The 144,179-nt window shown below is 38.0% G+C and overlaps 5 protein-coding genes and 1 long non-coding RNA gene across 13 annotated transcripts; 3 read left to right on the top strand and 3 right to left on the bottom strand.

Annotated features, from left to right (window-relative positions):
• Window positions 1-4,673: 4,673 nt before the first annotated feature.
• Window positions 4,674-13,430, bottom strand: LOC110723395. 6 transcript variants are annotated; one of them, XR_002511721.1, is made up of 8 exons: window positions 12,927-13,430; window positions 12,734-12,849; window positions 7,749-7,855; window positions 5,864-6,944; window positions 5,695-5,763; window positions 5,383-5,590; window positions 5,119-5,293; window positions 4,674-4,923 (listed from the first exon to the last, which is right to left on the bottom strand). It is a non-coding gene; the product is annotated as an uncharacterized LOC110723395 (long non-coding RNA). The 6 variants fall into 6 exon arrangements; XR_002511722.1 differs by having other exon boundaries at window positions 5,695-6,056; window positions 6,877-6,944; window positions 12,927-13,423; XR_002511724.1 differs by having other exon boundaries at window positions 6,877-6,944; window positions 12,927-13,415.
• A 39,470-nt stretch (window positions 13,431-52,900) lies between these two features.
• LOC110723450 lies at window positions 52,901-53,851 on the bottom strand. The gene is made up of 4 exons (XM_021902808.1): window positions 53,622-53,851; window positions 53,398-53,514; window positions 53,212-53,293; window positions 52,901-53,130 (listed from the first exon to the last, which is right to left on the bottom strand). The coding sequence occupies exons 1-4, from the start codon at window positions 53,849-53,851 to the stop codon at window positions 53,002-53,004; spliced, it is 558 nt and encodes a 185-aa protein (XP_021758500.1). The 3' UTR covers window positions 52,901-53,001.
• Window positions 53,852-56,564: 2,713 nt separating this feature from the next.
• On the top strand, window positions 56,565-62,545 carry LOC110723449. Its single transcript, XM_021902807.1, has 4 exons — window positions 56,565-56,714; window positions 60,824-61,837; window positions 61,893-62,122; window positions 62,260-62,545. The coding sequence occupies exons 1-4, from the start codon at window positions 56,565-56,567 to the stop codon at window positions 62,543-62,545; spliced, it is 1,680 nt and encodes a 559-aa protein (XP_021758499.1).
• A 26,616-nt stretch (window positions 62,546-89,161) lies between these two features.
• On the top strand, window positions 89,162-96,280 carry LOC110723394 (gamma carbonic anhydrase-like 2, mitochondrial). Its single transcript, XM_021902743.1, has 2 exons — window positions 89,162-89,786; window positions 95,555-96,280. The coding sequence occupies exons 1-2, from the start codon at window positions 89,372-89,374 to the stop codon at window positions 95,929-95,931; spliced, it is 792 nt and encodes a 263-aa protein (XP_021758435.1). The 5' UTR covers window positions 89,162-89,371; the 3' UTR covers window positions 95,932-96,280.
• Window positions 96,281-111,728: 15,448 nt separating this feature from the next.
• On the bottom strand, window positions 111,729-128,564 carry LOC110723393 (F-box/LRR-repeat protein At5g63520-like). Of its 2 annotated transcripts, none has more exons than XM_021902742.1 (10): window positions 128,058-128,564; window positions 127,835-127,942; window positions 127,643-127,735; window positions 119,963-120,097; window positions 119,782-119,874; window positions 119,627-119,666; window positions 117,158-117,316; window positions 115,829-115,980; window positions 115,465-115,583; window positions 111,729-112,345 (listed from the first exon to the last, which is right to left on the bottom strand). In XM_021902742.1, exons 1-10 carry the CDS (start codon window positions 128,265-128,267, stop codon window positions 111,958-111,960), a joined length of 1,497 nt encoding a protein of 498 aa, XP_021758434.1. In that variant the 5' UTR covers window positions 128,268-128,564; the 3' UTR covers window positions 111,729-111,957. The 2 variants fall into 2 exon arrangements, with proteins under 2 accessions (XP_021758434.1, XP_021758433.1); XM_021902741.1 differs by having other exon boundaries at window positions 115,829-116,010; window positions 128,058-128,562.
• Window positions 128,565-130,170: 1,606 nt separating this feature from the next.
• On the top strand, window positions 130,171-136,603 carry LOC110723392. Of its 2 annotated transcripts, XR_002511719.1 has the most exons (7): window positions 130,171-130,513; window positions 130,625-130,710; window positions 132,087-132,164; window positions 132,283-132,360; window positions 132,460-133,076; window positions 135,189-135,292; window positions 136,570-136,603. XR_002511719.1 is itself a non-coding variant. In XM_021902740.1 (6 exons), the coding sequence occupies exons 1-5, from the start codon at window positions 130,507-130,509 to the stop codon at window positions 132,526-132,528; spliced, it is 318 nt and encodes a 105-aa protein (XP_021758432.1). In that variant the 5' UTR covers window positions 130,180-130,506; the 3' UTR covers window positions 132,529-133,076; window positions 135,189-135,692. The 2 variants fall into 2 exon arrangements, 1 of the variants encoding a protein (XP_021758432.1); XM_021902740.1 differs by lacking the exon at window positions 136,570-136,603 and having other exon boundaries at window positions 130,180-130,513; window positions 135,189-135,692.
• The last annotated feature ends 7,576 nt before the right edge of the window (window positions 136,604-144,179 follow it).

Below are 144,179 nucleotides of genomic sequence, written 5' to 3'. Positions count from 1 at the left end.
TGCAAAGAGCGTCAATCAGGCAAGAGTCTATCTAAGGCATCACAAAATGTCAAATAAGAAAGAAATCATACCGAGATGATCCAATCTTGGACATATGCAGTGGACATCCCTACACGGCGGCTGCCCCAGGAATTACTAACTGGAAACCTGCGCGGCGACGGTCTCGCCGGCGTAGCAGAAGGGAAGTACTCGTAGAACCAGATCTAAAAGAAGCTAAAGTTATCAGTAAATGTTAGCTAAAATGTAGAGCTAAACTTTATAGGGAATAAGGTTTACCTCTACGACCCTTCAAAAGCTAGACAAAGCAACATTCGTCCCAAAGGACCGGTGTCGACACGAGTCCCTCAGCGCTCGAATGAAATCAGCATAGGCCAAGCTGGCCCAGTCATAAGTCCCGATCCAGTGTAGATCGCGGACGGTATGAAGGTAGTAAAGCAGCGTCCTACTACCCTTGTCAGGGGAGAACGTCCCTGACAGCAAAATGAGTGCAAAGATGCGCACCCGCTGCTCTCGGGTGGTCGCATCATCGTCCAAAGCCGCTGCTAGAGCCGAGCGGCGAATCCCCCTAGCGCTGAACTGAGACGACTCTACCTCAGCTCGAGCCCGAATAGCAATCGGACCCAATAGCTCCTTGACCTCAGGGGAAAAGACGTCAATCCCACTGTCGAACGGCAGTGGCACGAAGCTAAACTCCAGTCCTGTGATGAGACTGAAGTCGGTAGGAGTGACCATCATCTCACCCCAAGGAAAGTGGGAAGTGTTGGTGGTGTCCCAAAAAAACTCCACCAGAGCACAATCTACATGGTGACCCCCGCTGGAGGCAACCATTGCCTCAGAGGTCTCGTACAACGCAATAAGACCGCAAGACTCCCATAGAAGTCTCATCTGATCATCTTTGGCGATGTACATCTTGTACAAATCGCCCAAGCCGTCACAGCCAGAACCATGACAGCGCGTCCTCCCGACGGTAATGCCTCGTCTCACCCTCTCAGAAATGTGGTGGACGGGAGAAAGAACAAGGTCCGCTCATCCCACTCGGGGAGTCGACCAAGCGAAGTGGACGGCTCGGCATCGTCCTCCACGTGCTCATGCTCCCGTCTAACGTCTCGGGACCGTGAACCGGAACCTCGCTGTCTAACCATACTACATTGTGCAAAAGTATCATAAATTAAGGTTCTATAGTGTCTAAGGTTCGCCTAGCCGCATGATACTATGTTCGCAAAAAACAGAGTACGTAGTACTAAAACAGAGCACAAATTCAAATTGAGCATAACGACATTTTTCAAGCAATCAAACAATTTCTTGCAATACTATAGTAATTATTGTGACAAATTGGACAAGAATTGCTAGCAAAAACATAAAAAACGAGCCACATTGTATTCCCGACCTTAAGAGGTTCAACAATGGCAATTTGTTCATTTCTTCACCAAATTGAGTCAAACAAGTCTCAATTTACTCCCAAGGCAATATACAAACATAATCAAGCAATTTCATGGCATAAAATTTGACAAACAAAGAGAATTAAGCATTCTAAGTTTTGAATTTTCATGAAATTCGAGAATAAACACATGCAAAATTCATAAAAACCGTTGTGAGTTTGAAGAAAAATTACATAGATCGGGAAAATGGATGAAATAAGCTTTGATTTGCAACAAATTTGAGTGAATTTGGTTGAGAAACGAGCAAGAACGAAGCAAATGAATTTCTGGGAATTTTCAAGCAACAAGCACGACGAACAGCAGCGAAAATGAAGATAAGAAGGGTATTTAAGGAAAATCCGACTCTGGCGCCAAGCGATAGACCTTGGCGTCAACAGACAGGCTTGGCGCCTGGCGCTAACTCCAGCGTCTGGCGCTACAACCAATTGTGTGGCGCTGATGTTATTTCAGCGGCGCCAGAATATTCACCCACTCAGTACGGTTGTTCTAACTTTTTGCAATATATTTTGGGTTCCTTGGTACGCCAGTTAGCCCCTCTAAGAAATTTGACACGATTTTTAGTAATCGGCTTGATTGCATAAAGTGATCGACCTAATGAAAGATCGTCTCACTTAGCTTAAAGCGCCTAAGCATTGGCTCATCGCAAAAAGCACCGACATACTGGTTCATTCGGAAAGGCACCGACGTATTGGCTCATTCATCTAGCAAAAGGCACCGACACACAGGTTCAAGCAGCAAAAGCGCCGACGTACAGGCGTAGCGGAAGCAAAGTTCAAGCGAACTTTTAAAGATCGACAACGGAGATCTTCGGTAATTTCCTTTGGAAAATTATCGCAACAAGTAAGGATAGCTTCAAGCGAGGGTATCTTCGACAGCGTTCCCTAGATTGTGGAGAGTTGTCAAAAACAACTGAAGATGATTTCAAGCGAAGTTGTCTTCGATCATGTTCCCTTAGACGTGGAAGATGGTCACAAAGCGGAAGAGGATTGTTTCAAGCAAAGCAATCTTCGATAGTGTTCCCTTAGATGTGGAATATTATCAAAGCGGAAGAAGATCGTTTCAAGCGAAGCAATCTTCAAAATTGGAAGCAGTTACAAGCGTAGCAGTTTTCAAGCAGGATGGCATTCTCTAACTTGCAGGAGGTCATCAAAACAGTAATACAACAGCAAATCGGTTACTTTTAGAGACGTGTGCTCGACGGTGCAAGATACGCGTTTCTTAACTCTTTTATTTGTTTAACTAACTCTAGTTTGCAGGTATCGGCGTTACAAGAATGATTTAGGATCGCAGAACGTTCTGAACCATTCTCCGTCCCTATCGATACTTTGACTTTTGTTTTCGAAACTTGCGTTTCTCCAAACTCAGTCAAAGTGGGGGCTTCTGTAGACACCCATTTGTGTCTCCCCAAAACCAAACCCAATGTTGATTACCTTTCACGTCGAATCATAATCGAATGAAGTGAAAGTGTGGAAAGTTTAGTGTTGCGGATAGTTTTAATTTCTTTTCTCTTCTCTCTGTTTTGAAAACTTATTTTAAGAAAACAGTCAATCCAGTTTGGTTGGTCCATGATATGGGTCCAATAGTAGTGTAGTTGGATGGGGCTTGAAAAGAGCTTTCCAACGATATATTATAAGCCCAATTCCGATGAATATTGAGGAAGTTATGGCCAAAATACAAATCTGGGCTCGGTTTGAGCCTTACATGCGGCCCAATGATCTAGGGGAGGGCCTAATATAGATTTATCATTCCTAATGCAATTAGGAATGGTTTTAGTTTTCTAGTTTCTTCTAGAAGGTTCTTTTGATTCCTAATTCAATTAGCATTGATAAATTGACTTTTGTTGACTTTTTAGAGTTTTAATCATAATCAAAGAACGTTTTTGAGGAAAATACGATTTCACCTCCTGTACGGCAATTTCTATCTGATTTTAAGAAAACGCGTGAATTTCTGAGTCAGCTTCAAACGCCAGCTGTAGCGCCTGACGCTACGCTTGGCGCCTGGCGCTAGCCTTAGCGTCTGGCGCTAAGGACAGCGTTTGGCGCTAACTTGGTTTTTTGCGTCAGAATTCTGTTTTTGATGTTTTATCTTTTTGGCTGATTTTTCTCTATAAATAACGTGCTAAAAACTCCGTTTTCATTCACCAACTCTCATCAAGATTTTCTTTATTATACTCTCTCTCTCTCTTTTCTAAACTAGCTTTTTCTCAAAATATAAAAATTCCACATTCATTAGATTTAAAAAAACCTAGCCATATTCGAAGTTACCTTCGTCCTAGACGTGAAATGTTTAATTTCTGAGGGTTTGGTCCCAAATCTCTATTTCCATTATTTAATTTAATTGTTTGATTTATTATTTTCCTTGAAGTTATTAACGTGTGTATTTTTTTATTAGAATGAGGTACGAGGCATCCAAATAAGTACTTTAATGGTTTTTATTGATTTTATAATATAGAGTTCATGCTTAGTTTGTAATTATAATTCCTAGTATCATGTCTAGGGTAACTTTAATATTAAGTATGATTAACCGTATGATGTCTCCTATGTTCTTCTTAATATTTATGATCGTTAGTATCATGTTGGGGCTAAATATATGATTTTTATTGCTTAGTGACATGCTAGGGTTTGTTATTAATCTTGTTAGTATCATGCCTAGGATCTTGCTATTTTTATTATGCTTTAACATGAATATGATTATGATTATAATTGTTATAATTTATGATTATTATTATTATGTTGCTTGATATTTATTTTTATTGCTTGATCACACTTTTTATGCATGCTTAAAGGGAATTTGTATTTGTAATCACGCTTATATAAGATAATTAATAATCTTGTTTAGGGTTAATATGATTATAATTCAAGTGATTGCCAATAATAGATTTATTTGTGCATTAAAATTCAACCAACATAGATAAATAAGTTTAGGGTTAAACCTATTGATTTCATGTTAGTCAGAAAGCGCACATGAATACGATCAAAATAAAGTAGGGGCCTAATATTAGGGCAGGTCCAATCTCTTTTAGGTTGGATTTGTACCTTCATCCCTAAACCCTATTTGGTTCAAGACCTTATGGAGTTGACGATCTCTTGGATCGTTAAGGGGTGTAATCTTCAACTCGTGAACGGTTTACAAGTTCCTAAAAAAACTTGTTGGCGACTGTTTTGCTCTATCTTCTTTCTCTTTGGATGCCACCGTACTTTAGTGTATGATCACAGTGGGGTTCAAGTTAGGGGATTAACGCTTGAAATATTCCTTACACATATATTTGTACCATATGCCTTAAACTTGTATACAACAATAAATGCCGCATTTTCTACCGAATATTCTTTGTGGAAATAAAAGCTACCTTTGATTAAAAATAAAAAGCACTATCCTTTGTTGCACAATAAAATCATCCTGAGATTGAGCAACATTCATATGGTCTGTATCTTTCACTGGCTTCAAATCCTCCTTAGCATTGTTGTAGACTAACATCATCATCAACCTACATCATCAAAATAAATAGAATAAGCAAATAAACACCACCAATCGCTTTAGATTATGATGATCTACTCAACATTCACAATTACCTCCTTACCATTTCACCGTTCATATTCAATACATAGAGCCATATACCATGAATTTCAAAAAAGAAATGTGAATTTGAGTGTCCTTTAAAGCAAAACAAAAAATAACTCACCTGAATAGCAGCACCAAGGGCTACTACTTCATCAGGGTTGACAGTGCAATTCAGGTCGGTCTTGCCATCTTTTTCACAACATCCCGTACAGCTGGTATCAACAAGGATAACATCGTCTATGTCTTTAATTGATACTTGAGCGTCCTCTAAAGCAGTTTCAACAGGTGTCTTTAATCTGCAGAATTCAAGCAGCCTGACCTGTCAGTAATCAAAACAATGTGACACAATTTGAGCAAATAACTACAACAGTTTTCTGTACAATACCTTCCAAGCAAGTCTGAACATAACTCTTTGAACTTTGCTCTTTTTATAATTATACACATTTACTTGCCTAATGCTAATACGAGTTAAAGTCAAAAGCTCAATCTTTGCCTTCTCAACAGCTTTAGATAGACGCCAAAGAGCTTGTCTGTCATCCCGAAGATCAATATCCTCATTCTTCTTGAAAGTTTCTGCTAGCCAATTTACCATTCTGTGTAGTAGCAATTGCAAACAACTGTATCATTTCACTGCACAAAATTAAAGAACTGATTCAAGCTAGCACATACTTGGGCACGCCGATTCCTTGTTTCCTACCTTATCAGAGTCATCGCCACCCAAATGAGTCACCTGATGTAGATAACACCTTGAAACTCCGTCTCCAACCTCAAGAATTGCAAAAGGCAGAAAGAGTTGCAATGTAAGAAAATCTGATGTACAGCATCAAAAAGTAAACTATTGGAGTTTTTCTTTTTAAAGAACTCACCCGAAACATTAAAATTACTACCTCCAAGATCGAAAACCAAAATCGTCTCTTTATTCTTCTTCTAAACCCATATGCTAATGAAGCGACAGTATGGAAGCATTCAATCTGCCCCATAAACATATCTAACAATTCACCACTAAAGAGTGTAAATTTACTTAAGGGGAGCATTTCATGATCAACCGTTGCACGGAATCTGCAATGCCACAACGGGGTTTCATCTTCTTTTTTCTTAAATGGCAGGTTAGGTTTCATGAGAGCTATTCAATTAAGCATTCTTACTCTCCATTTACATGTTTCTCGGTATTTTGACAATTCTACTCTCATAATCTGTAGTTAGCTTAAACCATTAAATAGGAGAGGGAGTGTCATAATCAAACCATTATAGCTTTTTCTGCTAAAACAAACTGCTTGCAATATCCAAATATCCTGATTCTCTCTTCTTTGCCTTTCATTAACGCAAACCAGTCACCAAAGCCGTTTCAAATGATTAAATATAGAATCATATGAAACTAATTCACCAAAACCGTTTTCAAATGATGAAATAAAGATACACATGAAATCAAATAGGAGGTTAGTCAGAAGTCAACGGGGAGAGAGAACGATATAAATAAGAGAAGAGAGCAATCAGAAGCCTAACAAAATACACTTCTCATCAAGTCATCAAATAAGTAAAAGAAGGTTATTTCAGAGTCAACTCTCAACTAGATTCTAGCAGTAGTTGCAGATCACCAAAGTCAATGTATGCTGAACATCGACTTTCTTTAACACTCACAAAGTCAATGTCTTGAGAATTCATGAGCATTTCAACTTTAACTACAATTCAAACATCTCTTCAATTTCAAAATTTAAATCCTTTATTTACACCAACCTAAACTACAATTCTAAGAATTAAAGCAAACCCAATTCTAAAATCCAACTAAACCCATTAAAAATCAAAGCAAAACCCACAAAAACAAAGCTCAATAACATCAAATTTTACCAAAGATTGGAGAGAAAAAGATGGCAAAAAAAACCTGTGAGACCGCCAGTGATAAAAACAAGAGAAGAAATGGTGACTGGAAAGAGCTCTGGGTGATGAACACTGAAATGAAGATTAGAGAGTTGAATCCTAATTTAGGTTTCAGGATATACAAAATATATATATATATATATTCACACTAAAAAAGACCCAGAAAATCCAACTGCAAATACAAGTAAGACTGAAATGGATTACAAATTGAAAAAATCGCAACAATATGTATCCTAAACATATGGGTGGCTTCATCACTTTGATGTAGTTAACATCGCCCATTAATAGCAAAATCGAACAATCAGAAAGAAAAATACATTGAATCATGTTAATTATATCTAGTTTCAGGGGCGAATTTGAAGCTCCCAAACTTAATCTACTATTATGGCATTTCATGTCTTCCTTTGTCTCAAATAATTTATGAACACTATCTAATTTTGTTAATACTCAATAATTTTTGAACACTATTATCACTAACATTATATCAATACTCAACACTAGAAGATATTAAATAGATGATATATTGCTACCTTTCTATACAAATATTCAAAAGTGTTGCAACAAATTTATCCCAAAATGTGTCACTAAAGATAGTTCTTGTTCATTTGTTTTATTATGAGATGAGAGATGACTATAAGCACCCATTCTTCACTTGTCCGCCAATAATTATTATTATAATTATCTCATCAACAAAGAAATAAAAAGGCAGAAGAAAAGTTGTTTACATTGGACCATATCACTTCTTAAATTACAGCCAAAGAATATCAAATAATGACAACAGATAACAACTACAACAATTAGCAAAATTTCATCAGCAAAAAATTGTTGGCTATAATAAGGTACTACTTAAAGGGTTTACTAAACACTCATACCCACCTGAGATACTAGCCCCCGTTTCTTGTTAGCCTCGAACTCTCTTTGCTTCCCTTGAAATTCTTTTTGTACTTCCTTTACAAGTTGTTTGAATACTAGCCCCCTACAACCTGTTAGAAATTAGAGGTTAGAGATTGATTAACACAAAAAATCCAAATAAAAAATTAACATCCATAACGCAATCAAAAGGTTAAGATCAAACATTAAATCAAAGTTTATAAAAAAACAGATGAAAGAAATAGGAGAGAAAGTCAGCTGATGAGATCTCAATTAGTCGCCTGTGACCAGCCCACTTCCCCCACCTAGATCCTACCTACTCGCCCACCACCAAATCCCCGACCCAACTCTTCTCCACGACCCTACTGCTCCTTAAAATATTTTTTTTATTATTTTCTCTCTCCTTCCCCAAACACCACCACTGCTCCACCCCCTCTCTCCATCCCTACCACCACTGCACCACTCTAGTCCCATCCCCACCACTAGAATCGCCCCCTCCCGACCACCGCTGCCAACCTCCTTCCCACCCCTCCACCAGGCCAAAACTCCCACACACCCCACCAACCAGTAACCGATCCCTATTCCACCCTAACCATTCTATAGCCCAGATCCCACCAATTCCCAACTTCCGCAGCCAACCCTCACCACCAAAAACTCCCATACCGCATCAACAAGCCGGAAACCCCACCTCACCCAACCACAACTCCCTTCTCCCTCACGAATATCAACCACAAGCAACCCTGGTGCCTGCTGCTGCTCAAAATCATAGCAAAAGATATACACCCATCAAATTTATTTTGCCCTGTGATTTTTTAAAATATAAATCTATGATTTTGGGACTAAGGTTGTTGTTGTTGTTGTTGTTGTTGTTGTTGTTGTATAAGAGGATCAGAAGAAAGAAAACAATTGTTAATACTACGAAATAAACGAAATCTGAAGAATGATTTCAGCTAGTGCATAAAGCAGTGGCAGATAATAAATTATTTGGCAAATTGGCGATGATGATGCATCTTTCAGTGAATCAAAAGCCCTGTGATGCAGAGGAAATAGAGAAAGAAGGGATGATGAATCTTCAGGAAAATCAAAAGCCCAGTGATGCAGAGAAAGAAGAGAAAAAAGGGAGGAAAGCCCTGTGATGCAGAGAAAATAGAGAAAGAAGGGATGATGAATCTTCAGGTGAATCAAAAGCCCTGTGATGCAGAGAAAGAAGGGAAAAAAAGGAGGAGAATGGTAACATACAACTAATTTCAGGTGATCCTTTTAAGTGATTTAGTTCTTTTTATAATTATTGGGTTGATCATTATATCCCAATATTGACCCTTAGAGACCCTACAAAGCCTTGTCTAATAAGATAGTTGATGGATCATAGCCCTTTTAACATGGTCTGTCCCTAGTTCCGATTGAATTGCCATGTCCAATAACAAGGTATAGTTGTTTAGGTAAACACAATCAAATTTTTAAAATGGTTGTAATCGCCAATTATGGAACTTGGATAAACCTGACCCATGATCCAGGAGTCTTGACATGCAAAATGTCAAGAGATGTGGATTAAGCACTGAGAAGAGCCTTAACATGGAGACACTGTCAACATATATACTAACTTTACCAGCTTGAGGTGAAAATTTTAATCTGTTAATGTGTGAGAACAGCCGCGTCCAACTATGTCAACATGAGTATGGCAAGGCTAGTGTCGATTCCAAGCATAAATGAACAATACGTTGTCAAATATCACCATATGTGTATTCAGTATTTACCTTTTGGGTACAACAACCCGCCACAAATTGTAATACAGAGTTGGGTATCAAATCCAAGGTTGGAAGCTAAGTTATCTACAGGTGCCATTTAGAGGAAATATCCTTTCAGAGGCAGCATTTAATTGCATCAAGGAGAGTAGATTCATTGAAAGTCTATATATTCATTTGGATGTATCATTATGCTTTTCAAAAACTTTGTCATTGACCCTTTTGTGAAATTCTAATCAAAGATTATAATGAGGGATCTTTGTGGCCTAAGAAGCAGGGTTGGTGCTAAGAGGAAAAAGAAAAGTATTTATGAAGACAGATTTGGTGCGTAGCAAGGAGGTAAGGGTTAAAGCAGATTGGTGTCAAAACATATTACTCGTAGTATTTTTACAAAATAGTGCTGATGACATTTTGTTCTTCCGCCTAAGGCCCATTCAACATATTGTTACTGAGAGCAAAGATAAATTGTGTCAAATTGGATGTCTAGATGAAGGCGAGGGCTTCCAGGCCAATAGCAGACTCTACTCACACATCTTTCAACACTATCATATGTCATTCTATCTATTGAGGCTGTATTCTGTGCAAATTGGAGCAGGGGTGGCCCAATTCACCCAATTTTGCAAAACCATCACACTACTTGTCACCTAGAATGCATAAAGCAAAAGGGTGCGAAAGCTATACAATCTTCAGTATATATTAGGCTTCCAAATCAATTAGTACATGTATGAATATTTGCAAGTATAATGTGTTAAGCAAGGGTCCCTGATGCAGTGATTGGCCAGATATTACCTGCAGAGGCCTATCGGCTTCCCCAGCCTACTCAGTGCCGCAAGTGCGGGGCTCTCTAATTTGCTTTTGAAACACCACACTTCTGTTGTTGTGATGGTGAAGTTATGTCGAATTAGGGAGGGACTGATTAGGGATTCGGGGAGGGGGATGAACGGGAAAGGGGAGTGGAGGGGAAGTGGGAATGGCCGAATGGGGAAAGGGAAGGGGGGGGGTCTCCGGCGCCGGGGGAGAGGTAGTCGCCGGCCTCTGGCAGTGGGTGGATGGGATTTCTTTGATAATTTATATATTTATTATATTATTTAATTATTAATTGAAAAAAAGTTTTATTTTTAATAATTAATCAAAAAATAAGTATTAATTAATTTTTTTAAAAAGAACCGACCACATACTGACACGTGTCGTTCTTTACCCTAACAAACGATTACTTTCAAAGCTAACAGGTTTCGACTCATTTTAAGAAAATATATCATAAAAATCGATTGTCGACTTATTCTGAGTCAATCGAAAGGTTGGCTTATTTGGAGCTAACCAAGCAAAGGTTGGCTTTTTCTTGATAAATTTTCCTACGGAGTATAATTTATTAATTCTACTCCATCATTAACTGAATCTTTTTACAATCATTTATCTTCTCCTTCTTCCTTTGTCACAATAAACACAATAATGCTCTCAGTAATTGGAAATATATTACCAACATTCCTAGTTATCCTGAACCTTATACAATTCATACAATAGATCTATTCATAGTGCACAACTGTCACATATATTGACTAACGAGTAGTGTTGATACTATACAATAAGTTTCAGGTCAACAACTCATTTCCCTCAAACTAAAAAGATTCAGAATTCTATTGCAAATATATGAACACAACTTTATGAGATTTATGACACATTTTTAATATACAATTTATAACACACAAACTTAACAGATTCAGATTGCTGAACTGATGAGACTCACACACCTGCACATGCACCAAAAACGCAACAATCATACAGAAAAGTGTCCCTCACTGCAACAAGCAAAATGATGACTCCCTTTCATTGTTGGACCTAACAAATGATTGCCAATTATCAACATTTTATTTTTAATTATCATGAACTAAAATGTGCTCTTGTATCTTGACTTTCTTCTTCAAAGAGACTTTAGTGATATATTGTGAAATCAATGACTTCTAATCTGCACTCTGCACCTCTGCAGTCCTTACCATAGGCAAGAGCCTCATGATAAACACTAAACACTGACCTTAGTATATTTTTGTCTAAACAATCAAATCTTCTCAAAGTCACTGATTTCAATACTCACAAAGCATAAAATCTCATTCTGATTTGAGTCACAAGACCGCGACAAACTATTCTACCCTCACACATTTTCTTTTTATTCATTTTTTATGAATCTTGTACTGCTCAATCCAAAATTATTATGAGATAGTATAAGCAGCTTTAAGTTAGTTTTGTAAGACACCATATCAACTCTCATCAATCAACAAAATATGAAAATCTCAAGTTGTCACTACTCACTACCAATTACTAGTCTGCAGGACACTCATTACTCAACAATTAAAAAGTGACCGTCACCCTTCCTATAGAATTCACAAACTTCAACCAGCCAGACCTCCATATTAAGACTGAATCACCCACAAGGTATATTCCTATTTGATTATGTATGTATTCCCAAACTAATCTCATTCCAACTCACAGAAGACTACAGTCACTAAACCATCCTCAAATTATTGACAATTTTTTTGAAATGCTACTCAACTCACTACAAAATGAGTGGAGTCAGGTCTTTAATTAATTTTGTCATACAACGGCAATTAACTTTTGCCAATCAATTATTGAAAATTCTTTAGCGTTTAGTTACTAACTACCACTCTTTAGCCCACTCATTACTCAATACGGAGTAATTTAAAACTGAAAGTATCCTTGACTGTTGAATTAACACCATCACTACAAAAGACTTTAAAACATCAAACCAAAAAGATTCTAACAGTATAAAATCGACAATATTGCCCATATAGCATCAAGGTAATTTAAAGCAGCGAAAATCAAAAGCCTAAAACTAAAAGATTTAAAAAAAATGAAAAAAAAAAAAAAAAAAAAAAACTGAAACATATAGAAGCAGGGATCTATTATTAAGCACTCATTATAGAAAGCAAAATACATCAATCATTGACTCATATATTAAACAAGATAAATAAATTATTAAACATGCAGTAAACATACCTAATTAATCTTTTTTTACAGACAACATATAATGGAATTATAGCTTCAATTATACATCAAATAAAAAAAAGCAGATTAATTAGGCAAAACAGAATCGAAATTGACGAAATAATTAAAGATATAGTAATGAGAAATTGACAAAACCCAAAACATTCGTACCTATCATACCAACACTAACAGAAAGTTGATGGAAATTAAGAAAACCCCGATAAATTATTAGGAAATGAGAGAAAATCGTACCTGTAATTTTCCAAGGGTCATTCTTGAGCCACGGTTTTGCTCCTGCTACTCCATTCAAGTTTGAAAAACCATCAAATTGAGTATTGATTTAGAGATAGTCAAATTGTGTAGTTTCCCTAATCAATAGTTTTAGAGATTGATTTAGTTGTTACAAAGAAAGAAAAAAAAGCCTAATTTAGGAGAGAGGAAATACCTGAATTGCTTTAGGGTTCGTTTATCCCATATTGTAATCGTCGTCCGCCATTGAAGATTGTTTAAGCTTTAAGCCCTAAATTAGTCGGGGAGAAGGAGAGTATTATTGTGAGGAGAATAAAGTTGATAGTAGTCAAAGAAATTGTGAGGAAATTCGGGGGAGGAGAAGACCACAGCCTACTGATTCAGCATTCAAAGAAAACAACAAACCAGGATAAACGAGACTGAGGGAGACCAAGAATTCAGTCAAAAAAATAAAAAATAAAAAATAAAAACACTTTGTCTAGTTTAGAGTTGTTTATTTCTAGGGTTAATATTGTTGATTGTTAGAAAAATACGGAGTATGATTTACGAGTAACAAGCTAGCCTTGTCACGCTGGTTAACTTGACACACACCAAAACTCCTGACCGATGGAGTAATTTCTAACTGAATAAACCCTAATCAATCGAGTAACCCCTGATCAAGTAACCCCTAATCGTCTAAGTAACTACCCCAATTAATTAAATTACTCAGTACTATGTATTGTTCAACATATACTTAGGTGATCAAAAATTTAGGTGAGGTTGAATAACACCCCCAAAAAATCTCCCTTCACGGAAACATTGTTATATTATAAAGTAGAGATATACTTGGGATATTACCGTCACGTGATTGTAAGCCTATTTTAAAAACCTCAACTCACTAGAACTTGCAACGAAAAACAATTCTTACTTTATAAATTTTACCAAAAAAAAACAAAAAGTATAAAACGACGCAAGGGGTTTCGAACTACCACTGGGCTGCAGGACTCTCAATACAGTTATGTGCGGAGGCTTTAAATATTATCAATTAAACAAAATTAATTATTAAAAAAAATAGTCCACGTGAATGTGAAACTACAAGTGTACAACTACGGCGCTGGAAGACGCAGATGATGAGGAATGTTCATCATGTCAAAGAACTGTGCAGATCGAGGAGTATGCTCCCCATCAGATCCGGTCTCTCCAGGAGGAGGGAAACTCAACTGAGGACCTGTCCACCCAAGGTCGCCCTGGTGATGAATCAACAGAGGCTGAGGCTGCTGCGACGACGAGCCAATCTCGTACGTCCCACCACCTCTCAGAGCTGAAGTCGCCTTTCCTCCCTGGCCTATCGGTCTAGCCGGTGCACTCTCAGATGAAGAGCCCGAGCCCTTACCGCCTCGGTCCGGGCATCATCCAATCGGCCACCCCGACCACCAGAAGTAGTGCGGAGACGCCTCGAACTAGACCTAGCCAGCTCTCTTCGAACCTCAGGTCTCGTTCGAGTATGGGAAGGAATAGGTTGTCCCTACAAAAAGAAATCAAGTCAGAGGCAAAGAGAATAGAAATATAAACAATGCAGGAGTAAGGAAAAAAGCTACCTCCCGAACAGTGTCGTCACGACGACAGGAGTCCACATTCCTCATCCGCACGAGCTGGCTCCGAAAGGCGTTTATGCACCTCCCCATCGCCGTAACCACCTCGCGCGAGAACTGTCAAAGAAATAAAATCAGTAACAATACAAGACAGATATAAACAAATAGCAAGTAAATAACTCACCCGAGTCTGGTGGCGAGGGATAGATCGCTCAACAAAACGCTGATCCTCGGGAGCCGGAGGGATCATCTCCTCAATAGGCCCATATGTCCCCTGATAGTGGATGAACATATGAGGGGGAATGAACTCAATAGGCTCAGTGTGGCAAAAAGCAAACCAAAGTGAATAAAATATCACTTGGGGGCTACTTAGCAAAAAGATAAAAGATAAAAATCATATTGCCGCCTCCTTTGACAGAACAGGGGCCAGAGCTAACAACGGCAGCAGGTGCTCCGCGTAGCACCGCCCTGAGCTAGCATGAGATCACCAAGGGGTACCAGCAGGCGACCTCTCCGATAAGTTGAGCAGCCTAGCGTCATGGAACATATGACGTGGCGGAGGAGCAGGGACGACAAAAATCTATGAGGAGTGCTGAATAGCAACTCTCTCTCCTAGGTACACCGCCGCCTGATACGTCCTCAGGAAGCAGCGACGCTCGGCAGTGTACTGCGCAGCCAGCGCAGGGATAACCAAACCACCCCATGGCCGGTATATCACGTCAGCTCCTGCAAAGAATGCCTATAAGATAAAGCTCTACCAAAAGCAATACAAAGATGTCAACTATGCAAAAGAACATACCGAGAGGATCAACTCTCGAACACGGGCAATAGTCGCCTGGTTACTGTAGCGACCTCCCTAACAGGCGCCAATGGGGAATTCGCATGGAGATGGCCTCGCCGGCGCAAGTGAAGGAAAGTACTCGTAGAACCAAATTTACAAAGATAGATATCAGCAAGTGCTAATAAGAACTTGGAGCTAACTTTGTAAGAGAGGAAGTATACCTCTACGACTCTCCAGAAGGTGGACAGAGCGATGTATCTTGTGTAAGACCGGTGTCGACAGGAGTCTCGCAATCCTCGCAGAAAGTCAACATAGGCCAAGCTGGCCCAATCATAAGTCCCGATCAACTGAATATCGCGGACAGCAGGAAGGTATTAGAGCAACACCCTACTACCTTTGTCAGGGGAAAACATCCTTGACAACAAAATAAGTGGAAAGATGCATATTCGCTGCTCTCTGGTGGTCACATCATCCTCAAAAGCCATCGCCAGAGTTGACCGGCGAATGCGCCTAGAGCTAAATCGTGATGGCTCCACCTCAGCACGGGCCCGAACAGCAATCGGACCCAACAGCTCGTCGACCTCAGAAGAGAAAACGCTGATGGAGTTGTCGAATGACAGCGCGGTTGTACTAAACTCCAGTCCTAATATGAGACTGAAGTCAGCTGGGGTAACAGTCATCTCACCCCAAGGGAAGTGGAAAGTGTTGGTGGTGTCCCAGAAGAACTCCACCAAAGCGAGAACCACATGGTGGCTCGCGTCAAATGAGTACATGGCTTGCGTGGCCCGAAACAGGGCAATCAGCCTACAAGACTCCCAAAGAAGTCGCAGCCCCTCATCGCCGCTGAAATACTTGTCGTACAGCTTGCCCAGGGTGTCATTGCCCGAACCGTGGCTGCGCGTCCTACCGCTAGTGATCCCACAACGCACCCTCTCTGAAATATGGTGCTCAGGGGCAAAGAACAGTGACTGCTCGTCCCACTCAAGGAAGGGACCGAGAGAAGTGGTAGGGTCGGCGTCCTCCTTGATGGGCTCGTGCTCCTGTCGTGTGTCTCGGGATCAGGAACTGGAACCTCGCTGTCTAGCCATACTACGTTATGCAAAATTGACAAAAATTAAGGTTCTATAGTATCTAAAGTTCTCTAGCCGCATGATACTACGTTCGCAAAAAACAGAGTACGTAGTACTAAAATAGAGCACAATTTCAATTCAAGCATATATGGCATTTTTCATGCAACCAAACAATTTCTTGCAATATTATGATAATTATTGTGACAAATTGAACAAGAATTGCTAGCAAAAATATCAAAAACGAGCCACATTGTTTTCCCGACCTTAAGTAGTTCAACAATGGTGAATCGTTTGTTTCTTCACTAAATTGAGTCAAACAAGTCTCAAGATATTCCCAAGGGAATATATAAACATAATCAAGTAATTTCATGGCATAAAATTTGACAAACAAAGCAAATTGGCAATATAAGTTTCGAATTTTCAAGAAATTCGTGAATAAACATGAACAAAATTCATTAAAATTCGAGTGAGTTGGGAAAAACTTACATAGATCAGAAAACTAGATGAACGAAGCTTTGATTTGCAACGAATTTGAGCGAATTTGGTTGAGAAACGAGCGAGAATGAGCAATTCAAAGCTTTTCGCGGCGAACTCAAAAAAAAATGAAGCAGTAGCAGCAACACGAGGAAGAAAGGGGATTTATACGAAAATCCCGACTACAACGTCGTACGACAGCTCTGAAGCCGAGCGTCAGAGTGCAGCGTCTGGCGACAGAGCAAAATCGCGGCACTAGAGACATTGCAGCGGCGACAGAGCGCGAAGCCTCTGAGAATGATTATTTCGACCTCGTACAATAATTTTGGGTTCCTTGGTACGCCAGTTATCCCCTATAAGAAATTTGACATGATTTAGTAATCGGCTCGGTTACAATCATATTAAGTGCTCGACCAGATAAATGATCGTCTCACTTAAGTTTAAAGCGCTTAAACATTGGCTCACTACAAAGGCACCGACATAATGGTTCATAAACAACAGAAGCACTGACATACAGGTTCACAATTCAAAAGCACTGACATACTGGTTCACAAGCAGCAAAAGCGCCGACGCACTGGCATAGCAGAAGCAAAGTTCAAGAGAACTTTAAAGGATCGACAGGCGTTGGTCTTCGGTGATACTCTTCAGAGTATTATCTTAATTAATGAGGATGGCTTCAGGCGAAGCAATCTTCAATCATGTTCCCTGGCTTGCAAAAAATGGTCACAAAGCGGTAGAAGGTCGTTTCATGCAAAGCAATCTTCGATAGGGTTCTCTAGCTTGCAGAAGTCTATCACAGCAGAATTGGAGGCAATTACAGGCATAGCAGTCTTCAGAATATATCCCCTAGCTTGAGGAAGATCGTCAAACAAAAGAACCTCTTTTCTCAGAGACGTGTGAGCATATCATTCAAAGCTCTTTGTTCAGAGACGCGTCGACATATCAACATCAAAACAGCAAGATGGCGTTCCCTAGCTTGTGAAAGGTTGTCGACAGCAGTACAACACAACAAATCGTTTACCTCCCAGAGACGTGTGCTCGACGTTGCGAGATACACGCTTCTTTAACTCTCTTATCTGTTTTAACTAACGCTAGTTTTCAGGTATAGGTGTTACAAGAATGATTTAGGATCGCAGAACGTTCTGAATCATTCTTCGTCCCTATCGCTACTTTGACTTTTATTTTTAAAACTTACGTTTCTCCAAACACAGTCAAAGTGAGGGCTTTTGTAGACACCCATTTGTGTCTCCCCAAAACCAAAACCAGTGATGAGTACCTTTCACGTCGAATCATAATCGAATAAAGTGAAACTGTGGAAATTCTAGTGTTGCGGTTAGTTTTTATTTCTCTTCTTTCTCTCTATTTTTGAAAACCTATTTTATGAAAATATCCGACCTAGTTTAGTTTTGTCCATGGAAAGGGTCCAATAATGGTTTAGTTGGATCAGATTCGAAAAGAGATTTCCAACGATATATTATAAGCCTAATTCCGATGAATAATGAGGAAGTTATGGCCAAATTACTAAACTGGGCCCGGTTTGATTTTAATATGCGGCCCAATGATCTAGAGGAGGGCCTATTATGTTTTATCATTCCTAACGCAATTAGGATTGATTATGGTCTTCTAGAATCTTCTAGAAGGTTCTTTTGAATCCTAATGTGATTAGCATTGATAATTGAGTTTTAAGAGTTTTATTTAGAATAAAAGAAGTGTTTCTAAGGAAATTACAGTTTTACCCTTCGTACGCTTAAATTTTATCAAAATATGAAAACGCATGGAAAAACTGTCTGCAGCGCCGCACTACAGTCTGTCGCCTGGCGACAGGCATGGTGTCGCGGCGACATGTCCGTCGCTTGGCGACAGGCATGGTGTCGCGGCGACATGTCCGTCGCTTGGCGACAGGCTCTGTTGTTTGGCGATAGGGGCGTGTGTTGCGACAACATCGTTTTTATTCTTTTCGAAACTCTGATTCTTTTTTATCATAATCCGGCTAATTTTCATTATAAATAGCCTCCTAAAACCTCCGTTTTCAATCACCAACTCTCATCAAGAAATTCTTGATACTTTCTATCTCTCTTTTCTAAACTAGCCTTTTACAAACACAATTCCTCACACATTAGATCTAGACACACATAGCCAAGTTCGAAGTTCCCTTCACCCTAGATGTGAAAAGTTTGATATTTCTGAGGGTTTGGTCCCAAATCTCTATTTCAATTATTTAATTTAATCCTTTAATTTTATTATTTTCCTTGAAGTTATTAACGTGTGTGTTTTGTTATTAGAAAGAGATACGAGGCATCCAACTAAGTGCTTTAATTGTTTCATTGATCTTATGATATAGAAATCATGCTTAGGTTGTTATTTTAATTCCTAGTATCATGTTAGGATGCTTTTCTTAATATGATGTTTAGGGTAAAGAATATAATGTCAATTATGATTTCTATGATGCTTCCTAATATCATGTTAGTATCAAGTTAGGGTTAAATCTTTGATTTTTATTGTTTAGTGATATGCTAGGGTTTGTTATTAATCTTCTTAGTATCATGCCTAGGATCTTGCTATTATTATGCTTTATTTTTAACATAAACATGATTATGATAATTATGATTATTATTATTTTTATGATGATTAAAGTTATCATAATTATTATGATGATTATTATGTTGCTTGATGCTTATTTTTATTGTTATTGCTTGATCACACCTTTTATGCATGTTTAAAGGGAACTTGTATTTGTAATCACGCTTAATAAGATAATTAACAATCTTGTTAGGGTTAATATGATTATAATTCAAGTGATCGCCAATAATAGATTTATTTGTGCATTAATATTCAACCAACATAGATTAAACAGGTTTAGGGTTAATCCTATTGATTGCATGTTAGTCAGAAAGTGCACATGAATACGAGCAGAATAAAGTAGAGGCCTATTATTAGGGCAGGTTCTTTCTCTTTTAGATTGGATTTGTACCTTCATCCCCGAACTTCCAGTCATGGTTCCAGACCTATTGGAGTTAACGATCTCCTGGATCATTAAGAGGTGTAACCTTCACCCTGTGAACGGTTTACAAGTTCCTAAAACTTGTTGGCAACTCTTTTGCTATAGCTTCCTTCCCTATGGACGCCACCATGCTTAAGTGTATGATCACAGTGGGGCTCAAGTTGGGGTAATGCTTGAAATATTCCCTACACAAGCCCTTGTCAACCAGACGATCCAACGTCTGCTTGAGGCTATAGTAGTCGTTGGTGTCATGGCCTACTTCCTCGTGATAGTGACAATATTTATTCTTGTTCCGCGACTAAAGAGGAACTCTTCATAGGATTCGGCTTCTCAATGGTCAGCCGGTCCTTCACCTCTATGAAGATGGTGTAACAGTCTTTATTGAATTCATACCGTGAGACATACGGTTTAAATTCTTTCTTCTTTTTTTTGGACGGCTAACCCCCAAAGAGGGTCGGCTGAATGAAATGAGGAGAATACGGATCGGACTATAGAACATAAGGGGTACGTACAGTGTATTCCCAATCATCTGAGGGCCAGAATGGACGGTTTTACCGCATGTATGGCTCTCATACAAGGATTGAGTATTCCTTGCAGATGTATTTCTAAAGCTATCAGGAAAGCTTGAGGTAGAGGCTGACTCAGACAGCTGCTGGCTCCAATTTCGCTCGATGACATGTCAAGCATCGGTGTAAGTCTTCTTACTGCCATCTGGCTCTACAACACAGATGACCTTCCTTGTGTCCGTCTGGGGCAGAAGGATCTTTTACCAGTCAATGGCAGGCGTAGTCTTCTCATTAGGATGTGGAGTAGGCTGCCTGTCCTTGACTGGCTTCTTTTTCGCGGTTCAAGGGGACTTTTTGGCTGGCTAACCCTTGCTAGAGCTTGTCGTTTTCTTTTCGATAAGGTCCTTGATCTCACCCTTGAAACTCGTCATGAATTTCATGAGCTCATCTCTGATGACTGGAGCTTGACCTCTTGCCGACTGGGTTTCCCCTTCCGGCTGACCAAGGGGCCTGCTGGTACCCGCCTGGCTATCACCTCGTTCTAGAGTATCTCTAGGACAGAGGCACCTAGAAATGAATTACCCATCTTTGGCTATATAAGTTTCGACCTAAGGATCATCATCATTCTTGTCTATAAAGACCTTCGATTGATGAGCCTTGGGGTCAGGGGCAGTACGGACTCTTGAACCATCTTTGAGGTACTCTCCTCACAGACGGCGCCAAATGTTTTGGGTGTTTTTGTCCCTCGGGAGAGTTACAGCTCAGAAACAAATCCAACTGCACATGTACTTGCAAAAAAACGGAGACTCCGGGTTGTTGGAGCTCCGCCTCCGACGATTAAGTTAGAACACGTAGGAAAATGAAGAAGGTGCGGAAAGTAAGAGGATCTTCTCAGATTCCGAGATCAGGTGTTTCTCTGATGTAAGAAAATGTAGGGTATGTTGTAATAAATTGTAGGTGTCCCTAAAATGGGGGTAATCTCCCTATTTATAGGGTCATTGGGAAATGTGCCCCTGATTAGGTCATTCTGACCTGATTTTGTTGGGCCGCGCCGAATTACAGCTTTATCGGGATTTGGGCTCTTAAAGGCCGCCTTTTCTCCCAGATTTTGGGAATGACACGTGCCAAATAGGGATTGGTCCAATTTTAACAAGATGAGTTATGACACGTGTCACGAGATGGTTGGCCACGTGGAATGGGTAAAATTACCCAAAACAATGTCGGTAGATGAAGATGGTGGTCGGTTCGAGGAACAAGATGAAGATGTTAGTTGGTTTTCGGCTAAGAGTTTTTTCGGTGAACTATGATAGTTGGTTGAAAGAGGAAGGAGATGAAGGAAGAAGGTGGTGGTGTTCAGTTCCGATGGTTGTGGTTCAAAGAAGGAGATAATGAGATACAAAAAAATAGAAATATAAAATAAAAGTCTAAACGGGCGTTAGTTAACATTGCTAACAACTACTTCTGACATATTTCTTCTTTTTTTTTACACAACCTACAAGATTTCATTAAATATTAGAAGCTACTTTTTTAGACGTGACAAAGGGTAAAGAGGAGGGTGGACATTCCTCCATCTAAATATGTTCTCCCAACAGAGATAGGGATTGTTTTGCGATGGAGTGAGCCACTTTGTTACATTCTCTAGGCTGGAAAATAAAGCTACTGAGATTACATAAATTTGCAAACAACAAGAAATCATCTACAACCATTTGCGTGGGGGTTCTTTCCTTGGACTTCAGCTGTAGGAGATTGACTAAGTGCAGTCAGTCAGATGAAATAACAAGACTCTTAAAGCCTGTTTCATAAGCATACTGCATACCAAACAAAAGGGCTTGAGCTTCAGCATTGCAGGAACTGTTACCCCCTATGAATGATATAACACCAGCCATCATCACATCCCCAGAGCTGTCACAAACTACCATGCCAAGTCCAACCTTGCCATCCTTTGATAGAGCGGCATCTGCATTTAGCTTGTACACACCAAGAGGAGGAGGGGTCCAAGACTGGTCACTTCTCCTGGCTATTGTGATTGGTGTAGTAGACTCACTATAGGGAATATTTCAAGCATTACCCCAAACTTGAACCCCACTGTGATCATACACTTAAGCATGGTGCCGTCCAAAGGGAAGGAAGCTAGAGCAAAAGAGTCGCCAACAAGTTTTAGGAACTTGTAAACCGTTCACAGGGTTAAGGTTACACCCCTTAACGATCCATGAGATCGTTAACTCCAATAGGTCTGGAACCATGACTGGTAGTTCGAGGATGAAGGTACAAATCCAACCTAAAAGAGATTGAACCTGCCCTAATAATAGGCCTCTACTTTATTCTTCTCGTATTCATGTGCACTTTCTGACTAACATACAATCAATAGGTTTACCCTAAACCTGTTTAACTATGTTGGTTGAGTATTAATGCACAAATAAACTATTATTGGCGATCACTTGAATTATAATCAAATTAACCCTAAACAAGATTATTAATTATCTTATATAAGCGTGATTACAAGTACCAATTCCCTTTAAACATGCATAAAAGGCGTGATCAAGCAATAAAAAAATAAAAATCAAGCAACATAAAATAATAATTATAATTATAATAATAATAATCATAATCACGATAATAATATTCATAATAACCATAATTAAAATAATCATAAAAATAATCATGTTAAAGCATAATAATAGCAAGATCCTAGGCATGATACTAACAAGATTCATAACAAACCCTAGCATGTCACTAAACATAAAAATTAAATATTTAGCCTTAACATGATACTAACATGAATATTCGGAAAGAGAATAGGAAGCATCATAGGAATCATAATTGATATAAGCAAATTACCCTAAATATCATACTAAGGAACACATCCTAACATGATACTAGGAATTAATAAAACATCCTAAACATGATTTCTAAATCATAATATCAATTAAACAATTAAAGCACTTACTTGGATGCCTCGTATCTCTTTCTAATAAAAAAAATACACGCGTTAGTAACTTCAAGGAAAATAACAATCAAACAATTAAATTAAATAATTGAAAGAGAGATTTGGGACCAAACCCTCAGAAATTAAAACCTTTCACGTCTAGGGCGAAGGGAACTTTGAACAATGCTAGGTGTGTCTAGATCTTGTGAATGCGGAATTTTGTATGAGAAAAGACTAGTTTAGAATAAGAGAGAGGAGAGAGAGAGAGATAGAGAGAGTAATCAAGAGATTCTTGATGAGAATTGGTGATTGAAAACGGAGGTTTTAGGAGGCTATTTATAGAGAAAATCAGCCGGATATGATAAAAAACAAATCAGAGTTTCGAAAAAAATAAAACACGACTACAGCGCCAAAAACGCGACTATCGCCAAACGACAGACCTGTCGTATGGCGCTAGAAATAATTTTTCACGCGTTTTCTTATTTTGATAAAATTTAAGCGTACGAGAGGGAAAAACTGTATTTTCCTTAAAAACACTTCTTTTATTCTAATTAAAACTCTTAAAAGTCAACTAAAGTCAATTTATCAATGCTAATTAAATTAGGATACAAAATAACTTTCTAGAAGATTCTAGAAGACTATAATCAATTCTAATCACATTATGAATGATAAATCAATATTAGGCCCTCCTCTAGATCATTGGGCCGCATATAAATATCAAACCGGGCCTAGTTTAGTAATTTGGCCATAACTTCCTCATTATTCATCGGAATCGGGCTTAAAATATATATTATTGGACCCTTGACATGGACTAAACCAAACTGGATTGGCTGTTTTCTTAAAATATGTTTTCAAAAACAGAGAGAAATAAAAGAAATAAAAACTAACCGCAACACTAGACTTTCTACTCTTTCCCTTCATTCGATTATGATTCGACGTGAAAGGTACTCATCACTGGGTTTGGTTTTGGGGAGACACAAATGGGTGTCTACAGAAGCCCCCACTTTGACTAAGTTTGGAGAAACACAAGTTTTGAAAACAAAAGTCAAAGTAATGATAGGGACGGAGAATGATTCAGAACGTTTTGCGATCCCAAATCATTCTTGTAACGCCGATACCTGCAAAACTAGCATTAGTTAAACAGATAAGATAGTTAAGAAATGCGTATATTACACTGTCGAGCACACGTCTCTAAAGGTAACCGATTTGTTGCATTGCTGTTGCAACCTTCCACAAGCTAGGGAACGCCATCGAAGATAACTCCTCTTGAAATCACCTCCGGTTGTTTGTGACAACCCTCCACAAGCTAGGGAACGTCGTCGATCAATGTTGCCACATCTCGAGCCTTTTCCTTGAATTATAATGACAACCTTCCTAATCATAACAAAAGTCGTCGAAGACTGCCTCATCACGAACCGCTCTTCTCAAATTTCGGTGTCAACCTCCACAATCTTAGTTAATGTCGTCAAAGACCGCCCATCTCGTGCTATCTTCTCAAATCTTGGTGGAAACCTCCACAATCTTAGCAAATGTTGTCGAAGACCGGCCATCTCGTGCTATCTTCTCAAATCGAGTGATAACCTCCACAATCTTAGCGAAAGCTATCAAAGACTGCTTCATCTTGAATCGTTCTTTTCTCAAATCAAATAATAACTTCCTCAATCACAATGAAATCTATCGAAGGTCGCTTCATCTCAAACCGTCCTTCTCAAATCCAAGTGAGAGACTTTTTTTTATCTTAAAGCCCCCTTGTTGAAAGCTTCGTCATCTTAAATCTTCAAGTCAACCCTTTAATCTTTGAAGAATCTTTTTCAAGAACCATATCTGCGATTCTTAAAGGCTTCAAATTGATTTGTGAAAATCTTCCATCCTAGGAATTCTTTGTGAACCATTGTGTCGATGATTTTGAATTATGAACCTGTATGTCGGTGCTTCTGTTGTATTATGAACCATTATGTTGGTGCCTTTGCGATGAGCCATGTTTTAGGCGCTTTAAGCCAAGTGAGACGATCTTTCGTTAGGTTAATCACTTGTTTGCGATTGTAATCAAACCGACTACTTAATCCTGTCAAATTTCTTATAGGGGCATACCAAGGAACTCGAGATTGCTGTAAGAGGTCTGCATAATCCAATATGGGGACCGCGCATTGTGTTACCGCACCAGCGCCTGCTGGAAGATTCTGGTGCCGCACTTTGCTTCTATCGCCAGGCGACAGATGTTGTCGCCAAGAGATAGCCTTGTCTTCGGGCGCTGGAGTCGAATCTTCCCTATTTTTCTCTTGCTACTGCTGTTCGTTGCTCGGTTTCACTCTGAACTTTGAACTTGGTCATTTCCTTTCAACCAAATCCGCTCAAATATTTCGTAAATTAAAGCTCTTCATCTCTAATTTACTAATCCATGTAATTTTTCTCAAACTCCTTCTCATCTTGGAAGAGTCTCATGCGGCGTATTCGCGGTTTTTCGAAAAAAATCTGGGAATGTTCTTGTTTGCTGGGATGCACCTATATTTATATTTTTGACTATAGGACTTTTCTCATCCTTTTAATTATGTTAGGGTTGACTTAAGGCTTAGTGTTGCTTAAATAATTGACTTGACATGACTCAAGGTATAAACTTGACTTCATGATGACTCACTTCGTGTGACTCGTGTGTGCATAGAGTTGACTCATGAAACTCGATATGTAAATGACTCAAAAATGCAGAAAAACAAAAAAATTTCTGTCATTTTTGTGGAGGGTGAGGGTACCGACTTTCTCCCGGAAAAGAAAGACACAAAAAGGAAGAATTAAGTTTTTTGAAGGTGCATGTTAAATGAGCTTAGTCAAATGTTGTTTGATACTATCTCTCAAGGTGCGAGGAACTTAGGCACGGAGGCTAAGCACTTCATACTTTTTGATGTAATGGTGAGTGATCTTGATATGACAAGGCATGCTTCAACGTTGTGATTAGATTTCATGACAAAATGTTCCTAAGGGAAGTATATTTGGTCATGTATCTGTGCAGTGTGTGAAAATGACAATAAGGTTAGGCCGCAATGGCTAAGTGTGTGGAAAGATATTATTTTGAGAAGAGCCAAAAGATGGTGGCTCTTAGGCTAGGTAGGCTAACAATGTAGGGATCAAGCCCCCAAGTCTAGCTCTAAGTAGATAGGGATGAGCATAGGAGATCCCTTGATATGATCATGATCATGATACCTCGCACAAGTGTGTGTATACCTGAAAAAGGTCTTTTTAAGGGTTGTAACGTGGTTAGGCTAAAGGTTTGAAGAAGAAGGGGACAAAGGCTCAAAGCCCTGGATAAGCCCCCAAGGTGTGCAACCTTACTTTTGAATCTTTATATTATTATGCTTAGGTTTCTCACTTTCAAAGACATGTTCATATCAATGACATTGGAAAACTTGCCCTTTTGTACACGTTATTTATTTATTTTTTGCTATTTTAATCTTTTGAAGTCACTCAAGCTTTTTATGAAATTGAAAATTGCATAAGTTGCACACCATCCCATCCCAAGGTTAGGTAGATATGGGCTGAAGAAAGAAAGGTCTATCGTTAGACGAGGCTCAAAGTGGTTTATCAAAAAGGATTGTATATTTGAAGGGTGAAAGGTGATATGATGTGGCTACAAGGGGTGCCTCAAATCATGGGTATACCTTGTGCTTAATTCGACGATTTTTTTTAATGCAATGTAATGAAATGATCATATGTAAGAAAATAAATGCTCATTTCTATTAAAAGAGAAGAAATAATGATCATACAAAATAAATCTAAGGAGAATAAAAAGGTGCCTATGCTAGACTTATTGGGGGAAGGGATAAATAAAAGAAAAAGAAAAAAGGGGTCATGAAATTTTGTCGTTAAAGCTCGCCTCTTGTCTTGTGTCGTTTGCTTTATCATCACTCGCTCTTCTTGTTAGTTGGAGGCATGGGAAGCTTGTTATTATCGATCAAATGTTGGATAGCCTCCTTTAGCTTCCAACAGCTCTCAGTAGCATGACCCCTACCTTGATGATAATTGTAATGTGCATCTGGATTCCAACTAGGCAATCTCTTTTCAGGCGCGGGATCTTGAATAGGTCCAATGGGAATAATGAGTCCCTTAGCATGGAGTCGATCGAAGGCATTATCATAGCTCATCCCAATGGGGGTGAAGTCTTTCCTTAGTTGCTTCTTAGATCCTTGGTTATCCATGGCTAAAACTTCACTGAGATCAAAGGTACTAACATTGTTACTAGAGTGGGCGTTTTCGGAAGGAGGAGGATTGTCGTTCTTCTTTCCTTTCCAGCCACTGTAGTTGCTATTGTTAGTAGCTTTTTGCTTCGCGAGGTCATCTTCGATCTCGATGCCTATGTCATAGATAGCTTTGAAAGTATTCAAATTGTGTTGATATTTAAAGTGCTTTGAATACTTTTCTTGTAAATTCTTGATGAACATCCTCACATATTCTTTTTCGGAGGGCACCTCAATCATTTTAGCGGAAGTTTCCCTCCACTTTTTGAAAAAAGAGGTAAAGCCTTTATTCTCTTTTTGTCTTAGCATCTCAAGTTGTTTATAATCGGTTTCGACTTGAATATTGCACTTATACCTATCAATGAAAGCGCTTACTATCGATTCCCAGGTAGATGTTTTCTCTTTATCAAGGGAAAAGAACCATTGTTGGCAAACGGTTTCAAGAGACAAGGAAAACAAGGAATGAAAGATTTTCCTATCAATCCCCTTAATGTTCATTATAGTTTCAAAGGCTCTTAAGTGAAGATAAGAATTATTTGTTGCCTTGAATTTAGGGATGTCAATGGCATTGAACTTCTGCGGAAGAAGCTCCTTGTCTACTAAGACCCCTTGTGAACTAATGCCCTGAAACTTGTAATCACTAGATAGCTTGCTCAAGCTTTCTTGCATAAGGTCCATTTATTGTTGCTTTACAGGGTCATTAATTTGAAGGGTTAAGGCCTTCAACACTTCAGTTATGTCAGTCAATTAACTCCTAAGTTCGTTGAATTCTTCATGAGTTGCCATTATCTTTTTAGCTTTTCTTTTTCGACTCACTGGTTTATCAAAAAGTTGAACTTGAACTAATATGTTATACTTGATTAATCGCCCTTCTCTCCTTGACTAAGTACTGTGGAAAGGGAAATTAGGGATATCGATTGTTAATTATTTGACTCAAACTCTATTCAACATGCAAGAATGGAAGAAGGTAGGAAGATTAAAGGTTGTGATATGGAGGAATCATGTAGAGAATGGAAAGATGATGTAGATGGAGAGATATGAAGGAATGTACCCCCAACTCAAATGACGGAAAAAACCGACTCATGTATGAACCTAAGACATGGTTATGGTGTATATACATATTAGTGTGTGCTTTATGTTGTGAGTGCAAGTGACATGTTTTGACTCTTGTGTAAGACCATGGGACTTAGTGTCTAAACTCAATTAAGGACTTAACAAAAGTATTGTTATTAACAAAATAATCGAATTGATTAGCAAACTGTTTAATTAGGCTCATAGTGATGACTCGAGCAAAATACCGAACTGTCGCCAAAGCAAAAGGACTGTCGCCAAAGCAACAGGACTGTCGCCGCACTTTACAGTGCAGCGCCAGACGACAGAGCTATCGCCAGGCGTTGCACAACAAAGTGTGGCCTGCAGTCCAAATCGTGGCGCCATTGTTGGAGCGTTAATCTGGGACTGCTTTCGGTATTATTACTCTACTGGACATGCCTAAAGTCGTACTAAGTCAATTCCGATTAAATTATTAGACTTTAATTACTCAAATTAATTAATTAATTAATTAGAAAAAGTCCTTTTAGTCATTAAGCAGTTTATTTAGTCTTAAACACAAGTCAAGCAAACGGTTAGGAAAAACATATAAAGTATGCACAATAAATAATGCACAATTAGGCAAGTAGGCACAATATGATGCAATGAGTTCGCAACCTAACCATGGCTCTAGTTTTCTAAAGTTCGGGATATGGGTTAGTCAAATAGGGTCCATGGTTAATTGTCCGGATGCACCGCGCGGAAGCCTTACCTTTTGAAGGGTTGGCACGAGTGATGGGACACCGCGAGTTAAAAACTCGCTTTCATGGTTTGGTGAATTCAACATTCTCGGATGTACCCTTTGTTGCACAGGGCGTTCAATGAGGTAGATGGAGCATGAATTCCCATAGGGTTATTTCCATATGTAGAACACATATGGGTTTCAAAAAAGTGAGAAAAACTCAATCAGGAAGTAGGATCGAGCAAACAGTGCTAAAAACTAGTCAAAATTAGAACGCATATTTCTGACTCGGTATTGGAAGAACTTGGCGCCAGCGAACAGAGGCTGTCTCCGCGATTTGGCTCTGTCGCCAGTCAAATCCTCGGCGACAGACTCTGTTTTCTAACGCCAGTTCCTACATGCCTCAGCAGCTTTCGGCGCTTGATAAAATTTTCCAGTTTCGCGCAGCATTATTTCGATCCTAGTTGTAAAAGATATTCCTCAAATTTCCTACGTGTAAAAATCCTATATTTTAACTCATTACGGATAGTCTTTCCAATGAGATCTTTTTTATGCATATGACAATAATGATAATCAAAATTACGCACATGAAATACTTAGAACTTTTCGAGTCTCATCCACTCATTCTAAATCATTGCCGAAATAAATTTCATAAATTAAAATAGAAATCCTCCCCAGTAGAGTCGCCAAAAACTGTAGGGAATATTTCAAGCATTACCCCAAACTTGAACCCCACTGTGATCATACACTTAAGCTTGGTGGCGTCCAAAGGGAAGGAAGCTAGAGCAAAAGAGTCGCCAACAAGTTTTAGGAACTTGTAAACCGTTCACATACTGAAGGTTACACCTCTTAACGATCCACGAGATCGTTAACTCCAATAGGTCTGGAACCATGACTGGTAGTTTAGGGATGAAGGTACAAATCCAACCTAAAAGAGATAGAACATACCATAATAATAGGCCTCTACTTTATTCTTCTCGTATTCATTTGCGCTTTCTGACTAACATACAATCAATAGGTTTACCCTAAACCTGTTTAACTATGTTGGTTGAGTATTAATGCACAAATAAACTATTATTGGCGATCACTTGAATTATAATCAAATTAACCCTAAACAAGATTATTAATTATCTTATATAAGCGTGATTACAACTACTGTAGGCATCGTTCGAAGTGCGCCTACGTTAAAAGCATGTGTGAATATGCTTGGCACTCTTAGGAAGTGGGAATTGACGTATACGATTAGGGAAAAGGAAAGTAGGTAGCATCCAACAAGGTTTTAAGGAACTTGTAAACCGTTCACGGATCATAAAAGGCAACCACGATAAAGGGACAACGATAGGCAACAACGATTGACCCGTGAAGGTTACACCCCATTCATAATCCATGAGATTAGTAGCTCCATATGGTTTGAAACCGCGAAAGGAGGATCGGGGATGATGGTACGAAGTGAGTCATGGAGTCACATTCACCCGTATTGGCCTCTACTCGATTCTTATAGTGAAAAGTGATTCCTGCGATATCAAAGGCATACAAACAAGAATTCAATTTGATCCAAACTATTATTATGCTAAATTGGTTGAATATTAATGCAACACATAATTCTAATATATTAGTGATCACTTGATTAAACAACAAGATTAAAAAGGAACCTAAACCGGTTGTACAAATTATCTTATTAGGCGTGATTTTCAATTACATATTCCCTTTAAACATGCAATATGGTGATCATAAAAAATAATAGAATAAACATTAATATTGGAAGCAATTTAACAATATATAATAGCGTTAGTCAAATCTAATATAAATTAACCTAATCATAATACTAGCAATAAGAATAAAAATAAGAGTAATTAAGTGATTAATTACTTACTTTCCACGTTTCCTTGAATTGCTACATCATGAATAAACTGTTAGTACGTAACTTCAATAAAAATAAATCAAATGGAAATTTAAAGAAATAAAAATTAGAGATGATTTGGTCCAAACCCTCAGTTAATTATAACTTTCACGCCTTGGTTTAAGTATAGAACTTCGGGTATTGTATGGACTCCATGGAGTGCTTAGGGGAAGTATTATGAGAGAATAGGGTTGCTAGAATTTAGGCTAAATAGGGATAAGAGAATTATTTTGTGATCAAGCTTATTGATGATTGAAAAAAGGGGAGATATGACCTCTATTTATAGAGAAAAAAGAAGGGTCGAAAAAACAAGATAAGATCCGAATTAAATCGGAATAAAACTCGATAGACTGCAGTTTTTGCGGTTTTTGTTTTTATCATATCTTTTTATCCATAAATTGGAATAAGATAAATAAGATATATTGGAAATCTCTTGAAGTCTACTTTATAGCCCAATTGAAATAAGAGTAAAATATTTTGTAGAATAAAAGATATGGCCGAAATAGTGAGATGGTTTCAGTTTTGAATAGAGTTTGACATTTTATTCATATTTTTTCTGTTATAGCGCGGAATTGATATTATAATATATCATTGGAAATATCATTTCAAGGGCTATCCAACCATTTAAGATTTGGATAAAAATATGAGTCACGAAAATCATATATGACTATCTTTGAACGTCTTTCAATTCGGATAGAAATGGGATTTTCAAAAAGAAAAGTTTTATTCAATTTCAAACTCTTTATCTTATCTTTTCAAAAAGGATAATTAAGATCTTTTAGAAACTTATAGAAGTTTCTAATTAATACTAATTGTTTTAGGAATGAGATTAAATAATTTAGACCCCCCACATGATCATTGGGTCGTAGGTAAGGTGGGCTTAGGTTCGGTTTGGGCTCAATTTAATATTTTGGTCATCACTTATTCGTTATAAATTGGATTTGGGCTTATAATATATTGTTGGAAAGATCTTTTAAAGCCCCATCCAAACTATTCAATTATTGGACCCAGATTATGGACCAAAATAAACTGAACTAAACGTTTTTATAAAAAAAGACACGAAATGAATTATTTTGGGTTTAAAGGCATGAAAAGAGGAAAATAAGTGACGGTTTGGGGAAATGGGCTAGGAATTGGTTTGTTTATGAAATGTATATATGTATTTAAGCACTCCAAAGATTAAATACTCAACCCGACCAATAATGGCGGTGAAAGGTTGTTCATCATCGGGTTTGGTTTTGGGGAGACATTTTTAGGTGTCTACAAGTACCAATTCCCTTTAAACATGCATAAAAGGCGTGATCAAGCAATAAATAATAAAAATCAAGCAACATAATAATAATAATCATTATAATAATAATAATTGAGAATAGGAGGCATCATAGGAATCATAATTGATATAAGCAAATCACCCTAAATATCATACTAAGGAAAACATCCTAACATGATACTAGGAATCAATAAAACATCCTAAACATGATTTCTACATCATAATATCAATTAAACAATTAAAGCACTTACTTGGATGCCTCGTATCTCTTTCTAATAACAAAAATACACGCGTTAGTAACTTCAAGGAAATAATAATCAAACAATTAAATTAAATAATTGAAAGAGAGATTTGGGACCAAACCCTCAGAAATTAAAAACTTTCACGTCTAGGGCGAAGGCAACTTTGAACAATGCTAGGTGTGTCTAGATCTTGTGAAGGCGGAATTTTGTATGAGAAAAGACTAGTTTAGAATAAGAGAGAGAAAGAGAGAGAGAGAGAGAGAGAGAGAGAGAGAGAGAGAGAGACAGAGTGAGTGAGTAATTAAGAGATTCTTGATGAGAATTGGTGATTGAAAACGGAGGTTTTAGGAGGCTATTTATAGAGAAAATCAGCTGGATATGATAAAAAACAAATCAGAGTTTCAAAAAGAATAAAACACGACTGCAGCGCCAAACACGCGCCTGTCGCCGGACGCTAGAAATAATTTTCCACGCGTTTTATTATTTTGATAAAATTTAAGCATACGAGAGGTAAAAACACTTCTTCTTTTTTCTAATTAAAACTCTTAAAAGTCAACTAAAGTCAATTTATCAATGCTAATTAAATTAGGATTCAATAGAACTTTCTAGAAGATTCTAGAAGAGTATAATCAATCCTAATCGCATTAGGAATGATAAATCAATATTAGGCCCTCCTCTAGATCATTGGGCCGCATATAAATATCAAATCGGGCCCAGTTTAGTAATTTGGCCATAAGTTCCTCATTATTCATCGGAATCGGGCTTATAATATATCATTGGAAAACTCTTTTCGAACCAGACCCAACTACACCATTATTGGACCTTTCCCATGGACTTTGGATGTTTTCTTAAAATAGGTTTTCAAAAATAAAGAGAAATAAAAGAAATAAAAACTAACCGCAACACTAGACTTTCCACACCTTCACTTCACTCGATTATGATTCGACGTCAAAGGTACTCATCACTGGGTTTGGTTTTTGGGAGACACAAATGGGTGTCTACACTCACGCACCAGCGCATCATCATACTCACCTAAGAAGATGAGAGCTCTTTCACATGCAATAGGAGGATCCACTCTTTTCTGTTCAAAAGTCCACAAGTTCCTTAATTCCCATATCTTCCACCAAAATATCACAAGGATATCCCATCCTTTGGTCATAGTGAGCTGTTTCATCATCTCAAAGCTCTATTATTTGGCAGAAATATTACTCCAACAACCTGAGTCGAGTCTTAGGGGTGATAGCTTCTAGAGGAGTTGATTCTCAAGGCATAAAGTCAACATGTGCATCGTTGTCTCACGTTCTTCCCTACTCAGAACTGCATGTACGGGTTGACCATCTCTCACAGTGCGCCACATCATCGATTTCACCTTTGGGGGAACATTTGCCTCCCAGATTTTCCTCCACAATTTACTATCAGAGGCAAAGTTTGAGGGCCCTGCATTGCTTTTTTCCTTTTGCAGCTCGAAATGATATGCTGATCAAATAGAGAACAACCCGTTCTTAGTACCCTTCCATTGCAGAAAATCACTTTGGTCGTTCTTGGGCAATCTGATTTTCTGAATTTCTTGGGTTTCAATGTCAGATATGCCCTGCCCTACACTCCAGAACTTATTCCCTTCATCATCAGTGTTGATCCACTCTGAAACAAGCATTCTTCTATCAATTTTAAAACTTGGAGTGGAAATAAGCTTTGACTTAGGCATATTCGGCACCCAATTATCACCCCAAATTTTAATACTTCAGCCATTTCCCACCACCCAAATCGAGCCTTCTTTCAGGACTCACACCCAAGATAGAACGCTAGGTGTAGCTTGCAAAGGGGAGGACTGTAGCTTCCCAGAATGAAGTGCACGGAAAGTATTTGCCCTTCAAGATTCTTGCAACTAAAGAGTCAGGATTCTCAACAATCCTCCAACATTGCTTTGCAAGCAAAGCTGAATTAAAAGCTCTCATATCTCTTAGACCCAAACCTCCCTCTTTTTTCAATTTGCACATTTTATCCCAACTTATCATCACTGATTTCCTTTCTCTTTATTTTTGTCCCAACTAGAAGTTTCGGCATACATTATTTATGTTGTTAATGACAGACTCAGGGGTCTTGAAGCATTTCATTGCGTAGGTTGGTATTGCTTTGACGACTGACTTTAGTAATACTTCTCTTCCCGCTCTCGGTAGATATTGCTCCTTCCACCCCTTAACCTTCTTCCACACTCGATATTGGATAACTTGGAAAATAAGCTTCTTGGATCGGCCTATGATAGGGAGACCAAGATATTTTCCATTTTCGTAAAGTTCAACTTCAATTGAATCATTTCTTGCATATCAGCACTAACATTACGACTGAAAGAAACTTCTGATTTTCCAAGTTTATCTTTTGCCCCAATGCCACTTCATAGATAGTGAGGATATCCCTGATTGCTTCTGCTTCAGTAGCATTTGCTCTAGTGAAGAGAAGGCTATCGTCCGCAAAAAAACAAGTGAGATATTACGTTAACATTCCTGCCAAGTTTTACCCCATGAATTATACGATTTTGCTCGGCCCTATGAAGAAGCGCTGAAAACCCCTCGGCGCATATGAGAAACAAAAATGGATATATGGGGTCTCCTTGACAATGACCTCTAGTAGGCACAAAGCTTGATGTCGGGAAACCATTAACAAGGATGGAATATGAGACTAAAGAAAGGCATCTCATAATAAGTGACACAAAGGTTTGGTTGAAGCCCAATTTTATCATCATTCCCTCTATAAAACCTCATTCCACACGATCATACGCCTTGCTCATATATAATTTCATATCCATATACCCTTTTACCCCAGATTTCTTTTTACGGAGATAATGTATGGAACATCTCGTATGCCACAAGAGCGTTGTCTGTTATCAGTCTTCCGGGGACGAAGGCACTTTGGGTTTCGCAAATAATACTCGGCAGGATGACTTTTAGTCTATTTGAGAGCACTTTAGACACAATTTTTTACAACACATTACACAGGATAATTAGATTTTAGTCCTTGGTGGAGTCACACTCCTTCTTCTTAGTAATAAGAACAATATGGGTGTGGTTAATAGGATCTATCAAAGCATTATTATTCAGAATATCAAGCACATATGACACTACATCATTGCCAAAACCTTCCCAGAATTTTTTATAAAAGAGAGCGGGCATACCGTCGAGGCCGGGATCCTTAGTGGGGTGCATATGTTTGAGAGAACAAATTATCTCCTCCCTTGTGAAGACGTCAGTCAGCGAGGCATTCATTTCATCGGTCACTCGGGGCTCAACCGCATCTAAAACAGGTTGCATCCCATTACCTCATGTTAAAATGAATAGTGACTTGTAATAGCTTTTAAAGACTGCTTCGATTTCCTTCTCATCACGTCTCTAGTTTCCTCCATCATCATAACACCTTTGATTGTGTTCCTTTGCCTTCTTTGCTTCATTTTATTATGGAAAAAAGTTGTATTTTTATTTCCATCATGGATTCAGTCTTGACGACTTTGTTATACCCAATACGCTTCCTCCCTACTTTCTAGCTCATCAATTTCTAGATCAACCCTTTTCATCTCAACTATATGATCTACAGTTGGGGGGAGTTTCATGAGAGTGATCATTAACTCTCCGTGGGACTCGATCTCCTCCTTGAACTCAATCAACCTTTTCGAGCTCCATTGGCGCAGCTTCATATAGCAAGCCTCAATTTTCTGTTTTACATTACAAGCAGGGTTTAAACTCCAGGCATTTGAGATAATATTCCCACACTCGTCGTCATGAAGCCACTCTTTCTCGAACTTAAAGCCCTTCTTTATGTTTCTTCTCCCACGATTGATCGGTAGTTGTTTCTGGATGGTAATTTTCAAAGGGACATGATCCGAACGTCTCCTTGGAAAGTGCTTAACGTTCGAGTAAGGATATAACTCAAGCCATTCATCCGAAGCCACAAAGCGATCGAGTCTTTCTTGTATGTTCTCATCATTAGCACGATTATTACTCCATGTGAAAGATATTCCTTTGAAGTACAGGCCTATGAGGTTACACTTAGACATGGAATTACGAAAGCCATCAATCTCACTCTGATTTTTTGGGTTTCCTCCTAGTTTCTCATCATGCTTGAGCGTGCAATTAAAATCACCGAAGCATAACTAAGGTTGAGTGCTTACATTTCCCAATATTTCAATGAGCTACCATGTTTCATGTTTCATACCTTCTTCGGGAAAGCCATAAATACCTGTTAATCGCCACTCCAAGCCCTCATCAGTAATAGGGTGAAGTTCATATGGTTCAAGGACATAGAGATCAAAGTAAGGTTTAATTCTTTCTTCCAAAACATCGTGAGGCCGCTACTTCTTTTCCTACCTTCTCCATTACAGTCAACGCTCACGAAATGATCAAAATTCAGTTTCCTGTTAATACTTTCCCACTCTCTACCTTTTAACTTTGTCTCCGAGAGGAAGACAAAGTGGGGATGTTCAAGAGATACAACGCCCTTAAACGCATTTTCCGTGCGGGGTCTCCCCAATCCCCAATAGTTCCACGAAAGGCCTATCATTGTTGTTCGCAGGGTTGCATTGCAACCTCCGCTACTGAATTTTTATGAAAATTATTCTCCTTCCTTTTAACAACTCTAACCTCTCATCAAGTCCACTAGGATGCTCTACATTCAACTTGTTCATCTCCATGGCATTTTTCCTCTTTCCACTGACACTTCCAGTATTACCAGTGGGGGTAGGAGGGGTGCTCCTTTTAATGATGCTAACCTTCCTCAGGGAACGAGCAGGAGGGTCCCCACCAGAAGATTCCTTAGTAATATGTAGGCGTCGCTCAAAGTGCGCCTACGTTAGCATGTTGTGAATATGCTTGGTACTCATAGGAAGTGGGAATTGACATACGATTAAAGACAAGGAAAGTAGGGAGCTGCCAACAAGTTTTTAAGGAACTTGTAAACCGTTCACGGATCATTTAAGGCAACCACGAATAAAGGGACAACGAAAGGTAACAACGATTGACCCGTAAAGATTACACCCCATTCATAATCCATGAGATTACTAACTCCATATGGTTCGGAACCACGAAAGGAGGATCGGGGATGATGGTACAAAGTGAGTCATGGAGTCACATTCGCCTGTATTGGTCTCTACTCGATTATTGTTGTGAAAAGTAATTCCTGCGATCTCAAACGCATGCAAACAAAGATTCAATTTGCTCCAAACTATTATCAGGCTAAATTGGTTGAATATTAAGGCAATATATAATTCTAATATATCGTGATCACTTTAATTAACAACAAGATTAAAAAGGAACCTAAACCGATTGTCTAAATTATCTTATTAGGCGTAATTTTCAATTACATATTCCCTTTAAACATGCAATATGGTGATCATAAAATATAATAAAATAAACATTAATATTGGAAGAAGTTTAACAATAATAGCATTAGTTAAGTAAAATATAAAATAACCTAATCATGATGCTAGAAATATTAAAATAAAATAAGAGTAAATAAATTAATTAATTACTCATATTTCGCGCGTTCCTTAAAATTGCTACATCATGAATAAATTGTTAGTAACTTCAATAAAAAAATAAAAATTAAATTAAATAAATGTAGATTTGATTTGGTCCAAACCCTCAGTTATTTGTACCTTTCATGCCTTGGTTTAAGGACGGAACCTCGGGTTAAGTATGGACTCCTTGGAGTGCTTAAGGGAAGAATGGTGTAATTAGGAATATAGGTTTGAGGCTTAGAATATGATAAAAAGAAAAAAGAATGATTTTTGGTGTAAAAGAAAGGAAGAGAGAAGGATTTGGTGCCTCGAACTGCAGAAAGGAAGGGGGGTATTTATAGGAAAAATGAGTAGAGGGAACACACGTAACCCAAAAAATATAAAAAAAAACACCCTAAAAATTAACACCGCGACATGACAGAGAACACCGTGACATAGTGCCAGGCACCATTAGACGGGGGAAGGCACCGTCAGACGGGGAAAGATCCCGTGACGCGGGGAAAATTGGAGTGACGCGGGACATATTTGACCTACGGGAAGTGCAAGCGCGTGAAGGGTTTACGCGAAAAAAGACATGAGAAAATTCTGTGACACGGCAGTGTCCACCGTGGCACGGAACATTACACCGTGTCACGGTATCGGAAAACACAGAAATTACACGGAAAAAGCTCCGTGACACAGTGAGAAATACCGTGTCACGTACGGTAGCAGATACCGTGTCACGGTAATAGGTACCGTGCCACGGTGGAATTTGACGCAAAAAATCTTTGAAAATAGCACCATGACACGATGTACAGTACCGTGTCATGGCACCAGGCACCGTGCCACGTCATCTGGCGCCGTGACACGGTGCTTTTGCATTGTGAGCGGTAATTCTAGTTTTTTACACGTTTTTAAAATTGCGATAACGTTTGATCTGTAACTCGGAATAAGGCATATAATATATTATTGGAAATTTTATCAAGTCTATTTTCCATCCCAATTATAATCAAGTCAAAATGATCTGTAGATTTTAAGATATGGCCGTTTTAGTAGAAGGGTGTCGGAGTTGGGCTAAGTTTAGTGTTTTGCTCATATCTTTTTCGTTATGGCTCGGAATTGGGCTTATAATATATGGTTGGAAAGCTTATTTCAATGCCTATCCAAAAAAATAATAATTGGATCAAAATTATATAGCCATAAAATCATTTAAGCTCGGTTTTGTAATGTGGATACGAAAAGTGGAAAATAGGTTATGGTTTAGGGAAATGAGCTAGAAATTGGATTGGTTCATAAAATATATTGGATAGAACATGGATTTAATTACTCCAAAGATTAAATACTCAACCCGACTAAAAATGGTGGTGAAAGTTGTTCATCATCGGGTTTGGTTTTGGGGAGACATTTTTAAGTGTCTACAGAAGCCCCCACTTTGATTGAGTTTGTAGAAACGTCGATTTCGAAAACGATAGTCAAAGTAGTTTATAGGGACGGAGAATGATTTAAGACGTTCTTCGATCCTAAATCACTCTGTATACGCCGATACTTGCAGAAAAGTGTTAGTTCCGCAAATAAAAGAGTAAATGGATAGAATGCTTATCTGACACCAGTGTATCGGTGACAAATGATTTTAGTGGTTCCTATGCTTGAAAGAATCCACCGGATGACGTTTCATTGAAATACTTTCCTTGCCTGAGGAAAGTCGACTAATGAGTTATTTTGGCAGCTTTATATGCTTGAAAAAATCCACCGGATAATACTTTCCATGCTTGAGGAAAGTCGGCAGATGATGAGATTGCAAGTCTTTGTGTATCGAGAACCTTGCGCCGTGAAATGATAGTGGTTCGATTGTCCTTGAACGTGGGCTATATTTGGTTTTTTTGTCCTCGAACGTAGGATGTAATTGGTTTGCTTGTCCCCGAATGTGGGCTGTAGATGGTTTGCTTATCCCCGAACGTGGGATGTAAATGGTCCGCTTGTTCCCGGACGTGGGCGGTAGACGGTCCGCTTGTCCCCAGACGTGGGTTGTAGATGGTTCGCTTTTCCCCGAACGTGGGCTGTAAATGGTTCGCTTGTCCCTGAACGTGGGCTGTAGATAGTCCGCTTGTCCCCGGACGTGGGCTATAAATGGTCCGCTTGTCCCCGGACGTGGGCTATAGATGGTCCACTTTTCTCCGAACGTGGGCTGTAATTGAGACCTGCAAAATAAAATTTGCCAAGGGACTCGTATAGACTATGATTGACTTGACCAACTGACTTGACCAAGTTTGACTTGACATGACATGAGTATAACTTGTGATTGTGTGTGTATAGTTTGAGTGTGTGTGCACAGACACAAACAATCGAAACTGCAAAAGAAAAAAAATTCCGTCATTTTTGTCATGAGATGAGTGGAGGGTACCGACTTTCTCCCGAAAAAGAAAGACGTGATGAGAAAATTTTAAAAACGTTTTTTAATTTCCCCGAAAGAAAAGTTATGAGAAAGGGAAATAGTTTTGCACTTCTTCATTGAGCAAGACGAAATGAATTACATGGATTAAATTGCTTGTCTTGAAAATAATTTATGCATGATGCATGTTCTTAGGCCAGGAGGCTAAGGAAAATTACATCATGTGACACGATAGATGAATGAACTTAGGTCATGGATCTAAGCATCATATATGGTGTAAAGAAACAATCTTGAACGTCACTTAGGTCTGGAAGCTAAGCGCGTATATAGATGAAGTGATTATAAACGTTGCTTAGGTCAAGGAGCTAGGCACGATATGCTTTTATGATTACAAATCAAGACAATATGCTTTGTATGATTACAAATCATTGATATACAAATGTTGCTCAGCACATTATGCGATGCATGAAATAATGAACATTGCTCAGTTCAAGAAGCTAAGCATGTATACAATGTTTCTTTTAATGAATGTTGTCTTGAAAGATGATGAAACATGCACAATGTTGAAACAAGATTTCATGATAAAGGGTTCTTAAAGGGAAAGATGATTGATATGGATATGGATGTGTGAGTGAAGTGTGTGAATATGATACTAAGGCTGGCTGCAAGGGTTATGGTGATGGAAATATATATGAGAAGAGCCAAAGATGAGACTCTTTAGGCTGAGTAGGCTAAATGATGTGGGTTCAAGCCCCCAAGTCTAGCTCTAAATGGGTAGGGGTAAGCATTGGATATTCTTTGACTCGATCAAGCATATGAATGTGAATATGAACGTGGATATGAATGTGGCCGCACCTCGACGTGAGGTTGCCTACGTATCTGTTAGGAATCAGGCCGAACATAGCTCTAGCCCAACTTTGCACAAGTGTATGTACTCCTCAAAGAGGTCTTTCAAGGGTTGTAATGTTGTTAATTTGATGGTTTAAAGAAGAAAATGGTAAAAGGCTCAAGACCCGAGAGAATCCCTAAGACGTGTAATTGTGAATTTGAAATTTTTGAATTTTGTAAGTTTTATTTTTCATATATATTTTTTTGTTTTGAATTTCTTTTTTTTCATTCTTTTGAATCAATGTAGGCAATCTCAGATCATGCGGTCCATCACTCACTTAGCATTCTTGTTTCTCAGCCACGGTACCAAGCACTCGATGAGAGACGCAATTTGAGATCTGTTCATATCAAAGACATTGGAACACTTGCCTTTAGACATTGTTTTATTGTTGCTTTGCTGTCCTTTTTTTTTTACTTGCTTTTTGAATGTTATACAATTATACATCTTCTAATCCCAGGGTTAAGTGAATGTGGGTTGAAGAAATGAAGGCCAAACGTTAGACAAGGCTCAAAGTGGTAGATGAAGAAATGGAATGTGATTGCACGGTAAACAGGGAATGACAGGGTTGCAAAGGTGCCTCAAGTCATTGATGTACCTTGTGTTTAGTTCGGTAATTGACTTTTTTTTTCTTTTTTTTAAGAATGAGTGAATGAAAAATGCTATGATCGAGATGTAAAGGAAATTGCTCATTTTATTAATGGAATAAAGGTGAACAAAACACATGAAACATATAAAAATTTGAAATGGAAAACCTATGCTAGACATGAATGGGGGAATGGAGATAAATGATAAAAAAAAAATCATGAAATCTTGCATAAAGGATCTGTTGTGCGCCTTGTGTTCATTACTTCTTTCCGCCTGGAGGGACGGGAATTTTGTTTGCATCCACCAAGTCTTGAATGACGTCCTTCAAATTCCAACATTGCTCCATAGTGTGGCCCCTTCCTTGATGGTACTTTCAATGGGCATTGGGATTCTATTTGTCTCTCCTTTCTTCAGGTTTTGGCTCTTGAAATGGCCCAATAGGTGTGATCAAGCCTTGACCGTAAAGGCGATCAAAGGCCGCATCATAAGTCATTCCTAAAGAAGTGTAAGTTCTTTTCTTCTTGGGCAATGGAGCATCAAGGGCTAACACTTCATTGAGATCAACTTGGCTTATATTGTTGGTAGTATTTTCGTGCTTAGAAGACGAAGAAGAAGGATGGTCGTTCTTCTTGTTTTTCCAAGTGTTATTATTGTTACTATCGGCAATCTTTATTAGATCATCCTCGATATTGATGCCAATATCATATACAGCTTAAAAAGTGTTCAAAGGAAGAAATTTGAGATGTTGCTTGTACTTGTGAGTCAAATTTTGGATGAAGAGGCGAATCTTCTCTTTTTCTTTGGGAGGATCTACCAAGAGTGCGGCTGTTTCCCTCCACCTATTCAGATAAGCGATGAATGCTTCATTCTCTTTCTGTTTGAGAATGGAAAGTTCACGTTCAGAAGTTCTAGCTTGAATGTTACACTTGTAACGATTCATGAAACTTTCGGTGACATCTTCCCAAGTTGCAATGTGTTTGGCATCTAGAGAATAAAACCATTGTTGGAAAGCATTCTCTAAGGAGAGAGGGAACACCGTAGGTAAGAATGTTACGTCCAATCCCTTGAGAGCCATGGTTGCAAAGAACGCCCTTAAATGGAACATTGGGTTGTTAGTTGGCTTGAACTTCGGGATATCAGTAGTGGAGAACTTCTCAGGCAGCCTGTCCTTCTTATCCAAGGGAGTGGGAGGCCATTCCACATAGGTGAAATCCTCAGAAATCTTGCTCATTTGCTCTTTGATCTTGTCCATTGTAGCCGCGATGACTTTGTTTTGCTCTATAGTGTTGACTCTGGTAGTGAGTTCTTGTAACATGTTAGACATTGTCTCAATGGACTTGTTAATGTTCTCAATATCTTCCTTAGTGGCCACTGGGACAAACTGAAAGTAGTTTGAAGGTGATGAGTGACGTGGAGATGGCAAAGTTCACTTTAAACGCCTCTTAGGTGTAAGAGGTTGATGCTGTAATGACTCGAACCGTACCAATCTACCCCTGCTCCTTAACCAAGTGTTGTGAAATAAAACAATTGCACTTAATTGTTTGACACATTACTCAAGATAGGAAAGGAAGGGGAAAAAAAGTCATTTGAAAACAAGTGAGAATAACTCCGATCCACTCATCTTTTATTATGACGGAAATGGGGGTGCATGAACCTAGTATACGATCATAAACGACATGGTGTATGACTCGAGTCAAAAAAATAAAGAAAGTGTGTGGACTATACTTGACTCGTGAGTGATTAAGTGATTTTATTTCTTTTTCTTTTGGGGAAGGTCGGTACCCTCCATTACTCCACTTACGTTTTTTTTTGTCACGTCATTAATAAATACATGATCACACACAATGAGTCTCAAGCACACACTAACACACACTAATAAATACATAAACTATGAATAATGTACAAAAGAGTCATAATAAATAAATAGCGTCAAGTGTCATCATAGTACGTACAAATAAAAAACCTCGGTCAAAAGTCTCTAGAACCAGAATCAGTATCATCTCCACCCTGTGAATATGGGAACGGTGAGCCAAAGAGCCCCTCTATCATCCGAGTACGGGGAGTAGTGTCCCTACTAGTCCCTGTGACCCCAGCAGTAGTCAAACTCAAGGCAGGACCCGTCCAACCGGCAAACGGTGTAGACTGACTCAAAGACACGGGAATCGTCGGTGAAGGCATCGTCCCATACATCGGAACTGAGAACAAGCCCGACACCAGGGAGGAATCCCAGACAACGGAGCTGAAAATGAACCAGGATCCACGAGAGTCAAAACAGACCCAAGCTCAGGCTATGAAAGCTGTGAAAACGACTGCCGCTGCCCCTGACTCTGGCCCGGAAAGCGCTGGGAAGATGAGGTTGCTGCCACTGAGCCTCCTGAAACGGCTGAGTAATTTGAGGCTCTCGCTGAGAATGAGAACGTCGATGAATCTCAGGAGATTGTCTACCTCCAAGCTCCTCCTCGTCCGAGCCTCTATGCCTCGAGCGCGAGCGGGACCTCCGTTGCTCCTAAAAGATACAAAATCAAAAGGCGTCAACAATGCAAAATAAAACAAATGGTAGAAGTGAAAAAAATGAATGATACCTCAAGAACGTTGCTAGAACTGCTCCGACAACTCGCACCACGCCGAAGCTTGATGATGCAGTACTTCAGGGCGTCAACCAGATTCATGAATCCCATCATCTCCGGGCGGTTAGGCTGAGGATAAAACAAAGGAAAGTCAGTAACAAGCGGTGTTAAAAGAATGAATAATACATCAAAAAACTTACCGGCTCAAAGACCTCGGGCAAAGACTCCTGCGCCTGTTTGTAACCCTCTGGCGCATCAGCAATATGGTCCTCAGTAATACCAATCGGCCCTGGGTAGCGGACAGACTGAGGCGGAATCTCGATCCTCCCCACAGGGCGAATAGTCGTCTGAAAATATGAACGGGTAATCAAGTTATTCGACTATTTAAAACAGAGACTAATAACAAAGATCCTCAAAAGAAATCATACCTCAGGAAGACGGGGTGGAGGAGCCAGAGAGGGAAGCAAGTCCTGCGCATAATCACCCTCCATGTGCACAAGCTCCTGCCAAGGAAAAGTGTAGCGCTCTCCCCTGTTTATCAACTCCCTAATCAAGCGCGAGTCCAGCATCGACTCGGGTGGAGATGAGGGCACCACAAAGCGATCGCCGCTATATAACGAACGACACGCTCCTCCAAATACCAGACAAAGCATCCGGTACCAACCAAAATGGTGCGGTGCGCTGAAAGACGCAAGGCCTCAGGAAGATCAGTCATCCCGGCCCAAGGACGATACTGGACCTCAATGGCAACCTGAAAATCACAAAAAGTTGGCGTGAAACATCGAAAACAACGTCAGCGGGAAAATAACAGGCGACGAAACTAATTCTTACGCCAACAGAAGAGGTGCCTCGGCGTAGCAGCCCACGCAGCGCAGGGACAGACTCCACCTGTGACTCTCCTCGATCACGCCAGCTCCACGACGTCGTCGAGGAGCCAAGCCTGGGAAGTACTCGTAGAACCATAGCTGCAATGAAAAGTAATCTTTGAGCACATGAGTCGAACAAATTAAAATGAAACAAGATCATCACCTCTACGACTCTCCACAGACCATAGATAGTGATGGGAGACTCGTCGTTCAGCTGCCGACAGCCATGACGTAGCGATAAGAGAAGGTCGACGTATCCGAGGCTGGCCCAGCTATAAGATCCTATCTCATGGATCTTGACCAAAGAAGGGAGGTAGCAAAGGCACGCATGAACTCCTATCAGGAGAAAGAGTCATAGAGATCAGAATCAGAATGAAGATCCGCACTCGCTGCTCAGCCGATGTCTCCTACATGTCGAAGCCATGAGCTAGAACTGAAGCCAGCTCCGATCGCCCGCTCCTAGGACCACCTCGAGACACTGGTCGGGTCCTGATATGCTGAACGATCGGACCTAACAAATTGGCTGCCTCAGCCGATCCCCAAGACAGATCAGACATCTGAGCTACGACCCGGTCAGTAAAGCGCAGCCTGCTAATCATACTGAAGTCTAGAGGGGTCACTGTCATCTCCCCCCAAGCAAAATGAAAAGTGTTGGTAGTATCCCAAAAATACTTCAACAATGCGCGAACGATCGCTCCGTAACCCCGGGGGCTGCGAAATCCTACGACCGCCGTATAGAAATCTACTAAACCAGCCGATTTCCATAGGGCATTTGTAGCAGGATCCCTTGTAATGATCTGGTGAAGTCGAGGAATCAAGTCTCCGGCTCCAGAACCGTGGTGGCGAAGCGTGCTGTCGACTATGCCGGAGAGTGGGCGATGAGAAACGTGGTTTTCACGGCAGAAAACCAACTGGTCTGGATTCCACAGAGGTGGAACCCACCTACCTCTACTCGTAGAAGCCCGAGGCTCAGATTTTAAGACATCGTCGTCCATGCCCTCGGGAATAGTGGGAGTGTCCTCCCGAAAAGCCTGACGTCGGCCATAGGTGGAAAGATCGCGATCCCGTCGCCTAGGCATGCTATTATAAAAATAAAGATTTAAATGCTTAGCATCATTTCCTAAGTTATTTAGTTGTTTATCGCATTATGCGCTAAATTTTTACCTCAAGGCTAAAAATTGGCAAAATTATGGAAGTATTTAGTTTCTCCATGACAAACTAATATTACAGTTCTCCTAGCCGCATGATACTATGTTCTCCATGATGATATAGTACATACGCGAAATATGTTTTGAAATTGCGCAAAAACAATGAATCAACACATCATGACATAATTTATAAGATCTACCACCAATATTTCACCATTTCAAGTGCAAGGAAGTAACATGAACAATAAGAACATCATTTCACAAAAAAGTAGTACCCAAAAATGGTGATTTGCTCAATTCTCCATCAAATCATGCAATTTTTGTCTCAAATTTCACACAAACACACATACATACATATACAAGTAAGTTCATGGCAAGAATTTCAACATAAAACCTCAAAATCAAAAATCCCCAAATTGATTTTTAAGGGTTTTTCATGAAATTACTCATTTGAAGCAAATTCGAGACAAAAATTAAGAGGAACTTACATAGATCCTTGTAGAGGTTCGAATATGAGGAGTATGCAAAAATTTGGAGTGAATTTGGTGAAAAATCGAGCAACAAAAGCTCGAAAAAACTCTGGCAACCCAGCAGACCACCGCGACACGGTCAGTCAATGCCGTGACACGGTGAGTGTGTCCCGTGTCACGGTGAGCCAGAGAAGAGACGGAGCTCCGGCGGCAGCTTCAGGCAACAGCAGCGCGACAAGCAGCAGCGATTAGCGGCGAGTTGCAGCGAAAATAAAAAAAAAAAAAAAAAAAAAAAAAAAAAAAAGAGAGAGAGAGAGAAGAAGAAGATGAGAACACGGAAATACAGTGACACGGTAGGTGACTCCGGCCGACGGGAATAAGCTCCGAGCACCGGTGAGAAGTCGCCGAGACACGGCAAATCGAGCAAAGAGATTTTTCTTTGGGTGAAAATCGGACAAGAAAGAGGAATGTTGGATGAGAAAAATGGGAAAAATGGTTGATATTTAAAACCAAAAAAGAATCCCGTGCAACGGACCCTGTTCCCATGTAACGGTAATATATTGTGTGGAGCACGTGGGCTGACTGGTCAAAGATGCCAGTTCACCGATTTTTCAGCCAACAAATTCCCGCGCCACGGGAATTTTTTCCGCGTGACGGGACCGCCCTGCCGTGTCACGGGAATCCTTTTCGTGACACGGTGACTTTGTGCTTGCTTTACACAGTTATCTGCGAATATTCCTGACATTTTGACTAAAATTGCACGATTTTTCGCATAAATTGGACAGTTACTTTTCGCTGGAATTACGCGGGAAATTTTAAAGGGGACTAAAATTACCATTTTACCCCTAGCAAGCATCAAAGTTTATTTTTCGGCATGTTAAACACCTAATGTGGTCGGATAATCGATTTGAAGGTGTGAATCATCTACGACCCACGTTCAGGGATAATCGAACCATCATACACAGTAGTCGTCGGCTTTCCTCAAGCATGGAAAGCGTTATCGGTGGATTTTTCTTTAAGTATAGAAAACCGCCAAGTCGGCTTTCCTCAAGCATGCAAAGCGTTATCGGTGGATTTTTCTTCAAGTATAGAAAACCGCCAAGTCGGCTTTCCTCAAGCATGGAAAGCGTTATCGGTGGATTTTTCTTCAAGTATAGAAAACCGCCAAGTCGGCTTTCCTCAAGCATGGAAAGCGTTATCGGTGGATTTTTCTTCAAGTATAGAGAACCGCCAAGTCGGCTTTCCTCAAGCTTGGAAAGCGTTATCGGTGGATTTTTCTTCAAGTATAGAAAACCGCCAAATTCCTTTGTCGGCTTTCCTCAAGAATGGAAGGCATTACCGGTGGATTTCTTCAAGCATAGAATGACACCAAATTCATTCGTCGACTTTCCTCAGGCATGGAAAGTATTATCCGGTAGGTTTCTTCAGGCTTAGAAAGCTACCAAGCTCTTCAGTCGGCTTTCCTCAAGCATGGAAAGCGTTTTAACAAATGTCACTCGGTGGATTCCTTCAAGCATAGGAAGCTGCCAAATTCGTTTGTCACCGATACACTAGTGCTAGATACGTACTCTATCCTTTTACTCTTTTATCTGTAGAATTAACATTTTTCTGCAGGTATCGGCGTATACAGAGTGATTTAGGATCGTAGAACGTCTTAAATCATTCTCCGTCCCTATCGGCTACTTTGACTATCGTTTTCGAAACTGACGTTTCTACAAACTCAGTCAAAGTGGGGGCTTCTGTAGACACCTAAAAATGTCTCCCCAAAACCAAACCCGATGATGAACAACCTTTCACCGCCACTATTGGTCGGGTTCGGTATTTAATCCCGAGAGTGCTTAAAAAATCGTATTTGATTAAATTCATATTTTTGAACAGTCCATGAACTAGTCTTGATGTTTGGTAAAAGCATAGTTTTAATTTCAGCCCAAAACTTATTATTTAATTTTAGCCCAAACCTTTTTTATTTTATTATTATTTATTTTTGGCCCAAGCTTTTTATTTATTTTTATTTAATTATTTTCTTATTTTAGCCCAAATGATAATAAGTCAGAAAAAGCCCGAAATTATCAATCGGCACTTAAAATGCCGAATGAAATTAGGGTTAAAAAATGTATTTAGACGGAAAAATGGGCTGGGAATTCCCGCGCCACGGCAGGTACCTACCGTGTCACGGGAATCAGTCCCGTCTGACGGTGGGATTTCCTGTGACACGGGACATTCCGTGTCTTTTCCGCGTAAACCCTCAACGCGTTTTCTTTCCCGTTTTCTGAAAATTTCCCGCGTCACACTAAAAATGTACCGTGTCACGGGAAAGTTTGTCGTCTGACGGTGGGACTTCCCGTGTCACGGTACAGTTTGCCGTGTCACGGGATACTTTTTTAGGGTTTTTATCATTTTAGGGTTCCGTGTGCTCCCTCAGCACATTTTCCCTATAAATACCCCCTCATTTCTGATGTACGGGGCATCAATTAATTCTCTAGTTTTATTTTTTCTCTCTTCTATGCTTTAGCCTAAAACACTAGCCTACCCTTCTCATTTCAAAATTCCTTCTTCAAGTACTCAAAGGAGTCCATACTTTACTCGTGGTTCCATCCTTAAGCCAAGGCGTGAAAGGTAGAACTGTTTGAGGGTTTGGCCCCAAATTAACTCTACTTTATTTAATTTGATTTAATTATTGTTTTATTATTTCCTTGAAGTTACTAACTCGTTTATTATTTTGTAGTTGCAAACAAACAGAATCAAAGTAAGAATTATGTTCCTTTTATTTCTATTATTTTTCTAACGATTTTATATTGTTGGAATTATGGTTAAATTGCTTCCAATGTTAATGTTTATTTTATTATTTTTATGATCACTATATTGCATGTTTAAAGGGAATATGTAATTGGAAATCACGACTAATAAGATAATTTGGATAACCGGTTTAGGTTCCTTTTTAATCTTGTTGTTTAATCAAGTGATCACAATATTTTAGAGTAATGTGTTGCATTAATATTCAACCAATTTAGCATAATAATAGTTTGGAGCAAATCGAATATTTTGTTTGTATGCCTTTGAGATCGCAGGAATCACTTTTCACTATAAGAATCGAGTAGAGGCCAATACGGGCGAATGTGACTCCATGACTCACTTCGTACCATCATCCCCGATCCTCCTTTCGTGGTTCCGAACCATATGGAGTTAGTAATCTCATGGATTATGAATGGGGTGTAACCTTCACGGGTCAATCGTTGTTGCCTATCGTTGTCCCTTATCGTGGTTGCCTTTTTATGATCCGTGAACGGTTTACAAGTTCCTTAAAAACTTGTTGGCGGCTCCCTACTTTATTTGTCCCTAATCGTATATGTCAATTCCCACTTCCTATGAGTGCCAAGCATATTCACAGCATGCTTTAACGTAGGCGCACTTCGAGCGACGCCTACAGACCTCTGAAATGTCAGTTACGAATAAATCCTTTTTTGTATTAAAATAAGTCCTAATTCGTAACGGGCACCTAAAACGCCCGTTACGAATAAGTGATTATTCGTAACTGAAATCTTAAATGTCCGTTACGAATAGAGTTTTATTGTATATAATTTAACACTTATTTGTAACGGGCAACAAAAATGCCCGTTACGAATAACTGGTTATTTGTAACTGACAATTCTGCTGCCCGTTACAAATAATTATTAAATTAAATTTTCATTTTATTTAATTTCGACAACATGTATTTATATATAATTAATATATATTAATTAAAACCTGTTATAATATACCTGTTCCTTTAAATAAGCAATTATACCGAACAATCTTTCGTAAAAATTAATACGACGTAATATAAAAACTGATGTAGTAACACATTACAAATAAAAACTTGTATAAATTTATCCAACATATACAACAACACTAAAAATATTACATTGTTCTACCTAAGCTAATAGTTATGCATTCAATAAATATTTACTTCTAAAGTATTGCGCCCATTGTTCTCGAACCACATTCAACTTGTCAACATCATACGGGGCGGTCCTTGGACAAAAATCCTATTGAAAAAAAAACATATGAAAGAGGTTACAAAATAAAAACAATCCATAATAAAAACAATCATTAGAATAAATGTGATGAACCAAATTATAGAAATAAAACTCATAATATAGAAACAGAACAAATAACATCCTTAATTGACTTATGTTTTGATTTCTATGAGTTGAAATCAATAAAAAGTTAACATTTACTCACTTTTGGGAGCGTATAGAGCCAAAAAGGCTTCAAAATTGTGCTAAAGGACTTCTATCTTTCCCATCTTTCAAGTATTGGTTCAAATTAACACAATGTAATACATAACATCCTTAATTACCTTATTTTTTGGTTTCTATGAATTGAAATCAATGAAAATTGACCACTATCTCACTCTTGGGAGCGTATAGAGCCAAAAACGCTTCAAAATTGCCTAAGGGACTTCTACCTTTCCCATCTTTCAAGTATTTGTTCAAAGTAACACAATATAATACTAAACATCCTTAATTACCTTATATTTTGATTTCTATGAATTGAAATCAATGAAAAGTGACCATTTACTCACTTCTAGGAACGTATAGAGCCAAAAAGGCTTCAAAATTGCCTAAGGGACTTCTACCTTTCCCATCTTTCATGTATTGGTTCAATTTAACACAATATAATACTAAACATCCAAAATTACCTTATATTTTGGTTTTTATGAATTGAAATCATTGAAAATTGACCATTATCTCACTCTTGGGAGCGTATAGAGCCAAAAACGCTTCAAAATTGTCTAAAGGACTTCTACCTTTCCTATCTTTCAAGTATTTGTTCAAATTAACACAATAAAACACATAATATCCTTAATTACCTTATATTTTGGTTTTTATGAATTGAAATCAATGAAAATTGACCACTATCTCACTCTTGGGAGCGTATAGAGCCAAAAACACTTCAAAATTGTCTAAGGGACTTCTACCTTTCCCATCTTTCAAGTATTTGTTCAAATTAACACAATATAACACATAAAATCCTTAATTACCTTATATTTTGGTTTCTATGAATTGAAATCAATGAAAATTGACCATTATCTCACTCTTGGGAGCGTATAGAGCCAAAAACGCTTCAAAATTGCCTAAGGGACTTCTACCTTTCCCATCTTTCAAGTATTTGTTCAAATTAACACAATAAAACACATAAAATCCTTAATTAACTTATATTTTTGTTTTTATGAATTGAAATCAATGAAAATTGACCATTATCTCACTCTTGGGAGCGTATAAAGCCAAAAACGCTTCAAAATTGCCTAAGGGACTTCTACCTTTCCCATCTTTCAAGTATTTGTTCAAATTAAGTATTAACACAATAAAACACATAAAATCCTTAATTACCTTATATTTTGGTTTTTATGAATTGAAATCAATGAAAATTGACCACTATCTCACTCTTGGGAGCGTATAGAGCCAAAAACGCTTCAAAATTGTCTAAGGGACTTCTACCTTTCCCATCTTTCAAGTATTTGTTCAAATTAACACAATATAACACATAACATCCTTAATTACCTTATATTTTGGTTTCTATGAATTGAAATCAATGAAAATTGACCATTTACTCACTTTTAGGAGCGTATAGAGCCAAAAAGGCTTCAAAATTGCCTAAGGGACTTCTACCTTTCCCATCTTTCATGTATTGGTGAATTAACACAATATAACACTAAACATCCTTAATTACCTTATATTTTTGTTTCTATGAATTGAAATCAATGAAAATTGACCATTATCTCACTCTTGAGAGCGTATAGATCCAAAAACGCTTCAAAATTTCCTAAGGGACTTCTACCTTTCCCATCTTTCAAGTATTTGTTCAAATTAACACAATATAACACTAAACATCCTTAATTACCTTATATTTTGGTTTCTATGAATTGAAATCAATGAAAATTGACCATTATCTCACTCTTGAGAGCGTATAGAGCCAAAAACGCTTCAAAATTTCCTAAGGGACTTCTACCTTTCCCATCTTTCAAGTATTTGTTCAAATTAACACAATATAACACTAAACATCCTTAATTACCTTATATTTTGGTTTTTATGAATTGAAATCAATAACAATTGACCATTATCTTACTCTTGGGAGCGTATAGAGCTAAAAAGGCTTCAAAATTTGCAAAAAAAACTACTAACCTCTTTTAAGACACCTTTGCACTCCAAGTGAGAAGTAACAATCTCATACATGTATCTCATAATGTAGTAGCCACATTCAACGCCTCCTTGTTGTTGAGCACACTAGTATATATAACAAATAGTTAAAAATTTTGTTTTCAAAGTGAACAATGTATAACAATATGGGGAAAGTAGTGTATTTACCTCCATTTGTATGAATTTCAATTTTTGCCTTTGTGATTTCAATTCACTCCCTGTGAGATTCGCCCAATATACTTTATAAGCTCTACAAAAATAATGTATATTCTAACACTTAGAACAAAATAATCTACAACACCACATACAAAAAGGATATAGAAACTAGGGCATAATTTCAAGGTTGTGGCTCACGTCATCATAATCTCGGCAATTTTCAATTTTCGTGGATTTTCCTTAGGTAGCTTCATAGAGTCAAACTCATAAGGTAAACCTAATTGTAGATCGACCACCACAAGAACCCAATGACCACTACATCATTTAAGAGGAAAACACAAGTTAGAGTATTGGAAAATTGGTGAAAAACATATCATTTATATGATTAAGTTTAGTGGCAATATAAAAAACATATTTCGAACCTTGCGACATATGGAGCCACGATGAATTTGCAACGTTTACCCGTCTTTCTTACTTCATGCAAAAATGTATTCTTCACATATGTATAAGTTTCAAGGTAATCATTCTCAATTGAAGATTCAGAAATGAGTTGAGGACAAAAGAATGTGATCTCAGTCCTGTTGAAAAGGTCGATGAAGTTGTCTACTAAAAACCTACATGATAAAGACATAGAAAACAAAAAATTCAGCATTATAGCATTAAAAATATTACTATAGTGAATATAAGAACCAAAGTAAAGGAATATTAAGTAACCTACATGATATAAACATGAATCAATGAAACATTAGCCCACGATCCTCTTAGAAATTCACGTACATCGGTAGCGGTTACCCAAATCAGTTTGTCGCTATCAAAATTAAACATTGAGGCCTTTAAAAGTACCAATGTTGTATCATACTTTGCATCATCAGAATTCATTAACCAATACAACAACTCACACCCCTCGCCAAAAGTATCGACAATTTTATCTTCAAGTGGTAGGAATTTTGTGGGTTTGATGGTAGATTGCCTTGATTTCACACCACAACTATCGTCCCCTTCTTTGCTTTGGCGAGATCTATGCTTCTTTTTGGGCGATGGTGAAACCTTTACAAATAGGTGAATATTAGTCTAGATAAAGTATACAAAAATTATGGGATTTAATGCTAATAGTAGGAGAATATACCTCTTCTTCAAAAAAAAACCATATCTATAGGCCATAGTACAAAGGAAGACTTGGCTTTTCCCAACTTAGTCACACCATCGGGAGACGGTACCGGTATATCGAGGAGGGCACAGTCGGGATAAGGGTTGTCCACACTAACCCTGTAATGATCAAGTAACATCTTCAGGTTGTGAGTAACTTCACCGGTAACAGGATATACCGTTCCATCTGCCACAACCACTAAATTTTGATTGTACTCATCTTTCAATGCTAGGGGACATATAGTGGCTACCTACATATTAAAAAAAAACTCAATCAATATTATACATGTTAACCATGTAAAGTCATATCTTTAGTATTAGTTAAAGACATATACCTCTATGACACGAGGGCTTTGTGTTGCCTCCATGTTCGTCATCACTTGCATTCCTTGAAATGCTTCCACGTCACCGGTCATCTGTGGTAGTAAATTGGCGAGAACCATTATACATCCAACGACGGTCAATTTCTAAAAATGTATGATTAAAACCCAAGAAACAAATTATATTCAACATCACATATCAACACATTCCAAATGCATGATCCCAAAGGTCCTTATCGCTCCAACCTAACCCATCCTTGGAAGTGTATTCTCACTAGCAAATGGTTGACCATTTTTCGGCCCTAAGGAAATTTCGGCAGCATTTCCCTATGGTTCTCAAAGTACACGATGTAATTAATTTCTATATTACATATGTACCCCGAGAACACAATAGGGAATGCTAACACAAAATTACCTTTACTTCCGAAAAACAAGCAACCATTTACATCCTAAGTGAGAATACAATTCCAAGAACAGTCCCAAACAGGGACTATTCAAGATTTACTCCTAATGAGTAAATGTGTTGAACGGGTATCTAGGCATATGAAGATATAATGCATAATAAATATTAACACATTCAAGATCAATCATGTCAAATAAAAGTAACCAAACACATAAACATGAGTTATTTACGTAACAAAGAAAATTTGATATTTGATGCAAATAAATTATGCACATACAATAAAATAGACCAACCATGAAACTATACACTAAAAGTATCTATATAAAGTAAAACATACTTCAAAATTTCCAAATGCGAGAAAAATATTCACCTCTACCTCTAATTCTTAGGAATTCGTCACATAAATAACATTTCATATCCTCTTACATAGTAACACTAATTCTTCATTTAACACACCCAATTAACACACTCATCTTCATCAGCACTTGGATTCAAAATTTCTGCGCTAATCACATTATCTAATACACAATCAATCTTAGTTTAATTTCAATTCTCTTAGCTAAACAAATCATCGTTAAAAGTTTAAGACAAAACAATTTCATTCAACAAAATACACTACACCACATCAAAAATGCCGAAAATTAAGACTAAAAACAGACCTTGCCTTGCTGATAAAGGCGCCGGAGCTTGTCCTGACTTCACTAAACTGGCTATCCAAGACTCATTACTGCCACACGGTTCCTGCAAACAATACTCTGGTTATTTCAGTGTTTTCAGCATCACTCTCCCCAATTATAGTAAAAACAATGAATTGAAAACTAAAACTTCATGTTCAAAAAGAACAGAAATAATTAAAAAAATTAATTAAAAAATTCAACTGAAAAAAATCAAAAACTGATTGAACTAGAAAAAAAAATTCAACTGTTCTTCACCTCACTACCAAAAAAATTATATGAAAACCTTAACAGATTTAATTTTTCTAAAAATTAAGGCTAGGAAAAAAAATAAAACTTATTACTTTGAGTAAAGTAAACTTATTACCTTGAGTTCTTCACATGCCGGAAAAAACCGCAAGAAACCACCACCCACCGAAGTTGCGAGGGGGAAACGAGGAACTTGCGAGGGATAAAGGGTTCAGGATAACCCCTACTGCAATGAAAGAATAGAACTTGATTAGTTGAATTCGAAAGAGCAATGAAAGATTAGAACTTTAGAGAAAAATTGTGGGAGATTTTGTTAGTAGGATTATCCAACATATTTAAATTTGAGAAAAACTGTGAATTGATATTGCTAAAATGATTTGAAGGCCATAAATAGTAAGCTACAAGATTCTAGCTACTAATGCTTTCAAATTTATGAATTGATTATACTACTTTAAAGAACATTAAAAAAAATCTAACTATACAAACATTCCTCAAACCAACCAGAAAATTTAGCCTCAACCAAAGAATGAATCTGAACATACAATTCTAACCAAAAATTTAGTGGTTATTAGAATGTTGCGTGATCAGATGAAAGGCTTCAGTGCTGTCCATTTAGTCATTGATGATATTTTGCTTTTTAGTAGTAAGTTTGATTATCTTAGCTGGGAATTTGTGAAAAGGGGGGGTAATGGAGTTGCTCACACTTTAGCACATTATTGGCAGGTTGGACTTCGTGTTTGGGATGATGTTATCCCTTTTTGTATTGTATTGTAAGATATCAATGACCATATATTTGGTACAATAATATCAAGTATTTAAACAAGTCCGAATCAACGTCTCAGGAATAATAAGAAGGTTGCCTATTAATTTAGTTTGATGGTTCCAGGGCACCACAATGAATCCAGGAAAAACAAAGTAAAAAATAGTTCCCATATTTCTTATTATGGCATAGACAGCAGTCAAAATCCATTTAGAATTAGACCATGGACTTTTGAACACATAAGATGGAAAACTTGATGCGGAAGATGTTAAATACTTATAGGTTAAGTATGCGACTTTTTTTTAGGAGATGTTGAGCTAACATGATTCACAGGACATGATAATCAGACAATCTGAGAACAATAGTAGCCACATTGGCCCTCATTCGCAAATATGAGCTCAAAATCACAAATTCAGAAGTACAAAAGGTTTTAAAGCCAAGAAAAGTTGTCGCACAAATTAGCTTAACTCAGATACATTAAATAGAGTAGCCAAGAAATATACTTGAACAAGTAAAAATTTGTAGATACTTCTACTCAAAAATAGTTTTCCAGAAGCACACAAAACAAGCTACACAGTACTAACTACCTAAGAGGTACACAAAGGCTTAGAAACAAATAGTAAAAAGCTTAACACAATTGAAGCTAGAATATTAGTTAGCTCAAACAAACATCATAGAAGCTCCCCACATGAAACCAAACATCAAAAAAAAAAAAAGAAAAAAAAATCATAGCATTGTATCTATAATCCCAACAATACGGTTTCAGTTCTAAACAATTAAAGCTAAAATTAAAATCCAAGAACATGCAAATGAAATTGATAGAAATTCAGAAAATCACGTGACATTTCAAGCCAATTGTCTTCAATTTAGGGCATCCAACATCAGCATTCAATTTTCACCGCCCTAACCAAATCTTCTCCAATTTCCACCACCCAACAAACCACCACCCACTGGAGTTCCTCTGGTAACCCAGGCAGCCTACAATTTCCGGCACACACAGGCCCAACAATCCCAAGACCGACGACGGACAAACCAGAAAGAGAGGACCAGGCTGAGATTGCGCTTCAATGGGGAACAGGGAGAAAGAGATGAAAAGGCGAGAGAAGGGACGGCGACTGGCGACGGAGAAGGCACCGGAGAAGAGATTGCGCTTCAACGGGGAACAGATCTAAGCTTCAATGAAGAAAAGTGAATGAGGGACGACGCGCGAAATGAATTGAAAAGGGGGAATTGGAAATAATTTAGGGTTAAATTCGAATCCGTGCAAAAAAAAATTCCAACTTTTACTCGTAACGGATATTTTATGTCCGTTACAAATAAGTAGGTCAATCACGTTTTGACTTTACTATTTGTAACGGACAGAAAATGTCCGTAACGAATAATTTAGTATTTGTAACGGGCAGTAAGGTGTCCGTTACAAATAAATATTTATTCGTAATGGACAGAAAGATGCCCGTTACGAATAAGTATTTAGTTGTAACGGACACCTTACCGCCCGTTACAAATACTACTTTTTCACGCTGATGGATAATTATTTGTAACGGACCTTAATTTTGCCCGTTACGAATGATGTAATTGTAAAGGGCAACAACATGCCCGTTACGATTAAGCCGTTACAAATAGACTTTTTTCCACTAGTGTCTCAACTACTATTACTACTACTACTCACATGTTATGTACTACTACTACTACTTCCTATTATTATTATTATTATTATTATTATTATTATTATTATATTTGTTGTTGTTAGTATTGTAGTTGTTGTTGTTGATATGTTTGCTACTACTTACAATTTAGTTATCTACTACTACTACTACTATTATTATTATTATTAGCTAGCAACAACTAAGTACTTACACATATAAGTCATATACTACTACTATGTATATATGATACTACTACTTCTACTTTTATAATTATTATAATTATTGTTATTATAATTATTATTATCGTTATTATTATTTATTTTATAAAAACAAGTGTTAATTTTATAAAAGGGTTATGATGATAAATTGTTCATGCACAACTAGTCAAAGTTGATAGTCTAAGCCCTTGTGTCTATGGGTTGAAAAATATTTGATTAGGATTATTGGTTTGTTATAGGAGGAATTTCGGGCTCAAAATTAGGAGTTCTGTACTTGTGTGCAAGGATCAAGGTACGTACACGTGGCTATATCTTTTAAAAAGTGACTTTTATATGCAACGTGATTTACATGTTAAGTGATTTCGAACCATGTTTAAAAGATTGTGAAATATATTTCGGTGAAACATGTTTTAAGAGTTTGATCTCAAATGTTTAAATATTTCATATGATTGATTATAAACTTGTACTGATATTCAAGATGTTTTAAAAAGTAAGTTTTATTGTTTAAATTATCCCGAGTATGGGATATTGGAAAATTTATTTAACAGGATTTACTCCTTGGATCTTTGGATTTTTAACTCCCACTATGCGGAGTAAGTTGAAGACTATGGACTTTGTATGACCTAGTCTTTCCCCTTGATAGCACTATGTAAAGGAGTTACTAGCTTAGGGGGTGTGCACAGTTAGATGGGAAAATGATTTATGAAAATATGGACTGATCCATCCTATTCGGAATTATCTTTGGAAAGTTGGTTATTTCGGAAATTGGTTCTTTTGACAGGTTTTTATACATGACTTCTTATTCAGGAATGGTTTGGATAAATTATGATTTATTAAAGTTAATTCTCTTTGAAAGCATATTTAATTAATTAAATTGATTTTACATGCCTAGCACTTGTATGTACTTGGCATTTTGGCTAATACGTATTTGTTTTGTTTTAGCTTGGCCCTACTTATCATTTTGATAAGTAGATAGGTAATGGCGATCGGACAACGTGAACTATATGTTGCATTTGGAATGATGGGAGGTAATCACCTAGTTTAATTTAGTAAACATAGTATTAGTGGTGTAGCTACTTTGAAAGTGTATCAAACTATTATTATTACTATTATTATTAATAAAAGATAAGTACTGTTTTCCGCTGCAAAACTCTGTTAAGCCTTACGTAATCACGTGGCGGTAATACTCCCATGTTACTCCTTAAAGTTGAATTATTATTGTTAATATTAGAGAGTAATTTGGGGGTGTTACAAAGTGGTATCGGAGCTTAAAAAGCTACTTTCCATTTTAATATGAAGAAATATTGGAATATAAAACTGGATGGGTAGACTTAAGAGGGGCATATAGGATAGAGTTTCGCATTTGTTTTCTGAAAGTATATATATTAAGTATATATTTAAGTAAAAACCACTTTCCATTTTAATATGAAGAAATATTAATAGTGGGGATTATTGGATTGGCAATGAGCTCTGGCTAGGCAGGACTTGGGCTCGGGGCAACGTCGTCCCTAACCTCTCCTACCTGGGATCTCATTGGTCCAATTAATCCACATTATGAATCAAGTACTCAACTTACAACTACACATAATATTTTCGAAATTAAAGAATTTGAAACATATTCAAAAAGTGATTTCGAACTTTACGTGAATTATGTGCATATGGACTAAGAAAACGTCCAAACTATGTTTCAGAATACAAAGGTTCGAATTAAATTTCGAATTGCATTAAGATTAATAGTGTTTTGGGAATTTTTTCTTATATTCCAAGGTATATTAGTGAAGGTTCATGAAGTATTATTCAAGTATTATTCATAAATTGGAAAAGGATTGGAAGGTGAATTGCACCTTTATGTGACGAATTAAATGGAGAAATGTTTGTTATAATTGTATGCAAATTATGATAAATCTTGTGGTGATTTTTTGAGATGTTACATAGAGTTGCTTCTAAAGTGACAATTTAGACTTGATAGTTAATTTGATGAAACATTTAGTACTCAAGATATTTTATGAACAGTAAAGTTATCACATCTATGAGTTTTTGTTGGATGGATGAGTAATTTGTTTGTAAATTCATGTGTCTAATTACCACATTATTCAGGATCATGTCTCGAAGGCAACGAATTAAGAAAGGGAGTAGTTCCAAGGTCAGCTCTGTCATTAAAAGGCTAACCGAAATAACCGAAAACATAGCTGGTATTGTCTCAACCAGGGAAAAGCCCATAATGACCTTGATTCTTTTGGGGAAGTTTTTAAAAGAATAGCTGTGGCCAAACCACCCACTTACCTTGGCAAAGTAGACCCAGCGAGCTTAGAAAATTGGGTGAGAGAATTTGATAAACTTTTTGAGGCTATTAATTGCCCTGAGGAATTAAAAGTCAATAATGTTGTTTATTACCTTAGAGAGGAAGCCTATTTGTGGTGGAGTCAAAAGAGAGATGACTTGTTGAGTAATCCTAACTTTGGGTGGGCTCAATTAAAGGAAGCTTTGAGAGAGAAGTTTTACCCTTCCTATTTGAGGAAGCAGAAGTGCATGGAGTTTACTAACCTTAGAATGGGGAACATGACGATTAATGAGTATTATAGCAAGTTCATTGAGTTAATGAGATTTGCACCTGAGGTAGTGCCAACTGAGGCGCTTAAGGTCCAGAGGTTTGAGCAAGGTTTGACTTTAACCCTTCAAGGGAAATTGGGAGGAGTGACTTTTGAGACCTTAGATGAGGTTTTCGGGAGGGCAGCGCACCTTTATGGGATCAAAGGGAGAGAGCTAGAGGGAAACTATTCTAGGGAAAAGAGGAAACCTAGTGGAGATTTCAATGGGGGTGAGAAGAAACCCAAGGTTGAGGGGAACCCGAGTGGGAATTTTAATGGGAAAAGGGACAACAGGGGTAACTTTGAAAGAGGGAATGGGAACCGAGGGAATGGAGACAAACCCAAGAGAACCTATTTTTGCAAGAGATGTGCGAAAAACCACCCCAGAAAGGATTGTGAGGGAAACCTAGTGACCTGCCGCTACTGCCAAAAGCTAGGCCACCGTGAGTATGAGTGTTACAAGAAGGTTTCAGATGAGCAATCGGGTAAACCCCAAGATGAGAAGAACCAACCCAAGCCATTTCAACCCAGCGGATTCAATCTTAACCCTGGACCCAACAACAACCGTGGAGCCACTCCCAAGGCTCGTGTGTTCGTGATGAACAGTCGTGAGGCTGCAACTGCCTCCAATGTGGTAATTGACAATTTCTTTATTTGTTCTATGTCTACTAAAGTCTTGTTTGATTCAGGGGCGTCTCACGTACTCTTTTATTTCTAGAACTTTAGTAGATAGACTCAAGTTAGAGAGTCCGGTGTCTGTTTCCTTAGATATTGCTATCCCATCAGGTGAAGTAGTGAGTTGCACTAAAATGCATCAGAGTGTACCTCTTGTTATTTCAAATGTAGAGTTTCCGTCAGACTTAATCGAGCTTGACTTACAAGATCTCGATGTTATTTTGGGGATGGAATGGTTGGGCAAGTACAAGGCCTAAATTGATTGCGAGGCCCAAAAGGTCACATTGTGTGGCCCATGCAAGGTTAGAGTAACTTATCGAAGGGAGGGGAGGAAATCAGGGTTAAAAATCATATCTGCTTTGCAACTTAAGAAGTGTGTAGCAAAGGGGATCCACTGTCTTTATGTAACATCCAAAGGATAGAAGAAGGGGTTAGAGAGGATGGGAAAAATATTCCAGTAGTAAATGAATTTCTTGACGTTTTTCCCGAAGAAATTCCAGGGATGCCACCTGTGAGGGATGTTGAGTTTACTATAGACTTAGTGCCCGGGACAAGACCTATTTCAAAGGCTCCATATAGGATGGCCCCGGCTGAGATGAAAGAGTTGAAGACTCAGTTAGATGACTTGCTGGAGAAAGGATACATTCGACCGAGTTCATCACCATAGAGTGCACCGGTGTTGTTCGTAAAGAAGAAGGATGGAAGCTTGAGGCTATGTATGGATTATCGAGAGTTGACCAACATCACAATCAAGAATAAGTACCCTTTACCTAGGATCGATGATTTGTTCGACCAGTTAAAAAGGGCGGGAATATTCTCGAAGATCGATTTGAGGTTGGGGTATCATCAGTTGAGGATAGCAGAATCGGACATTGTAAAAAGTGCTTTTAGGACTTGTTATGGTCATTATGAATTCACTGTAATGCCATTTGGTTTAACCAATGCACCTGCTGTTTTTATGGATTTAATGCACCGAATTTTTAGGCCATACTTGGACAAGTTTGTAGTGGTGTTTATCGATGATATTTTGGTGTACTCGGAGGATCGAGATGAGCATGAGGACCATTTGAGGGCGGTATTGACAACCTTAAGGGAGCATCAATTATATGCCACACTCTCAAAATGCGAATTTTGGTTGGAAGAGGTAGCTTTCCTAGGTCATGTGATTTCTAAGGAAAGAGTATCAGTGGATCCAGCAAAGGTAAAGGCTGTAAATGGATGGCCGACCCCGAGGAGTGTGTCAGATTTTTGGAGTTTTCTTGGGTTAGTAGGTTACTATAGGAGATTTGTTAAGGATTTCTCGAGAATTGCAAGGCCTATGACGAGCTTAATGAGGAAAGAATTTAAGTATGAGTGGACTCCGGAGTGCGAGAAGGCTTTTCAGACATTAAAAGAGAAGCTAACTACGGCACCTGTGTTAGCCCTGCCTGATGGAAGTGAGCAATATGAGGTGTATAGTGATGCGTCAAAGATCGGGTTAGGTTGCGTGTTGATGCAAAATCGAAAGGTGATTGCTTATGCCTAAAGATAATTGAAGCCTTATGAGGTGAATTAATCGACCCATGACTTGGAGTTAGCCGCAATTGTATTTGCATTGAAGATTTGGAGACACTACTTGTACAGAGTGACATGTAGGATTTTCACCGATCACAAGAGTTTGAAATACATATTCACTCAAAAGGAGTTGAACATGAGACAACGACGATGGTTGGAGTTGATTAAGGATTACGATTTGGAGATTCAGTATCACGAAGGAAAGGCAAATGTTGTAGCTGACGCATTAAGTAGGAAGTCAAGTCATGCAGTTAATGCGATGATCCTACCAGACTAATTATGTGTGCAGTTCCAAAAGATGAATTTGGAGGTATTGGAACAAGGAGAGGTAAAGAAAATTTTGAGTGCCTTGTTGAGCAAACCGTCAATTTACGGCGAGATTCGAGAAAGTCAACATGCGGACGAGAAGTTGATCAAGATTAAAGAAAATATCGAGGAAGGGCAAATATTAGACTTTGCAATAGCCGATGATGGAAGCATGAGGTTTAAAGGGAGATGGTGTGTTCCACATAATCGAGGTGATTTGAAGTAAAGGTTGATGGAGGAAGCTCACAATTCTCCTTATTCAATACATCCCGGAGGGGATAAGTTGTATAAGGACATGAAAAAGACATTCTGGTGGCCGAATATGAAAAGGGAAGTGGCAGAATTTGTGGCTAGATGTTTGACTTGTCAAAAGGTCAAAATCGAGCACAAGAGACCCCAAGGAAAAGTTCAAGCCTTGGAGGTGCCTAATTGGAAGTGGAATTCGATCTCTATGGATTTCGTAGGAGCTTTGCCAAAGACTCGAGCAGGAAATGATACAATTTGGGTCATAGTGGATCAACTAACGAAGTGTGCAACGTTCATACCCATGAGGAGTACATGGTCGATGGATCAATTGGGAAAAGCGTATGTGAAATTTGTGGTAAAAATACCATGGTGTGCCGAAGGACATCATCTCGGATAGAGACTCAAGGTTCTTATCCAACTTCTGGCAGAGTTTACAAAAGGCTATGGGGACTAAGTTGTTGATGAGCACTGCATTCCACCCCACAACCGATGGTCAAACAGAGAGAACAATACAGACATTAGAGGACATGTTGAGATCATGTGTCATGGAGTACCAGGTTCATGGGAAGATCATTTGGACTTGATAGAATTTTCCTACAACAACAGTTATCATGCAAGCATTGGGATGGCGCCATTCGAAGCTTTGTATGGGCGAAAGTGTAGAAGCCCGATATGTTGAAACGACATAAGCGAGACTGTTACACTTGGGCTAGAGATGATCGAAGAGATGGTGAAACAAGTAAAGATGATTCAAGAGAAAATTAAAGCCGCACAAGATCGTCAAAAGAGTTATGCAAATTTGAAGAGGAGGGATGAGGAATACGAAGTAGGTGAGAAAGTTTTATTGAAAATATCTCCAATGAAGGGAGTGATGAGGTTCGGGAAAAGAGGAAAGTTAAGCCCGAAGTACATTGGACCGTATGAGACCATCCAAAAGGTGGGAAAAGTGGCATACAAGTTGGACTTGCCTAAAGAGCTAGAAAGAGTTCACAATGTGTTCCATGTGAGCCAAATTCGGAAATACATACCAAATGCTTCTCATGTCTTACATCCTGAGACCATCGAGATGGACGAAAACTTGACTTATGAGGAAAGACCTGTGAAGATTTTGGATAGTAAAGTGAGAAGCACTAGAAACAAGGATGTTAAGATATTTAAAGTTTTATGGTCAAACCATAAAACCGAGGAAGCTACTTGGGAAGCCGAAGCAGATATGAGAAAAAGATACCCAGAGTTGTTTTCTGAGGTCATTAGTCGAGTTACGGGGGCGTAACTCCTTTTAAGGGGGGTAGAATGCGATAGAGTTTTGCGCTTTTGCCCTTTTTGGTTAGTTTTTGAGACATTTTTAGTAGGTATGCATTGTGCCAGAGTCATAGTTTGAGTTGTTCTGAGTCATTATAAGTTGTGCATGAGTCAATTTGTACTAACTTGAAATATTTAACCAACTTTTTACTCAAGTTTCGAGGTCAAAACTTCTTTTAAGGGGGGTAGACTGTAATGCCCCGTATTTTTAAGCCGTTTACTAATTATTAATTATGGATTTTTCCGAAATATTTTATTATACAAAAAATATCTATTTAAGTCCATATATGATTTTACAAAGATATAATTTTATTACGCTTTATAATTATATGAGTCAACTCAAAGTTGTCGGAATTTCAACCTCCAGTATTTTGCTTCCGAGTCAAACTAACAAGTACCAAATTATTCCTCCTTCCGTAATCAAGATCAATGCTTATATTAATACTACTCATATTCACAACATTAATTAGGCCAGCTGCATTTATTGGGTCAGCAGCATTTATTAGGCCAACAACATATATTAGGTTGGCTGCATTAATTGGATTGGCAGCATTTATGAAATCGGTTGGGATAGTGCCTGAGTTGGGGCTATAGATAGTCATGGAACATGAGCTATTTTCATCACATCTCCTACTTCTCTTCTTACTTTCCTTCTCCTTTCTCCTTCCTCCCCCATACTCACCTCCTTTTAGCTTTCATTTGTGGTCTTGAGCTCCTCACGAGCACCTCCTCGCTGCCACCATACCGCCACCATTCGACCACCACCTTGTTTCCATCCCCTTCCTTGCGTTGCTCACCGTAAGTAAGCCATATATTTCTCATTTTTGTACTACTACTAAGTACTACTAATATTACTACTACTACTCTCAACTACTACTACTACTACTACTACTACTACTACTACTACTACTACTACTACTACTACTACTACTACTACTACTACTACTACTACTACTACTACTACTACTACTACTACTACTACTACTACTACTACTACTACTACTACTACTACTACTACTACTACTACTACTACTACTACTACTACTACTACTACTACTACTACTACTACTACTACTACTACTACTACTACTACTACTACTACTACTACTACTATTATTATTATTATTATTATATTTGTTGTTGTTAGTATTGTAGTTGTTGTTGTTGATATGTTTGCTACTACTTACAATTTAGTTATCTACTACTACTACTACTATTATTATTATTATTAGCTAGCAACAACTAAGTACTTACACATATAAGTCATATACTACTACTATGTATATATGATACTACTACTTCTACTTTTATAATTATTATAATTATTGTTATTATAATTATTATTATCGTTATTATTATTTATTTTATAAAAACAAGTGTTAATTTTATAAAAGGATTATGATGATAAATTATTCATGCACAACTAGTCAAAGTCGATAGTCTAAGCCCTTGTGTCTATGGGTTGAAAAATATTTGATTAGGATTATTGGTTTGTTATAGGAGGAATTTCGAGCTCAAAATTAGGAGTTCCGTACTTGTGTGTAAGGATCAAGGTACGTACACGTGGCTAGATCTTTTAAAAAGTGACTTTTATATGCAACGTGATTTACATGTTAAGTGATTTCGAACCATGTTTAAATGATTGTGAAATATATTTCGGTGAAACATGTTTTAAGAGTTTGATCTCAAATGTTTAAATATTTCATATGATTGATTATAAACTTGTACTGATATTCAAGATGTTTTAAAAAGTAAGTTTTATTGTTTAAATTATCCCGAGTATGGGATATTGGAAAATTTATTTAACAAGATTTACTCCTTGGATCTTTGGATTTTTAACTCCCACTATGCGGAGTAAGTTGAAGACTATGGACTTTGTATGACCTAGTCTTTCCCCTTGATAGCACTATGTAAAGGAGTTACTAGCTTGGGGGGTGTGCACACTTAGATGGGAAAATGATTTATGAAAATATGGACTGATCCATCCTATTCGGAATTATCTTTGGAAAGTTGGTTATTTCGAAAATTGGTTCTTTTGATAGGTTTTTATACATGAATTCCTATTCAGGAATGGTTTGGATAAATTATGATTTATTAAAGTTAATTCTCTTCGAAAGCATATTTAATTAATTAAATTGATTTTACATGTCTAGCATTTGTATGTACTAAGCATTTTGGCTAATATGTATTTGTTTTGTTTTGGCTTGGCCCTACTTATCATTTTGATAAGTAGATAGGTAATGGCGATCGGACAACGTGAACTATATGCTGCATTGGGAATGATGGGCGGTGATCACCTAGTTTAATTTAGTAAACATAGTATTAGTGGTGTAGCTACTTTGAAAGTGTATCAAACTATTATTATTAATAAAAGATAAGTACTGTTTTCCGCTGCAAAACTCTGTTAAGCCTTACGTAATCACGTGGCGGTAATACTCCCATGTTACTCCCTAAAGTTGAATTATTATTGTTAATATTAGAGAGTAATTTGGGGGTGTTACACACCGTAACACGACAAACTGTACCGTGTCACGGTACAAGCTTCCGTGATGCAGCATTGATTGACTTGACGCGGTGATTATTTCCAGTTTTTGTTTTTTTTTTGCTGGAAATCCACGGTGCCACGTTGAAAATTATCGTGACACGGTAAAAATTCCCGCGGCGCGGTGGGTGCTGACGTGGCACGACATTTTTTTTTTTGCGGAAATCCACTGTGCCACGGTGAAAATTGCCGTGACATGATAAACATTCCCGTGGCGCGGTGGATGTTGACGTGGCACAAAAAATTTTTTCGCTAATTACTAAGTGAGTATGGTCCATTGGCAATCGTTAATCATAAAATAATCCACCATAGACAAAGAAAGATCGTTAAGGTTAGGATCAAAACAACCAAATATACACTCATAAAACACGTAAGCACAATGATGCAAAGAATAGTTTGCAACCTAAGGTCAAGTTCTATGTTCGACTATGGTTAGTTTTATTTGGTGTCAATAGGGTACCATGGTTAAGAGTTTGGACGCGTTAGCAAGGCAACCTCCCTTGAGGGTGTATGCCAATGGGCGGCTCCGCGAGTTCGTGATGAAATCAAACTCGACTCCATGGTTTGGCTGGATTTAAAAACTCGGATGAACCCTTATTGCCATGAGCGTTTTGGGTTGATAGATCTTAAATCCCCTGAGGCTAAGACGTATGTAGAACACACACATTTTTTAAGAAAAATCGAAGGAAGCTGACTGTGAGAAGAGAAAATAAGCCACCAGACTGATTTAAGAACTGTCGTGACATGGCAGAGAGCACCGTGTCACGATGCTGCACACCGCGTGACAGTGTACTGCACCGTGACACGGAAGAATCTGCCGTGGCGCAGCAGTTAGAAAATCTGACTGGTGCCCTGTTTTCCTTCGTACACAATCAAGTTATTCAAATTTTCCTACGGGACAAACCTAAATGCAACGTTAAAACGTCTATGCTTATGAAAAAATACCAAATTAATCACAGGAATAAATTTCAAGAATCTTTCATGTCTCTTCCACTAATCTGAATTAAATACCGATCACTCAAATCGATAAATAACCAAGAATCCTCCCCAGTGGAGTCGCCAGATTGTAGGCGTCGCTCGAAGTGTGCCTAAATTAAAGCATGTTGTGAATATGCTTGGCACTCATAGGAAGTGGGAGTTGACATATGATTAAGGACATGGAAAGTAGGGAGCCACCAACAAGTATTTAAGGAACTTGTAAACCGTTCACGGATCATTTAAGGCAACCACGAATAAAGGGACAACGAAAGGTAACAACGATTGACCCGTGAAGGTTACACCTCATTCATAATCCATGAGATTACTAACTCCATATGGTTCGGAACCACTAAAGGAGGATCGGGGATGATGGTACGAAGTGAGTCATGGAGTCACATTCGCCCGTATTGGCCTCTACTCGATTCTTGTTGTGAAAAGTAATTCCTGCGATCTCAAAGGCATGCAAACAAAGATTCAATTTGCTCCAAACTATTATTAGGCTAAATTGGTTGAATATTAATGCAACATATAATTCTAATATATCGTGATCACTTTAATTAACAACAAGATTAAAAAGGAACCTAAACCGATTATCCAAATTATCTTATTAGGCGTAATTTTCAATTACATGTTCCCTTTAAATATGCAATATGGTGATCATAAAATATAATAAAAATAAACATTAATATTGGAAGCAATTTAACAATAATAGTGTTAGTCAAATCAAATATAAAATAACCTAATCATGATGCTAGCAATATTAAAATAAAATAAGAATAATTAAATTAATTAATTACTCACATTCTGCGCATTCCTTAAAATTGCTACATCATGAATAAATTGTTAGTAACTTCAATAAAAAAAATATAAATCAAATGAAAATTAAATTAAATAAATGTAGATTTGATTTGGTCCAAACCCTAAGTTATTTGTACCTTTCACGCCTTGGTTTAAGGACGAAACCTCGGGTTAAGTATGGACTCCTTGGAGTGCTTAAGGGAAGAATGGTGTAATTAGGAATATAGGTTTGAGGCTTAGAATATGAGAGAAAGAGAAGAGAATGATTTTTGGTGTAAAAGAGAAGAAGAGAGAAGGATTTGGTGCCCCGAACTGTAGAAAGGAAGGGGGTATTTATAGGGAAAATGAGTAGAGGGAACACACGGAACCCTAAAAAGATAAAAAAAAAAAAAAACCCTAAAAATTAACACCGTGACACGGTGCCAGGCACCATCAGATGGGGGAAAATCCCGTGACACGGGGAAAATTGGAGTGACGCGGGACATATTTGACCTACGGGAAGTGAAAGCGCGTGAAGGGTTTACGCGGAAAAGACACGAGAAAATTACGTGACACGACACATGTACCATGACACGGAAGTGTCCACCGTGGCACGGTACAGTACACCGTGTCACGGTATGGGAAAACGCGGAAATTACACGGAAAAAGCTCCGTGACACGGTATTTCACGGCAGCAGATACCGTGTCACGGCAACAGGTACCGTGCTACAGTGGAATTTGACGCAAAAAAGCTTCAAAAATAGCACCGTGACAAGATATACAGTATTGTGTCACGACACCAGGCACCGTGCCACGTCGTCAGGCGCCGTGACACGGTGCTTTTGCACTGTGCGCGGTAATTCTTGTTTTTTACACGTTTTTTAAATTGCGATAACTTTTGATTCGTAACTCGAAATAAGGCATATAATGTATCATTTGAAAGTTTTATCAAGTCTATTTTCCAACCCAATAAAAATCAGGTCAAAATGATCTATAGATTTTAAGATATGGCCATTTTAGTGGAAGGATGTTGGTTTTGGGTCGAGTTTAGTGTTTTGCTCATATCTTTTTCGTTATAGCTCGGAATTGGGCTTATGATATATGGTTGAAAAGATTATTTCAAGGCCTATCCAACCAAATAATAATTGTATCAAAATTTTATATCCATAAAATCAGTTCAGCTCGGTTTTGTGATGTGGATACGAAAAGTGGAAAATAGGTTATGGTTTAGGAAAATGAGCTAGAAATTGGATTGGTTCATAAAATATATTGGATAGAACATGGATTTAAGCACTCCAAAGATTAAATACTCAACCCGACCAATAATGGTGGTGAAAGGTGTTCATCATCGGGTTTGGTTTTGGGGAGACATTTTTAGGTGTCTACATAATAGAATCTGGGGGAAGCACTTTTTCAACAAGAGATCACCACCTTCAACTGCTTAACCTTTATTTGATTTCTAAGGAGAAGCTCAAAGATTTTCGTTAAAAATTTTCCTCGGGTTTTCAATATGGATGCTGTTTTGGGGTTTTCTGATGTCCTGCAGGAGAGTTACAATTCCGAGATTGGAACCGGACGCCTGTACCTGCAAAACAAACGGATGCTCCGGATGATTGGAGATCCGCCTCCGACGGTCAAGTTAGTACTTGATTAAGGAGTAATTAATGCGGAAATTAAAGTGATTGGGTCTCTCTAGGTGAGAGAGTTTAATGTGTGTAATCTGCGTTTTTTCCTTTTATGAGGATTAAGGGAGGTATTTATAACCTCGGGAAACGTGCCAATCTAGGTTTAGGTTAACCTTGGGCTGATTGGGCTTCCCTCGGAAGTTGGGCCTTGGTGACCAGTTATCCCAGGTGTCATGGGAAGGACACGTGTCGTGTCGTAATTGGTCCATAGTGGACGGACACATGGCGGAACCTGATTGGTCCACTTGTCAGATGGTGATTGGTGGGAAAAATCCCCTAATCATTTGCCCCTCACAGGTGGCACGTGACTGGTCGCGTGTTACTTGTGACAGGTATCACCCTGTAACAGGCGACGGCCTGCTACAGGTGTCACTCGGCGAGAGGCCGAGAGATTCTCCCGCCAAAATTTTGAATTCTGGAAGTGACCCTTCGCCTTCTCACTTCGCCTATATAAAGGAGTGTTAACTTCGGTCATTTTCACACTTGAAAACTTTGTGAGAGAACATTCGGACCCCTGAACTTGCTCTGACATTTTGGACCCTTTCTGCCTACCGCCTGCTCTGACAAGCCGACTGCTAAGGATTTTCAGAACTTCATCAATCGTCACTCGTTCAGGTAACCGTCGGTTCTCTTACTCTTAATTTTCTCTTTACTTTATTCTTTTTTTTGAAATGGCACCACGGAAGCACACGACACGACCTAGGTTAGTGATCAGCCAGTCACCGGGGACGGCTGAATCTAGGACTAGGAGTGCCGCCTGCCCTTTCTGGACCCATCTTTGCCCTTTATACAAAGTCCGACTGTATATGTGTCTATGCAGAGCATGATGGCCAGAACAAAAAAGACTGCCAGGATCTCAAACTCAGACGGCTCCTCCCACAGGGTGCCGATTAGTGAAACATCTGACCAGGCGCCAGATGTGGAAGTGAAACAAAGCGGCTTGAAAACCGGCATTTCTGAGGGAGGATTCAAAGTGACCCCTTCCCATTTTACAGTTGACAATTCTACATTCTCTTCTTCTCCTTTTAAAGGAGAGGAGGCGGGCCCCTCCGGGAGAGGGGAGGAGTCGTCCTCTTCGGACTCGTTAGAGGACGATTCTGAGTCTAGCTCTTCTGGCCATGCTTCTCTAGACACAGAAGAGAAAACAGTCGCCTACAAGAGGCGAGGCTTTCTCACGCAGTTGAGAAGGGGGACGATTGGGCGGAGCCATCCGCCTCTCACCGAGAGCAAAATACCCCCTACTACTGCACGGTACCTCGGGGCCGGATCACAGCCATGCAAGAGAAAGTGGAGAGCTTTATCGCAAACCACACAATGGGCCCCGGCTTTTTAGTGTTCGTGCCGGATCCAGAAGATACAGTCGTCTGGCCGGCTGGTACCAGTTATGATGGCGCCTGCTTTGGCTGCTACAAGGCGGCCATCAAGGCTGGGCTGCGCTTCCCACTACATCCGGTTGTTCAGCGGATCTTGGATGGGTATGAGTTGGGGTTATGGCAGTTAGCCCCGAACTCCTGGGTCAACGTACTCGGCTATGTGGCCGGGTGCGAACTGCACGGGGTGGAGCCGAACTTCGAGGCTTTCGCCCACATGAACTACCTCAGCCGGACCCCTAAGGCAGGCGGTACCGGCTGGTATCAATTGACGAGCCACAGGGGCTACCTCATGACGAGAGGTAAAGCAAACAAATGGAAGGACTGGCGGATCACCTTCCTTATTATTGAGAGTTCAAACACAGAGCTGAACAAGCGCTTCAACAGGTGGAACAGGAATCCGCCCCTTCTTGCAGGCGGCCGCAGCATGCCGCCTGTTCCCCCCAAGGCTAAAAAAGAGATCCTAGAAAAAGGACTCTTCAAAGTAGAGTCGAAGGTGAACTCTACTTCAGGGGTACGAGAGCAAGTACCCCTGCACTGCGTCCCGAGCTTCAAATGGCTCTACGACGAGTACTTTTTGGCCGCCTGTGGCCTCAGCAGTCGGTGCTCAAGAGGTAGCCGGCCTGTCGAATACTCTGTTGTTCCATGCATTTCGTGTTCTGACTTTTATTAACTTTGCTATTTGTTTTTGCGGCGGACGCCATGAGAAAAATTACCGCCTCCAAGACTGCGGCGGCCATGTTGCGGGCCTCCATCATGAAACAGTCTTCAACCGAATCCCCCAACAAGGGGGCACCCCTGGTGGGCTTCGAACCTTTCACCCTCTTTTTGGAGTTGTGTTTATGCATATACTGACTCTTTTCTTCTTTTTTAGACGGGCGCTCCAAGAGCTTCTTCTTCCCAACAGCCGGACCCCAAGGCCCGGAGGACGACTGTTGCGAGCTCTCCTGGTTCTACCAGGAAACATGTGACGGCTGAGAAGCAGCCGGCCACTTCTTCTAAAACTCCAGTTGGGCCACCTAGAAGTATGAAATTATCCTTGTAAATTTTAGACTTGCTCCCTTCTTTACTAGGTCTAATCCGTTTGTTTGTGCTTGATGCAGCCGGCCCTCAGGAGCCTGACTTGGCCGAGGTGGCCAAGTCTATGATCAAGGTCGTTCCTCCAGCTGAAAGGGAGGCGGTCAGGGGTGTTGGCACCCTTGACCTAGACGGGATTGCAGGGGTCCTTGCTGAGGTATACTTAGCATATTTTTGAGTATTTGAATTCCAGGACGCCTGTTTTCTTTTTTGTTTGGAAACTGACGCATGTTCCCCCTTTTTACTTAGGCCCTGCTCCGAGTGAACGGCCTTCGCAAGCCGCTTGACCGGAAGAACAAAGAGGTAAAGGCTGCAAAAGCTATGGCCGCCTCTGACTGTGATAAGGCAATGTTTCAAATTGCCCAAAATGAAGTTCTGACCATTGATATTCTTTATTATCAGGCGCAGGCTACCGCCGCTATCCGGGCTCAGTTAGAGGCGGCCCAGAAGAGGAATAGCGAGCTAGAGGCGACCATCAACAACCTCAAAGCCGAGCTGAGACCTCTTCGCCAAAAGATGTCCTCATACGAAACCTTGGAGAAATCCTTGGCGAGCGTAAAGGTACGCCTGGTGACCCAGGAGAAGAGTCTTACTCGGGAGCTCTCGGAAAAGGCCGAGCAAGAAAAGAAAGAGCTAGTCCGGGAGATGATGGAAGACTCTGCTCAAATCCAGCGCATGACTTGGGGCCTCCTCTTCCCCAATGCCGACTTTGCCTCATGGGAAAAAACGTACCGCCAGTGTTCTGATAGATATAATCAAGAGATCCTGGCGGCTGCTGAGGAAGAGGCGTTGGAGGAAGAGGAGCAGCCGGTAGTGGCGCTTGTGCCGCTTGGGGGTAATGCATCAAAGAAGGATGCAGCTGAAGCCGAGTCCAGCAAGAAGAGGCGTTGGAGGAAGAGGAGCAGCCGGTAGTGGCGCTTGTGCCGCTTGGGGGTAATGCATCAAAGAAGGATGCAGCTGAAGCCGAGTCCAGCAAGAAGAGTGCTGACCAGGCGGCAGCTGCTAAAATTGAAGATTTGCCCCCTTCTTAAGCTTTATGTCTTCTTTCCACGGCCTGCGTGCCGTTTGTTTGTATTTACCCGGCCAGGGGGCCGGGGCTCTGAATATTTTGCCGGTCTTTAATGACCGGCTTCTTTTTAATGAATTTTTTTGTTTTGCTTCAAATTTGTTCAAGTATTGAATTATTCTGATATCCAATTGTACACTATACCGACTGTTTTACATGGCCGATAGTTGCAGACAGGTACGGATAGTTAGTCACACCACCTATGCCCCTGGACGACTGGTTGTCTGTTTCCAGGCTAGACAATCAGTCGGCCATTTATTCAATCGGTATTCGAACCATTTTAAAGACTGGATCCCCTTTAGGCAGACGGTCATGTCTTTTGTAAAATTAACCAAGTAGGAAAGTGGTTTCCTACTTGTCATGTTTTTAGGCTAGAGACTTTAGGTTGTCTAGGCCGACTGTATGAACACTTTTTTAGTTTCAAACTAAAATTTTTAGGGAGTGACCAAGTAAACATGATTGTTACCTAGTCGCCAAGTAACTGAGTAGTAGAGGTATCAAGCGGTGGGTACCGGTTGTCCCCCTTTATTCGCCAATGTTTGTTGGCTTTTAACTCATAGGTTGTTAACTTAGCAGGAGTAGTGGTTGAGAGCCCCTGTTTGCTAAAAACAGGCGGACGACTCATACCTTTTAGGCTCCATACTAAGTTTGAGAGAGTGACTATGAGTTAACTTTGGTGTCACTCAGTCGCCGTCACTCCTGCTTGAGTAGTAAAGGTACCAGGCGGCGGAGGCCGGCTGAACCTTTTGATTCGCCAATGATTGTTGGTTATTAACTCAAGAGGTACCCCCTACATTTATCCCAAGTAATACAGGCGGTCATCTGACTCAGATGCCAACTGCTACCACTAGTTTGGTTAGTGATAGAGTTATCCTTGTCTAAAAAAGGGCTACGTGGTTGCCCTTGGGGACAGTCGTATAGGTGCCATGTAATTAGTTTATAGAGCAATGTTCCACCCAAAAGGGAGCTGCTCTCTGCGACGAATTTCATCCGGAGGGATGCCGCCGGACGCCTGCTATGATGTTGGGACAGGTCGTATTAGTTTAAAGATTGGATCAGTTGGCTTGGCGCCTGGTCTGATCATTCGGCTTATGGCCTTGGTTAGTTCTTGGTGAACGTAGGTGCTAAGTAAGAGGAGGGTGGTTGTGTGCTTTGGAACCAGTCGGCCCTCTTCTATGGAGAGTAGCCGACTATATGTCCAAACGGCATGCCCCTATGGTGATAGAGTAAAATATTCAATGGAGAGTAGCCAACTGTAAAGGTACAGGCGGCATGCCCCTCTGAAGATAGAGTAAAATACTTAATGGAGAGTAGCCGACTGTAAAGGTACAGACGGCATGCCCCTCCGATGATAAAGTGAAATACTCAATGGAGAGTAGGCGACTATAAATGTATAGGCGGCCTGCCCCTCTTAAGTAAGAATAAAAACTGAGTATGGAGAGTAGCCGACTGTTTGTTAGTAGGCGTGCCCCTCTTAGTAAAAAATTGAATATTAAGTATGCAAACTTTTATTAAGTAGCCCTTGACTATTTACATCATTCAAAAGAAATATTTCTTAAGATTATCTACATTCCAAGTTCGAGGCAACGGTTGTCCGTCTGGTGTTCCCAGACGGTAGGTACCGTCCCTGACCTCTTCACAGATTCGGTAGGGTCCTTCCCAGTTGGGAGTTAGTTTGCCAGACTCATTAGCCCTTCCAACTGCTTCCATTTTTCTAAGTACAAAGTCCCCCACTTTGAGTTGACGCCTGTGTACTTTTTTGTTGTATGATCTAGTCATTCTCAGGCGGTAAATTTCATGGCGCAAGACAGCATTGCCCCTCCTTTCAGGAAGTGAGTCTAATGCCAGGCGCATGGCTTCCCAGTTTGCCTCTTCGTCATATAACATTACTCGAAGAGTCGGCTCGTAGTGTTCTATTGGAAGAACAGCTTCCGCACCATAAGTTAGGAGGAATGGAGTTTCTCCAGTCGCCCCTTTTTCAGTCGTCCTAATGGCCCAGAGAACATGTGGTAATTCATCCGCCCATAGGCCGCCTGCTCGTTCAATCTTTTTCTTGAGACCGTCTGAGATGATTTTATTAAAGGCTTCTACCTGGCCGTTTGCTTGTGGACGGCCGACAGATGCAAAGTAGTGTGCAATTCCTTGGTCACCCAACCAGCTTTTGAGAACAGGCGTCTCAAATTGGGGACCATTATCAAAAACCATAGACATGGGAACCCCAAACCGAGTGATGACATTTTTCCAAATGAATGAAATTACATCCTTCGTCTTGATTCCCTTTACAGCCTCCGCCTCTACCCATTTAGTGAAGTAGTCGACTGCAACAAGTATGTACCTCCTTCCGCCTGTAGCAGGCGTATATGGACCCAGAATATCCATGCCCCACTTAGCAAACGGTAGTGGGCTATGAATGGTAGTGAGGTCAGTAGCCGGACGGTGAATTAGCTTGCCAAACCTTTGGCACTTGTCACATTTTTTCACCACCTCCATTGCATCTGCTTCTAAAGTAGGCCAAAAGTAGCCCTGTCGCCTTGCCCGTTGAGCAAGCGTCCTACCGCCTATATGGGAAGCACAGTAACCAGAGTGAAGATCGTCTAGTATCTCTCGTCCCTTTTCTGGAGTAACACACTTTAAGAAGGGTTGAAGGTACCCCCTTTTGTGAAGTTCTCCCTTTATTATTTCAAAACTGGTTGCTCGTTTTTTCAGTGCTGCCGCCTGTTGATGATCATCCGGCAGGGTACCGTTTGTCAGATATGCCCTGATTTGATCCATCCAGGTTGAGCTTCTGTCTAGGATTCCAATAGGGTCTTCCTCGATGCTTCTCTTCTCCATTACTTCCCAAAAAACAGTTCGAGGAGTATCACAGGAGGCGGATGATGCTAATTTTGATAGTGCATCCGCCTGGTTGTTTTCTGATCTCGGCACTTGGGTCAGATGGGAATCCTCAAGGGAGCCGACTGCTTGTCGGACCGCCTGTAAATACTTGATCATGGCCGGATGGGTTGCTTTGTATTCGCCATTGTACTGACTCACTATCAATTGTGAATCGGAACAGGCGTCTATTTTTCTTGCCCCTGCCGCCTTGCACATGCGGATTCCGGCTAGTAAAGCTTCATATTCTGCCTCATTGTTTGAGGCCTGAAAACTGAAGTGTAGAGCATACTCGTACCTGTCGCCCTCTGGCGACTGACATATGACGCCTGCTCCATAACCATTTGAAGTAGAGCTTCCGTCCACATATACCTTCCAGACCTGGTCTGTAACTTGAGAGTCAGGAGGACGAGTCATCTCAACAATAAAGTCAGCAAAGGCTTGCCCCTTCACTGCTTTTCTAGGCTCGAAAGTAACTTCGAGGCTCTGTATTTCTATGGCCCATTTGATCATTCGGCCTGACGACTCCATGATGGTCAGTGGCCGCTTGATAGGTTGGTCTGTATACACGACGACTGCATGTGCCAAAAAGTAGGGCTTCAATTTTTTAACAGCCATGAAGAGTGAAAGACCAAATTTCTCCACTAAGGGATACCTCAACTCGGCATTTTTCAGTACATGACTGACAAAGTAGACCGGGAGCTGACAGCCGTCTCTTTCAGCAAGGAGAACAGCGCTTAACGCATGATCAGAGACGGCCAAGTACATGTAGAGTACTTCTTTGGGCAAAGGGCTGACCAGCCTCGGCAAGGAATGCAAGTGAACTTTCAATTTCTGGAAGGCCGCCTCAGCATCCGGCCCCCATTCAAACCTTGCCTTTTTCTTAATTGCCTGGAAAAAGTATAGGCATTTGTCGCCTGATCGGCTTAGAAATCTTCCCAAGGCCGCCAGACAACCTGTTAACTTCTGAACCTCTCGGATGGTACGAGGCGACTGCATGTCGATGACCGCCTGCACCTTCTCAGGGTTCGCCTCTATTCCTCTCTGATTGATAAGGAATCCGAGAAATTTCCCAGACTCAACTCCAAAGACACATTTCTTGGGATTGAGCATGACATGGTGCCGCCTGAGTGTGGCGAAAGTTTCTCGGAGGTCCGACAGATGATCTTTCTGAAGTTTAGACTTGACAATCATATCATCAATATATGCCTCGACATTTCTCCCAATCTGATCAAAGAACACAGTGTTTATCATTCGTTGGAAAGTGGTCGGGGCATTCTTAAGACCAAACGGCATGACCGTGTAACAGTATAACCCCTGATCAGTGACGAAGGCCGTCTTCCCCTGATCTTTCTCCCATAAAGGAATTTGATGGAAACCAGAGTAGGCGTCCATAAAGCTCATCAAAGCATGGCCTGCTGTTGAGTCGACCAGGTTATCAATTTTAGGCAGAGGGTAACTGTCATTGGGGCACGCCTTGTTTAAGTCTGTGTAGTCTAAACACATTCGCCAGGTGCCATTCGGCTTTTTAACAAGCACCACATTTGCAACCCAGTCTGGGAAGTAACATTGCCGAATGAACCCTGCATCAAGTAATTTTTTAACTTCGGCGGCTGCCGCCTGACTTCTCTCTGCGCCATGGTTCCGCTTCTTCTGCCGTACCGGCTTCTTTTTCGGATCCACGACCAGTTTATGTACCGCCAGATCAGGACTAATGCCTGGCATTTCATGGACTTCGAATGTAAAGATGTCCTTGTATTCTTTCAATAGTTTTTGAAAGTCGTCACCCAGGTCCCTTAGAGTAGTCGTCCCAACCTTGATTGTTCTGTCAGGACGCGAGTCATCTAACATCAGGTCCGTATGCTCACCAGCTAGCTGAGGGCGGAATTCATCCGACCGCTCCTCTGCCAATGATTGCTATTTTCTGTCTTTTCTTGCAGCCCCTGTCTGGGATGCCTTTCTCTTCTTGCCGCCTGCTTCTTGAACAGGCGCACCTTCCTTGACATTGTCAAGGTCTATTTTTCCACCGCTCGACATAGTGGCCATAACAGTGGGCTTGACATCCGAGAGATAGCACTCTCAGGCCATCCTCTGATCTCCCCTTAGGGACCCGACTGTTCCATTATCCCTCTCAAACTTGAGCAACATAAGAGATGGGATTATAACATCCTTGGAATTATTCAGGGTTGGTCGTCCCAGAATCATGTTGTAGGCCGAGAGTTCTTCTACTACCAAGAACCGGACTACCATGTGTCGTCCTTCCCCTTTTTCGCCCAGGCGGATGGGTAAATCCACTCGTCCCACTGGGTGGACGACTTCTCCTCCAAACCCTACTAAAGGGTGGGATGCCGGATGTATGCAATCAGTCTGATATTTTAGTTTCGACACACATTTGCTACTGATGAGATCTGAGGAGCTTCCAGTATCTATGAGGATTCGACCTACTCTCTGGTTGGCCACTTTACATTCAATAACGATAGGGTCGTCATGCGGCCCTCTTACCCCTCCTAGATCTTCTTCAGTGATGACAATCTCAGGAAATGAATATTTGGAGAGTCGTTCTTGGTGAACGGAATTTACATCTAACCGTCTGATATTGTCTTTGTTGCCCCTAATAGTGGGGCCGCCTCCTGAGAAGCCGCCTGCAATGGTGTAGACGACTGCATCATCTGTATCGGAGCTGTCGGCCTGTTGATTCTTTTTGGCCGACTGCTTTTTCGAGGAAGTGTTCCCCGTAGATTTCTTGACATAAGTGTCAAGATCACCTTGCTCAGCCAGGCGGTCCAGATACCGCATGAGACTGATGCATTCATTGGTGTGATGACCAACATCTTCATGATAATCACAGAATTTTTCTTGGTCCGGTTGTTTGCAGAACCCTTCATGGGGACCGGCTTCTCAATTGAGATCCGTCCCTTGATTTCCTTTAGGATAAATTGGCTATCCTTGTTAAACGCATACTTTGGGGAGTATGGTTTGAATTCTTTTTTCTTTTTCTAGGTCGGCTGTTTAGAGGAATCAGCCGCCCAGACCTCTTTTCTCTTCTCGTCTTTGTTTGACGATTGTTTCTGTCGTCCTTCTCTTTTTTCGGACCTTCTCCCGTCTGACTGTTTTATCGTACTACAAAGATCAGTCGCTTGTATATAAGCTTCCGCTTCAATCAAGGCCTCTTGAAGAGTCGCCACCCTCTTTCGGACCAAATCAAATTTGAAGGTTGACCCGTCTTTGAGACCTTTGAAAAAGTCAGTATAGGCTACTTCATCCGGTAACCCTTGAATCTGTATTCTCATCAGGTTAAACCGCCTGATGTAAGAACGAAGCCCCTCCTTCTCGCCCTGCTGAATTGTTCCTAAATCAAGGGTCGTCTTCTTCGCAGGGATGTTCATGGCGAAGTTGGAGGTGAATAAGTAAGCAAGCGTCTTGAAGCTATTTACACAACCAGTCGGCAGGTTGCCGAACCATTGTTGTGCGATTCCTTTGAGAGTCGCTGGGAAACACTTGCACCAAGTGGGATCATCCAACCTTGAAGGTACATCAGGTTGGTGAATGCCATCAGATGGTCTTCTGGGTTAGTAGTGCCGTCATAGGCACCTACTAATACATTTTTCACTTTGGCCGGCTGAGCGGCTTCAGTAATTTCCTTGGAGAAGGCCGACGGCTGTTCGCCAAGTCTAAGCAACCGTAGCTGCCAATCCATAGGTTGGACGTTTTTTGCTGCATGTCCACCAAACGGAGGTGGCTGTAAAAAATACTGTTGTTGTGGTACAAACGGTAAGTTTGGTACCGCCTGGTCGCTATGATAGCCGGACTGACGGGAGGTGCCGCCTGACTGACTCTCATGATACGACTGAGTATGCCTCATCGAGGTATTTCGCAGACTGTCTTGGAGGTTTGAAGTAGAGGCCGACTCTGACAATCGGTCACTCTTCTTCTGCTCTAGCAGTAGCCGAGCGTCTGTGTATGTTTTCCTCGACCCGTCCGCCTGAATATGACGAACAGGTTTCCTATTTCCTGGAGTAGGAAAACGGTATTTTGGGAAATCAAGGGCAGGTGGCTCCCGCTTCCTAGATTTAGGATGAGGGGTCGCCTCTCGCCCTTGAACTGGCTTCCTCTTCTGTGAAGTGGAGGGTTTCTTAGCCAACTGCTCCTTGTCCAGAGCAGGCGGCTTCTTGTTGATCAACTCTTGAATTTCTCCCTTGAAGTCCCTCATGAAGGTCATGAGTTCGTTCCTTGTGATGGGAGCAGACCCATCAGTCGGCTGTTGCCGAACAGGCGGTGCACCTGCTGGCTCGCTTCTTGTATGAAGATGTTCCCGTTCCCTCCTTTCGGTATGACGGGTACGTCGGGCCCTTAGGGTCCCGTCTGAAGCTGTGTGAGCTTCAACTTCAATTTCATTCTCAGTATCGTGGTCCGACTGAACTAGAGGGTCGTCCAGGGGACGTCTCTCTTCAGGAGTCGGTACAAACGTGGATGCCATCTCAGAAGTACTCTCCCCACAGACGGCGCCAAAATGTTTCGGGGTTTTCTGATGTCCTGCGGGAAAGTTACAATTCCGAGACTGGAACCGGACGCCTGTACCTGCAAAACAAACGGATGCTCCGGATGATTGGAGATCCGCCTCCGACGGTCAAGTTAGTACTTGATTAAGGAGTAATTAATGCGGAAATTAAAGTGATTGGGTCTCTCTAGGTGAGAGAGTTTAATGTGTGTAATCTGCCTTTTTTTCCCTTAATGAGGATTAAGGGAGGTATTTATAACCTCGGGAAATGTGCCAATCTAGGTTTAGGTTAACCTTGGGCTGATTGGGCTTCCCTCGGAAGTTGGGCCTTGGTGACCAGTTATCCCAGGTGTCATGGGAAAGACACGTGTCGTGTCGTAATTGGTCCATAGTGGACGGATCATTGCTTGACACGTGACAGGCTCCTATTGGCCCATGTGACGGACACATGGCGGAACCTGATTGGTCCACTTGTCAGATGGTGATTGGTGGGAAAAATTCCCTAATCAAGCTTGGTGATGGTGGTGGCACAGTTATTATTTCAGATGAGCATCAGGTAACTTCAATTTCCTTATTCCTTCTTGTTTTGATCTATTTGTTGTAGTATGTCAGTTGTGAAGATTATATGTGTAATTCTCTGTTCTGGATGTTTTTTCTCAGTCCATTTTGGCAGGGGTGAAAGAGGTTCTTCCAAATGCAGAGCATAGGCATTGTGCAAGGCACATCTTTGCTCATTAGCACAAGAAATTTAGGGGGGATGACATGAAGTTGATGTTTTGGAACTGTGTGAAGTCTTACAGTGAAGCTGATTACAATGATGCAATGGGTAAGTTAGCAGTGGCAGACCCCCTTGCAGCAGAAGCCTTCAAGTCATACAACCCTAAGGTGTTTTGTAGGGCCTTCTTGAAGACCGAGGTGAAGGTTGATGTAGTTACAAGCAACATGGCTGAAACTTTCAATGCATACATAATACATGCAAGGGCTAAACATTTGATTTACATGTTGGAGGATATAAGAGGTGCCCTGATGAGGAGGTTAGCATTGAAGAAAGAAGAGATGTTGAAATGGAAGACTCACTACTAGAAATAGGCCTATTACCGACGGATTGGTTCCGACGGACACCTAATTCCGTCGGAAACATAGGAAATTCCGACGGATTTTTATTCCGTCGGACATTTACGACGGATTTTGAAGATCCGTCGGAGATTTCCGACGGAATATAAATCCGTCAGAATATATGAGCTTTACGACGGAAAATTCCGTTGGAAATGTAATTTTCCGACGGAATTAAAATCCGTTGGAAATTTCCGACGGAATATTCCGTCGGAATATATTTCAAAACAAATTCTACAAACCCTAAAATCAGCCCTCCTTTTATTTCACCCCTTAGCCGTTTTTTTCACTTCCCCCTTTTCATTCTCTCTCCTTTCTTTTGCTGCGCTGTTTCTCTCTCATCTATGGCTTCCTCTCCTTCTCCTCCTTCTTTCACCGTCATCTCACCCACGACCCTACGTTCTCTCCTTTGTACTTCCTCTTCGTCGTCGTCTCACGCCGCTGCAACCTCTATAAATCCCCTTGCCGCGCCAATTATCTTACGTTTTTTATTTTATACGGTTTTTAAGGTTAAATTCGACAGTCAAAACTCTAGATCTAGAGTTTTTATTGTCGAATTAAGCCTTATTAACCTAAATTTGGTGAAATTCGAAGCTAATTTCATAATTAAAGGTATGCTTTGATGTTTTTAATGTTCTTTCTTTTGTTTTAAAGTTTTTTTTTTTAAAAAAAATTTGGTGGTTCTGGTGGCTCGTTGGTGGTTTTAGGGTCAGTTTAAGGGTGGGTCGAGGGAGGTGGTGGTGGGTGCCGCCAGGGCTAAGGGTTAGGGTTAGGGTTTGGGTGGTGAGCGAAGGTTGGTTTAGTTAGGGTTCGTTCTGGTCTGGGAGGGGTTTGGGTGTTTTAGGTCGGGTTTGGGTTTGGGGGGTTTGGGTCTGAATTTAGGGGGTTTGGGTCTGGGTTAAGTCGGGTCTGGGTTAGGTCGGGTCTGGGTTAGGGGTTTGGGTCTGGGTTAGGTTGGGGCTGGGTTAGGGGTTTGGGTCTGGGTTAGGTTTGGTTTTGTGGTGTGGGTTAATTTAGTGGGTGGCGGTTGTGGTGGTCTGTAGTGGCGGTGTTGGTCTGATGTGGTTGGTGGTGGCAGTGGGTTAGGGTTTGAGAAGGTTGGTTTGGTTGGGGTTGACAGGGCCTTTTTGGGTGGTTGGAGGTGGTGATACACCGTGCCGGTGGTGGCACGGCGTATTTTTTTTAATTTCCCGAAAATAGTTTCCGACGGAATTTTCGTCGGAAATTTCCGACCGAATTGGAAATTCCGTCGGAAATTTTCGACGGAATTCGCAGGTACCAGAAATTGTCTTGCGACGGAAAATTCCGTCAGAAATTCCGTCGGAATAGTGTTTCCGACGGAATTTTCGTCGGAAAAGGTGGTTTTTCCTACGAAGGCATTTCTGACAACCTTTTCCGACGGAATTCCGTCGGAAACACCTTTTCCGACGGATTTCAAGGTGTTTTCAACGGAATTTTTCCGTCGGAAATGGGCCTTTTTCTAGTAGTGACTGTTCTGTGCCCAAGAATTCAGAAAAAATTGGACAAGGAAAAGGAGGAGGCTGCCTTCTGTGAAGTCCTGCCATCAACAAACACAAAATTCCAAGTGAGCTACAGGTTGGATACATGTGCTGTTGACTTAGAACAGAAGTCATGCACATGTAGAAAATGGTACATGTGTGGCTATCCTTGCTGCCATGCTGTTGCTGCCATTTTCTTTTTGCACAAGAATGCAGAGGATTATGTGGATCAATGCTACAAGAAAGACACTTACCTGAAAGCATATGAAAACTCCATACCACCATTAGAGGGTGAAAGGCATTGGCCCATGTCTGACTTAATTATGGACCCCCTACCAATCAAGATAGGCCCGGGTAGACCTAGGAAAAATAGGAGGAAAGACCCCTATGAAGACCCTAAGAAACTAGGGAAGCTAACTAGGCATGGAATGGAAATGACCTGTGGTGTTTGTAACTCAAAGGGGCATAATAAGAGAAGCTGCCCTAATAAAGGTACAGCACTGCCACAAGAACCCCCAGCAAAGAAGCCAAGAGGTAGGCCTAGAAAAGAGCTTGTGGTTCAGGCTACCCAACCAGCACAGACTGTTGCAGCTTCCCACCTCACTGCTACTGCAGAGCCTTCAAGGATAGGTAGAGGTGGCAGGGTAATAGGTAGGGGAGGCACCAAGGGAGCAACCACAGGACCAACTCCAACTGGAGCACCTAGGGGAAGGGGGAGGCCAAGAAAAGATGCTGGCAAGGAAAGTGATCCTCCTGCCAGTGTGGAAGTCCACAGTACAAGGGGAAGGGGTGGTAGAGGTGGAAGGGGTGGCAAGGTTCAATAGGTGGAAGAGGAAAGGGACAAAGTATTCCTAAGGGCTATGGGAACTTTGTTACACAAGATGGAAGCTCTTATGTAAGCTTCCTATCTGTATCTTTAATTTTTTTTAGGTTCTGTGTTAAGGACTATTTTATTAACATTGGGCATGATGCTTTTGTTACAGGTTCATGGAAAATCACAAGCACAAGATGCCAGCTTAACAACCACAACCTTGACATACAACTTCAGCCAAGGCTCAACTTCATAGCTTCCTCTAGTTCAACAGATTTAAAGTTGTAATAGTAGTAGTTAAAGTCTGTTTTGGGAGACAATTTGTTTTTGATTTCAATGTCCACATGTATGAATTTGGATTACTTTATGTAAGTGTTTTGCAACATTAATGTATTATCAGTTGCTGTTATTATCAGTTGCTGTTATTATCAGTTGCTGTTATTATCAGTTGTTGTTCATTATGCCTTTCTTTTCTTTCAAATTTTGCATACAAAAAAAAACAAAAAAAAAACATCAAATAAAGCGACAACATGAGTTCATTCCATTAAAATCAGTTGCCCAAAATTTACAATTATTAACACCTTATAGGTCCACATTGACCATACTAAACAAGGAAACTTTTTTTTTGCCAAGTATTGTCTGCTACAACTACTGCAGACATCTAAACAGAACCATTAACCTAGTACTACTACTTGTTGCATATACATCCCCAAAAGTCAGCACTAACACCTACACCTTAAACATCCCCAAAAGTCAGCACTATTACTAACACCTACCTAAAAACCTGCAACAACATCCAAACCCCCCCCCCACACAACCCCTTCACTTACTTAAACATAAGCACTAGAGTGAAAAAAGCCCAAGAAAAAACCAGAGTAATCATGAGCCTCTTGTTAGTGTTATTCTCCTTCAGCTCGAACATTGTCTCAGTAGTAGCAATGCCCATCTCTTCAACCTCCTCTACCAACTTCTCCTTTTTTGCTTTCAATTTCTTCACTTTATCCCTCATAAGATCCATATCTTGCTTCAACATTTCCACCTGATGCTCAAGCTCGGAAATTGTTTCCTCCTTCTCAACAATAATGTTTTGCAATTCACGTACCTCATCAGCCCATTTGAAGAACCCACATGTCCTCTGTTCCTACAAATTAATTCAATTAAAACCCCTTTCGTACAAAAACGCACAAAAAAATTAATCTAAAAAATAAAAGACAATTCACACACTTACAGGCCAGTACGAACAGCCATAGAACCGTTTACCCTTCGTAGGACCATCGTAGCGAACAGTCCTCAATGGCGCTAACTCATTGTGGTAGCATACCAGTTTTGCAGGGGAAGAAGAATTTCCCTTCGACCTTGACCTCGAAGAACCAGAGCCAACTGAAAGATGACTTGCCATTTTTTTGGAAAAAAATTAACGATTTCAATTAGCCTAAAATGGAATTGCAGTAGAAGAAGAAAACAGAGAGGAGGGCAGAGCTTTTAAAGAGGGAGGATACTTGGGAATTAATGGGAGTATTAACTACCCTACAACGGTATTAAATGGAGGGAAACCGGCTAGATTAAGAAAAGTAGGTATTTTACCTGTTTTAAAAGGTAATGGACCTGTTGGGGAAGGAGGGGTATAAAGGTTGGATTTTTGAGGAATAAACTAAAGGTTGGATTTTTGTAAGGAAAAAGTACAAAGGTTGGATTTTTCTTTTCCATTTTTCCATAAAAAAATGTCACGATCTTATTTGACACATATTTAACGATTTATTCCACGTAAGATAAGACTTATCGTAGTTTTTTTTTCTTGTCATTTAAATTTTTTTAATACGATGATGAATCATAAGATTGGAATCAAATGGATGAATGAAATTAAGAAATTACTATGCATTATAAAATTATGTGTATATTTGCAAGAAAAACCGATTGATCCTGATTTTGGTTGCAAGAAGTAAAAAAACACCAGCATTCCACCAACAAGGGGGAGGCGGTGGATTGTCGGTGAGGGAGTGGTGGTATTAATTAACGTGGTGGTCTGGTAAGATGATAGTGAAGTAGAAAGGGCATGATGGTTCATTTCATTGAAATGTTGGCGATGATGATGAATTTTGTTGGCGGTATTTAACAACCCCTTCAGAAAAATCTTTTATTGATTTTTATTTTTATTTATGATCATTTATGTAAGTATGCAGGGGATGAAACTTGGTGAACGTAATTGATAAGAATAAAGCTATAATATTTTATTTTATTTTATTTTTGTTACTATAATAAAGCAAAATGACTTTGGATGAAATTAATGTATGCTTATTACATCAAAAGCAAAGATACTTTGAATATTTAAGAGAGAGTAATTAAAAACTACATATAGATCTTGCAACAACGTTTAATTTATACAGTCTCAATTAAGAAGTTGTATTAGAGGTTTCAAGGTGATTGTGTTATTGTCTCTTGGAAGAGATGGACTATTGTGTAACTATATAACTAGCCTCATGTGTCATTTTTATCACATATTGGCTATTCATAATAGACAAGCTAAAAAAGACTTAACTTTTTACCTTTTGATGAAGAAAAAAAAAATGATGTTGCAACTTATCTTAGGGTGTGTTTGGATAAAGAAATGGGAAAGAAAAGAAGGGGAGGGAGGTGCAGGGGAGGGAAGAGAAAGGGAGGGGAGGGAAGAAATATGAGTTTTCCTTCCAAATCTCTTCATTGTTGGAGAGATCAAATTCTTACAATTTAATTCTTTCATTTCTCTCCCCTCTAATTCCCTTCCTTCCACATTTATTATCCAAATGAAAGATAATCTATCCCTCAATTTCCCTTCCCTCCATTTCCATAATCCAAACAAAGTGTTAAAGTCAACTTCATGCTATGTTTCACATATATCGTCTATGTTATATGAATTAAAAGGAAATTTCTAGAAACCTCTCTACAAACTCACCCTCTTTAGCCGTCTCCCTTTTTTAGCCCCCCTCCCTTCGCAACATCTTCTCTGGCTATTAGTCTTTTCTTGAGATTAACACCTACTTGCACAACTAATCAGTACTACTACAACTAACAGCTATATTTTGCCGAACACACTCGTAGGAGGAATCTTCTAGTAACCTTCCCTGAGATAAAGGGATTACTAGTACCTATGTTTTCCGATTAAACAAAATGAACTATTAGGATCAAAAGAATTTTCTATGTCATTTGAAACACCTCAATCTTTAACTTGTAAACATCAAGTGAACATAACAATTCTTAAAACAACATACAATGAACTATTATTATCAATTGCCAGAAAAACAAGTCCATTTAAATGTATGATATTAAGTTGTCAAATTAGGTCTACGATACTGATTAGATTCAGTCAATTCAACCCATATCAAATACTTTGTAACAATTTGTACAACGTTTTCCATACGAATCAAATGAGCATAGGCCTACTCAATTTAATTAAACCATATCGAATAACTATTTGTACATTTGTGTCCATAAAGATCAAATGTGCAACACAAAATCTTAACATGACTTTGATTTTTTTTTTTTGAATCACAATAAGGTCAAGTCCATTTCCGCAAATGCAAAAGTGAAATAAAAAAGACACACACAAAAGTCACTTTCAGAGGGAGAGATAGTTCAAGTGGTTAAATCTTTCCTTGACATTTATTCATACATCGCCAAAAAAATAAAAAGGTCCCCTTACCTTTCCGGGCTCCTCCCTCAAACACCAAAACACATCTACACTCCCTTGAGCCCTCCTCCACCTTCAACATACAAATTGTGTCAAGCAAGTACCAGCTACTCTCTCTCTTACCTCCAACAACAATGGCGACATTTGCTCGACTCTCAAGAAAAGCCCTAAAACTCACCTCACCACTTTCTCTCTCCTCCCACCATCACAACCCTCTCCGCTCTCTCTCCTCCGCCGCCGCCGCCGTGCAACCCCACCAGCAATCTCCGCCGCCGACGAAGAGAGAGATAGTCGAATCACCAGATCGAGTGAAATGGGATTACAGAGGACAGAGATTGTCTATTCCTTTGGGTCAATGGAACCCTAAGATCGCTGTTGATGCATATGTTGCTCCCAATGTTGTTCTTGCTGGTCAGGTTAATGTCTGCGATGGTGCTTCCGTTTGGAATGGCTCTGTTCTTCGAGGCGATCTTAACAAAATTATTGTTGGGTTTTGCTCAAATGTTCAGGAAAAGTGTGTTCTTCATGCTGCTTGGTCTTCTCCTACTGGTAATTTTACCCCCCTTTGGATTAATTATGATTGTTTTATGCAATTGATGTGAATTTCTGATTCTGATTGTGGTGGGTTGAGTTGGAAGTTGTGAATTTGCTGGGAAATTAGGATGGGTAGATATTGTGGGAAGGTTAAATGATAATGTGATTGCTATTGTAGTTTATTGGATTGAAATGGGTTGAATGAAATTGTACTTTGAATTTGATAGTTTGAGTAGGAAATCATGAATGTTTTCGGAAATGGGGTTATGTAAAAATATAATGGGTAGCTTAACAAGTAATGTGATTACTACTGTACTATTCTTTTTATTGGATTGAAATGGGTTGGATTAAATTTCACAGTTAATCGTTCCTTGCTTCTTTTTGTTGTTATTATTGGGAGGGTAATACAGAGTAGGAGCTTAGGAATTCACCTTTTAATCGAGAGGTGAATGCCAAAGCAGCCGGTTTTCAGTTTTGGGAAAACGACTGGTTGTAATTTTGATCCCCCCAGTCCCCACTCCATTGCTTATATGGTGCTTAAACTCTCTTTACAGCTCAAGTATTAGTCTTTCGTATTTGCGTTCCAAATAGGTATGGAGACTTGAATGCTTCAATTATAGCCAACACATAGAACCTATTATGTTTTCATGTGTACATTATACATGCATAAGGAAAGTATCCTATATCCTTGTGCACATATAGTATATTAGGAGGCTCTTCTAATCTTTTGGGAGGAAATTTACACCTGGCCTTGAACTTTCTTCGTAATATCACTATGGATTATGCTTGGTTCTTGGGTGTCTAGGCTGTAGAGTCATATAGTGGCTTGTGACATGCTCGTGTTTGATGTGCACTGTCACCTAAACAAATATGAATAGTCAATTATGATTCTTGAAGAGTAGCAGGAAGACATACTGAAGCTTTTTGGAGGGATACTTCTAGTGATTAACAATTCTGAAGAGTCTGAGCAGCATAAGTTGTGAAAACAGAGAAGTTGTAAACTTTTTTCTGTTGGAAATATAAAATAGTTATCTACCATTGGTATTAAGAGGGTTTTCTTTTTGTTCTTGTGATGGTTGAATCTGAGATTATTTGCAATGATAAAAGTTTAATGGCTAACCACCTTCCCCATCAACTAATACTGGTCTAAATTTCTTTTATACTCGTCATCCTTGTGTGTACTTCATATCTAATCACTATGATTACCAAAAAAATATTTGTTACTTTATTAGCAGATGAAGTGGAAAAATTAAGAGTTTCAGGTGTGAATTTCTGCTCCTTTCTAGGTTGGGATGATATATGATGCCTTAGTATTGAAATTGCATGACATTAAAATGTTCAGTCGTTGAATTACTTGAATTCGTTTCCTTCATAAATATTACCTCCTCAATTGTTTTGATGATGGCAACATTGGGAGATAAAGTAAAACCAATGTGATGAAGAGAGATGAGGTAAAGAGAACAATTAGCCCAAAAAGGTGATGTTGTATTTAATCTGCATCTTCCCAGAAAGGAACACCTTGTGATTATAGAATGGAGAAAGTACATGTTACATAGTAAAATTTAAAAATTCTAGATAATCAATTGTGCATTGGTATTTTAAGCTATAATATGCTTATCCTTTTATCTACATGTTTGCATCTCTTTTGAGGGACAAATGGATCCAAATAGGTTCTGTTTTAAATTCTATGAAGTGATTAAACCATAAAAGTATGATAATCTGCCATTGAATTTACCAAAAAATCATATGCTTGCTAGCAGCGACATATGTGTCTGCAGCAGCAAGCAACAAGTTTACCACCTTTTTTGAAACTATCACCTATCTTTTATCTTTCCTTTTTCCCCCATCTGTATTGCAAACAGCCTTTCTTCCATTATTGCGGTTTTATCTTTGTAATTGTTCTTCCACTTACCAAGCTTAAGGAGAGCACCTTCCTACCATGAGATTGGAGGTTCAATCCCCACTAATGACAATTTGGGGGATGTGACTTCCTTACCTCCCCTCACTCTCCCAAATTGTCTAGCCGCAAAACCGGGATGGGTTGACCCATGAGTGGTTCCGGCCCGCTAGTGCCTTTCATCTTACCTGCAAAAAAATAAAAATAAACATAAAACTTGTTCTTCCACTTGGACATTATCAATTATTTCAGGTGCTGTGAGCATTTCCTTCACTCTCACCACGGGGAGGACTACGTAGCACCATATCTTTCTTTTCCACCTATTATTACCTGTCTTTCATCCCTGGGCCTTGTCCTTGCAGCATTTGAATTAACTTATTTGCATATTAGTGATATACAGGTCTATAATGGTCTCTTTGCATCATTTAATTACCTTGTGAGGCTTTGGGCTTTTTTTTTTTCAAATTTTGCATATCTATTCCCAGCCGCTTAGATGCTTGAAATGATGACTTGCTTTATGGACTGTCCACCAAATGAGCTTATTTTGGCAAGATTTCCTTTTGGGTAAAACATGTGAACCATTTGAAGACATTTTTTAATCTGTAAACCTTTTCTTTACAATTTGTTCAAATATTTCACCTGGATTCTTGATGAGCCAAGTCTAGTAGGTGCAGATCTTGAGCTGAAGCTGTAGTATTTGAATTAAGCTGAATGTTTTCCGAGTGGTGCATGTGCAATTGGTATGATTGCCACTCAAGGTTTTCAAAATCATCACTTCTGTAGTTGAAAGCACTTTTGCCATTGCCTCTAGGTAATAATTGGCTCTGATAAAAATTTGGAGGTAAAATCTGGAAGTTAGTTAAGAAAGTTTCCAATATATATTGAGAAATCTGGCTATAACCTATAGGAGTTAAAACTGGTCTTGGAGGGTATTTTCTGAAGTTAATGTATTTGTGTGAAAAGCTTAAAGCACAATTGCCACTCTAGTCAGTTTTTAGGCCAAATAAATATTTGTCACGTTGTCTCTTCCTTTTCTTTTCTCCTACAGCCCAACTTTTTTTTACCTTCCAAGCTGTTGCTGCTCCTCCACCCAACTTTTCCTTAGTTCTTTCCTCCCTCTTTACTAATCTCATTGACTGGTGTTTTAACTGCAATTCCTAGGCTTCAGATTTTTATTAACCTGAAATTCCAGGTTATCGGTTCTCATTAACCTAGATTCCTCGGTAAAAGGGTTAACTTGTATAAATTCAGGATAGACATGTTCCTATACTTTGTGACAATGGCCTATTGGAAAGGGGTTGCTTCAGAAAACAGATAAAGGGAGTATTGCTATTGTCTGGCCAATGTTATCATCTTAGTCCATTTTAACAAAGTTGAAAGAGTATTTAGTACAAGTTTTTAAACTTTGAGTTACAGTAGAGTACCAGTTATCTCATTGACTGGTTTAGAATAAATGGAATCTTTTGCAATGTATGAGAAAGATCTCATACATCTAATCCCTCCACCCCACCCTAGGTTAGATTCTGATTAGATGATGACTCTGTCATCAACTACATGTCTGAACAAACTGGTAAAATTCCATTGTCTTACTTCTTTCTGTGCTACTTATCAGTGTTGATTTGGGAATTATAGAAATGGAAAGTTTACTGATTAAAAAACTCACCTTCCTTTGGAATGGTTAGCATTCACAATTCCATAGGAAGGTGAGTTTTCAATCAATAACCTTAATCAAATCTATATTGACCAATCCCAAAACCATATTTGAATCTTTGGGCTGTGTACATATGTTTTCAATCCACAATCTGTATTGACCCTTTACCATTGGACCACAAAATTCAAAATCACCACCGCCTCTCGTAGCTCAAAATTTCTTTGACTTCAATCTAATGCTCTTTATTCATTGAAGATGATTGGGGCATTGACAATTGGCGAACTAGTGGCTTGTGCTAATGATGGCTCATTATCATTTGCAACCACTATAGTAAATCACGTTGTAGAATAATAGACAAGAATGCAATAGAGATGATAATAATGCACGTTAGATGCTAGATCAAATGAATGCCTCAAATAACAGTGACATTAGGTTGCTTTTATCGGACTGGATTGTTTTGGCTTACACTTGACATGATCACGTCAGCCAAATGTCTAAATTAGATTCCCTACAATGCACTATGGTGTTTTAGAATCCTTCATTAGAAAGTATCCTTTAATCTCAAGCCTAATCCTGAGAAAACTTAAACAAGCAGTGGTGTTGCAATAGTTGTGAAATGCCACTTGTTTCGGCCACTGTAGTTTAAGAAACATTAATTCCAGGCCTTTTGTATATTGAAGCTCAAACCACTTAATGATTGCTTCGGCTATTGTGTATTTTGATCTTGTTATGAAGGCTTTGGTGGCTTACGATAGTGTATATGGTCATTACTTCTCTAGTTTCTGTTGATCAGTGTCTTATTTGTTGTACTTAGGAATACATGTGTTTCCACCATTCTTTCCAGTACATTTTCTGGATGATTGGTTTTATTGTCCATTTACATGTTCACTTGCGTAAAGTCTGTATATAAAATAATGCCTAAATTCTTATTGTTTTTTATAGGAGCTTTATAACGATCAATTATTGTATCTTACATGTTAAAAGATCTATAAATGCATTATATTTGTTAATTTCAAGACTCATAAGTTTACTATTAACATTGGTTATTCATGTCACTAAGAGCGTTAATTATGGAAAAAGTTAAAAATCCAAAACCAAAATATTTTAACTGTTCACCATCGTACTATTAAGTATATTATGCTGTGTGGTCTAATAGAGGGTTTTGGGATACTATCTAGGTCTACGAGGGGTTTTTTTCTTTTTGGGCTGTTTTAAGGATGGTTGTACTACATAAGCAGACATCTAAGAACACAGGGAGTGATCCATATGCATGTTTAGAATTGCTTGTTTTACTTTATTCTTCTCGTGCTCCAATTGGTTAATATACACAGTTAGCTTGGTGTAAGCTTAAAGCAACATAAAAAGACTTGCTGTATTGTCAAAGTATGCAATCTGAGGCATTAGTAGGCAGCGCTCTTGGCTTTCATTCATGTTGATAGACATTATCTGCTGTGGGCTTTTCCATTGTGCTCTCGGAGTTCGTGTAAGCTGAAGATGCCATTTACACTGTCGGTGTTAATTTATGAAGTCCGGACTATTTCTTTTAACCAGGAAAATATAGTATCAGTTTTGTCGTAAAATACTTTTTTTAAGGTTTAATAATACCCTTCGCTACATAAAATAACCTGATGTATAGTAAGTTAGTAACTACCTGATGTATAGTAAGCTAGTAACTACAGTCCAATTTCCAACCTTATACATTGAGAATCTGGCAGTGCTCTTGGTTTCATCTATGCTGACAGACATGAATGCTGTGGGATTTCCACTGTATTCTCTTAAAATTAGTGTAGCGAAGGATTTCCATTTACTCAGTAGGTCTTAAATTATGAAATTAAGAGCTTTCTTCTCCCAGGAGAGTATGAAGTATCTCTTTTGTTGTAAAGTTTATTAAGAATTTAAGGGCTAATTATGCTCGTAGGAGTCGTAGCAACCAAATGAATGTGAATGAGGTTTTGGGTTGTCTGGAATATTGACCTATGTTCATATTTTTGTAAAGCCCTTACAATTTCCAATGACCAATTATCTGTCCACCTTATCAATTGCACTACTGCAGTAGGTAAGGTATGTTTTATACTTGATTATATTTTGACATTGTTGCCAGTAAATTGAGGACTGCTGCTATTTATAAGACCATCTTAGTAACTTTACTAAGAGCATTGTGATTTATGAGCATGCTGCTGAGTGGCATTTCCAAAACATGGTTATGCTATAGTCTAATATGTTTGCATTGTTCAGGTCTACCGGCTGAGACATCTATCGAAAGGTTTGTTACTGTTGGTGCATACTGTCTCTTGAGATCTTGCACAATTGAGCCAGAATGCATCATAGGACAGCACTCGATTCTAATGGAAGGTTCTTTGGTGGAGACTCATTCTATCCTTGAAGCCGGTTCTGTTGTTCCTCCAGGAAGAAGGATTCCTACTGGTGAGCTCTGGGCAGGTAATCCTGCCAGATTTGTGAGAACCTTGACTCATGAAGAGACACTTGAGATCCCTAAGCTCGCTGTTGCAATTAATGACCTGAGCAAAAACTACTTCCATGAGTTTCTCCCATACTCCACCGTATATTTGGAGGTTGAGAAGCTAAAGAAGAAGTTGGGGATTAATATCTGAAATATTTTTGCTTAGGAGATTTTCATGTTTAATTGTATCAAATCAACTCAACATCCTCTCTGAAATAAGCAGCGTCATGACTCGGGTTACATGATTTTGGAGTTCTGTATTTTCTGTTGACCTCTGTACGAAGTGTGGAAGTTCAAAAAGTCCCAAAATGGATAATACAGATGAAACATGGATCTCGCCATGTAGTAATTTGTAGTGTTTTTGGATTGATGTTTTTGGGCGATAATTTTAAATAGAGATGCATTTGTTTAGCATTACATTGATGGAAGATCAATTTTAATGTCTAAATCTGATACTATAGTTGTTTATTAAGCTAAAGGACATTACAGATTTTGTTGAATTTTCTTTACTTTGTGACATATGCATGAATTAAGCATGATAGCTAAAGTGACAATAAACTGACAAGCTGGAAATATTCTAGTAGGATAAAAACAATGAATAGCACAATATTATAGAAATAACAATGGACAAATTAATTATTATTATTTTTTGGGTGAGTGGGTTGAGCCATTGAGAGAGGAGTGGGGGGTCATTTTTTTTTTAAAAAAAAGTAAGATACAATGGGGAGTTTAGGTATGTCTTCTCGTAAGACCGTGACCTAAATTATCAAAGCGCAACAAATAAGAAAATTTACTATTTGTCTTGATGAGTCGGAGTCGAGTAGTGGAGAGAGGGGGTCATGGTGTTGCAAACTTCCACTAAAATAACAAAAGGAATGTTGAAAATTCAGTTTTAGAACTAGGGTTCTAGGAATACTATAATTACTAATCTAAGGTTGTTTTGAAGAATTATACCAAGTGCCTTATACAAGTACAAAATATGTATTTTTTGACGAAACTTATACAATGTTACCTACTTGAATTAACAAATAACTAAAAACAATAGATAAATAAATAAATAAACTAAAGTTATTTTAATAGTTACTCGATCTAACTTAGAGTTTATTCAAGTATAGGAGGAGATCTCAAAACATTTATGGAGTTACTAATTCTCTGTATTTTAAATTTGTTTTTGCCGAATCTCTAGTATATTTCTTCTTTAAAATTACTGATTTTTATCAAATTGAAATTATTTATTTGAGTATTATTTTTGTAAAAAAAGTGAAGAGGATCTTATTGTTAAATTTTAAGATAATACAAAATAGACAATCCAAACAAGGAGGAGAGTTCAGTCCACAAGCAAGGCCCGAGAAAGTTTCATACTAAAACCAAGCAAGGATCTTTATTTAATTTTTTTTAATCTTGTATTTCCTCTATTTCTTTTTAGTTGACAGGTTTTGATATTGTTCACTATTCTTATGAACTATTTTTGAATTCATTTAATTAGTTTTAAGAAAAAGCACGGTAATGTGAGTTTTGTTTTGTTTTGTTTTTTTTTTTTTTTTTTTTTTTTTTTTTTTTTTTTTTTTTTTTTATTCGTCTCAACGTCTATTTTTCAAATATCAAATTTTTATAATTTTTTTCTAATATGTTTTAAAAATATTTACATTTAAAATTAGGCATTGACAAACTAAATAAAATGTGTCTTGAAGTATACACGTAGTAAATTTTTCACACAATCGATGAATCCGCACGTGTGGTACCCTTGGTTGTCTAATTATCTATATATCCCTCCATTAGCTTAGCTCCTTAATAGGGCCAATTATAATATTATGGACCAATCACTTGACCTAACTGATAAGAATCCTATATAGTTTAATGCATGAGCTTCATTAGTTAATTGTGTATGTTGATTAATGATGAAGTACCTAATTAGTAGTTAAATGGTGCTTTTAATTAGGGTACTACTAGCTAGTACAGGATAATTAGATAGTTGGTGTACAATCTTATTGCCTGCAAATTAGTTGGCATAGAATATATCCACCTTATTAACAGTTGTATATGTATGGACCTTAATTATTGGCTTCTTTTTAAGCAATTATTAGATTATTAGTTTGGACGTGGGAACTGCAACCTTGGATGCGTACACCAAATTTATGTCTTGATTGAGTTATTTTAAATTTAGCTAACTCTTAATCACAGCAGGTGTATTGTATGCAGTTTTTCGGGACAATGATATAGGTATTTAAAATTATTCAAAGATAGCATGAGCATCCTTTTTTACCGTAGTTGTTTGAAAAATGACTACCATATTATTTTAATGATATACAATATAATTGGCTACAAACTACTCATTGAAAAACCAAACTTTTAATGTAATATGCTAATTGTACTGTAAATAAAAAATCCCAACTTGGCAAGCGTAATTTAATATAAACACACAAATTTCAACAAAAGGGTGGACGATATCTCCAAACACATTAGTAGAAGGGTAGCTAAGAGCTTATTGGATAATTACGCATTTTTTCATTGCCTATATAAACCCTAGCAGACAATAGATTGGCTAGAATTATTTACATAGATGGTTAGCAATTATTGGTAATAGTGTAAATAATTTGAAATATCATTATTTTATTACTTTTTAGCTAAATAAAACAAATAAATAAAAATTACTAACATACATAAACAAAAATTATACTTTGCCGTAATAATGTTTGGTTTTGTAAAGAATTTAAAGTGAACATAAATCAAACATTTATTACACCAATTAATATGTAATTTTATCATACATTCTTAAATTGATCCTTACAATAATTTCAATAATAGATTATTGCTTTTATGTGCTACATGTATCATTGTTAAAAACAACAGCCTTGAAACCAAGTTATAAATTATTAGCTCTTCCAAAATGAAATTAAGTATTAGCTGTGAGACAAGTACAGTGATTATTTGTAGGAATGTATTAATATAAGAGTTAAGTACTCCAAAAAGAGAGAAGATAAGATGAATTAGACAATTAATTAGAACAAACATTATAAGAGTGAGAAGGAACAACCTTCAAAATTATGCAATCTCTGATGATATTGCATCATCCAATACGTAGGTATTTTTAGGTCATGAAAATTAGGAGTGGAAGACCAAACAATAATTAACTAGATTTTTCCATTTTTTAAGTGAAAAAGTTTATTTAAGATCTAGACATCTCAACCACTCTTATCTCCCACTACTAACCCTCAAATTTGTTCATTATATCTCTTAAATATGTTTACTAAACATAATTAACAACTCATCTCAAAATTTTGCACAAGAATTGTTATTTTCTCTTCTCCCTTCAAAGTTTGATATGGTTTTGCATGGTTGTGTCTTGTGTGGTTAAGGATTATCATTTCAATTGTATGGTAAGTCGAGATTAGTTAGGGTGAAGATGTTGGAATGGCTCAATCAAGTTAAAGCATCCAAGTGTTTTGGCTTAGTTGGGTCCTTCTAATTTGATTGAGCCGTGCCAATATCAGGTTTTCATCTTATTACATATCTCTCTCTTTTTCTCTTTCTTTTATTTATCTATATACTTGTATATCCAACTTGCTTCCCCTTTCCTCTTATTTGAGTTACATGTTTTATTTGTGTAAGACATCCTAGTTCGACAATCGAATTAGGTCAGGTTTGAGTTCAGGTCAAGTACTACATATCATGTTAATGTTGAGATGATAGAAATAGGTTGATGAGAATCTCTCCTTTTGCACTCAACTTAATTACATAAATGAGTTTATTTTATTTTATTTTATTTTATTTTTTATTTCTTCAGATCAGTAAAATAATTAAAATATACAAATTTTTGTATGCGGCTGGCCACATGGTGCGGCAGGGGTTACTTGTAGGGTGTTACTGGTTTTGTCAGGGGTTACTTGTAGTTGTTACTTGTATTCTGGGGTTACTTGTATGGGTGTTAATTACTGGTTTTGGTCAAGGGTTACTTGTAAGGTGTTACTGGTTTTGTCAGGGGTGACTTGTAGGTATTACTTGTATCATGAGGTTACTTGTACGGGTGTTACTGGTTTTGGTAAGGGGTTACTTGTAGGATGTTACTGGTTTTGGTCAGGGGTTACTTGTAGGATGTTACTGGTTTTGTCAGGGGTTACTTGTATTCTGGGGTTACTTTAGCTTGTAGGGTGTTACTGGTTTGGTATGGGGTTTTAGTTTAGAGTTATTTGTCGTAGGAGTTACTCAGAATACAAGTAACACCTACAAGTAACTCATACAAGTAACCCTACGATACAAGTAACCCCACGATACAAGTAACCTCATAATACAAGTAACACCCTATAAGTATATACAAGTAACCTCATAATACAAGTAACCCTATAATACAAGTAACCCCTGCCGTACCATGTGACTTGCCGCACTGAAAAACCTCTGATTAAAATATCGCTATGTTAATCAAATCTTAAACCTTACATATTTGACCCATATGTTTAGGTAATTTGCAAGAAAATATGATGGATGATTTTTATCATAACAAATCTGTCATGCACTTTTAGTTCAATTTTTAAATAGTTGAATAATTGAGGTTAACATCCCAGAAATATCCTCCATTAAGTAAAATGATTGAAGACGTATTAAATCTAGCTAATTAGAAAATTTATGGTTAAGAGGAATAATAAGACCTCCAATTTTATTTGAATTTGAATTATGAACTATTCTTAAGTTGAGCTTTCATTCTTAGTTTTAAAAGACTCGTGCTATATTCTTTGGTTTTGATGATAAGTATTAAGTTTCCATGCAAACAGATTACTACACGTTGATAGAATTTCTTGCTTTTCTTTTTCATGATAAATTAGTTTAAATTTTATTGGATCGATTTAATGAATTTTTTTTTTCTTATATATATATATATATATATATATATATATATATATATTTTTGTTTTTTTTTTTTTTTGAAAGTATAAACCATAATACTAAGAAGTCATAAAACATGAATGTAACAAATAGGTAGAATATAACAAATTGAATCAGATTTTTTTTGTAAGAGACAATGTAGCAACTTGTTATTGTCCTTGGGATATTTTCCACTTGATTCATCTTATTACATGCCTGCTCTCGGCCACGTAGACACCCACCACCCCCTTGACAAGAAAATTACATGGATCGATATGTGGCACCAACTTGGGGATTTCTATAAATACTCAAGCATATTTCACTTCTAAGGTACAACATTCTCAATCAAAAACTCTCAAATCACTTTTCATATGCTTATCATCCAATTTACTAACTTTAGCATTGTGGCAATTATCTTAGGACAAATCAAGAGGGCAGCTAATCTGAACTATGTTGACTGTGTAGGCATCCATTAGACAATAAGCCATTACCGACTCAGATATTATCATAGCTCTCCTGGAAAAGTACCTTGCTATTTTAGGATTGGAACTAAATTTGTGTGTATACACAAAATAAATTGCTCATGTAGTAATGTTGACTAGATAATTATCTATGAGAAAATAAAGGTTTATATCCTTGATAAACAATATATGTTTATCAAATGGAAAAAATTGTAAATAATCAACAACTTTTGGTCATATATGGGTCTTACAGTTTTTATAACCAAAATGCCATAATGACTAGACAAAATGACAAAAATGTAAATAAACTAACATATGGGTCCCATTAATTTTGATTTATTTACCAAGATGTCATGATAACTAAACAAAAAACTTTATTTATTTACGATTTTGCTACTTGATAACCAAAATTTGTTTATCAAAGAGATAAACTAGGACTTTCTCATAATTATCAGTCATTTAAAATTATTTGTTTAGAAATAAACAAATTAGTCATTTGAGTTACTTTGTATAGTATTAAATAAAGTGCTATCTCTAATGATGAACTAGTATTTTGGTCCGGGCAGTACACCAAGTCAGATACATGCGATTGATTATTGTATACATTTAAATTAAGGATTTATTATTATTATTATTATTATTATTATTATTATTATTATATATATATATATATATATATATTTTTTTTTTGTAATAAAAGTTGTTTTATATTTTCATCCACTACATATTAATATTTTGTATTTAATAAAGAACATCAAATATGGCATAACTTAGCGATAATAAGACACTTAGTTTTAGAGGTAGAGGTTGTATGTTTGAATCTTGCAAATACTTCCTCTGTTTTTTTTAAGTTGACACATTTATATTATTATGCTTGTCAACGCATGTTTTTTACGATTAACATCTCTAATTATCAACATTGTAAAATTATAAAAAGTGAATATTAGTAAATTATACATTAAAACGATTCAAACAAGATCCCACCTGAATATGTTTTATCGTATATATAAACCACAAAAGTGAGTCCAAGCATATTGTGTGAATAGTGTAAAAGTTAAACAGTGTCAACTAAAAAAACGAAGGAAGTAAAGTTTTTTTTTAATGATTACATGCACACAATAAAATATAAAAAAAACAAAAAAAAAAAAAACAAATAGAGGAGAGTGACACATGACTCATGTAATAAAAAAAATAGGGGAGAGTGTCACGTGGCACATAATAAACATCCATTGGAACGCCTTTTGGTTTTTATATATATTAAGTAAGTACAGATATTTAGTAACATTTTAGCCCGTTCAATGCACGAGTTATTACTTAGGTTATTTTTATATGTATGTATGTTTTTTAATAATTGAAACTTTTAATATAAAATTTAGGAAAAATGAAAATAAATAATTCCACCTTTGTGTGGTCTGAATAAAAAAATCCCACCTTTTAATTATTACAAGACAATCCTACCTTGGTATGTAATCTTCTTTTAATGAACCTTGACTTGTTGGCGACCTATTTTTTTTAGGTTGTATGCCATGTGTCAAATTTTTATAGGCTCATTTCATTTTTATAATTATAAAAAAAAAATCCAAAACAAAATAAAACAAAGAAAAGAGAAAAAAAAAAAGCCACCAACCCCCAAACCCTAGCCCCTACCTCAACCACCACCAAAATCGGCCGGCCACCCTCCTTAACCTTCGAAATCGACCGACTAGCACCAAGTTTTGTTTAAGGGGGGTTTTCGGGGCTGAGATGGGGATTTCCGGGGTAGTTAAGGAGGTTGGATGGAGTTTTCGGCGGTGATGGCTGTGGTGGTTATGGAGGTTTTCGGCGTGGGTTATCGGCGGCTGAGTGGGGTTATAGAGGTTTCGGGGCGAAATTTGGTTTAGGGGGTGATTTCGATGGTGATTTAGGGGTGAGGTTTGGGTCAGGGGTGATTTTGGTGGTGGCTGTGGTGGTTTTGGGGGTGAGATTTGGGTCAAGGGGTTTCTGGCGGCTGGTTTCGATGGTCTTCGACGGTTATAGGGGATGGGATGGAGGTTTTCGGGGCTGGGATGGAGGTTTTTGGCAACATGGTGGTGTTTTCAGGGTGGTGGATGTGATTTCGGGGGTGGCTTATGGCTTTGGGAGGTTTGGCCGGCGTTTTAGGAGGTTCAGAGTGACCGTCGACGGGTTTTTGGTGGGCTTAGGGTATGGTTAAGGGGTTTCACAGTGGCTGGGGGTGGCTAGTGGCGGTGTTTTTTTTTTTTTGTTTTACCTTTTTTTTTATTATTATTTTGACCAATTAATGAGTGACATGTGGCTTTAAAAAACTTTTTAAAAAAATTTAACTTGTTTAACAGGTTGTAGGTCAAATGGTCTATTAAAAGAAAATCACATACCAAGGCGGGATTGCCTCGTAATAATCAAAAGGTGGGATTGTTATTGTCAGACCACGCAAAGGTGAGATTATTTATTTCCATTTTTCCTAAAATTAAGGTGAATGAAGTTAAACTTAAAACAAAAAGAGTGAGATAAAGGGCTCGGAGTCGTGGAAGAAGATGAAGGAATTCAGTTAGGTATATATACATAAATATTGTGGGATATGAAATGACATATTAGTTTTAAATTATACTTTGTATTTTAAGTTTAGGAGATAAAAAGACTATTTTTATTGTATTTCATATGTTTATTAATTTGTACTAATTAGTCCAACTTTAATTTATTATGGTGGAAATAAACACTTAATTCTCTTACTTAAATTTACAAGTTACAAAATGCATAAAAATTTTAGCTTTATTTTGTTTTAAGTTTGTTATTAAAAAGTATTTATAAAAATGAATTTTAGTGTTTTTAAATACTAAAGTTTTTTTTTCTTAAGAAGTAAGATTCATGGGGTAGATTAGGGAACGTCTTCTCTCAAGATTATGCCCTAATCTATCTAAAAGTAAGAAATAAGAAAATTTACTATCCATAAATAGGTCTATATTTTAGTGCATCGGTGTGGATTATCCAAGAAAGGCAACATAGTCTGCTTTCCGATTTCCTTCACGATAGATATGCTGGGACTTGAAGGGTGAGAAAGAATTTAAAATGTTTTTGACATGATCCATTAGCAATTGGAGCTTCCATGGACAGTTATAGTCACCTTGCAAAATATTAATAATAGTGAGATTATCACCTTTAATAAAAAAAATATGAGTAATATTATGCTTCCAAGCTAGGAGGAGGCCATTACGAAGGGCAATGACTTCAGTAAGAAAATATGGATAAGAGCCTACATTTTAAGTACAACTAGCAATATGATTCTAAGAACAGCACCAACAGATGCCAAATTATGAAGGGCAAAACTATCAAAATTGAATTTACAATAGTCCACAGGGGAAGGAGACCAAGAAATAATATCAAGGGAAGATTGGGCGTTAGTAGGAATGAACTTATTGCTTGGAAGGTGAATATCATCTAAGAGAGAACGAGCCTGCCATTCCTGAAATAGAGAAAAGGCACAAATATAAATACTAGTAATATAAGCTGAAGTATTGTTAAATAGCATTATGACATTTCCAAATGCTCTAAACAAGGATAGAAATCTTAGGGAGTGAGAGAAGAGAAGAAATCTTTAGAGATCGGAAAAGATTTGGGGTCGTAGGAGATGAGTGTATCAAACCTAGCCAAGTACAATCATAAGCATAAGACCAAAGATCTAAGAAGAAGAAATTTGTGTTGTTGAGACTCAAAATAATGTGTATTACAAAAAACACAAGAAAAAGGGACATTAATATTTCTAGATCGATACTAAGGTTTGTCTAGTAGGGAGACCGTTCAGAAGGATTTGCTATAAAAAAAAACATTTAATTTTAGGTGGTATATCTAAATTCCATATCTAGAATTCTCATTTAGGAGAACATGGGACAGAATTGTGGGCCAGCCATGTGGCTGATTTAATAGTAAACTGACTATCTTTAGATAGACCCCAATAGGGTTCATTGGGGCAGGGGCTGAAGGTAGGGGAATTCCTCATATAATTTGGACATGGTCATGAAGGAGGACTGAAAGTAGAAAAGGAACATTCCAAGTAATATTCTCTAGTATAAAGATGTTAGCAGTGACATCAATATTAGGAATTTGATCTGGGTCTAAATTTAAAAGAGCAATAATATTAGTATCAGCACACCACATATTGATCCAAAAAAGAATAGAAGAATTGTTTCCAATTTTCCATTGAAGGCCCCTAACCAAAAGAGGCCGAATTTGGAGAATTTTTTCCAAATCCAAGAATTTGTAGGATGAGAATGATAGTTCAAAAAGTGAGAATGACGAAGGTACGCATTTTTCCATTATAGAACTTATCCATAAATTAGAAGGATCAACAATGATTTTTCACCCTAATTTAGCTAAAAAAGTTGAATTAATAACATTAGACTTACGCAAACCTAGGCCACCTTAACTCTTGGGTTGAAAATAGTATCCCAAGCAACCATGGGGAGATCTTTATTTGTAGGAGACTGTTTAGGAAAGAAATCTCGGTTAATTTTATTTAAATAAGAGGTAATATAAATAGGAAGACGAGTTGTAGTCATTGCATAAGAGGGAATAGCCTTTAAATGGCTCTGAATTAGAACAATCTTCCCTGCTTTAATAACTAAATTGGAAGACCAGGATTTCATTTTTTGATCTTCTTTCAGGATAAGATGTTGAAAGTATCCTTATTGAACGTGAGGAATTAAAGAAAACCCCTAAATATCGGCCAAGAAAAGACTTAGGAGTCATATTTTAAAAACTAGCCAAATTAGATTTATGACTATTCGAAACATATTTAGAGAAAACAATAGAAGATTTATGGAAGTTAATAAGTTGATCAGAGAGTGAAGCAAACTCAACTAAATTATGACGGAGAGTGTTGCATGCCGTTGTCGTAGCTTTACAGAATAAAAGTCTGTCATCCATAAATAAAAGACAAGAGATAAGCGGAGGTGATGGCGCAAATTTTAACTCCAATGCCTAGAGATTTGATTTGGCTAAGTGTAGGGAATATTTCAAGCATTACCCCAAACTTGAACCCCATTGTGACCATACACTAAAGTACGGTGGCGTCCAAAGGGAAGGAAGCAAGAGCAAAAGAGTCGCCAACAAGTTTTAGGAACTTATAAACCGTTCACAGGGTGAAGGTTACACCCCTTAACGATCAAGGAGATCGTTAACTCCAATAGGTCTGGAACCATGACTGGAAGTTCGGGGATGAAGGTACAAATCCAACCTAAAAAAGATTGAACCTACCCTAATAATAGGCCTCTAGCTACTTTATTCTGATCGTATTCATGTGCGCTTTCTGACTAACTTGCAATCATTAGGTTAACCCTAAACCTGTTTAATCTATGTTGGTTGAATATTAATGCACAAATAAATCTATTATTAGCGATCACTTGAATTATAATCAAATTAACCTTAACAAGATTATTAATTATCTTATTAAGAATGATTACAAGTACAAATTCCCTTTAAACATGCATAAAAGGCGTGATCAAGCAATAACAACAATATATATCAAGCAACATAATAATCATCATCATAATAATAATAATCATGATCATAATCATGTTAAAGCATAATAATAGCAAGATCCTACACATGATACTAACAAGATTAATAACAAACCCTAGCATGTCACTAAACAATAAAAATCAAAGCTTTAGTCCTAACATGATACTAACATGATATTAAGAAAGAGAATAGAAAGCATCGCAGGAATCATAATTGCCATATTTGATATTAAAACCTTTACCCTAAACACCATATTAGGAAGATCAAACACCCTAACATGACACTAGAAATCAAAACAACCTAGACATGATTTCCATATCATAATAACAATGCAAACAATTAAAGCACTTACTTGGATGTCTCGTACCTCTTTCTAATAACAAAATACACGCGTTAGTAATTTCAAGGAAAATAATAAACAAACAATTAAATTAAATAATTGAAAGAGAGATTTGGGACCAAACCCTCAGAAATTAAAACCTTTCACGTCTTTGGCGAAGAAAACTACGAACTTAATTGGCTAGTTGTGTATAGATCTTGTGAATGCGGAATTTTGCATGAGAAAAGCTAGTTTAGAATAAGAGAGAGAGAGAAGAGTAATCAAGAAATTATTGATGAGAGTTGGTGATAATTAGATGAGAAGAATTGATGATTGAAAACGGAGGTTTTAGGAGACTATTTATAGAGAAAATCAGTCGGATACGATAAGAAACAAATCAGAGTTTCGAAAAGAATAAAATACAACTGCAACGCCAAACACGCGCCTGTCGCCAAACGACAGATCTGTCGCTAGACGCTAGGTCTGTCGCCAGGCGACAGACATGTTGTATGGCGCTGCAAATAGTTTTCCACGCGTTTTCTTATTTTGATAAAATTTAAGCGTACGCAAACTGTATTTTCCTTAAAAACACTTGTTTTATTCTAATTAAAACTCTTAAAAGTCAATTAAAGTCAATTTATCAATGCTAATCAAATTAGGATTCAAAAGAACCTTCTAGAAGACTATAATCAATCTTAATTGCAGTAGGAACGATAAATCATTAAGAGGTCATCCTCTAGATAATTGAGCCGCATATAACAATCAAACCGGGCCCAGTTTAGTAATTTGGCCATAACTTCCTCATTATTCATCGGAATTGGGCTTATAATATATCGTTGAAAAGCTCTTTTTGAACCTGACCAAAATACACCATTATTGGACCCTTGCCATGGAACAAACCAAAATGAATTGGCTGTTTTCTTAAAATAGTTTTTCAAAAACAGAGAGAAAAAAAAGAAATAAAAACTAACCGCAACACTAGACTTTCCACACTTTCACTTTATTCGATTATGATTCGACGTGAAAGGTATTCATCACTGGGCTTGGTTTTGGGGAGACATAAATGGGTGTCTACACTAAGGAAGAGAAATTTTTTAGCCAAGACCTCTATACAAATAACAAACACACATGATAAAAGAGGATCACTCTTCCTTAAATCTCTTTTGGATGGGTTTAATTTAATTAGTAATTGCTTTATAAATCGTACAACATAGACTAATAGGTCTATACTAACTTGCCTTAGTTAGGTAATCAATTTTGGGAATCAATGTAATAATAGTACGATCAAGCTCTTTTAAGAGAATGCATTACAGAAAAGGCCTTTTATTACTTTACAGACATCCGAACTTAATATTGTCCAATAATAATGTTGAAAGAATTTTGGACCATAGCCAATTGGAACTCGAGGCTTTATAGGGAGACATATCAAAGAAAGCGCCCTAATTTCATCATTTGTAAAAGCATAAGTTCCATATTATCAGCGGAGGAATTGACAGGATCAATCCAAGGTAGTCAATTCAAGGTAGAGAGATAACTGGATCAATCCAAGGTAGAGAGATAACTCTTTCGAAGGGATTATCAGATTTGAATCTTTTAGAAAATTCAGAATAAAATACTCAGATTAGTTATTTTAGAGGGGCTATCAACCTATTGTTTATCATCAATTTGAAGTCAAAAAAATTGCTTTTTACTAAACGAAATTTCATCGACTCGTGAAAAAACGAGAGCTCCAATCACCTTTAATTAAACCCAAAGTTCTGGCAATTTGCCACAGAATTTTTGGCCAAATAAAAGAAATTTTTCTCTTTAACGAATAAGATGTTATTGGATATGGAGGTTATCAAGGTCTAATAGTAGTTGATATTCAACCGATAACAATTTAGTCTAATTTAGACTTATCTTAGTTTGAAAATACCGCAAATTCTATGCTACTCCTAGAGTACAGTGGTGCATGGAACTCCAAGTTTATAAAATTTATGTTATTTTATTATGAACTTCTTGTTATTTCAATTTATATATATGTTATTCTAAAATAAGTATATGTTATTTTATATTTCGATGTATTATAGATTTATAAAATTCATGTTATTTTGATGTGAACCTCTTATTATTTCAATTTATATATATGTTATTTTTTTTTAAATAATTACATGTTATTTTAATAAATGCAAAACACCAAAATAAAATAAATAAATAAATAAATAAATGCATGTTTTTTTTTTATACATGATGTTAAAGTAAATAAGTGAATAACATATTATTTTAGCGAAATAACACAAGGTTTTAAGCAAAATAACATAAGACTTAAGCAAAATAACTCAAGTAAACTGGGTATGGAGTAGTGGAGTATCCTGATCCAGGAGTATATAATACTAATTGGTAGATAACTTAGGAGTGAGATTATTATGAGCTGTACCCAGTTAATTTCCCAGATAACAAAATTTGTTTATCTAGGGGTATAATCATCTTTTTAAGTATCAGTGGAACGGTACATGCGTCTTTTCATGTATTAGTTGAGGAGTACAAGTATAATTTCCTCGCCAAACAGTAAATGCAAGTTGCAAACAGTAATTGGACAACTCATCAAAAATACTGAATAAATGGCCACGCTTTTTCAATATATTTACAAAAATGCCATCAGATTAACAAAAATTCGTTTATTTGACAAATAAACTTGTATTTGCCCGATTATTATCAGTGACTAAAATTATAGAAGCACGCAGAAACTGAAAAATGTTCATATAAAACATTAGCACACGGATAAAGAGTTGACATTAGGGAACTAACAAAGTAACGATCAAGATCTTCATATATAACATGCAATTTTGTAAGTCCATAACATGCAATTTTATTATCAGCAAGTAAGAACTTGTCATTGAAATCTCCAACAAGACACCAAGGAAGAAGTGCATTAGAAACAAGATTAAAGATATCAGACCAAAACATACATTTTTGAGATGATTAAGCACGTGCATAGATAACAAAAAGCATAAAGACATTATCTTGAGCCAAGTCATGAATAATTAAAGATGCAATGCCATGTTGTAAATGTATAATATTACCTCTGTTTCATATTATTTGCAATAATTAGACATTTTTCCTCTCTACTTTATGTCAAATCGTTGCGAATAATATGAAACGGAGTTAGTAGTTACATTTAACTTAGATGTATTCCAAAGTTTCCAACAAATCCACATCCCCCCACAACGGCCTTGAGGGTTGATAATATGGACAGATCATAGCCAAGAGTTTTACTCAATCTATGACTGTTATAGAGAAATCATGGTTTCAATATCAATAAAAATATCTGGGTTACATTTCTTTTTAATAAAAATCATCTCACTAATAGGCTGAGAACACTTTGCACCCCGAAAATTCCAGCTAACAGTCTTCATTAAAACAGAAAAGAGATAGAACAACATAATACCAAGTTATAGGGGATATCCAAAAACCAGGTCTTAGAAAGACCAACTGCATAAGGAAATAATCCAAGCCACATAAACGTAGGAAGACTGACTTCGAAAGTAGGGAACAACTGTTAAAGAAAACAGAAGAGCATAAGAAGAGAAAGAAATCAAATTGAAGGGGAAATAATACTCGTAACAAAAACAAAAATATGAAGTAGAACCAAGACTATGATAAAGAATGAAACAAAAAACACATTACAAAGAGTAATGCAGTAACAATATGATCTGGGACAGTAGCAAAAACATAAAACCAAGTTCTTAAAAAGACAATTGTCATGCAATTCAAAAAAAAAAAAAAAAAAAAAAAAAAAAAAAAAAAAAAAAAAAAAGACAATTGTCATAATTTCGATTAGAAGCATAAGGCAAAAAAGCATAAATTCCGGTGAAAAAATAGAGGAAAATTGTAGAAAATGGAAGAAATGGCAAGACCAACAAAAGAGCAAAAGAAAAGAAAAGGCAAAAGTAAGATCGGGGGAAAATTAGCAACTTACAATTTTAAAAAGCCCAAGTAAGAAAAGCACCTAAAAATGACAGAATTCCAAACAAATACCAAGAGAAGCTGATTAACAAATTCATAATTTAACTCACTTAAATCAAAAGAGTGAGAATAATGCAAGTTTCAAATTGAAACTAAGGTCAGATATATAAGTAAAATAGAAGGAACTACAAAATTAAAATAGACAAACCACAGGTTGGATGTATAAATACCATTAGTATGACAAATTTCCAAAGCGGAGGTGAATAGCATATAACTAGTAAGAAGGACAAGGCATTTAATGGAATCAAAAGTTATCAAATATAGAAAAGACAGGAGTAAGTGAAACAAACAAAGATCAAGAAAACAACCCAATATCATGAACAATAGAAGAAAAGCAAAATCATATAACTCATACAAGTTGTCGTACCCCAAGTTCTAGAGAGGAACAAATGTCAAGAGGAATTCAGCAATACTACTACAAATAAATAAATTAAAACCAGCATGAAATAGAAACACCAAAAAAAATAAAAAATAAAAAATGAAAAAAAGCGGTTCATGTTTGGGTTTTGGGTTAATAGAAAAAATTTGTAGAGAAAACAATCAGGGATAACAGGATAGAAAAAAGGAGGTAAAACCTCAATAAAAACTGAAAGATAGATAGATGGGTTACTTTCAAAATAGGTACTGACCAATAACCTAAAGTCCAAATAAAAGGCCTAACTGTACAGCTACAACACCCTCGTGCACTCTAATATATATCTTTTATCTTAATTTGAGGATTAAATCAATTAGTAACCTAAACAGTTCAAGCATCATTAACCAGTTCTCTTCCTAGAAGAAGAGCAGAAAACCATACTGCTAATAAACAACTAGTGCGCTGCCGCTACTTGTTAAAATAGAAAAATATATTTCAAGTTCTACCAGCAAATAACTCAGACAAAGAACAATCACCAGCATGAATTTAAGGCAGTCATACTTATTCTATCGGGTACAAACGAAAAACACAAAGCTTTCTCAATACTTGTCATTTGCTTTGCATACAAGACCCTCTTTAAGCAAGCACGGAGAGGTTCTCCGCTAGCATTCTATGGCCTAGGAGTAGGCGGAATGTAAGACAGAAGTAGGTAGATAGAACTATAGGCATGCAAGAGACTTTCTGAAGCTTCTTCTTGCCCTAAATTGGGGAAACCACGTCCAATTTCAGTACCACAAAAAATTCCTGCCAGCGGAATATTAGGAAAATTATCCAAGATTGGGGAGCTATCAACATTTGGCTTCTCAAAGAAAAAATCACCACGGCCACAGCAAGAAAATACTAAACCTCCGATGATATCCTTGTCCTTTAGCTTGCCAAAGTTTTCAGATACAGTGGCACATGAATCCAATGCATACTCTTTATCAGGAATGTAATAACGAAATTTATCACCAGTCTTAATATCCAAACCTCCAACATACAGGTAATGATCATCTCCCCTGCAAAATCAAATTTGGCAAAAGTCAACAACAGCATAGAATGCAGAAATAGCATATAGATGTTCAGGATACTCAATAACTAAATAGTGACATCAAGTGGGCATGTTAAGCTCAAAAAAGAAAACGAGGACGTTACACAAACGAATGCTGGAAGTCCTTTGATCCTCAGCTGTTTTATAAAAATGAATTGGATAAACAAATTATAAAAGTTGCAGTTTCAGACACAACATATACAGTACGGAGTAAATTATTATGGTTAAAGTGAAATACATATTTATAATTGGTAATAATCAGAATTTAGGCAAGACAATAACATAATGAGAGCTCAAACAACAAAGTTGAACTCAATCCATAGTGATCTGCAGACATTGGAAACAGAACTTTGAGCAATCATAATACAAAAACCGATTATGACTGTAAACCTAGGACTAGGTGAAAAGGTCTAATATACTATAGTGTTATGCTTCATGCTGCTGGCAAACCAGAATGAGTAGGTTGAACATTCTAATAGGGAGCATAGTGATCATTATTTTGTTTCACATTCATTCTCATTTTGTCTTAGAATGACGTCCAGTAGTGCTAGGGCCCACGGGTACACGCCTTAGAACAGCCAACCACCGATCATGGGCCAAACACATGAGAGCTCGATTGTGTGGGAGATACATTAACTTAAAAAATTGAATCAGAAAAACTAATGTCTGATGGTGATGATGATGTTGAATCGGAGGAGCAAAAAATGATAAGGGGATGTGAGAAGGAGCTCTAGGGTTGGGGTGGGTGTTTTGGGGGTGGATAGGGGTGGCCGGGTGGGTGTTTCGAGGTTTGGTGTTTTGGGTGGTGGCTAGGGTTTTCCTTCGTGGGTAAGGGGATTTCAGGGCTAGGGGTGGGGTTATTGGGCTTGGGGTTGGTTTTCAAGGTAGTTAAGGGATTTTCCGGCATCGGTAGAGGTTTTTCAGGGTTGGGGTTGGGATTTTGAGGTGGTTATAAGGGTGTTTTTTGGTGGTTGGGTGGGATTTTGTCGTTTCGGGGTTAGCGGTGGTGGAGTTGAGTGTTTAGGGTCCAGAACGGCAGCGGGTGGGGTTGAGGTTACATTTAAGACGACAGTGGGTGGGTTTGTGGTGGTTATGGTGATGGGTAGCCATGGGAAGGGTGTAGGGAGGTGGGTGGAGAGATTAAAAAAATCAATTTAAAACTATTTAACATGCTAATCAAAAGGATTGTTAAAAGAAGATGTGTAAAAGGTGGAATTGTTTTGGGAAGATGGAGCAAAATTGGGATTATTTATTTGTATTTTTCCTTTACAATTTTACTCAAATATAATTAAAGATACTCATGGTTCAATATGTGCATTGACAAGTGTAAAAATCTCGACGTCCTAATTAACAGAGAACAGAGGAATAATTATTTAATTATAATAAACTTTCAAGGAAAAATAACAATAAATCATCGAATAGAAAACAACAAATCTATACACGTTTCTAAAAGTTTTAAGCACCTTTTATTTTTGGTGTATTTTATTAAATTCTTCACTTTCACTCTATTTCATTTTTGGCATATCCTTTTGACACTTTTAACCCTCTCACACCATAATTTAAACACTTTTCAACTCACTAACACCCACACTCTTTATAAATCTCTCTTACTTAATTCATTTTTTTTTCTTACACTTATTCACCCCATCACCACTTTCCCTTCAATTGCCTTAATTTGTGTGCAAATAGTAAATGTTAATAATATTTTTCTTTTACTTCAAATAAGTTTTCATTCAGCACCAAGAAACTAGAATTAATTTGAGAAGTGGAAAAATTAAGAGAATGTCATGGGAAGAACCTTAATCATTTGTCTAATTATGATGATTTAAAAACCCCAAATTGATTATCAATTCTCATAATAGGGTATGGTTCTTACTAGATCTTAATTTTATGTACTACTTTTGTTCCCTGAAAGTACTTTATGATTACTATTTGCACACAAATTAATGCAATTGATGAGAGATTGTTGATGTGATGAGTGGGTGGTCTGGGTGTAATGAATAGGTGAATGAAGTAGGAAAGAGATTGTGAAAATTTGGGTGGGTGTAAGAAAAAGGTGGAAAATGTAAAAAGATTGTGGAAAGCCGAGTGGTGTAAGCAATAGTTGGAAAAAGTATGACAGAGTGAATGGGAAGGTGTTTGCCAAAATATTAAAGTAAAATAAGTGTAAAGAACTAAAGAGCACACTAAAATGGAAGGTGCAAAGAACTTAACGGAGGAAGTGTATATACACTAACCCAATGTAAGAATGAAACCTACTATAATACTAAAAGCCAAAACTAAGGGTTATCATTTTCTATCAATCCAGCAACATAAACCAACTAAACATTTGCTAGATGTAGAGTACAATAAGCTGCTAACTGGTGAAGAAAAGAGAGAAACTGACGCAGAAATACAGAATACGAGAGAAGCCAACTCTTTTTCCATTTTTAAAACTTATCCAGCAAATAACTGGAAACTGCAAAACAAATATTTGGTTCCAAACTAAATTAAAGAGAAAATAAAAAAGAGAGGGTGAGAAACCCCAAATTATGTAGACAAGCCCTTACTCCTCACTGATTCAAACTTCAAAGATTTAACCAAGCCCAAAGTCCAATCTATCAGTATATAAGTATATAATTTCATGACAAAATACAGCAAAAACTGCAAATTTTAAAATCTAATAAGCATTGATAGATACTCCAATATGTTTTAAAACCTAAATCAAGTTTAGAAATATGAAATTCTCTGGAGGATGATCTGGTCTTTCATCAAATGTGTTGATAGCTCAGGGTGGTAGTTTTATGTTATTGCAACAAAACTTTTGCAGTTATCCCATTTATTGTACATCTTGCTCTAAGCATGGTTACATTCTTTATTGATTAACTAAAGAAGCAGCATATATAGTCCAAAAGATGTAAGCATGGAAGACCATCTGTACTACAGTATCTAACAGAGTAGAATACCACTCGTGTTCAGTATATATATAACAAGCATTCAAACACAGTTGTTAGTGATTACACTAACAAAGTAGCATATACATATGCATGGGGCAGCAACATGTTCTTTAAACTTATATTTGTAATAAATAATAGTCAGATGTCTTACTCTTGAACAGGATGATAGGCCACAGTCTTCACATATCTAGCCTGCTCTGAGCCAATGGAATATTTTCTTCTTTTTCTTATCCCAATGTGCAGATCAAAATCCGGGAATAGATTGCCCATCTGAATAATCCAGAAAGAATTTTTCTTCACATGCAAATATATAAACATACAAGCAAAAAGGAATAGCCATATACAACATAAAAAATGTACTCATAGTTGTTAGCTGCAAATCTTGCAATTATTAATATATAACTAGCATTGAAAAATTCACATAATTTTCACATTTGAATACAAGTTGAGGTTGATATCCAAATACTTGAGCCACTAATAAATTAAAACACTTCATTGCAAAGACACAAGCATACCTCCATTTCATAAGCATTTAACAATCCTTCACCATCAAGAATCTCATTTTCTCCCTCTCGTTTGGCAGTCAACCATGTGGTAAAGTCAGGGGTACTCCTTTTAGCAGAAACCACTTGATATGTTGGGCCCACGGCAGTAACTCCAGCTCCTACTGCATAATGAAATTCAATTTTCCCTTGAACTGCATATTAAGAAGGGGCCAAAGTCATAGTTCACTACTTAACTGCAAAAGAAAGCATTCAAGATAAAGTTTAAACTCTATCATATATGAAAAGTATTCAATGACATGTGTGGGGTAGTAACTTTGAGAACTGAAGCCAAATAAGAAATGTGCAACAAGTTTAAACTCTAAAAAACCACATGCATAATATCCTATAGAAATACAACAAAGAGAAGGTTCGGCGCAATGCAAAAAGCCTATGATTCATAGCAAGAATTATTTATGGTTTTACATGAGCATGGGTACAATCTGGAAGTTAATTCTCTGCATAAAATTTTTTACTTCAATAACAATAGTAAACTTTGTACACATATGTGCAGATGATGAGTACTAAAGGTCACACATGGATGGCCATGACAATTATATTGTCCTCACTCCTCAGAGAGAAGACATACGACTCGTCAACTCCACCATGCTGAAGCTTATGAACACAAGAGTACTACACTACTGAAGGCTTAATCCCTATGATAGGGTTGGCAACATGAACCAAGATTTTATCTCCTATATACTTAATATGCGTATCACAAATTTGCAGATGACAATTGGAATTCACTCTAATAAATCAAAGTTACCAAGGAATCCAAGGCATTGTTTCAAATCTGAGATCTGGTCACAATCGCAATAATAATTGCAGAATCACTTGTAATATGGGTGGTTTGCAGCTGTTTCAGCCTTTAATTCGGTCGTGGTAATCTCAAGATCATTTACTATGCGGTAGCGATGTAGTGATGTGGCTATGTTTAATACCACGGTCCAAGGTACTAAATAAAATAAGGCAGTTCATCCAGCATGGCCTCAAACCAAAATGAATTCATAACAAGAATGCTTCCAAAATTCTCAAATATAAAATTGGTGCACTTTACAAGAAAATCCTGAATAGTGAATGTGAACACAAGGTAGGTAACAACAAACAATATCATCTAATGCAGCAACATCCCTCGCACATACAGAATCCCCACTCTATCAATAATACAATTACCAAAATTTTTGTATCAGTTCATACAACATAAACCCTAACCCAAATGAACATATCATATATGCTACCAAAGAAACTAAAATTATAGCAGGGAAATTTCTGTATGCAAAAAGAGAAGGCAATATGTTATACCACCAAATGTAGTTCTCTCCATTGCAAAAACAAGAGCAACAGCATCATAAGATGATTCCTGTCCTCGATGTGTTGAAATGATTTCTGTATCAATGCTTGAATGCCTGAAACTGCAGATTTCATTTCCAGCAATGACAGTTTTTTTAGACAACGCGTAATCTGCAGGACACAAAAGTCAGCGGTCAAAAAAAAAGTATGAAATTGATCATGGGAAAGCTAAAATCAGAAATACACAGTTTAAACACAAAAAGAAAAACAATACACTAAAATAGCCACTTTACCCTGGACCTAAGCCAAGCCGCTTGAAGGGCTAAATGAATAATATCAAGGTCAAACATAGAGTGCATTGTAAATCATGATGAAAAAATAAACTTGATTTCAAATTTTCAACAAGCAGAAGGAATGAATATTAGAAGCAGTCATAATGAAACAGCCAACTACACTTGGCCAAAACCTAATGAAAGCCTGAAGCCAAAGGGATCTAGGGTGCTCAACTCAACCAACAAAGAAGGACCAAATAATATTGTAGGTTCCAACAATTGCCCAAGTGTATCAATAATCTAATTGATATATTAGGTTCCAAAAGGGATATGGATAGACTAGCCCATGGAATAATAGATGGACTAATGAAGAGCAGTTCAATACGATTTGGCCTATAATTCTTTAGCAGAAGTCATTATAAATCAGCAATGATAATCAATCCAGCATAACAAGAATTTAGCTATTATGGATTTATGATCATGATATGATGAAGCAAGGAATATCTGCCGAGCCAGCATTTTGCAATTTAAAACCATTTTAGAAAAGTAAAAGCCAAGGGAATACATACAATATGTACCAAATGACTATTTTCCGAAAGTAATAGCAAAATGTATGCCTAAACAAATCAATAGCTAGCTCTACTAAAACATAGCTAGAAGCATCTCCCTATTCTTTACCACACATGTACCACTTGCTTCACCTCAGTACAGGTGCATTTGAAATTTTGAATATCAGGTACTCTGTACTCACCAGATGGCCAGAAAATTGGTCCCCGTTGTCAAGAACATTTATCAGCTGCAATTCTCCTTCTCCCAACCCTCTAGCCCCCTTCCATTATCCAAGGCTTCAGATTGATCTCCATGCTCAAGATTTTTTTTTTTTTTTTTTTTTTGTTTTTTTTTGCCAAAGGCCAAACAGCTCTGATATCGATCTCCTAAACATCTTCACTAACCTGCCTATACCTCTCAGTGGTACTGTGGTTACTTGCTTTAAAATTTGTGGGCTATGTTTATTGTCTTTTTTTAGACATACATTTATACTGATTTTATATAATAATTTCATTAACATTTCTAAACCAGCTATTCAGGGAAGTTGATGCTTGAGATATATGATGGTCGTGATAATGGGAAATAATTGAGAGCTTATTATCATTAAGAAAAAAAAATCTAATACAAAGTTGCCAACTCAACTGTTTAGAAACAAATTGCAGCTTGTCAGAAAGAGAAACTATTACAACATTGTTTTCCCAAAAGAGTTTAACATGCAATGGTTGGGCATAATCTTTACCTTCAGGACGTACAACTACAAAATCTAGCTCAATGGAATAAAGGAACAAAATCAATGTGCCATTATTGGAGGTTTTCATGTACTATTCAAAAAATTCATTCTAATTGAGCTCTTATGCATTTGCAGCGACACAATTTGGGTAAATATGCATCTCAAAGAAGGATTGATCAAAAACCTCGCCACAACATACACATGGGTATATTATTAGAAATTATTAAGGAAACATGGAAAGAGTGGTATCACAATTATTGATGATACATGGAATGATCCATAATAGAGGCTGCTGATTGATTTCAAGACAGTTTAGGAGTTCAGGATATTAGCAAATAGTCTGTAGATCATTGCCTCCTTTCTAAAAAAATAAAATAATAAGCGGTTAATATTATGTTCTGGACCATAACAGGAGACATGTAACTAAACATCTATGAAGACCATGAGTAGCTAATACTCTAAAGTCTAAACCATGCCTTGATAATATTTGTCCAGCAAATATGAAGTCAAATTTATACATATGATGAGCGGCATAAATTCACAGACCTTATTGGTGATACAGACTAATACAATGCAAAGCAAAAACTTTATCCTCTCTAACAAATAAAAATGGACTGCAACTAGGAGGGAACTTCAGAGCGTACACATAATTGCTTCAAGCATTGGCATTTAGACTTTAAATAGCATAGCCAGCCAAATTCTTCCTCTTACTCAACTTAAATTTCACTTGAACTTTCATTCACACCTATAAGAGAAAATTACTGTCTCTAAAGTTGGTAACAAACTTTGTTTATCAATCTTGAATTTTTCGGTTTTTATTTTCCCTCCTAAAATAAGCATGCATTTCAGTCATAGCACTAATTTTGATGTTCTCTTCATCTCTTAGGAGGAATTTGCAAGTGATAATATAAAATAGAGAATGAAACTCACCCAACTTTTCGAGAACAGGTTTCATATGAGCTTGTGAATCCTATATCACCATAATAAAAAAAAAAATAAAAAAAAACAAAATTAAAGCATTCAACCAAAAGATATTTCAAAGAGGAAATTATAGCTTTTAAGCAAGAAACAAATAAAGAACTCACTCCAAACATTATGATTGCCTCAGGGGATGTGAGACCTGATACAGAAGCTGAAAACCTCCTCAGGTCCATCACAAACTTGTCAATACTACCTCCCTATCAATACAAAAATTGTTCACTTTTAATGTTCAAGTTCTGCTAATTTAATGGTGATGAAATGGGGACTATGTTACAAAGCATATACCTGTTTTGCTTTAGGAAGTGAGATGATACCAACTTTAAGGCTAGGCAAATATCCAATTGTTAATGAAATACCCCCATTGTGCAGAGGACAATGATCATCATGATCAGCATCATCATCAAAATTTGGGAACATCACCTGTCCAGTTCTTAAGTCAATAATAAGCTACGCAAATAAATAAGCTATCATGAAATGCAACGTACTACGTGCTCAAGTTAGGAATTAAGATAAGAAATAGAAAAAGAATGGAAGAAGATAGTGGCAGATTGATTGATAGTAGCCAAAGGCTTTCAAGGTTACAAACTAATGGCTTTAGACCATCACTCTTTAATATACCAATACAAATTTCTGAATACCTTCTCACTCCTCACTTCTTGCTATTTAACTTAATCTATTACAAGTGATGTGGCATGAGCTTTAATTGATTCATTAACTAATCTTGTCTTCTTCCATAAGCTACCAAAATAACCAGTGCAAAGCAAAAGTGCCCTGCAGCTTTGGTGCCGTTTCTAGTTGCTACTGTAGTAGTTTGTTGTTGCCCCCCCCCCTCTGCTGCTGTCCCCTCGTGCAGTAGGTGCACACAATGGGTCGCTTGGGTTGTTTCATTGCATTACTCCCCCCCCCCCCAAACTACCACCTTGTCCTCAAGGTGGAAGTCGGGAATCGCTTAATGATTGACTTCGCCTCCTCCCACGTGGCTTCAAACTCTGGTAACCCTTTCCATTTCACCAAGACCTCTTGAACAACCTCCTTGCCCTATCCACCACCAACTCCAATACGGAAGTGATCTGGAATGGTGCTAAGCTCGGTACATCCCCTATTACTCTTTTTAATTGCGAAACATGGAACACTGGATGAACGCGACAATTCTCCGACAACCCCAAATTATATGCAACCTTACCCATGCACTGAATAACCTTGAAAGGTCCATAGTATCGCGCTGCAAGCTTCTCAAAAGGTCTCTTGACCACAAAACGTTGCCTGTACAGCTGCAGCTTAAGGAACACAAATCACAAATGTGAAAATCCTCATCTCACCTCTATGCATCTGTGCTTCTTTTCATGACCTGTTGGGCACACATCAGGTTTAATTTCAGCTCATCCCACACGACCCCACCTTTATTATCTTAGGATAATACCTTCCATAGAGAACACAAAATGGAGACATTTGTGTGGAAGAGTAAACTGCAGTATCATACGAAAACTCGGCCCATGGCAACCACTTAGCCCACATCTTAGGTTGTTCCCCAACAAAACAACAAAGATATGTCTCGAGCCCCTTGTTGACTACTTTGGTCTGACCGTCAGTTTGGGGATGGTATGAGGTGCTTTTTTCAATTCTACCCCATGCAAGCGAAAAAGTTCTTTCCATAATGCACAAAAAAATGTCAAAGCCAAAAACAGGTGTCATACCCCGATAAAATGAGCATATTTCGACAGCCTATCCACCACTACCAAAATCGTATCAACTCCCTTCGATCATGGCAACCCATCCACAAAACCTATTGTTATATCTTCCCACATTGCCTCCGAAATCAACAATGGTTATAGAAACCCCGCCGAAGAGAGTGTTTGTTTTTTAGACAAACGAGGCAAGCTCGCACATAATCAATCATGTCGCGCCTCATCCCTTGCCAAAACCATTCCCTTGCGATCCTCAAATAAGTCTTCGTTTCACCTGCGTGTCTGCCATCCATCCGGCGAATCATGGTAAGCCTTAAAGAGTGTCGATTTTAGGCTAGAATTCTTCGGCAACACCACTCGCCCCTTGTAAAGTAGTCGGATTCCTTCCATCATATACCACTTACTCTCTTTCCCATCTAATATGTCATGCTTCAGTATACTCAACACCGCATCCTCTCTCTCTCTCTCTCTCTCAATTAACACCTTGTGTGGTTACCAAAGCCGCTAGCTCTAACTCATCCTCCCCCCTTCACGAGAGGTCGTCCGCGACCCAATCTAAGGACCCAGGTTTGTATTAAAGGTCAGAATCGAACCCGACTAATTTCTGAACCCATTTTTGATAATCCATTCCAACCTCTCGTTGTTAGGTAATGTGTCGTAAGCTCTGTTGGTCACTTCGAACCACGAATCTCCTCCCTCAAAGGCAATGCTTCCATTTTTGGATCGTCATACACATCGATCGCCTGACCCCAAGACGTTGCTAAAGAAAGCCATTAGTCTTTGTTCTTCCATCAAAACCATGTCGTGAATTCGAGGCATCGGTCCTAAAAAGCCTCTAAGTTCTCTCAAAGTTTTTGGAGTGGGCCAAGTAATCATGGACCACACCTTCTCTTGGTCCACAACAACCCCATTCTTCGAAATTACATGGCCTAACTAAGCCACTTCACCTTTGCCAAATCCAAAAAAATTTCAATTGGCAAACAGTTGATGCTCTTTTAGTGTTGCTAAGACAATTTGCAAATGTTTCACATGCTCATCTTGACTAACACTACATAATAATATCATAAAAAAATACAAGAACTTCCGAAGATAGGGTCGGAATTAATGTTACCAGTGCGTTGGTAAGCCCAAATTGCGTCACTAAAGTCGTAATGACCCTCATGATTGCAAAATGTCGTCTTGTGTGTATCCTCGAGTTTCACTAGAATTTTATGATAGGCGGCTTTGAGGTCGAGTTTTGAGAATACTTGAGCACCATCCAATTCATCTAATAGCTCATCAATGACCGATATTGGATACTTATCGGGGACGGTTTCTTGTTAAAAGCCCATTAGTCAACACAAAAAGCCATAACATGTCCTTCTTGACAAGAAGAACCGGGCTAGAAAACAGGCTAGTGGAGGGCCGAATTATACCCGCCTCAAGCATTTCACGAATGAGCTTCTCAATCTCATCCTTTTGAAATCACGGGTACCTATATGGTCGAAAGCTAACCGGGATTGCTCCTTTCTTTGAGAGATATAGCATGTCTATGGCCCCTAGTTGGAGGTAGCCCCTTAGGACTCTCAAACACCTCCGGAAATTCCATGAGGGCTCCTTTTAAAAACTCAAGATCTTCTCCTTCTTGCTCACTCACAATCTCCTCCATCGATTTAGCTCCACAAGTATTCCTCCCTTCTCCTTATGCAATGTTTTAATCATGGCCTTCAAGGTTATCCCGATGAGGGACAAAGAGGGGTCTCCCTTTAGGCTCAGAGTACCCTCCACTTGAGTTTTCAACTTTGTAAGCACCGCCCCAAGCTTCTCTAACCATTGTACTCCAAAAATGAGGTCAGATTTCCCTAAGTGAAGGGGTAAAAATCATCTACCACCTTTACCTTATCACCAGACTTGAGCTTCACTCCTAAACATTGCCCTTGTCCCTTCACTACCTCTCCATTGCCTATCGAAACACCAAACACTCCATTACCTACTATTGGTATTCCTAACTTCTCCATTACGAACAAGGATATAAAATAGTGAGTGGCCCTTAAGTCAATCATCACTACTACTCTCTCACCCTCACTTGTTCCCAATAGTTTCTTTGTTTTAGGATTTGTGATCCCCACTTATGAGTTAATCGATATTTCGATAGGCTTCTCTTCCTCTTCCTCATACGCCCTTTCTAAGGCCGCGAATTCGCCTTCACCGCCTTCCACAAACTCTTCCTTTACTAAAAGCACACTTAGCTCCTTCGCCTTACACACATGATAAAATCCCCATCTTCCATCATTGAAGCATAGCCCTCTTGTCTTCCTTTCTCTCAGTCTCCTAACTTCTCCACTAAAACGTGAAGAGTTTAGTGTGGATTTAGCCTTTGAGGCCTTGTTTGAATTAGCTTAGCCCATTGAACTTTGGGTTGGCTTGCTAAGCTAGCTAATAGAGTGAAAAGTGGCAGATTGGGCTGCCCACTTCCCTTCCTAATAAGGTGCATGTTGGACTCCGATTAAAATATGAATACGGACTCGATTTAGAGAAAGCCCTACCCGACTTCTTTGACCTATGGATCCGATTTCGTTCTTCCACTTGGGTTGCTAAGTCCATAGCTTGCTCGAGGGTAAACAGGTTAAGCATCCGGATCTCAACCCATATGTCCTCCTTCAATTCATTTAAAAACTGCCCTTTCATCAAACTTTCAAGCATGTCAAGAGAGGCGACGCCTTTTCAAAGATCTCCCTTTTGCGCTAGCGTTCATCGGTCAGAACTGGGTCAAAGCCCTATCCTTCATATCTTCCCCGCACGCAACGACCTTCTCTGGTTCTCCCATTTATGCCACCTGAACGCCTCATTCTTCATCGAAACCACACCAGCTTGAAGTAGTTTGTGCTACGTGAGGTTGTAGAACTTAAAATATTGTCAGAAAATATGGGCATCTCAAGCTTTAGTATTTCCAAAATCCCCAACCTCAATGGTTCACCGCTCTCCCAGCCTCTTGGTGGTTCTCTCTCTATGTCATTTCTAGGCTGGCAATCCCTAACCTGACCCGATAACCCAACCCGAAACCGACCTGGATTATAGAGGGAAACCCGAACCCGACCCGACCCGAACGCAAACAACCCGAATTCAACCCGATTTTACAAAAATTTCATATTTCGTAATAACATTAGGTTTTACACTATTAATTGTTTCTAAGCATAACCCGAAATCTGACTCGCACCCGACCTGCTAATCCGAATTGCCACCCCTAGTCATTTCCCAAGACCAAAATGTCTCATGGGACCGCCACTGGCGCCGAATGAAGATGAAATATTTCTACTTATCTCTCACTGATGTCAACACGTCAACACTCCCTAAATCTCTTCGAATAATTTATCCTGATTTCTTTTCACCAAGGGTGCTTGTTGGTTGTGGCCATCCTGGAAACGGTTGAGCCTCCCCTCAAGTTGTCGCGCCTAGGCTTCATGCTACTTTGTGAACTGCTCCGACAAATGACTTCTGGAGTGCTTCCACACTCTCGGTGATAGTCTAAAACATGTTCAAGATTCGAAACCACGTTCTTTGATTCTTGTTCACCCTTTTATGAAACAAACTCTTAAGGATTACTCCGTATGTTACATGGACTCGAGAACGAGTGTCGGACACGGACACATGTCCAAGTATCTAATTCGGTGAGTTGCAAAATTTTCGGGCACGGGGACTTTGTCCGATATTTGGACACAGGTACGGGGACACGTCGATACGTCATTTAAATTTAAATAAATAAATAATATATCATAGAAGCTTTACATTTTCAATAAGTCTACCCTTACTTTCTTCATTTTATTTGCTCGGTAAATTCTCCCAATAAATGGCTTCTCTTTTTAGACAAATCCTTCATGCTTGATTAGCAAAACTAAAGACAATTTTGGTGATCAAAGAAACCTTACAAAGATTTTACAAAGAACATAGAAGCATTGAAATTTGAAATATTCTAATCTTGGAACCACATAGACGACATAGGAATGATGTACAACCACTTCTTGCGAAGATTCTTTGTTTTCTCTCTCTCACTTTTTTCTTTCAAATAACTTATTAGGAAATTTACGGCATTAAGCCTTCCATTAATGGTTTTAAGCACTATTGACCCCTTACCACAATAAGTGGAACCCATCGATATGGCAAAGTATAAGGGCATATTACTCAAACCCTTAGGTACAAAAGCTAATTTTTTAATTGTTCCCTCCAGCTTTTTCTATTGTAAACATGGGATCATGGTTATGAAAATGTATTTTGCATCAAGTCATCCAAGGAGGAAGATTATGTGTCATTTTCAAAAGACATAAAGGGATTTTGGCAACAATGAGAAGTTGATAGTAGTTGGGAAGATATGTTTTCAATAGATATTGAATTCCTCTAACTCAGATTTCCTTTTGGAAAAGTTGCACATGCTTGTTTAATCTTTAAACACAACGATGGAAAGTTTACACTATTCACACACACTCCTTTAACCATCTTGATTTATACGTTAGAAAAACAAAGCCATGTGGTTTTCTTGTTGGATTCATCTCGATACGTACAATCACAATATTAAATTTTTAATGATTTTTACTAAAGTAAGATAAGGGATATTAATGGTATAAAATGTGCATTGGCAAATGTGAAATCTCCAATGTAGTTAACAGAACAAAGAATGCAATAATAAATAAAATTAAATTTTAAAATAATTGAGTACTTTGTAACAACAAAATTGGTGAGTTGAATGTCAAAGCTCGTTGATACTTATGGATATTTCATTTCATTGGTGGATAATTCACCACACGATGGCTTAAGATAAGGCGTGAAACCCTCTAATACACCATAGGCTTTTCATAAGGTTATGAAAGATGCTCGTTGCTTGCCATTAATTGCCTTCATTTGGGTGAACTCCTTTGTTACAAGAAAAGTTTGGGAAAGAAGAATAAAAAGGCCATGATTTTATTGTATGAAAACATGTAAGAACAGGGTGAAATCTCGTACTATTGTTTCTTTTAATTACAATTAAATGTGCGGAGGTTGGGCTAGGGTAAAGGTGGTAACAAACATTGTTAATCTTGCACTTGTAAGAAGTTAAAAAACTACAATGCTCCCGTGTACTTTTGGTTTTGTTTGGGTTGTTCATCCCAAGTCTCACATGGAAGACATAAGGAAGGGATGATTTCCTTATAACTTGAGCACACTCAATTAGTATGAGAAGGCTTTGTGGGAAGGTGCCCAAAAATAAATTTGTGCTTGGTCAAAGCAGACAATATCATTATAATGTGGAGTAGAGTGCGTGTGCGACCCGATAGGGTGGAAAACTCGGGTAGTCGGGCCTAACAAGTGGTATTAGGTTCAGCGGGACAAACACGGGCGTTATGTGTGTGGGACGCTTCCTTAAATGTATGACCTTGCAATTGTGTTGCCTAACGTCGAAAGTCCTTCTAATTTTGTGGCTTAGGCGGCGTGTCTCGTGGTGAAAGCGGCGATGCAAGATAGTTATAAGTGGTCCTTGGTCTAAGGGGAGGCTAAGAGTTTATGTCGTCCTTGGTTTGAGGAGAGGTTTGTTGGGGTTGTTCATCCCAACACCCACATGGAAGAAATAAGGAAGGGATGACTTCCTTATAAGTGGAAGCACACTCAATTAGTATGAGGCCTTTTGGGATGGAGCTAAAAACAAATATGTGTGGCTAGGCCCAAAGCAAACAATATCATACTAATTTGGAGTGGAGTATGTGTGCGGCCCGACAAGATAGCCCAACAGGTTTGTCGTTATTCCAACTTATCTTGCATAAGTATGAACAAAAATATTTGAAGAGATTTTAATCATCTCGGACGTCTAAAGTCTACTCGGAGTCAGAATGACATTGATTTTAGTGATCTCTATGTGAAATTTTAAAAAGGCATAATAAGATTATTTGTAGGATATGAATAAGAAGCATAAGAGGATAGGATAAGGATAGGAAATTATGGGTAAGATAAGGATAAGATAAAATGTTATCCTTTATTTGTACTCCCTGTGTCCCCAATTGTTTGCACCAAACCATAAATCGACTTTATTAAGGCTTTGGGCAAAAAAATAGTGTACATGGGTTGACACAAATATCAATGAGGAGATAGATAGAGAGAGTGCAAGTGGGAAAACATGCCAAAAGTAGTATGGGGCAATCTTTTAGGGACAGAGGGAGTATAAGATAGGGATAATAGTAGGATAAATCTATGTTCAAGTGTTTACCCATCACAAACAATATCATACAAATATACAATGAATTCCAGCACAACATTCTCAAGGAAAAAACAATCTCACCTCTTTTAAACAGTCAGTTTCCGCATCCCTTCCAATGATCCCATTGACATCACATGTAACAATCGGGATTTTAGTACCCAATTTCTCAGTAATCTACAAATACATTACAATTCAAAAGTTAGTTTCATAACCCCATTACAATTTTCAGTATAAAAAAAAATAACAATTGAAAGAGATAGAAGATAAAATTACAAGTTTATGAGCATCATCGAGATCAAATTTATGACAAATCGAGAGAATTGCAAAATCAGGTCGAATTGGCTCAGAAAGAACCTTTTCAGTCACCTCATTCACAGCTTCCTGCAACCAAATCAAAAAAATGAATTCAATTCAATTAATTCAGTCAAAGAAATGAATTCAATTCAATTCGACATTAATGGAATCAGGGATAGATGAGAGAGGAGAGAGAATTTACCCTAAGGCTGGTATTCAAAGAGAATACAGATAATAATTTGGGACGAACTAGAATACGACTACAAATGTCGTTCCAATCGCGGCTAACGCATGCGGCTGATGCGAAATTTTTGGCCGGGAGTTTGGAGAGAATTTTCTGCAGAAGGAAATCGTCGAGCTCTGATATCTCAGCACCCTCGATGGGGCATGGGATTTTTGGTGGGTTGTCCATGGAATTGAATTATTTGTTTGCCGGGAGAACAAGGCAATAAAATGAAATGTGTGTTCCTAAAAATTAAAAAAAAAAAAAAAAAAAATTAAAAAATATTAACATTTCAATTAGTTCGTCATTGAATTAGCGATTTTGCCTTAAAAATCACTTATGTACTTCAAATAGCGATTTTATCTAAATAGTAACTTAAATCATTTTAGTGCAAAATTATACTTTTGTTCCCGTAATAATCAGACCTCAACGTGGCGATTTTTCCTCCTTTTTACCGAAAAAGATACACTTTTCGTCATTACAGGTATATTTACATTTAGAGGACCCATAATTATGTGTGAAAGTTAGATTTACTATTTGATTCTGGCTTATACCAAAACAAAAACCAAATCGTATTCAAATCAAACCAAATTGTATTACTATTCAGTCCAAACCAAACTACGTTGTTTTTTATTTGGTTTTCACAAAATGAAATGAAGTTTTATAAGAAGCTCAATCTCCATCTCCAAATTTTATTAAAAAAGAAAATATATATATATACATATATATATATATATATATAATCAACATAGAGCTAATAATTATGAAAAATAATTCACAAAACTAACAACAAAAGAAAATCCAAGAACAGAATTTCACCAAACACAATTAATAGCAAAGACCAAATATTCAATCAACTGGAAACCCTAAAATTGTAAACTGCGATTAAATCAAACAAAAGTTTCAATCCCAATTACATTTACGAAAAGCAAAAGAAAATGAAAAAAAAATCCAAATATACATCAATTAGAAGTCTAATTTGAGAAAGGAATCAAACAATTTAAGAATTACAAGTAATAAATCACAATTCAAAAGTTTGTTCCGAAAATCAATCGGGTTTTACCCATTTTTTTGTAAAAGTTACACTTTTTGTGATTAGGGGTGATTACATTTGAAGTACCCATGGTTAAAAGTGAAAGTTCAATTTACGATTTGATTTCGATTTATAACCCAAACGGAAACCAAATCGTATAACTTTGTTTTGGGATTTTAAAAACCAAATCAAACCATATTACTATTCAGTTCAACCAAACCGCACCATTTTGAATTTAATTTTCCAAAAAATAAATAAATAAATAATAAAAACAACTCGGAATTTTCTAAGAAACCCAATCTCCATTCCCATGTATAAAAAATTGTTATTAAAATTAACACATAGTCAACGGTTAGGAAGAAAAGAATCACAAAACTAACAACAAAAGAAAACCAAGAACACAATTTCATAAAACATAATTAATAGCAAAGACCAAAGATTCATTTAACTGGAAACCCTAAAATTGTTACTTGCGAATAAGTCAAATAAAAAGTTTCAATCCCCAATTTCACACTCACAGAAATCAAAAGAAAATGAAAAAAAAATACAAATATACATCAAATCAGAAGTCTAATCTAAGAAATGAATCAAAAAAATTAAAGAATTACCAGTAATGAATCACAATTCACAAGTTTGTTCCCCAGACCAATCGAGAAAGCACGGAGATAAAGAACGGGAGAGAGAAAGTATGAGAGAGAAAGTGAGAAACAGTGGAAGACGGGAGATTAATAATAGGGTTTTTTTGCCAAATATATATATATATATATGAAGGGGAATTGGGCTGTAGATAGACTTGGTTATTGGACAGGGATAATAAGGCCAAACTTATAGGGCCCATTATGAATGGACATGACCCTTATTGGGTAGAGTTAATAGGCAACATATTCAAATACCAGTCTTGATTAACATGCAATATTGTGATTAAAAAATAATGTAATAAAATCATGTGTAAGTGTATAACAAATAAAACACGCCACATTAAAATATTGGAAGCAATCTCGCATGCATGCATGCATGATACAAGAAATAATCAAAATAATCCTAACATGATACTAGTAAGAGTAGTGATAGACACTACCAGGTATGGGCTCGTTGGGCCATACCAGGGGAAAAATTGTAATTTCCGCGCATTGACTAAAGAAATTACCAAGCAGTAAATTTTTTTTCTCATTCCAAAAAACCACTCCTATTCTATCGGAAAACCTCTTCCCTCTTTCATCTTCCCTCTTTCTCTCTAGCTCCTTGTGTTTTCCTCTTTGTTCGTCCCTGTTTCTCATCGAACCGCCTCGACATCGGAAAAAGTTGTTGAATTTCCAACAAAATTCGCTTCTTAATCTTATTGTGGAAAAAGCTTGTTGAATTTTATACCCAAATTCGGTGTTTAGGGTTTGTACTATGTCAGGTAATGATAATTGTTTGACTTAATTTTGAAATTTAAAGTGTATTTTGTTTTCAGTTACAATTAGGGGTTTTCTATTCTGGTTTGTTTGATAATTGCGAAATGGGGTTGTAGGCGGTGGTCGAAGAGGTCCTCAGAGAGGAGGTGGTCGTAGAGGAGGTGCTAGCAGAGGAGGTGCTCGTAGTGGCGATGTAGAAGAGGTACTTACTCTTGATTTTGGAAATTTGGGTGTGTATCTTTGATTTAATTTGTAGTTAGGGGGTAGTTAGGGGTAGCTTAAACGTGGGGGTATAGTTTTTTGATTCAATTACAAGTGTGTACTTTTTGTGCAATTACAAGTGTGAATTATTACTTTTGAATTGTCTTGGATCAGAGATAATAAGTTTTGATTTGATTGTAGGAATTTTGGGGTATAGTTAGAACTATGAAGTTAGATAAGTACTTAGTCATATGCATGTAACTTTGATATTTTTTTATGAATCTTATATAATTACTTAGATGATTATGAATCTTATATAGTTGGTAGTCATATGCTAGTAATTTAGATGACTTTGATGAATCTTTTATATTAACTTAGGTAATTATGAATCTTATATAGTAAAGTGGAGACGTAAATGGAGCATTGTTTTCAGGTGCCCTTGTAATCTTATATAATAGCTTAGATGATTATTTTGTTTTAGAAAGCTTACAATTGATGATGGAGAGTATTTTGAGGCTTTAGATAACCCGGATAGTCGGTATAGTTAACTGCACTCTAGTTTATAACCCGGATAGTCAGTATAGTTAACTGCAATCTATCCATTTCTTCTCCGAGTTAAAAGATATCCTATAACTCAATATATTACAATTAAGAATTTGTCCAACTTCCAAATTTCTAATACTTAGTCTTGGCTTTTAATATTGTTCATAAATAGATTATTAGCTGCAGTTATGGTTCACTATGTCCATTAGACACCTGGCCACTGTTTTAAGAACATGAACATTCAATATGATTTTCTGGTTATTTAGAGTAGGTGCATATTGATGCAACAGGATTTGGCTACTGTAGTATTTGTTTAGCTCTTGTATATTTGCTTAGCTCTTATTCTAGTGGAAGATAGTTGCATGGCATCTGATGAATAATTTTATTTAATTCTCTACAGTGTTGGTGGTGATTACGACTCTTAATTCTTTATTTACTTGATCCTACATCAACATTAACATTTGACTTTCCCATGATATCCCAATAATTAATGGATGACAATTATATGCACCTTTAAAAAGTAGTCATTCATATTAATTTCGGGTGTGCTGCCATCAGGGGTCTTTTGAAACATCTCTATGTTGATTTTGGGAACGCTGTAATAATAAACATTAAGAATGAAACCTTTGATTTAACAAGTGCTTATCTAATTATTTGGGTTTTGGTTTCTTATCCATTGCTTACCTCTGACAATTTCTTATCTGTTTGAGTTATTCTTCTCATGTCTCTGTCTCTATGGTTCCTTTGTGTGTTGGTTTTACACATTGTCTATCCATTTTTGATATGTTTTGTTCAATTCAAATGACTGAACTTCTTTATAATATGTTGTACAAGGTTGTGATTGAAACATCAGCGGGTAATGATGCAAGTGACGGGTGTCGCCCTCGTAAAGTGAGTGCGGATGTGTTTAGGGTGAGTTTTTCATTGTCAGTTGCTGTAGATGTATATGTTGTTATCTCCCTTTGTGGTTTGTATTGTAATTTGAGCCCTATTTTCAGGTTACTCAATATAAACCGTTTTGTTTTTGTAGGACAATTCTCTTAGCGAGGGTGGGAAGATGAAGGAACTCGGCACAGTAATTGAAAGATGCTCTATGGAATTGAAATGGGTATTTGGACTCACTAAGTTTGTTTGTCTTAAGTTTAATTATTTGGAATTAGTAAATTATTATTATTAGGTTTTGTTACGGTTTAACTTGTGTGTGCAGCCTGAAAATGTTAATTGCCGTGTAGAGAGTTTTGGTGCAACAATAAGCAAATTTGATGAAGATAAATGAAAGTTAGTGAAGGAAATGAGTTTTGCTGGACTGTATGCCCTTGTTGACAGGCAGCTTCCACGGGAATTATGTTATTGGCTTGCGACACGGGTGGATGTGAACTCTAGGTCTATGGTTACCATAGATGGCAAAGAGTTTGGGTTTAGCCCCATTCAAGTTCATTGGGTTCTTGGTATTCCGATGGGAAAGAAGCCGGTACCCAAGAAAGCCACCGAAAAAATGAGTTTTATGCTAGACTGTGTACGCAATAGGTACAACAAAACTACACCCAGTTTGGTGGAAGGAATTCCTAGGCAAAGCCTTGTTGAAGCAGTTGAAGGTCCATTAGATTTCAAGATTGCCTTTTTGCTCCTTGCTATAGTTGATATACTGTGTCCTACAACAAGCCAAAGGTTATGCCCCCCGTTTTTACCTGCAGCGTTTGAAAGTCCTATGACTGGTGCTCCTTAGTAATCGACCAGCTTATGCATGCTATAGGAAGCTTTGCCAGGAGGTTCTACCCAATGGGTTATTCCAAAAGTTGTGGAGGGTGCACAATATTTCTTGCGGTATATTTCCTTACTAATCAATCATTATATTGTTCTTTTTTATTTTTTTTAAACATTTGGGTTGTCTTTTATTTTAAATGAATTTTATGTTGTAGATCTTTTACCTAGATCGATTTTAATCCCCAAACTCCTCATACGCTATCCTACTCCGGGCATCAACCCACATCACATTGGTCAACCTACCATCATCATCTAGCCTATACTTGTGAAAAAAGTTCTGATTATCGGCACTCATCTTATCGAAATAGGCAAGCATTGCATTTGCATCACCGCCACTCATCTTCAACTTCTTCTCCTTAGCTAGAACATTCCTTAAGTCTCTTTCGGTGATGGCCATGTTCTCAACTTCGCCCCTCTCTTTTGCCAAACTACGATGTACTTGCGTCACTTTTCTCCCTGCACTGCAATCATTAAAGAGCTCCTCTTAACCACACTAGTTATTTCATCTTGCCGAAAACATTTAAATATATCTCGACTTCCGTGGAGTAGAATTATGATTCACATGCTCTACGACTGCCTTCCTAACTTCCCATGAACCATCATGCTTACAAATTGCCCTCATTTGCACAAGACAACCACATTTCTTCGTCTTCCTACGATTTAGCTGCAAACTTAAACCACCACCATAAACCCTTTTCCCATTAACTTTTCGTCTTAGGTCAGGATGACCAGCACATTCACATCTCCATATGTAACTCCTCAACTTAGTATTATCAATTCTACCATTCCTAATTTTGTAATTACCAGCTGCACGTAAAACTCCAAAACCTTGCTGCTTCCCGTACTGCCTGCAGAATTTGTCTGCCTCCTGCCAAATACTAAAAACCATACCTACTTCATAGTGGTTCAGTTTATCTTCAATTTGTCCTTCTTCATTCTCAACCACACAACGTAAAGGAGTACAAAAGCCCTCCTCCAAACCATGCTCCAAATTATCTACAACTAAAGCAATAGGGGTTGATAACAACTCCACCTGCCAACAAAAGACAACACATTCAACTATAAATGCTCTAATTACGAAGTCTACAAATAAAACTGCCCACAAAACAACTTTGACATGTACAACGTACTACAATAACCAAAATACATACACTAGACTACTAACGAAAAAAAAAAAAAAAAAAAAAAAAAAAAAAAAAAAAAAAAAAAGCTCAACTAATTATACCTCTTCAATTTGTCCTTCTTTCTCAACCACACAACGTAAAGGAGTACAAAAGACCTCCTCCAAACCATGCTCCAAATGGTTGAAATCATCTACTGAAGCAATAAGGGTTGATAACAGCTCCAACTACCAATAAAAAACATTACATTCAACTACAAATGCTCTAATGAGGAAGTCTACAAATCAAATTGCGCAAAAAACAACTGACATGTAGAACATACTACAATAAACAAAATACACCAAACTACTATCAAAGCACACAGCTAATTATACCTCCTCAAGTTCTTCCTCATGCGACACAACCTCATTTTCTATATAAGCTTGTTCCATTTCTGTATAAGAATCTTCCATTTCTACAAACAAAACATAACACAGCCATGTGACTTCAATAATTCAAGGAAATTTGTAATAACACAAGTTCGTGATTTAAGCTCCATATCAAACCAAACAAATATACCAACTCCAATTCATATATTAATGTCAAAATACAAACCAAAGGAATTATACAAACTTGAATTCACAAATTAACCCCACCAAATTCAAGGAAATTTCTAATGGGCTTAACAAGTTCAACGCAAAATTCAACAGCTATTAAAAATGGGCTTCAAATTCAACAACTTCCTTCACATACTCCTCATAATGCATTACATTAATTTTCAAATAAAAATAACAAATTAAACATTAAGGGATGAATTCACAAATTATTGTAAAAAAGCAGTAATTAATTATATACTTCAACAAGACTACGAAGAAATTGAAAAGAACACTACCCAATCCCACCGATAAATGACATTCCACTTATACTACTCAAAAGGAGTAACTATAACCCAACCAACAATTCAGTTAATAGCATTTCAATTAACAACAAAACCCTAAAAATCATAAGAACAATTCACCTGACAATTAAGGGAGAGCTACACCTCTTGACGGACGATCTCTTCTTGTTACAGTTGACAGGTTGCAGAGCCAGATCTACTCGGATTTTCTTCGATAAAGTTAAGCGGTTTTCCGGCCTTCAGAAAACCTTTGGCGCGAGTTGGATGTTTTTTAGCGGGTTCTGCTTTTACCCCCATTGCTATCACTTTTACTTATTTTAATTCTTTTTAGCTTTAAAAAATATAAAAAATAATTTTTTATTATCGTATGGGCTGGGCTTATCCCATACCAGGTAGTGAATAATACTTACTCATACTAGTAAGCAAAGAAACAAAAATAAGTACAGTAAATAAAACCAAAAAAATTAAATATTCTCTCCAAATGAAAGCCCAACAAAAATAATTCTAATTGCTTTTATTTTATTATTTTTATTATTGAACTTACAAACGATTTTTTTTTTTTATTTTTTTTTTTATTGTCTCTCTTGGATTTTGCCTTCACACCTTAGTTAAAAAATTAAAGATTGAACCTTAGGGTCTTCTTTTTGACTTTGAATTACTTGAATAAGATTAGAAATAAAGCTAAGAATAATAATTAATATATATATATATATATATATATATATATATATATATATATATATATATATATATATATATAGTGTACACACCTAAAAATGTCTCCCCAAAACCAAACCCGATGATGAACAACCTTTCACCGCCACTATTGATCGGGTTTAGTATTTAATCCCGAGAGTGCTTAAAAAATCGTACTTTATTAAATTCATATTTTTGAACAGTCCATGGATTAGTCTTGATGTTTGGTAAAAGTATAGTTTTAATTTCAGCCCAAACTTATTAATTAATTTTTAGCCCAAACCTTTTTTATTTTATCGTTTTATTATTTATTTTTGGCCCAAACCCTTTATTTATTTTTATTTAATTATTTTCTTATTTTAGCCCGAATAGTAAAAAGTCAGAAAAGGCCCGAAATTATCAATCGACACTTAAAATGCCGAAGGAAATTATGGTTAAAAATGTATTTAGACGGAAAAACAGGCTGGAATTTCCCGCGCCACGGCAGGTACCTACCGTGTCACGGGAATCCTTCCCGTCTGACGATGGGACTTCCCGTGACACGGGAGGTTTGCCGTGACACGGGACATTCCGTGTCTTTTCCGCGTAAACCCTTAACGCGTTTTTTATCCCGTTTTCTGAAAATTTCCCGCGTCACACCAAAAATGTACCATATCACGGGAAAGTGTACCGTCTGACGGTGGAGCTTCCCGTGTCACGGTACAGTTTGACCGTGTCACGGGATACTTTTTTAGGCTTTTTATCATTTTAGGGTTCCGTGTGCTCCCTCAGCACATTTTCCTTATAAATACCCCCTCATTTCTGATGAACGGGGCACCGAGTAATTCTCTAATTTTATTTTCTCTCTTCTATGATTTAGCCTAAACACTAGCCTACCCTTCTCTACTTCAAAATTTATTCTTCAAGTACTCAAAGGAGTCCATATTTTATTCGAGGTTCTGTCCTTAAACCAAGGCGTGAAAGGTAGAACTGTTTGAGGGTTTGACCCCAAATCAACTTTATTTTATTTATTTTAATTTAATCATCGTTTTATTATTTCCTTGAAGTTACTAACTCGTTTATTATTTTGTAGTTGCAAACAAACAGAATCGAAGTAAGGATCATGCTCCTTTTATTTCTATTATTTTTCTAACGATTTTATGTTGTTGGAATTGTGATTAATTTGGTTTTAATATTAATTTATTCTATTATTGATCACCGTATTGCATGTTAAAGGGAATATGTAATTGAAAATCACGCCTAATAAGATAATTTGGACAACCGGTTTAGGATCCTTTTAATCTTATTATTAATTGAAGTGATCACAATATTTTATAATTATGTTGCATTAATATTCAACCAATTTAGCTAAATAATAGTTTGGAACGAATTGAATATTTTGTTTGTATGCCTTTGAGATCACAGGAATGCTTTTCAATATAAGAATCGAGTAGAGGCCAATACGGGTGAATGTGACTCCATGACTCACTTCGTACCATCATCCCCGATCCTCCTTTCGTGGTTCCGAACCATATGGAGTTAGTAATCTCATGGATTATAAATGGGGTGTAACCTTCACGGGTCAATCGTTGTTGCCTATCGTTGTCCCTTATCGTGGTTGCCTTTTTATGATCCGTGAACGGTTTACAAGTTCCTTAAAAACTTGTTGGCGGCTCCCAACTTTCCTTGTCCCTAATCGTATTATGTCAATTCCTACTTCCTATGAGTTCCAAGCATATTCACCACATGCTTTTTAACGTAGGCGCACTTCGAGCGACGCCTACAATTTGGCGACTCCACTGGGGAGAATTCTTAATTATTTATCGATTTGAGTGATCGATATTTAATTAAGATGAGTGGATGAGACTTGAAAGATTCTTGAAAAAATATTCCTGTGATTAATTTGGCATTTTTGCATCGGCATAGACGTTTTAACGTCGCATTCAGGTCTGTCCCGTAGGAAAAATTGGATAACTTGGTTGCACGCGAAGGAAAACAGGGCACTAGTCAGATCTTCTGACTGCCTTGCCACGGCAGAATCTGCCGTGTCACGGGAATTTTTTCCGTGTCATGGCAGTCCTAAAATCAGTCCGGTGGCTTATTTTCTTTCCTCACAGTCGACTTCCTTCGATTTTTCTGAAAAAACGTATGTGTTTTACATGCGTCTTAGCCCCGGGGGATTTAAGCTCTATCGACCGAAAAAACGCTCATGGCAATAAGGGTTCATCCGAGTTATTAAATCCACCCAAACCATGGAGTCGAGTTCGATTTCATCAAGAACTCGCGGAGCCGCCCGTTGGCATACACCCTCAAGGGAGGCTGCCTTGCTAACGCGTCCAAACTCTTAACCATGGTACCCTTTTGACACCCAAAGCTTGACCAATAGTTGAACATAGAACTTGACCTTAGGTTGCGAACTATCCTTTGCATCATTGTGCCTACATGTTTTATGTTTGGTCGTTTTGATCCTAACCTTAACGATCTTTCTTTGTCTATGGTGGATTTTTTTTATGACTAACGATTGCCAATGGACCGTATTCACTTAGTAATTAGCAACAAAAAAAAAAAATTGTCGTGTCACGGTACAGCGCACCGTCTGACGGTGTGCCGTACCGTGGCACGGGAAAGTTCACCGTGTCACGGCAATTTCCACCGTGACACGGTGGATTTTCCAAAATAAAAAAAAAACAAAAAAAATTGTCGTGTCACGGTACAGTGCATCGTCTGACTGTGTGTCGTACCGTGGCACGGGAATGTTTACCGTGGCACGGGAAAGTTCACCGTGTCACGACAATTTCCACCGTGACACGGTGGATTTTCCAAAAAAAAAATAAAAAAATAAAAAAATAATAAAAAATTGTCATGTCACGGTACAGTGCACCGTCTGACGGTGTACCGTACCGTGGCACGGGAATGCCCATCATGGCACGGAAAAAAAAAAAAAAAAACCGCGTCAGTCAAGTCTTCCGTGTTAATTTGGTCCTCGCGTCAGTCATTTTGGTTATTGTTCACATGTCTAGCCATACGATTATACCCCGAGTCTTATGACATCACTTAGTCACTCACGAGTCAAGTATAGTCCACACACTTTCTTTATGTTCCGACTCGAGTCATGCACCAGGTCGTTTATGATCGTATATTAGGTTCATGCACCCTTTTTTCGTCATAATAAAAAATGAGTGGAGTTTTCTCACCTGTTTTCAAATGTCTAATTTTTTTCCTTCCATTCCTATCTTGAGCAATGAGTCAAACAATTAAGTGAATTATTTTATTTCACAGTACTTGGTCAAGGAACAGGGATAGATCAATACGGTTCGAGCCATTACCGCAACAATCTCTCAGATCTAATAGGCATTCAAAGAGAACTTTGTCATCTCCGTTACTCATCACCTTTCAATGGCCACTAAAGAAGACATTGAGAACATCAACAAATCCATTGAGGCACTGTCTTCCATGATGCAAACCCTTACCACTAGGGTCACTACCATGGAACAAAACAAGGTCACTGTTTCCACCCTTGACATACTGAAGGAACAAATGAGTAAGATCTCTGAGGATTTCACTTATGTGGAACGGCCTCCCACTCCTTTGGATGTGAAGGATAGACTACCTGAAAAGTTCTCCACTACTGATATTCCAAAGTTCAAGCCTACTGACAATCCAATATTCCATTTGAAGGCGTTCTCTACAACCATGGCTCTTAAGGGATTGGACGTAACACTCTTCCCTACGGTGTTCCCTCTCTCCTTAGAACATGTTTGCCAACAATGGTTTTATTCCTTAGATGCCAAGCATACTGCGACTTGGCAAGATGTCACCGGAAGTTTCATGAATCGTTACAAGTGTAAAATTCAAACTAAAACTTCTGAACGTGAACTTTCCATTCTCAAACAGAAAGAGAATGAAGGCTTCACCGCTTACCTGAACAGGAGGAGGGAAACAACTTCACTCTTGGTAGATCCTCCCAAAGAAAGAGAGATGGTTTGCCTCTTTATTCAAAATCTGACTCATAAATATAGGGAACATCTCAAATTTCTTCCACTGAACACTTTCGAAGCTGTATACGACATCGGCATCAATATCGAGAATGAGCTAATAAAGACTGCTGGTAGTAATAATAATAACACTTGGAAAAACAAGAAGAACGACCATCCTTCTTTTTCGTCTTCTAAGCACGAAAATACTACCAACAATATAAGCCAAGTTGATCTCAATGAAGTGTTAGCTCTTGATACTCCATTGCCCAAGAAGAAAAGAACTTACACTCCTTTAGGAATGACTTATGATGCGGCCTTTGATCGCCTTTACAGTCAAGGCTTGATCACACCTATTGGTCCATTTATAGAGCAAAACCTGAAGAAAGGAGCGCCAAATGGAATCCCAATGTCCATTGCAAGTACCATCAAGGAAGGGGTCACACTACGGAGCAATGTTGGAATTTGAAGGACGTCATTCAAGACTTGATGGATGCAAACAAACTTCCTGTCCCTCCAGGCGATAAGAAGTAATGAATACAGGGCACACAGATCCTTCGTGCAAGATTTCATGATTTCTTTCTTTATCATTCTTCTCCATTCCCCCATTCATGTCTAGCATAGGTTTTCCACTTTGATTTTTTTTATATATTTCATGTGTTTCGTTCACCTTTTCCATTAATAAAATGAGCAATTTTCCTTTACATCTCGATCATAGAATTTTCCATTCATTCATTCATTCATTCTCAATTAAAAAAAAAAAAATCAATTACCGAACTAAACCCAAGGTACACCAATTACTTGAGGCACCTTTGCAACCATGTCATTCCCTGTTAACCATTCAATCACATTCCATTTCTTCAGCAACCATTTTGAGCCTCGTCTAACGCTTGGCCTTCATTTCTTCAACCCACATTCACTTAACCCTGGGATTGGAAGATGTGTAATTGTATAACATTCAAAAAGCAAGTAAAAAAAAAAAAAAAAAAAAGCAGCAAAGCAACAATAAAACAATGTCTAAAGGCAAGTGTTCCAATGTCTTTGATATGAACACGTCTCAAATTGTGTCTCTCATCGAGTGCTCGGTACCGTGCCTGAGAAACATGAATGCTAAGTGAGTGATGGACCGCATGATCTGAGATTGCCTACATTGATTCAAAAGAATGAAAAAAAAAGTTCAAAGCAAAAAAAAAATGTTGAAAATAAACTTGCAAAATTCAAAATTTTCAAATACACAATTGCATATCTTGGGGATTCTCTCGGGTCTTGAGCCTTTTACCCCTTTCTTCCTTAAACAATCAACTTAACCACATTACAACCCTTGAAAGACCTATTTGAGGTGTACATACACTTGTGCAAAGTTCGGTTAGAGCTACATTCGGCCTGATTCCTAACGGATACGTAGGCAACCTCACATCGAGGTGCGGCCACATTCATATTCATATCCATGCATGATCGAGTCAAAGAATATCCAATGCTTATCCCTACCCATTTAGAGCTAGACTTGGGGGCTTGAACCCAAATCACATTAGCTTACCCAGCCTGAAGAGTCGTCATCTTTAACTCTTCTCACATCTCTTTCCATCGCTATAACCCTTGCAGCCAGCCTTAGTATCACATTCACACACTTCACTCACACATCCATATCCATATCAATCATCCTTCCCTTTAAGAGCTCTTTATCATGAAATCTTGTTTCAACACTGTGCATGTTTCATCATATTTAAAGATAACATTCAGCAGAAGAAACATTGTATACTTGCTTAGCTTCTTGACCTGAGCAATGTTCATTGTTTCGCATAATGTGCTAAGAAACATTTATATATCAATGACTTTTAATCATACAAAGCATATCGTGCTTAGCTCCTTGACCTAAGCAACGTTCATTATGCAATAATCACTATACGTGCTTAGCTTCCAGACCTAAGTGACGTTCAAAATCGCTTCTTTACACCATATATGATACTTAGCTCCATGACTTAAGTTCATTCATCTATCGTGTCACATGATGTAATTGTCCTTAGCCTCCTGGCCTAAGAACATGCATCATGCATACATTATTTTCAGGACAAACAATTCAATCCATACGAATCATTTCGTCTTGCTCAAGGAGGAAGTTCAAAACTTCTCTCCCTTTTCATTATTTTATTTTGGGGAAGTTCAAAAAACTTTTTCCAAGTTTTCATCGAAGGAAGTTCGAAAATAAAAGTTCAGTTTTCACATCTTTCTTTTTCGGGAGAAAGTCGGTACCCTCCACTCATGACAAAAGTTGACGGAAAATTTTTGCTTTTGCATCTTCGTTTGCTTGTGTCTGTACACACACATATACACACACACACTCACAAGTCATACACATGTCATGTCACATCAAGTCAAACTTGGTCAAGTTAGTGGTCAAGTCAATCACAGTATATACGAGTCCATTGGCAAATTTATTTTTGCAGGTCTTATCTACAACCCACATCCGGGGACAAGCGGACCATCTACAGCCCACGTCCGGGGACAAGCAGACCATCTACAGTCCACGTCCGGGGACAAGCGGACCACCATCATTTCATAACGCAAGGTTCTCGATACACAGAGACTTGCAATCTCATCATCTTTTGACTTTCCTCAAGCATGGAAAGTATTATCCGGTGGATTTTTCTTCAAGTATAGAAAACCGCCAAATCGGCTTTCCTCAAGCATGGAAGGCATTGTCGGTGGAATTCTTCAAGCATAGAATGACACCATATTCATCAGTCGGCTTTCCTCAGGCTTGGAAAGCGTTATCGGTGGATTTTTCTTCAAGTATATAAAACCGCCAAATCGGCTTTCCTCAGGCTTGGAAAGCGTTATCGGTGGATTTTTCTTCAAGTATAGAAAACCGCCAAGTGCTTTCCTCAGGCTTGGAAAGCGTTATCGGTGGATTTTTCTTCAAGTATAGAAAACCACCAAATTCCTTTGTCGGCTTTTCTCAAGCATGGAAGGCATTATTGGTGAAATTCTTCAAGCATAGAATGACACCAAATTCGTTCATCGACTTTCCTCAGGCATGGAAAGTATTATCCGGTAGCTTTCTTCAGGCTTAGAAAGCTACCAAACTCTTCAGTCGGCTTTCCTCAAGCATGTAAGCATTTCAACAAACGTCATCCGGTGGATTCCTTCAAGCATAGGAAAATACCAAACTCATTTGTCACCGATACACTAGTGTCAGATACGTATTCTACCCCTTTACTTCTTTTATCTGTAGAACTAACATTTTTCTGCAGGTATCGGCGTATACAGAATGATTTAGGATCGCAGAACGTCTTTAATCATTCTCCGTCCCTATCGGCTACTTTGACTATCGTTTTCGAAACTGACGTTTCTACAAACTCAGTCAAAGTGGGGGCTTCTGTAGACACCTAAAAATGTCTCCCCAAAACCAAACCCGATGATGAACAACCTTTCACCGCCACTATTGGTCGGGTTTAGTATTTAATCCCGAGAGTGCTTAAAAAATCGTATTTTATTAAATTCATATTTTTGAACAGTCCATGGATTAGTCTTGATGTTTGGTAAAAGTATAGTTTTAATTTTAGCCCAAACTTATTAATTAAGTTTTAGCCCAAACCTTTTTTATTTTATCGTTTTATTATTTATTTTTGGCCCAAACCCTTTATTTATTTTTATTTAATTATTTTCTTATTTTAGCCCGAATAGTAAAAAGTCAAAAAAGGCCCGAAATTATCAATCGACACTTAAAATGCCGAAGGAAATTATGGTTAAAAATGTATTTAGACGGAAAAACAGGCTGGAATTTCCCGCGCCACGGCAGGTACCTACCGTGTCACGGGAATCCTTCCCATCTGACGATGGGACTTCCCGTGACACGGGAGGTTTGTCGTGACACGGGACATTCCGTGTCTTTTCCGCGTAAACCCTTAACGCGTTTTTTATCTCGTTTTCTGAAAATTTCCCGCGTCACACCAAAAATGTACCATGTCACGGGAAAGTGTACCGTCTGACGGTGGAGCTTCCCGTGTCACGGTACAGTTTGACCGTGTCACGGGATACTTTTTTAGGCTTTTTATCATTTTAGGGTTCCGTGTGCTCCCTCAGCACATTTTCCTTATAAATACCCCCTCATTTCTGATGAACGGGGCACCGAGTAATTCTCTAATTTTATTTTCTCTCTTCTATGATTTAGTCTAAACACTAGCCTACCCTTCTCTACTTCAAAATTTATTCTTCAAGTACTCAAAGGAGTCCATATTTTACTCGAGGTTCTGTCCTTAAACCAAGGCGTGAAAGGTAGAACTGTTTGAGGGTTTGGCCCCAAATCAACTTTATTTTATTTATTTTAATTTAATCATCGTTTTATTATTTCCTTGAAGTTACTAACTCGTTTATTATTTTGTAGTTGCAAACAAACAGAATCGAAATAAGGATCAAGCTCCTTTTATTTCTATTATTTTTCTAACGATTTTATGTTGTTGGAATTGTGATTAATTTGGTTTTAATATTAATTTATTCTATTATTGATCACCGTATT

Source organism: Chenopodium quinoa, unplaced genomic scaffold, assembly GCF_001683475.1.
Source record: "Chenopodium quinoa cultivar QQ74 unplaced genomic scaffold, ASM168347v1, whole genome shotgun sequence".
Lineage (NCBI taxonomy): Eukaryota > Viridiplantae > Streptophyta > Magnoliopsida > Caryophyllales > Amaranthaceae > Chenopodium > Chenopodium quinoa.
The sequence above is the reverse complement of the archived record's forward strand: the minus strand, read 5'-3'. Positions and strand labels throughout refer to the sequence as shown.

Coding starts and splice junctions, on each gene's coding strand:
- LOC110723450 (XM_021902808.1), bottom strand. CDS start 53,851: ATGCTGAATTTTTTGTTTTCTATGTCTTTATCATGTAGGTTTTTAGTA. Junction 53,515..53,621: donor GTGGCTCCATATGTCGCAAG/GTTCGAAATATG, acceptor TAAATGATGTAG/TGGTCATTGGGTTCTTGTGG. Junction 53,294..53,397: donor ATTGCCGAGATTATGATGAC/GTGAGCCACAAC, acceptor TTATTTTTGTAG/AGCTTATAAAGTATATTGGG.
- LOC110723449 (XM_021902807.1), top strand. CDS start 56,565: ATGTTGCGTGATCAGATGAAAGGCTTCAGTGCTGTCCATTTAGTCATT. Junction 56,715..60,823: donor CTTTAGCACATTATTGGCAG/GTTGGACTTCGT, acceptor TGTCTCAACCAG/GGAAAAGCCCATAATGACCT. Junction 61,838..61,892: donor CTGCAACTGCCTCCAATGTG/GTAATTGACAAT, acceptor TGTTTGATTCAG/GGGCGTCTCACGTACTCTTT.
- LOC110723394 (XM_021902743.1), top strand. CDS start 89,372: ATGGCGACATTTGCTCGACTCTCAAGAAAAGCCCTAAAACTCACCTCA. Junction 89,787..95,554: donor TGCTTGGTCTTCTCCTACTG/GTAATTTTACCC, acceptor TGCATTGTTCAG/GTCTACCGGCTGAGACATCT.
- LOC110723393 (XM_021902741.1), bottom strand. CDS start 128,267: ATGGACAACCCACCAAAAATCCCATGCCCCATCGAGGGTGCTGAGATA. Junction 119,875..119,962: donor CACTTCCTAAAGCAAAACAG/GTATATGCTTTG, acceptor TTGTATTGATAG/GGAGGTAGTATTGACAAGTT. Junction 117,317..119,626: donor ACCTGTTCTCGAAAAGTTGG/GTGAGTTTCATT, acceptor TGTGTCCTGCAG/ATTACGCGTTGTCTAAAAAA.
- LOC110723392 (XM_021902740.1), top strand. Junction 130,711..132,086: donor GTAGTGGCGATGTAGAAGAG/GTACTTACTCTT, acceptor ATGTTGTACAAG/GTTGTGATTGAAACATCAGC. Junction 132,361..132,459: donor GCTCTATGGAATTGAAATGG/GTATTTGGACTC, acceptor TTGTGTGTGCAG/CCTGAAAATGTTAATTGCCG.